Genomic DNA, 142,669 nt, shown 5'->3' with positions numbered 1-142,669 from the left:
AAGCAAAAGCAAGATTAAAAAAACATTCATACAATGAACCCCACTTTGCAGGCAGGGAGTTATTTCTAAAATGTGTCGGAAAGTAATACTACAATATATAAAAAAATACAGAAAACACAATGCTTAAGTTATTCTGAGACACAAGATATTCTGCAGATGCTGCAATCTTGAGCAACACACACAAAGTGCTGGAGGAACTCAGCAGGGCAGGCAGCATCCATGGAGGGAAATAAACAGTCGACGTTTCGGGGAAGGATCTCGGCCCGAAACGCCGACTGTTCATTTCCCTCCATAGATGCTGCCTGACCTGCTGACATCCTCCAGCATTTTTTGTGTGTTGCTTAAGTTATTCTGCTATTGCGATGTGTTTTTTTTCAGGGAAACTTGAAGCACTGTGATAAAAACCGAGCATGTCCTCATGGTACCTTTTACCAAAACAATCATCAGCAGCATCCCAGAAAAAATGTTCTGGTAAGGATCTTTAGATGTAGTTTACATACCCTTAGTTATTGCAATAGGCTAGAAACCAGCATTTTAGCACAGAATAGATTAGCAGCGTCTTCAAGGCAATCAAAAACAACAGAGCTATTGGGCTATGCCACGTGGTTAGACTACTTAAATGAGATGGTGAGATGTACATAGTAGTTAAACAGGATCATACCTAAGCTTGGTTTCTGAAGGTTTATCTAATTGTGAACTGTTATGAGGCTTCTGAATTTGCCCCTGCAAGCAGCAAGTGTGGATTCATCGCACAAGTATGAAAGGATGACTTACTTGTGGGTGTGTGTGTATTCTGTTGACTCTCGGAACTGATTGGTTGTCTTTGGGTTCAGAGAGGAATTGTCTTGAATTATTTTCCTCCTGAATCACCCTGGGGTTTAATATGTTTTTGAATCTCTTGTTGATTATAGAGCTGTTCTTACATGGGTAGCATTGGGTCTCATGATTCTTTGAGTCAGTGTGATTATGTGGGACCAGCTCAAAAAATCATCTGTTTTTTTTTCCTGTCCATCTTCTAGGCAGGTTTGCATAAAAGCAGACTCCAGTTTGGAATCTTTCGTTTTATGTATTATACATTAAAAATTCTATCAGACTTCAAAAAAATTGAGGGATGTACTGTATACCTTACAAATACTAAAAGAAACATGGACAATTTAGCTCTTTTTTCTGCATTGCCTTTGTATTTAAGACCAATTCTGTAAAAAGGGAAATGTACCATCAATAAGTTATTGACATCAATCAGGGTTGTCACTGTTACAACATGTGAATTTTAGGCTACAGGACATAATTCATATTCTATTTTAATCTTCCTTTGAACTTGTACAAATTTTGACGTAAGTGTAATGTGCAAATGTTACTTTAAAGGTTTTCATTACAGGTATTTACCCACACACATATCAAGGGTTGAAAATCCACTGCTTCTGATGCATCCCCTGCTAAATGTTTAATGAGCTCAGGAAGAAATTAAACTATACATTATAATGGTCTCAATATGTTTTGAAACAACAGGCCTTGAGGAAGATGAAGCTTTTGTCAGTTTTTCACAAGGCCAGTGACACAGAAGAGGACAGGGATTCCTCATACCCTTTAACTAAATTCCTACTTTAACTTCTTCACCTGTGATATGGGTCCTTAATTTTGGTAATTGAATTCCAGGTACGAAATATTTGGATAAGGATTCCCTTTATCAAAAGAAACAAGCTAAGACCACAAATGGGAAGAAAGATTCATAGATTTCAAACAGACAATACTGGTTGAGATTCATTCATAATACTGACCTTTTTGTCTGCTTGTTTCTGCCTTGAAAGAAATTCTGTGGCTATTGGTGTCAAAATATGTTATCTAGCTTCAGTTTGTTAGAACAACAATTTGGTTTAGGAGGGAGATTCATCTGTATAGAGGTGGTGCACTGTAGGAATTGGAAGTGCAGTGCAAATTGTAGAGGTCATTCACTCCAACCTTCGCTTTGAACATAACCATTCATTAAAACAGAGCACTGAATGTTGGTCTATGTTGCAGCATGTTATAGATTAACCATTGCTTGGCTAAATAATATTATGGCCAAAGCAGCCCCTGCTATCACTGTTCCCCACATCATCTCAATGTCGTCACTTGAAATGGCAATTTGTACCAGAAGTAGGTCCAGATGTCTGTTCATCTCAGGTCAGCAAATTTCCCAGAATGGGCCTAAAATAGATATTTGCAAAGTTATCATACTGTGCAAATGGTCTAACATTTGTTTTAGGTGGCTAACCCCATATCTGTGTTGCCCACTCATATTTTTCAGACTACTTAGGCCAAAGGACACAGCCCTACAAAACTTAAATTTGTCCCAGTTTTTCTATTAATAAGTATGTTCAACAATAACCAGTTTTTACCCTCATAAGATAAGATATCTTTATTAGTCACACACACAGTGAAATACATCTTTTTGCGTAGGAAACCTACGCAGACACGGGGAGAATGTACAAATAATGTGACAGCCCTTCTTTCTAAACTTCTACAAGATTTATTTCCATGAAAGTCAGTGGGTTGGCAATTCACTCATGCAACATAATTACCCATGTTTGAAAGTTCTTGCTCATGTTGCGAATGACAAATATGGTTTAGCTTATTTTTGCAACTGTTATTGCTATGGTAGGTTAAGAGGCTGTGGCTATTCCGATTTTGGAACTTTCAACATGGGATTGAAGTATAACGGACAAGAAACATAGAGTAAATCAATAACATATAGGCATTAATAAGACAATAATGCTTATTACATGCTGAGAAGAAAGTAGAAACTGCTGGAAATACTCAGCAGGTCAAGCAGCATCTGTGAAAAAGAAACAGAGTTAACATTTCAGATGAAAGACTTCAGTTCCAGCATTTGCAGTTTTGTAATTCTCAGGTAAATATTGAGGCTAATTTCCTTTTAATATCTTTCTATTTATGAACTGGATATAGGATATTCATAGCCGTCATTAGCAGCATTCTGCCCCTGCTCTTGTCAATTCCTATCCTTCATTCCATTTAATAACCCATCCTACACCCTCACAGGTTGCCTCCGAGCCTACTTCAATAACTAAGCTGCTTATATTTTCTCCAACTATTTCTATTCTTCTGCTTAACGCTCTATCTGTCCATAAAGTGCTTTATAAGGTTTCATAACATAAGTAAAAAAACTTAGCTTACTGACCATTGACCCAATAAGAAACAGCATCCCTCCAGTGTGATTCAGGGTTAAGATTAAGATGTTGAAATATTTCATATATTTTACTGAGCTGCCCATTTAAACCTTGTTTGCTAAGTATTGGTTTTCACAATTATCCTAGCCTGAATGATACCTAGCAAGCATATGCAAATTTCTGTCACTTATTCCAGTTAGCAGGAAATGGTTGGGGTTCTGCAAATCCAACAATGAGTAAAATGCGCCCCCTGTCGTCTGTTCAGTGAACAACAAGCAGGATTTGAAATAAATCTTCATTGCATTGGCCTGATAAGGAGAACTATTTACCAACATTTGGTGCATCTTAGTTGCTTGCAAGAAGCCATCATACCCATTTTTCATTTATTCAATTTTTTTCCCCAGTAAGAGCCATCAGGATAGAGGACGAAAAGCCATTTCAAGTGGCGACACTTGTGGGCTGCCCCCTGAACACTGTGCAAAAGATGTATTTCACCATGTGTTTCGATGTACATGTGACTAATACAGATATCTTATCTTATCATTGGAATGTGCTATCTGAAAGGATTGTGGAATCAGATTTAATAGTCATTTTCCATAGGAAACTTGAATAATGCACAAAAAGGAAAACGGTACAGGGCTTTTGGGAAAGTTCAGGAATGATGAACCTAAATGGATGATTATTTCAAGGAGCCAGTACAAACATGATGGGTAATCTCCTGTGATCTGGTGAATGTGTGTCTGGGAATGATGAAAAGCACATGTGCTAATGGCTTAGAAACATAAAAAGTAAGCACAGTAGTAGGCCATTCAGCCCTGTGGGCCTGTTCCACCTTTCAGCATTATGGGAAGCTTTGAGTTCTCGTATGCCTTGAACTCTTTAGGATTAAGAAATATGTCCACCTCTTTCTTGACCATATTAAGTGACTTGGCCTTCACTGCCTTTTGTGGTAGTTAATTCCACAGTTTCACACCCTCTGATGCAATGAGGGCCAATATACCATCAGTCTTCCTTAATGTTTGCTGCACCTAAATGCTTATTTATAGTGACAGATATGTCTGGATCTCATTGCAGCTTCCCTTTCCCCAAACTATAAGCATTCAGATAATAACTTGCCTTTCCGTTTTCAGAACCAGAGTTGATAACCTCACAGTTATCTGCATTAAACTGTATCTGCTATTCATTTGCCCAACTCCTAATTTGTCAAAACCACATTGGAGCTTACTACTGACATTTCCCTCCAGTTTTGCATCATCTGCAAATATGGAGCTGTTACATTTAGTTCCCTCATCCAAATCAAGTAAGTATATTGTAAATAGCTGGCAGTTAGCTGCCTGCCAACTGATCAAAAGCCCATTTATTTCTCCTCTCTCTTTCCTTCTGTCGATTAATTCTCAAACTATGTCAGTATTTTACCCCCATCCCACCTACTTTAATTTTGTACATGAGCTTTTACATAGACCTTATCAAAAGCCTTCTGAAAGTTCACATACACCACAACCACTGGTTCTTCTATTTATTCTACCAGTTACATCCTCAAAAAAGTCCGGTAGATTTCTCTTTCATAACCTATGCTGATTTTGTCCAATACTGTTAATAGTTTCCAGGTTTTCTGCTATTTCATCTTTTACAAAAGATTATAGCTCTTTTCCCCATTGCTGTTAATAGATTAAAGCATTTTCCTCACGACTTATGGTAAAGAAATGGAAATGAATGCTGGGAGTTATTTTTGCTACTGATATAAAGTTGGTTCATTATAAATAGGTAGCAGGTTTTATATCTCACCTGATTCTCTTTGTCATTGAAACCAATGAAGCAGAAGTCCAGGACATGACAGAACATGGGCTGCCAAAAGCTTACGAGTCAATTTTTCACTGCTGACGAAGACTAGTGTCACTTGTGCTTGCAAGAGTCTGTGGCTGAGGAAATCCATTGGGAACCAATTAGAGGTACCTTTCTTTTCTAGTTTATTTTTGAAGTTGAAATACATTCATTGTTTGTATCTGTTGGCTTTCAAGCTGATTCTGAGGCTGCATATTGAAATACAGCGTTTCACTGTGCAAAGGACAGATTTTTCCTAGGTGCAGGGATTCTAGGAAGAACTGGGCTGTACACTAATTTAACTTAAAAACCTGCCGGATAATACAAGGTAATGTGCACAACTCACTTACAATGTAGAATTGATTTCTTTAGCCTAATTGATTCATTCTTGAGTTTAAGCTCCACACAAGCGGCTTCCTAGTCTATATTTCCTAATCTCATTAGCACTTTCTTCATTTTCTTTCCTTCTTAATTCAATTACCTCATTTCCTTTCTAAACCATTTACTTCAACTATTTTCTATGCTTTTGTAGCAAGTTGTACATTCAAAGCATTAACTGAGTGATTAAGTTTCTCCTACATTTCTTATTGCTTTTATAATTTTCTATAACTTCACAGTTTTTCCATGGGGCAACATTCTGCATTTAGCAGTTTAAAAATAACAAAATGCTGTGGAATTATTTCAGGTTTGCCAAAAAATTATTACTAATCAGAACAAAATGATTACTGTGTTATTTGAATCACTTTAGGCCCATTCTCCTCCATACCCACTCCTAGTGGAAAGTCAAGCTTATCTTTTCATTCCAATTTTATGATCAGTGCACTTAATCCATCAAATTTACTTCTGCTTTGCAATTAGAACATATCCTTTAACAGTCAGAATTCCGAGTTTTGGTTGAAAAGCAAACTATTTCTCATCTAATTAGCCAATACCTTTGCTTAATAAACCATGTAACCAAAGGCATAATAGCAAGAAAACATTATTCGAAGGTTCTCATATTCTGATGTGATGACTGTGAAGATCCCATTCGATCTCTGCATCAACTTCTGCAAGTTATTCAAACTGGTTCCTAATTTCAAAGTGAATCTAAGTTGCTGTTTTCAAACATACATAATGAATGTATGAGTAAATGGGTTGGATAGTATGGTCTGTTACCAGTATAGTGAAGTGAGGGCCTCCACAGAGTCATGGAGCTGTACAGCATAGAAACAGGCAGGCCCTTCAGCCCATCACATGCAAACTTTTTGCCTTTCAACACTGATCCCATTTGCCTGCATTAAGACCTGTGCCTTGTCTACTTAAGTGTCTGCCTAAATGCCTCTTAAACATAATAATTGTATCTGATTCCACCAACTCCTCTGCCATTGAGTTCCAGATATCAACCACTTTCTGAGAAAAAAAAACTTACCCCTCAGATTCCCTTTAATACTCCTTCCTCTGTCCGTGTCTCCTTGTTATTGATACCCCTGCAATGGGGAAAACATTTTGATTATCTACCCTATATATCCCTCTCAAAATTGTATACGCTTCTAGCAGGTCACCCCTTAGCCTCCTTCGCTCCAGGGAAAACAAGCACTTTTAATCCAGAGAGTTCAAGTTCAGCAATGAAAATGTTCTTTCCTATGCAGCTGCAGGAGATGCTATTCCTGTCCATTTATCACTTCCCTTTCCAATCATCTAACAACAGAGAGTCCTTCCAAGTGAAGGAGCAAATCCACTTGCACTTCTTCTAATCTGGTGCATTGCCTTCGGTGCTCACAACGTAGTCTCCTGTACATTGGAGAAACCAAACACAGATCGGGTAGCTGCTAAGTGTTTAAGGCACACGAGCAACCTAAGCTTCCTGATGCCTGCCACTTTAATTCTCCTATTCTCCCAATCGGCCCTATCTTTGGCTCTCTGCCCGTGGCCTCCTGTACAACTACAGTGATGGCCAACATAAGCTATCAATCTAAGCACCTTGCAGCCTCCTGGAACTCAATATCAAATTTTACAACTTCAGGTAACTCTCTTTTTCTGTTTTTATCAGAACTGGCCAGCTCTGGTACAGGGCATCCATGGATACATAAAGTCAAAGTACAAGATGTTGATGAGGCCGTACGTGGGGTATTGCGCGCAGTTCTGGTCACCATACTATAGGAAGAACGCGACTAAGATGGCAGAAAAGATTCACCAGGGTGTTGCCAGGACTGGAGGGCTTGAGTTACAAGGAGAGACTGGATAGGTTGGGACTGCTTTCCTTGGAGTGAAGGAAGCTGAGGGGTGACCTTATGGAGATTTACAAAATCATGAGGGGCATGGATAAGGAGGATGGTCACCATCTTTTTCCCAGGGTAGGGGAGTCTAAAAGGGCATAGGCTTAAGGTGAGAGGGGAAAGACATAAATGGGTCCTGAGGGGCAAATTTTTCACAAAGAGGGTGGTGGGTATATGGAATAAGCTGCCAGAGGAAGTGATAGAGGCAGAAACAATTACGACATTTAAAAGACATTTGGACATGTACATGGATAGGAAAGGTTTAGAGGGATATGGGCCAAATGCAGGCAAATGGGACTAGCTTAGCTAAACACTTTAGTCGGCATGAATGAGTTGAGTCGAAGGGCCTGTTTCCATGCTGTATAACCCCATGACTCAAAGAGTGATACAGAACAGAAACAAGTCCTTCAGCCCACCATGCATCTGGTACCTACCTATACTAATCCCATTTACTAGAACCTGGTCCTTAGCTTTCTATGCCTTAGCGATTCCAGTGCTCATCCAGCTACTTCATAAGTGTTGTGAGGGTACCTGCCTCCACCACCCAATCAGACAGTGAGTTCCAGATTCCAACCATCATCTGGGTGAAAAGTTCTGACTCAGACCCCTCTAAGTATCTTGCACATTATCCTAAACCTATGTTCCAGATATCTCGGCAAAGGGAAAAGTTTGCTACTATCTACCCGATCTCATACCTTTGTGAACCAGGTCCTTCCTCAGTCTCTTCTGCTCTCAGGAAAACAAAGCCTATCCAGTCTCTCCTTATAACTGAAATGCTCCATCCCAAGCAGCAACCTGGTGAATCTCCTCTGCATTGTCTCCATTGAAATCACATCCTTCCTATATTGTGGTGACCAACACTGTACACACTACTCCAGTTATGGCCTAACCAATGTTTTATAAAGTGGTATATAACCTTCCTGCTCTTATATTTCACGCTCCAGCTAATGAAGACAGGTATGCCGTATGCCTTCTTCACCAATTTATCCACCTGTGCTGCCACCTTTAGGGAATGCTTAGGCTTGTACACTGAGGTGCTTCTGTTCCTCAATACTCCATAAGGCACTACATCCATTGTGTATGTTCTCCCAAAGTATATTACCTCACACTTACAAGGATTAAACTCCACCTGCCAATGCTCTGGCCATCTGATCAGTTGATCAATATCATCCTGTAGCCTGCATTTGTTCCCCTCACTATCAACCACACTGCCTATTTTTGTGTCACTGCAAATTTCTTAATTATAACTCTTACATTCATATCTGGCATCAATAGGGAATTGGAGGTGGGGGCAGTGGGGGGCTGCTGGTTGCATGAATATGTCATTTGCATGAGAATTGGTCAACAAAAGCATTACTGTACATCACATACTAGTATTCTATTATTGTGTGAATAAACCCTAAAACAAATTGACAAACTAAATACTACCATTCTCTGAGTTCACGAAGAACTGTTTAGGCTTTGCACTTTGTGACTTAAAGTCATAATTGATGAGGTATCATTGGCTTAATTAGTTTGGCACAACATCGTGGGCTGAAGGGCCTGTTCCTGTGCTATGCTATGTTCTAAATCGTTGAGGAACCAATGTTGAATCCTTTCATAGGAACATAACAAATTTTCACCTTTTTCCAGTCTTTTACAGATTTCCACTTTCTGTTTCAATGTTAGAACAAGATGTTTTTGTTTTGTATCTCTGCTGGGAGTATTCTTAACCAACATAGTGGATAGATAAGAGAAATACAGTACAGATTACGAAACACACTTGGAACCAACCACTGCTTATAAGCACATGTGAGTGATTGATGGTGGGCTGCTGGGCTATAGGCTGATGGGAGACAGGACATTAATGAAATCACATCGGAACCCAGCATGCCAGATTCAAATTCAAGTTTTTGAAAAATGTTTGTGAAATTGCTTAATATTCTTAGAAATTTTTTCCAGTTGCATGGAGGTTTCTGGATGCATAGCTACCAGATAAATGAGAATGTGCTGTATATAATAAATAGTAAGGACCTCAGCACCAATCCCTTTGTTACATTACTGGTCACAAGTGTCCAGTCACAAAAACAACCCTTCATTATACCTCTCTGCCTCATACCAAGCCAATTTCAGACTTAATTTGCCAACTTGCCCTGCATCCCATGGGTTCTAACCTTTTGGACCTGTCTCCCATATGGGACCTTGTTAAAGGTGTTACTAAAGTCCATCAATAAACAGTTATCTCCCCCCTAGTAAAACCAAGTTAACTATCTTTGATTAGTCCCTGCCTTTCCAAATGCATATTAATACTGTCCTTCAGAATTTTTCCAATAATTTCCCTAAAATTGACATTGGACACAAAGATTTATATTAACGTGGCTTACCCCAGCCACCTTTCTTGAATAAAGGTACCAAATTTGTTGTCCTCCAGTCATCTGGTGTGTCACCTGTGGCCAGTGAAGACCTAAAAATCTCTGTCAGGGCCCCAGCAATCTCTTCCATTGCCTTCCATGGCAGAGTTGGATATACCTCATCAGGTCCTGGGAATTTATTCACCTTTAAGCTTCCTAAGTGATCTAATAATTCTTCCTTTTTAACGATAACATGTTCTAGAATTTCACCCTCTCCAGCCCTGAATTGTTAAACTACAATATCCTTCCCCTTAGTGATTACAGGTGAGAAGCATTAATTTAAGACTTCACCCCACATCCTCTGACTCCATGCACAAATTGCCCCTTTAGTTCTTAGTGGGCCCTACTCTTTCCTTGGTCACCTTGTTGCCCTTAATGTATTTATAAATACTTTGGATTTTCCTTAATCTTTTCCACCAGTGGTATTTTGGGATCCCTCCTTACTCTCCTAATTTCTTTTTTAAGTACTCTCTACATTTTCTATACCCTGGAAGGACTTCACCCATTTTAATTTCTCCATACCTGTCGTATGCTTCCTTTTTTCCTTCTTTATCAGCCCTCAATATCATTTAGCATCCTGTGTTCATTGGACATGCTGTCCGTTCCTTGTTTGTAAAGAAAATTTTGCCGTCTTCTTCAAAAAGGTAGATCTATGTTGGCATCACAAAGACATGTGTGCAACTGAACAACAAGGGAACGACACTAAATTATTATGGTATCTCTCTTGGAATTGCAAAGTGCAAAGATTTTTGACTCAGTTGTATCAAATCCTAAGAATGCACTCCGATGTATCTTGCCTGAAGATCTGGAAGTTGTTTGATAGTTCAGTCAAAAAGTGAAAGGAAGCACATCAGCCTGACCTATTAAAATGGGAAATATTCTGCTTGGACCATTTGCAAATCAGTGAAACTGGACACCTTCATCCATCTTTTGAATCAAATAAATAGTTTTCACTATTTGAAGAGGGGAAGGAAGGGAAGGGATGTGGAAGGCATTGTTTGAGGGACAACAATGTGTGAAAGGCAAAGAGCCATTACATCAGTGTGAACTAGGTGGAGCAAGATTGACTGCACAAAATCTGGAATTGAAGTTATAAATTCTTTAGCTTTGATATGATTAATTCTATAAATCCTCCCTTCCAAGTTTTGCACCGCATGCAGCAGAGTGCGCGTGATGCGTACTTGTGCAATGCGATCAGAGGTTCACTATTGAAAGGTTCAGTGGAAAATGAAATTTGGAGGATTTTTCACAAAGGCATGTGATATTCCTTGAATTATTGCCAGGTGCAGTCTGGAGAAAGGGCACATCTTTACACAGTAGTGGGCGGAAGAAAGCTGTGACTGTCATCAAAAAGGTATAGTTACTTTTCTTTTAACTAAGTACACACTGGAAATCATTGTTAAGATCAGCATTTATTGCCCATCCCTAATAATCCTTACAGGGAGATGTGGCAAGTTTGCAATATAATTAGTTGGTCCTGGCAATAGCTGCCGTTTGAGCCTTAGTATCTTCTCATCTCTCTGACATGCTTCCTTTTATCCTTAACCCTTAAGGAGTGAGGAGTTGAGAGAAAGAACAATGCTCCTTATTCTTGGATGCAGCTTAAGTGAACTAACCAGACTTGCCAAATGTAACCCATGTCTTCATTCTTCACATAATCTCAGTTTTCAGCAGCATCCAGCTTCCATTGTGTGTACTTCCCCATTTATCCCCACCACTGTCATAGAGCCACAGAGTCATACAGCAGACAACTAGACCATTTGGCCCATCATGTCCATGCTGAATATCAAGTACCCATCTATACTAATCCCATTGACCAACTCTCAATCTGTAACCTTCCATGCCTTGGTGATTCAAATCTTCATCTATGAGAGTACCTGCCACTACCTTCTCAGGAATTGCATTCTGGATTGCAGCCACCCTTTGCATGAAAAAAATTCTTCCTTGGATCTCCTCTTCATACTTTAGCCTAAACATTTTATCTCTTAACCAATGCCCTCTTGTTCTTGTCACTTCTGCTGTGGGGAAAATGTTTTGACTACCTATCCTGTCTATGTCCCTGATAATGTTGTACCCCTCTTTCAGGTGCCCCCCTCAGCTTCATCCTTTTCATGGAAAATAAACCCACACTATCCAGTCACACACCAAATCCTTCTGCAGCATGATACATCTATTTAAGAGTCATCCTCGCACAGTACGGTGCATTGACTTGGTGAAAATTGGGGAAAGACAAGAAAATTGAATGAAAAAGGAATGGATTGAATATACCTATCATACGTCCTGCAACTTAATGAAGTGGAGGAGATCCGTGGTATAAGTGTGTCCTTCTCAGATGGAGATGGAAAGACTGGAAAATTGTAGATTGATGGTGACAGAATTAAAAGTCTTCCTGATAAACATGTTGACTTATTATGATTTTGAATTGAAGCTCATCATGGTGATTGTCAAGGTCGTGAATTAGTTGTAACTAAGTCACGTTTCATTCTCCTACAGATAAACAGGAAATATTTCTGGACTTGCTTCTGAGGATTTTCCTTAACAGCAGCAACTGCAATGCATTGATAAAGTGTTCGTGTCTAACACATTGCTCAAGAGATATTCATGCAGGCCAAGCAGCTGCCTTAAGTAGCCACATACTGATTAGGTTATTTAAGGTCCATCTCTGAAAATCCAAATGTGCTATGAATTCTCCACTAAATTGTTCTTGTTGCCTTTGTGGTTCAACCTGGAACCTTTCAATATTGGATATTGCTTTATAAATGCAACCAGGGTGAAGTCTTCCTTCTGGGTTCCACAGAAATACTTTGGACGATTACCAGGCTCCACACGGGTCCCCACCTTTGCACAATGCTCTCCCCACATGCCCCACTACCTAACCCAGTATATGCGTATTTCTGCTTCCTTCTGTCTGCCCAACCTCTTCACCCCCAGCAGCTATCTCGGTGCCTGCGTGCTTCTATTGGACCACACTGGGCCATTCCTTACCAGGTGCATCCAAGTACATGGAGGACCTCTGCGAGCATTGCAGCTGCCCAAATGTATTCAGAGGTAATCAGTGGATTACCTTTGGAGGTAGCATCTTGCCAGAATTACTCAGGAGAGCCAGTGTCCATTTTCAGCCCTCCTACTTCCAATATATGCCATTTCTTTGGCCAGAATCTGACCTCAACAACTTTGAAATCTTCTGTGCAGTTCTAACATAGCTAAAATCAAAATGGATCTATCTTTCCTTGCTTCCTGGATCATCAAAAGTGGGATGATACTGAGAATCTGTTCGGGATGGATCGCTGTATTGCCAGAGTTTTAATAAGGTATGCCCACAGAATCAAGTCAGCATGAGACATCCTGCTCATCAGCATTCTATGTGATAGATTGCTTCACTAGGCAAGATATTTCTTGTGGCGATATCACTACTGATGGTGAGATTTGGATGAGCAGTAGAGCTAAAAATATTTGTATATTGCTCCCAGCTGGTCCCTGCCTTATTTACACTACAATTATATTTCCTCTGGGCTTTACATCTATAACAGGCATCGTCTCTGTTTCGAGCAAAAGGTTGCCATTGTGGGAAGGAATCTTCAATTCCCAGACTATAAGAATTCTTCTGGTCAGCAGTACCACATTTTAAAAACAGATTCTGCCGTCCATTTCTCTGTATTATTGATTCCGCTACTTCTTTCACCTGAGGAATATTCTTGCCACAACGTGACCCAGGAAACATAAACACTTGCATTAATCATTAGCTGAAAGGTTTACAGGGGCTATTAATTAGAAAAGAATCACCAACAGTCCATAGTTCTCTTTTATCTTGGATAAGAATGCTTTGGAAAATGGTTTTCTGGTGCATTTATATTTCAGATGCTTGGGCAGAACTCCAATTCATTTGCACTGCTGAGAAGAGAGAAAGGGAGTCAAGCTTCAAATCACTGGCCTTTTATCAGATGAAAGATTATTAGCCGCAAGTATTATCTGTCTCCTTCTACAGATACCACTTAACCTGCTGAGTCTTTCCAGCATTTTTTTGTTTCTATTTCAGATTTTCAACATCTGCAGTATTTTCTTTTGTACCATTCACACTTCTGCCTCTTATGGCTGAGTCCTAAAAATCCTAACCTTGAGGAACCTCCAGCAACCCAGATTCAGTCCTGACCTCCGATGCTGTTTGTGTGGGGTTTGCATATTCTCCCTGTGACTGCTTGAGTTTCCTCCAGTGTTCTGGTTTCCTCCCACATCCCGAAGATGTGCAGGTTGGTAGCGCAATTGGTCACTGTGATTTCCCCTGAATGTGTAGATGACTGGTAGAAGCCGGGGGAAGTTGACGGGGAGAATAAAATGGGATCTATGTGGATGGATGGCAGTCCTGTACTTGTGGGCTGAAGGGCCTGTGTCATGCCATATGACACCATGATCAGAATATTTCATCTTTTAAGCATTACAAAATAAAAGGAGGCAAGTCAGAGTGTTCAGAAGATACTCCAATGGCAGTTTTCACCAGGAACAACTAATATTTACGTACAGTACTTGCTACATCTACCCATAAGGATTATTAGGGATAGGCAATAAATATTGGTCTTGCCAGTGATGCAAGTGTACATTAATGTGCAAAAAATTCCTATAAGCCTCATGTCAGCAGGATGGTAATTATTCGATTGCAACAGCATGTTCACCAGTTCTACACTGTCAACGTCCTGGGTATTATTCCTGACCAGAAAGTTAACAAGGAATGCTGCACAACTCGTGTAATTTTCCTTGCTCTGGGTGTAGGCCACATGTGTCGCCATTTGAAGATCCCACTTGTAAACCAACCTCTACAGCACGTGGAAAGCCAACATCCAAGCTGGAATCCGCAACCCTTTGATAGCGTGATGAGGAGCTGCCACCTTTGAAGCTTGATTTTAAAGCCAGCTCAAAAGAGAACTCTTGGCCGCCTGAAAGTAGAAATGCACAAAGGTAGGATCGTAGGTGTGCACAAAGGAGAGGAAGAAGTTTGTGTTTCCACCACTTGTAGCTTGTAAATTAGAAGAGCTTGTGGATGAGGAATGACTTAGAAATAGTTCAGGCTAAGTTGGACTAAGTCTTTCCTACATTTTTGCTGCTTCTGCTCCAGCTTTCCTTTCAGTTTTAATTGCAAATTGCAAGCACATTTTGATTGTAAATTGCACCACTTGGAGAAGTGGATTATACAGTAGCATCTGCCTCGTACTCCCATGTCAGAAGTACACAGATTTCAATCTTTGTGCAGTACTGATTTAATGTCAACCCTGCCAAACTGGGTCACAGTGATTCACCATGTGTTGATCATGCACAGGAAACATGGCACCTATGTGGAGACACAAGAGACTGCAGATGCTGGGATCAGTTCAGATGAAGGGTCTCAACCCAAAACGTCGACTGTCCATTTCCCTCCATAGATGCTGCCTGACCCGTTGAGTTCCTCCAGCATCTTGTGTATGGCACCTATTTCTTTAAAAATACTATCACACTAATCAATGTTTTCAGTTAATGTAAATTAGGAAGAGAAGCATATAATTGAATGCTTTTTTTTGGATGCATTGAACAATCATTGTGCAGTGAGACAAGGTGTGTTTGTTCAAGGACTTGCCACTGGAAAATTCAATAGCAAATCAATTGAGGTCTGGTATTCTGCAGAACAGATCTTACACCCTGGAGACGCATGAGACTGCAGATGCTGGAATCTAGAGCTACAAACAATATGCTGGAGGAACAGTGGGCCGAGCAGCATCTGCGAGGGGGAAGGGATTGTTGACATTTCAGGTTAAAACCCTGAAAGTGGTGATAGAGGTAGACAGGGTCATGAAAGCATTGGGCACACTTGTCTTCATCAGTCAGGGCACTGAGTACAAGAGTTGGGATGTTGTGTTTTAGCTGTACAAGACATTGGGAGACTGCATTTGGAGTACTGTGTCTACTTCTGGTTGCCTAGCTATAGGAACGATGTCATTAAGCTGGAAAGGGTGCAGAAAAGATTCACAAGAATGTTAATGGGAATAGTGGGCTTGAGTTATAAGGAGAGAGTGGATAGGCAGGGGCTGTTTTCTCTGGAGCGTAGAAGGCTGAGGGGTGACCTTATTGAAGTATATAAAACCAGGAGCAGCACAGATAAAGTGAATGATCTTTCTCACAGGGTAGTGGAATCTAAAACTAGACAGCACAGGTTTAGGGTGGGGGGGGGGGGGGGGGAGGCAGTGGAAAGTCTTAAAGGGGACCCGAGTGGCAAGTTTTTCCACACAGATGATGGTGGATATATGGAACAAGCTGCCGGGGGAAGTCGTAGAAGTGGGTACGATTACAACATTTAAAAGGCATTTAGACAGGTACATGGATAGGGATATGGGCCAAACACAGGCAAATGGGACTGGCTCAGGTAGGCAACTTGATCGGGATGAATGAGTTGGGCCTGTTTCTGTGCTCTGCAATTCTATGACTGTGTGTCTATGCGTAGGCCTCGTCCTTGCTAAGTAATGCTGCTTTAAAGAAAATACCACCGCTCTTATTCTCTAAAAGCATGCCATCATTTCACACTTGCTTGCCATGCTTAAAAGCAGCCTGAACTCATTAGCGCATAGCCTTTGGTAGAATCGAGCATCATAACAGAAACTCTGTACTTCTAGCAATTGATTACATGTTTAGTCGCTAGAAATAAATACAGAAAATGCTGGAAACACTCAGCAGGTCAGGCAACATCTGTGGCAAGAGTAACAGAGTTGATGTTTCATGACGACTCTTTATCTGAAGAGTCTGATGTTCTGACGAAGGGTCTTTGAGCTGAAACATTAATTCTGTTTCTCTCTCCACAGATACCAGCTGACCTACATGGTGTTTCTCGTATTTTCTGTTTATATTTAAGTTTTCCAAATCCAGTTTTATTTTAGGTTTTCAGTCACTAGAACATGGTAATTTGCACATTAATATCATTATTTTTATATGATGATCTGAGCCAACATGTCACAAGAAGCCTTGTCACACTGTAATTTTGATGTATTCCAGAAAAAAAACCTAACACTTCAAATCTGAAGCATTTCTTACTATTGTTTATCCTGTTCAAATTTTTAAAGTTAAGTTCAATGTTTTAAAGATTCATTGTCATTAGAACAACTTGTTCATTTAGTCAAATAAATTGACATTTGGAACACACAGAACTGTCCCACTCAATCCAAAATACATCTTAAAAAATCTGCCTGGAGACTGTTGTCTTGGATCTCACCATCCTCAGCATTCCACAGGAACATAGCCTGCCACGCCAGCAGAGGTACCAGAGTACTGGTATTGCTATTGGTTTGTTAAGGCAGCACTGGTACATCTCTCAGATGATGGGATTCCTAGGCGTGATCTTTTTTCCACCTACAGCTTTAGTTTGTACAATTGAGATATGTCTTAAACATTCTGCCAATAGATGTGTCAAACCATATTTGTTCATGTTTCAAAACTAACAAAATTAAACTACCGTTTCAATTGCTTTTCCAGTGTTGCAATTTTCAGTTGTGTACTTTTCACAATTATTTCTCTCAGTTCTTGAATAATTAAAATATCACAAATGAGAAAGTTACCCTGGAGCTAGAAGGCATCCGATAAAGTGTTTCTGGTTGAGTTGAATTTTCTTTAATGTTTGAGGTGTGCTTTTTGTGACCTCTTTTCCTATTTGCCATACTGTGGGCTGTGTACTGACTTTATTAATAGGTTGCTTTCAGCTTGAGCAAGCAGTGTATCAGATAAGATGGCTGTAACTTTAAGGACATCATCAATCCATTACAGCACTTCTATTGATGGTAATTGCTAGTGATTTTAATACTTAAATATCCATAGGCAATGCTGTCAGTTATGACATAATTAGCTTACAAATTTTTCTCATGGTTAAATCAATGCCAGTGGCATTGGTTATTAAAATATTCAATAGACATTACAAGAATTTGCCTCATTTTTATTAAACATTCTGTGTGGCTTAATGCTAATTAATGAGATCTGTTACAGTTTGCTTCTCATCTTTTCCATATAGATTGTGCTACATGAAGCACCTTGCAAATTGAGATGCAAGTTTTAGCACTTGTTGGCCCAGCTATTAAACCTATTTTCAGGTAGTTACTGGTCATTGACAGAAGTCATGAATTGACAGCAGTTTTGCCATTTACCACTTGTTAAACATATTCCGTTAATAACCTCTTTGTTGCCGTTTATTTTTTGAAACAATTTAAGAACCCTTTTAACTCTCTTAATACTTTGTTGTCTCAGGTTGGGCTTTGTTGAGTTTTCAAGTGTGATGCTGAATGTAATGCTACCTTATCTGCATAAGACCAGATATTAGATCACTATGATCTACTCCAATCAGTACTTTGACCTTGTCAGAAATACCAGCTTGTCATAGCTGCTTCTGAGTCACTGATCCAGCTTCAGATTTTTCAACCCAATTCTCAACTCATAGATTGCAGTCCACAAGGCTGTGCAAACTAAATTGGTATGGCTGTAGTAAGACTTCAGGGAATTAGTGTGTGACAGGTACATTCTAATTATTGCATTGATGTTCGCCTTGTCAGGATGTTGTCAGTGACAGAATTGTCTGCAAGGATGGGAAAACAATTTTCCAAACAATGATTCAAAAATTTGAAAAAAAAATTTGTTTGCAATTGACCTTGAAGAAATTTGCCCTGAAATACCTGGTGGTATCTGTGATGTGGACCCTGTCCTTTCTGATGTTACTGATGTCATTTCCCAGGATCACCTGACACATGCACCAGTGATGTCATCAAGCAGCCCAAAGCACCAAACATAATGAAGACCCCAAAGCAGGAAATAAAAAGCACCATTTTAAAATGGTTTAAGTATTTTACATAGAGTGGGTTATGTGCTCAATGAAAATCAAAGCTGAAATATGATAAATAATTTTTCTAAATAAGTCACCATCCAGTATTTGGAATATTTGCAGAAGGGGGAAATTGTAATTTTTAAGATATACAAATAGTCTGTTTGTGTATAGTAAGCTGACAGCTAACATCAATTTATAACGCAAAGTAACATTTTTAAGGTAGTTTACAGTGAAAGTCTGGAATTACCTTCTGGATTTAAATTGGAGAAGATGGTAAAACAGCACCCTCCTGTGGTGGAACAAGGAATCACTGACAGCTCTTTCTCGATTTTGGTGTTGAATTGTCATGAATACTCCACAGATTTTGCTAAAAGTTTCATGGTGTGAGGACAGCAAACACTGACAGTTTCACCAGCATGCTCAAAAGCTGGGCTGTTATCAAATAGGGGGTGGTTGATCCATGACTAGTGAGATAATATTGGAGAAACAAAGGACTGGAATCTAGATGAAAAAACATGATGATGCTGGAGGAACTCAGCAGGACAGGCAGCATCGGTGGAGAAAAGCAGGCGGTCAACGTTTCGGGTCAGGACCCTTCTTCAGGACTGATAATATTGGAACTGATTCAGTATTAATATCATAAGAACAGTTTAACAGATATGGTGTCAGAACATTAGAAATAATAAAACTAATCCAATATCAGTAAAAAATATTAGAAGAAAAACGGATAAATATGGGACATCACTACTGAGGAAAAATATGACAGTATATGCATAAATGTTAAGTAAACATATGTTAATTGTGACATAAAAAGAGATTATGTTACTTTCAGCAACCGAAGAGATTCATGCTACATTTCTTTATTTATACCTGCGTTGTAGTGCATGCTGACAAGTCCAGATTTACTGGGTGTCCCCAGCTGATGCTGGTGGTGTACTGACTTCTTGATTCACGCTGTCTGTCTGCAGTTACATCTATGCAATAGAAGGTAAGTACAGTAGATTTTCTTTCCCAAAGGACATAAACAAACCAGCTGTGTTTTTTTAAAATGACAATGCAGGCATTTCATTATTGGTCCTAGCCACGTACTGTCTATCAGGAGTTTGCGTGTTCTCTCTCTGACCTCTAGCGCCCCTGATCTCCTTCCACATGCTGATGAGGTGTGGGTTGGTGGTTTAATTGGCCATCATAAACTGCCGCTAGTTTGTAAGTGAGTGGTAGAATCTGAGGGCAATCAAAGGAGGATAAAATGGGATTAATGTAAACGGTTGCTTTATGGTCAGTGCAGACTCATTGCGCTGAAGGGCTCGTTTCTACATTAATTTGAATATCTTACCTGGAGTGTTTGCAAGTTCATTAGCTAGCTTTTCTTAAAATATCAATTTTTTTATCTAATCCAGTTAATTTTTGTAACAATAAGTCACATGAAGCCAGACCCACATGGATTTCTTTGTTGTTGAAACTCAATTTTCTCCAGGCTTTTAATGAAAAGAAAATACTAGTTCATGTTAATTCTTTCTAGTCATTCATTCTCACAGTGATACAGCATGGAAAAGGTCTTTTGGCCAACCAATTCCACACCGACAATTAAGCACACATTTTACACTAATTCTATTTTCCCCATATTCCCTTCAACTTCCCCCAGATTCTACTACTCACCAACACTAGGGGAAATTCGTAGTGGCCAATTAATCTACAAACTCATTTCTTTAGGATGTGGGAACCCGGTCACAAGGAGAACATGCAAGTTCCATACAGATAACACCCGAGGTCAGGATTGAACCCGGGTCACAAGAGCTGTGAGGCAGTGGCCCTACTAGCTCTGCCACCGTTCTCTCTGATGCAAATCTAGTTTATACTTTGTACTTTTGTTGGCTCTGCTCTCAGACAATATATATTTATAGGTATGGCCAATTGACTTCTATGTTCTGCATCTCCTTTTCTTAAATTGCATCCAAAAATCTTGATTTTGTTTCCTTATCTTACAAAATTCTCTCCTATTCCATAAATTATAACCTTCTGTAAAACCTGATTCTAATCAAGGTATGAGGTTCAAACCCGTACTTGGTGACTGTCTGTTAGCACCTCTTGTGCTTCTACATGTATTGAACAAGCTCAATGTGAATGATTGCCCTTCACTGATTTTTTTCCAAGAATCTCAAAATTGAAGAATCTCCTTAGATCCCTTCACCTTGCCCTCGTCCCGAAATATGTTGGCTTTTAAAAGCCAAGGTCCTTGTTATCTAACGACACCTTCTGTTCCCCTTGCCTCCCACTTAACTCTTTTCACCTTTGGTTTCTACAAACACTGCCCTTTAGCTGTGTTTCTCACTATAGTAAAGCAACAGATATGATAGAGGCATTTAAGATGCTCTTAGAGAGGCACATGAATATGCAAAGAATGGAGAAATATGAACCATGTGTAGGCAGAAGGGATTAGGTGTCATTACCTTAATTAGTTCGGCACAACATCGTGGGCCAAAGGGCCTGTTCCTGTGCTGTACTGTTCTATGTTCTATTAACATAAGGTTGTTGTTCATCCATGGCACCATCTGTTAAATCATAACTGAACATCAACTCCATGTACGAACATTTGTTTCATTTTTATTATATTGTACAACAAAACTCTTTTTAATGTGCATTAAATGTTAATTCTTTGTTAATTTAAAAAAAGCTATTGGCAACATTCCAGATAATATAGATAAACCTTCCTGCATTTCCTCTCATGTTGAATAAATAATGCTTAAAAGCTTCATCCTTTCATAAACTTCCCTGTAGTTGATTAGACCTTAAGATCTGTCTCATTGCTTTAAAGCCGATCTAAATATCTATCTGTAAATCTCCATTTCATTTCTTATGTCTCAGTCTATTTTCAACACCACACTTACTGTCAATTTGTTCTAGGCATGTGTCTTATGGTTTGTTATATTAAACCAAACCTAGCTATCATAAAGTCAGTGAGAACATTGGATGTTGTTATTCTTATTGGCACACTAGATTTCAGGCTAGCTATTTTGTTGCAGAAATAAATGGCTACAAGGGATATCAAGGCAGCCACTCAGAACAATCAAATCTTTGTGATCAGCCTGTGATCAGTCTAACTCTGTAGCTGGATACACACGGTGACAGACCAAGGTCACAACAACCATAAGAGGAGCTCCCAGTTTGGAAGGATATATAAGGAAAGATTAACACTTTATTTAAAATTGCCAACCTCTTCGATTTCTCAGGGAAGTATAAACTTCTTCATAAAATCCAGGTGATAATGAAAGATTTTTTCTTGTCTTTATGGGGTAATTGAAATGTAGAACAGACTCCAACAGAAGCAGTTAATTCTCAGTGTGAATAGGTGTCCGTAAACAAATGCTGCCAAATGGCACATTCCAGGGTGCAGGAGAACGTGCTGAGGGATGGGAGTGCAGCCGCCACTGAAGCTTTGGGGGTCGGACTGCAGTCTAAGATCCTGTCATCACTGGACACCGAGGGGCTGGGCCCAGGTAACAGACCCTCTAAAACACTTCATGGGTGTACTGTTCAAATAGCAAACAGGAATGGCATTGTAGCAGTTTGTATTGGTTTGATGGTGCAAACATGTAAAGAAAGTCATACTAATTGTATTTCCTGTGTATATTTTTTATGAATACGATATATTTTTGAAATGAAAAGTAAAAATAGAGAATACTGGAGATGTTCAGTAGGTCAGGCAGCATCCATAGATAGAGAAACGGGTTTCAGGTTGATGACCTAAACCTGCTTTCTCACTTTTCCAGTTCTGATGAAAGGTTGTCGACCTGAAACAGTCACACTGTTTCTCACGTCACAGATTCTGCCTGACCTGCAGAGCATCTCCGGCATTTTCCATTCATATCCCCCACCTGCCTTTGCGACTGAAGTCAGGGCAGTATCAACGTTGCCTCAATCTGTAGTCCCCACAGTACAGTGAGCTGCTGATGGTGAATGTATTGATTGTATGTAGCAGTTGATTCTATATTATAATTCGATCACCAAAAACATAAAACAAGCATTTTGCATTTTAATTTCTAGTACATAGTATTTAGCATCTTGGAGGTTTTTGGAAAAGTTTAATAAATAATTTAGTCTTTCCTTCCTTCATTTTGAGAAGTGAATAGAAAAATAATAGTGTATGTCAAAGCTAGTTAACAGTGTTTATATAAATAATCACCTCATCCTTTTGTGTTTCTAGTTAGGATGATAGCCTAAAATTCCTGGAGGAATCAGACAGAATATAACGAGAAGTGGAAGGAGAGTAGCAAAGAAACAGTGCAGGAACATAAAAGAGTCAAAAATCACCTTATGGGCATGTTGACAGTAAAAGGCTTGTTAGTAGCAGTGGGACCAATTAAGGATCAAAGCTATCATCTATTGATGGAGGCAAATATCATAAGAGCTGTGATGTGTCCTTTATATCATTGCATACCATAGAAAATGACTTTGCCAAAGCTATGGTAAACAAGGAGGTGGCAGGACATTTGATACAACTAAAGGTTAAAGTAGAACTGGAATATCTGATGAACCTGAAATGAATGAGACACGAATTCTGGAAAGTATATTTCCTAAGTTACTAAGGAAATAGGGTAGAAATTGCAGAGGTGCAAGTCACAGCCTTCCAATTATCCTTGTAAGCTGGGATGATTCCCAAAGACTGGAGGATGACAAACATTACAATTTTGTTTAAAAATGGGGAGATAGACAAACTACTGGCCTACCACTTTAACTCAAACAATGGGGCAGCTTTTAGAAAAATAATCTGAGAGAAAATTTGTACATACATGGAGTAATAGAAGAAGAAATAAAAATAAGTGTTGGAAACACTCAGCAGGTCAGGCAGCATCTGCGGAGAGAGAAGCAGAGTCAATGTTTCAAGCCAATTAGTTCTGTTGAGAGGTTATTGACCTGAAATATAACTGTTTCTCTCTCCACAGATGTTGCCTGACCTGCTAAGTGTTTCTTGCATTTTCTGTTTTTGCTTTAAATTCTCAGCATCTGCAGTTTATTTTAGCTTGCATTTAGCAGAATGAAGAGACCCATTATTGGTTTGTTAATGACATTCTATGCTTGACTAACTTGGATTGACGTTTTTGATGAGGTAATAGAAAAGACAGGTGAAAGTAGTTGATGCCGTGTTAACTGGTGCATGTGAAATTTCCATTGGTGTTCGATAATGTACCGCATTTCAGGCTCTCCAGCAAAATTGAAGCCCATGGGATAAAAAAAAATGTGCAATAGCAGCATGGATGCAAAATTGCTAAGTAATGGAAAAGAGAGTTGTGGTGCATGACTTTTTTTTTGGATTGGAGAAAGGTGCACATAGTCTGTACTAAGACCACAGGTTTTCTTGCACATGTTAAAATCTTGGACTCAACTGCAATTTTGAAATTTGAAGAAGTTGCAAACTTTGAAAGTGAACAGTGGCAGAGCAATAAATGTCAAGATAAAATAATCAAATAGACACTTGGTAGGTGGAATTTGATGGAATGACGTCCAAGGTCATATGCCATGACAGAGAAAAATGGACTGTGACAATAAAAGCTAGTTGTGCAATTTTAAAGGTGTTCGAGAAGCGAGACTCGAGGGTGTTTCTGCTGAAATCTCTGAAAGTGGTAGAATGGGTTAACAAAGCAATCCCATCAAATATATGGAATTCTGGGCTTAGAAAGTAATAAATATGTTAATCTTTGTATCTGAATAACTAGAATATGAGCAGGAAGAAGTTATGATGCAGAACAACAGAATTTGGGTAAGGTCGCTTCTGAGTATTATATTCATTCTGAGAAAGGAGCTATTAGCTCTGGAGGAGATACAACAGATTCATAAGAATCTGTGTTATCTGTGTTATATCTCTTTCAGGGACAATATACTCACAGATCTGTTCTCATCACTTGATCTAACCAGATTATGAGGACAAGGTCAACAAAAAAGTTTCTATTCATTTTTATGTAGATTAACAAGTGATCAAATTGAAATGTTTACAGTAATTAGTAGATTTTGTTATAGCTAAGATAGAAATTATTCCCTCTCATGGGAATAAGGATCAATGTAGCTGTCTATGTGTGGAGCCACAAGGGATGGGTGAGGTATTAAATGAATATTTCTCATCAGCATTTTCTGTGTAGAAGGTCATGGAAGCTTAGGAATTAAGGGAAATGAACTATGATGTATTGGAACATATCCACATTTCAACAGAGGAATTGCTGGTGGTCTTAAGGCATATTAAGGTGGATAAATCCCCGAGGCCTGATCAAGTGTATCCTCGGACATTGTGGGAAGAAATAGTTGCATCATCTTTAACCACGGGTGAGGTACTGGAAGACCGGAGGGTGGCTACTGTTGTGCCTTTATTTAAGAAGAGCTGCAAGGGCAGGCCAGGGAACTACAGAGTGTTGAGGCTAACATCAGTGGTGGGAAAGTTACTGGAGGGGATTCTGAGAGATGGGACGTATCTGCATTTGGTATTGGTATTGGTATTGGTTTATTATTGTCACTTTTACCGAGGTACAGTGAAAAACTTGCCTTGAATACCAATCGTACAGGTCAATTCATTACACAGTGCAGTTACATTGAGTTAGTACAGAGTGCATTGAGATAGGACAGATAAAAACAACAACAGTACAGAGTAAAGTGTCACAGCTACAGAGAAAGTGCAGTGCAATAAGGTGCAAGGTCACAACAAGGTAGATCGTGAGGTCAGGGTCCATCTGTTGGTATTGGTATTGGTATTGGTTTATTATTGTCACTTGTACCGAGGTACAGTGAAAAATTTGTCTTTCAAACTGATCTTACAGGTCAATTCATTACACAGTGCAGTTACATTGAGTCAGTACAGAGTGCATTGATGTAGTACAGGTAAAAAAGAAATAACAATACAGAGTAAAGTGTCACAGCTACAGAGAAAGTGCAGTGCAATAAGGTGCAAGGTCACAACAAGGTAGATCGTGAGGTCATGAGGTCATAGGTCATAGTCCATCTCATTGTATAAGGGAACTGTTCAATAGTCTTATCACAGTGGGGTAGAAGCTGTCCTTAAGTCTGGTGGTACGTGCCCTCAGGCACCTGTATCTTCTACCCGATGGAAGAGGAGAGAAGAGAGAGTGTCCTGGGTGGATGGGGTCTTTGATTATGCTGGCTGCTTCACCAAGACAACGAGAGGTAAAGACAGAGTCCAAGGAGGGGAGACTGGTGTCCGTGATGCGCTGGGCTGTGTCCACAACTTTCTGCAGCTTCTTGCGGTCTTGGGCAGAGCAGTTGCCATACCAAGCCATGATACATCCTGATAGGATGCTTTCTATGGTGCATCAGTAAAAGTTGGTGAGAGTCAAAGGGAACAAACCAAATTTCTTTAGCCTCCTGAGCAAGTAGAGGCGCTGGTGAGCTTTCTTGGCCATGGCATCCACGTGGTTTGTCCAGGACAGGTTGTTGGTGATGTTCACTCCCAGGAACTTGAAGCTGTCAACCCTCTCAACCTCAGCACCGTTGATGTAGACAGGTGTATGTACACCGCCCCCTTTCCTGAAGTCAATGACCAGCTCTTTAGTTTTGTTGACATTGAGGGAAAAGTTGTTGTCGTGACACCATTCCACTAAGCTCTCTGTGTCTCATTGTATAAGGGAACCGTTCAATAGTCTTATCACAGTGGGGTAGAAGCCGTCCTTAAGTCTGGTGGTATGTGCCCTCAGGCTCCTGTATATTCTACCCGATGGAAGAGGAGAGAAGAGAGAATGACCCGGGTGGGTGGGGTCTTTGATTATGGTGGCTGCTTCGCCAAGGCAGCGAGAAGTAAAGACAGAGTCCAAGGAGGGGAGGCTGGTGTCCGTGATGTGCTGGGCTGTGTCCACAACTCTCTGCAGTTTCTTGTGGTCCTGGGCGGAGCAGTTGCCATACCAAGCCAGAAAGGCAAGGACTGATTGTGAATAAGCAGCGTGGCTCTATGGGTAATTTTGTCTTATGAATTTGATTAAGTTTTTTTTTTGAAGAAGTAACCAAGAGGATTGATGAGGACAAGGCAGTAAACACTGTCTACATGGACTTCAGCCAGGCATTTGACAAGGCCCAACATGGTAGGCTGGTCTGGAAGGATAAATCACATGGGATCCAGGGCAAGCTAATCAACTGGGTACAAAATTGGCTTGGTGGAAAGAGACAGAGGGTGGTAGTGGAGGGTTGTTATCCAGATTGGAGGTCTGTGACCAGTGGTGTGGCGCAGGGATCATTGCTGGGCCCACAGGTGTTTGTCATCCATATTAGTGATTTGGATGACAATGTTGTTAACATGGTTTGTAAGTTTGTGGATGACACCAGAATTGATGGTGTAGTGGACAGTGAAGAAGGTTGTCCAAGGTTACGACAGGATGAAATGGGCCAAGAAATAGCAGATGGAATTTAACTCTGACAGATGCGAGGTGTTGCTTTTTGGTAAGTTAAACCAGGGCAGGATTTGCACAGTAACTGGTAGGGAGAGTGTTGTAGAGCAGAGAGACCTAGAGGTGGAGGTACAAAGTTTCCTGAAAGTGCCAACACAGGTAGACAGGGTGATGAAGACAGTGTTTGGCACACTGACCTTCATCAGTCAGGGCACTGAGTATAGGAGTTGGGATGTTATGTTACAACTGTGCAAGTTGTTGGTGAGACCACTCATGGAGTTGTGTGTGCATCCTTGGTCACCCAGCTATAGGAAAGATGTCATTCAGCTGGAAAGGGTGTAGAGAAGATTCATGAGGATGTTACTGGGACTGGAGGGCTTGAGTTACGGGCGGGAGGGGGGGTGGTGGTGTGCTGGATAAGCTGGGGTTTTTATCCCTGGAGCATAGGAGATTGAGGAGTGACCTTATAGAAGTATATAAAAGCATGGGACACGTAGATAAAGTGGCTGGGTGGCTGGTCACAGTCTTTTTCCCAGGGTAGGGGAGTTTGGATAAGCTGATTCTATCCTACTGCAATTTAGGAGGGATGAGAGGTGACTTTATAGAGGTTTATAAAATTATGAGGGCCATAGATGGGATTTTCCCAGGGCAGGGAATCTATAACTAGAGGGCATACTCTTAAGGTGAGAGGGGAGAAACGTAAAGGAGATCGGAGGGGTAAACTTTTCACACAAAGGGTGGTGTTATCTGGAACAAGCTGCCAGAGGTGGTGGTAGAGGCAGATAGGATTATGTTTAAAAAGGCATTTGGACTGTTGCTTAGGAAAGGCGTAGAGAGATATGGACCTAATGCAGGCAAATGTGCATAGACAGGCATCATGGGTGGTATGGACAAGTTGGACCGACTGTACTATTCTATAAACAGCTACCATCCATTTACCTAGGGACTGCATTAATTACCCGGCTGCTGTTAGCAAAACCCAATTTATCATAGTGTTTAGGGAAAGAGCTCCTAACCTTTGCAGCTCTTGACTAGCAAGCCAGATAGCATCCACCCCTTGCTCCCAGAGTCTCATTAACCACATCCCTAAGGTCTCCCATGGTAGTTGTTCATTTTGTTTTGCTGCATCTTGGAACTGTTTGAAAGTAATCGTGCACTAGTTAAGATTGCTGTTTTCCTGCTATTCCTTTCAATTCGAGAGAGTCAGAGACCAGCGCAGAATCAGAACCTTTGTCCCATTGACTCTGCACTGCCAATCAGCCACACATTTACACCAATCTTTTCTTCCCTTTCTTATTAATTCCTCCCAGATTCTGCCACTCACCTACACACTTTGGGCAGTTTACAGTGGCCAATTAATGTATCAACCCACACATCTTTGGGATGTGGGGGGAAGCCAAAGCATCCCAGGGAATCCAGTCACAGGGAGGACGTACAAAGTATTAAGGATCAGACTTTTTGTCTTTTCCTCCATTGTATCTCCTCAGATGATGAGGCCCGTACATCTCCACCCCAATGTCAGGATCTCAGTCTTTTGTTAATGAAGCCTCAACTATTTCTGGATTTACTGTTCACTTCCTTCACCTGGCAAGTCACTTCTACATTTCACTGTAGCGAATCAAACAGCTAGACTGGACATATACCCACTCCAGCTTTTTCCACTCTTGGGCAGCTCATGCCTCCTCTACTAATGCAACATTAGAGCTTTGCAAACAGCATATTCTTTTCTTCCAGCACCTGGTCATCAGCTTCTAATAAGATAAGATCTTTATTAGTCACATGTACATCGAAACACACAGTGAAATGCATCTTTTGCAATAGAGTGTTCTGGGGGCAGCCCGCAAGTGTCGCCGTGCTTCTGGCGCCAACATAGCATGCCCACAACTTCCTAACCCGTACATCTTTGGAATGTGGGAGGAAACCGGAGCACCCGGAGGGAACCCACGTAGACATGGGGAGAATGTACAAACTCCTTACAGACAGCGGCCGGAATTGAACCCAGGTCATCTTTCTTTTCATAAGCTTTAAACCAGTGAGTAATATCCATCCGACTTGATTTACACTTTCATCAGAACCATCTGGAAGTCCCACTTCATTAAACAATCCTTAATTAGTGTAAGGTCATTTCTTTGCAGTGTTTTCCATCTCCAGATTCCAATTTTTAATTCAATAACTGGGCATAAGACCAAACTCAACACACCATTCCCCCTACCCCCCCGCCCGAGTATTCTACCTTCTCTTTAAATAATTTTTCTTCCACATATTGGTTGGCTCCTGCTAGCTACATTAAATGTTGTAAAATGCTGGTTTATAACACTATGATTCTGATTCATTATTTGAGAAAATTGTTTTATTAAGCAATTAGTAACAAAGAGGAAACAGTTGGCCCCATTAAAGTAAACAGTTTTCATTGCCTTCTATTAGTGGAGTTTCTTGGCAAGAGCAAATGTAAGGGTCATCAATTGCCTTTGTTGCTACTAATGTCCACAGTTCAAAAGGGAATTCCACTAAATTGATCCAACAAAAAACAAGACAGTGTTCTCGCATTCCTTCAGCTGTTCTGGACTCCTGGCAACATCAAATGCAGAAGTGTCTTCTCTGTTTATGGTCCTTGGCACCACTCACAATCCCAGTGTGAAGATGAAGTCCTCACCATAACTGGAAAATCTCCTCATATACTCATGATTAAACAACTTCCTGTATAGTCATGTCCTTCCTGTCATGTGACAAATCACAAAAGCAAACAGACTTTAATTAAGCTTATTAACACATTAACGATTACACACCAATGGTTTTTGACAATATTAGTTGCACATATCACAAAGTGTTAATAAACTAAGCAGAATAAATAATGTCACTATTCTGAACATTACAAAATTCTTGCCATCTTCTGCTTCATACAACATTTGCCAAAGCTTTTTCCTTCCTTTATTGAATATTGGTGTTGCATTTGTCACCTTTCAATCTGTTGGGACTATTCTGGAATACAAGGAACTTTGACAGAGCACCATAAATGCATCCACTACCTCAGCAACCACTTTTGACAACACTGGCACACAAGTTATTGATCCAAGGAACTTTCTAGGTTTCAGTCCTTTTGCTTTCCCTTGTAATTTTCCTTTAGTGCTATTAATTACTTTAAGTGAAAATCAAAACAAAAACTGCAGATGCTGAAAATCTGAAAGTAAAGCGGAAAATGCTGGAAACACTCAGCAGGTCAAGCAGCATCTGTGGAAAGAGAAACAGAGATAAGGCTTCAGTCAGAGACTCTTTCTCAGAATTACTTTAAGTTCTCCATTTTGATTAGACCTCCAATATTCTGACTACAGTAAAACTCCCATAATCAGCTTTCTGACAATTCAGAAATCCTGACGGTTCAGCAACTAGTTCACGGAGTAATGATTTTCCTCACTCCCTTCGACTCACTGGGACCCAGTTCCCACACCCCCTTGAAATTTAATGGGGCTTTGTTTTCTACATTCCTTTTAAATTCACAAGGTTCACTGGAAAATGTATTATTCTACTGCTGAAAAAGTGAACTAAAAGTGTTTTGAAGGCCTAATTGAATTAACATCCGATGATCTAGAAAATCTGCTGGCCTGGCACCACCAAAGTTCCAAACATGCAGGATTAACTGAGTTTTGCTGTACATTTTTTGTGTTTTTTGCAGATATTTGTTTAACAGCCTATCCACTGCTTTACTGACTATGTAAATATCTCCTCTCTTTACCACTTGAGGGCCCACTACCCAACTCTTCCTCCATTAGTGGGCATAATGAATAGTCTCATTGTCTGCTGAAAACTTTCAAATGATCTCAGGGCATGTACTCAGTTATCAACTTTAGCCACACCAGAGATGACCAAATGAAAAGGAGGTTTCTATTTAACTGACACCAAATTACATTGAATGTTTGTGAATGTCAAAAACATTTAGAAACACTGTATAACACTAAGAGGTTGCCTACCTACAGTCAGAGCCATGTGGTCAGTGCAGCTGGTCATTTAATGTGGGAAAGGACTTTAATTTGCAGTGGGCCATGTTAGAGCTGAGAGTCTGCCTCCTGTGGAACACTCTGCACTAAACCATGCTGGAGAAATAGAGTGGCACATGATGCAAATATCTGGTGATGACAGGGCATCAGAGCACATAAGATATCTTTGTTAGTCACACATACATCGAAACACACAGTGAAATGCATCTTTTTTGTAGAGTGTTCTGGGGGCAGCCCGCAGGTGTCGCCACGCTTCTGGCGCCAACATAGCATGCCCACAACTTCCTAACCTGTACGATTTTGGAATGTGGGAGGAAACTGGAGCACCCGGAGGAAACCAACGCAGACACGGGGAGAACGTACAAACTCCTTACAGACAGTGGCCGGAATTGAACCCGGGTCGCTGGCGCTGTAATAGCGTTATGCTAACCACTGCACTACCATGTGTGCAAGAGAAACAGGAGCAGGCCATTGGGCCGGACATTTCTAGTCTTGTAATTCAGTTCTCTTAAAGGCCAACATGCCAATCTCTACCTGCATGTTAATTTTAGTGATTTGTGTACATGATAGCCAGTGTGTTTCAATCTCTCACAATTTAAAAACATTGAGACTTTCTTCTACTTCTACCAAAGTGGATGACCTCATGCATCTCCATCTGCCATACCTTTATCTATTCATTTAGCCTGACTATATTCTCCCAAAGCAAAAAAATAAGCTGCTTTTTTTTTGCTCCAGATTCCAGTATCTACAGTCACTACATTTTCCCAAAGATTCTCTTCATCCTTCTCGTAGCCCCCACTGCTACTGAGCTTTGCATCCTCAGAAAACTAGGATATGTTACACCTGATCACAAGCAAATCGCTGATATGGCTTGTTAACAACTGAGGCCAGCAGCAATCCTTGCAGCTTCTGTTTATTCCTACTCTCTGCCTTCCGTCCTTTAACCAAACCTCAGTTTAGGCTGATCTACTTCCCCTAATCACATGGGCTCTAAATTGTGTTTGGATATTCTCTTGTGTGGCACTTTATCAAAGGAATTCTAAAAGTCCAAAAATACCACATCGACTGGTTCCCCTTATCTATTCTATTAATTACAACCTCTGAACAGTTAACAGATATCTCAAACCTTGCAGAGTCACACAAATCCTGTTGTTATCTCCTCTGTGCCCTGTTACCGCTTCCTTAATAATAGAATCTTTAAGCTTCATATCAACTTCATTCTTCACTATTTCCCTGAAAGCAAATACCAAATATTTGTTTTCTTTCTCTGCAATTTTCTATTGTCCCAAAGTGATTTCTCTTGTCTCAGTCATTAAGTGACTAGCATTATCTAATATTTTCCTCTTTATCCACCTATAGAAGCCTGTACAATATGTTTTTATATATCGTGCTAGCCTATTCTCAAATTCTGATTAATCTTTCCTTATCAGTACATTGGTCCTCCTTTGCAGAACTCTGAAATTTTCCCAATTCATAGTGTTTGTGATGGTTAGACAGAGGACACTCATCAGGAATTATGTGGATAACAACGCTTAATACAAACAAAACCAGTCTTCAAACAAAACTGTTTACATGTAACTTCCCAACAATAATCAAACAGACACAATTGTCTGTGAAGATTGCAGGCCTCTAGTTCACAGCAGGAGACCACATAAGAGATATACTTTGGAAGCTGACAAAGCAATCTCCTGTCTTGACACTTGGACACGGATACTTTATCAGACGATGTAATACCCATTGACACTCTAAGGACATTGAAACCAGCCATTGGGTGTGGGACATTCTGGCTTTGCACAATTGTAAATTACGCAGGTCAAAACAATAGATGTCCTTTGATGTTAATCAGTCCACATTGAAACTCCCAGGATGAGATCAGGGAAGAGATAAAGTGGCCATCCTATCACTGAATGTAAAATTAAAGATATATTCCAGCCACCGCACGCACAGTTAAAAACATGTTTGTTCTGGCAATCAATCTTTTGTGTGTTTATATATCCTGGGAGCCACCCCTCAACACTATAATAAAAGAACTACATTTTGAGTATTTGGGTTTCTGTGCTCAGAACCTCTCAAACCATCAACGTATTCAAATATTCAAAGGTGTCTTGACAGTTGAGATGAGCTCCCTTTGTAAATATGTAATTCTACAAAGTTACACCCAAGGTGTTGAAGTTAACGTTGTACTTATAACCATTGAAACTGTATTTAATAAGCTGCTGTTACTCTCAGAGAGAGCTCCTTCCAGAATGCCTGCTTATCGTTGCTGAATAAAGACCTCACACATCTACAGCTCAGGAGACACAAGAGACTGCAGATGCTGGAATCTGGAGCAAATAAACTGCTGGAGGAACTCGGGGGGTCAGGCAGCATCTGTGGAGGGAAATGGACAGTCGATGTTTCAGGACCAGCTGAAGGGTGTTGACCCAAAATGTCAATGGTCCATTTCCCTCCACAGATGCTGCCTGACCCGCTGAGTTACTCCAGCAGTTTGTTTTTACCTACAGCTCCAGACTATGTTTGGTTTATTCACAGTCGCAACACCCTGCATTCTGGATTTTTTTGGCAACATTATCAGTCTTCTGATAAAAATTGAAAGTAGGAGCAGGAGTAAACCATTCAGTCCCAGAACCCGCTCTGCATCAGTATGATCATGGCTGATCCGTTTTCTCAACATCATATTCCTGCTCTATCTCCAAACCCCTGAATGCATTTTGTGCCGAGGTAGCAATCTGCAGCTGCCTTAAATCTGTTCAGCACCTTGAGGTTCACACCCTCTGATTGAAGTAATTTCTCTTTATTTGAGTCCTTCATGTCTCACCTCATATCCTAAAACTGTGATCCCTTGTTTTAGACATGCCCACACCACCTCCTTCCAGGGAAGTACCTCAGCTGCATTCAGTCTGTTTCTTGTCTGCCTGCACAGTAACTGCAACATTATGTTCTGTACTCTGTTATTACTTTTCCCTCGTACTACCTCAATGCACTGTTCTAATCAAATGATCTGTCTGGATGGCATGCAACACAAAGTTTTTCACTGTACCTGGCTACATGTGACGATAATAAACCAATTACTAATTCTGTATGTTTCAGTGAGATCCCTTCTCATTCTTCAAAACTCAGAGAATACAGGCCTCGTTGACCCACCTTCACTTCAAATGGCAGCCTTGAATCTGAGCAATTAGTCTGGTGAACCTTCACCGCGCTCCCTCTTTGGCAAGTAGATTCTTTCTCAGGTAAGGAAGCCTAAACTTCACTCAATACTCCAGGAGTGGTCTCAGCAAAGGACGTATAAATGTAGCACAACTCCCTTGCTCCTCTACTCAAAATCTCTTTCAATGTAGGACACTTGTTTTCTTAATTGATTAGAGTCATGGAGTCATACAGCATGGAAACAGGCCCTTCAGCCCAACTGGTCCATGCTAACCAAGATTCCCATCTAAACTAGTTCCATTTGCCGGCATTTCGCCTATTTCCCTCTGAACCTTTCTCAACCATGTAGCTGTCCAAGTGTCCTTTAAATATTGATGTACCTGCTTCAACCCCTTCCTCTGGCAACTCATTCCTTACATTAACCACCCTTTGGGTGAAAAATTAGCCCCTCAGGTTCCTACTAAATCTCTCTCCTCTCACCTTAAAGATATGTCCTCTACTTTTTGATTTCCCAGCTCTCGGAAAAAGACCGTGCATTGACCCTATTTATGCCCTTCATGATTTTATACACTCTGTTGCGCACCTGCACGTTTGTTTCTCGTGACCAGTGTACAAGTGCCTTTATGTAAACGTTTCCAAATCAATCACCATTTCAATGATACTCTGCCTTTCTTTATTTCCTAACAAAGTGGCAACGAAAACGCCAATTATTTCCATGGCAACCTCTTTTAGTAGTCTGGGTTGCAGATTATCATTCTTTAGGAACTTATCAGCTTTCTGTGCCATTAAATTTTCCAACACTACCTTTCTTACAAACAGTAATCTCCTCTTTATTGGACTCTTGGTTTCCTCATATTTCTGGTGCCCTGTTCCATGAAAACAGAACCGAAGCATGTGTTTACTAGCTCGGCCATTTTATTATTCCCCATTGTGAATTTTCCCATTTCTGACTATAAGGGAAATACTTCTGTCTCCACTTATTTTCATGTTTTAAAGTATTCATAGAAACAATGATAGTCCATTTTTATGTTCCTTTCAATTTTACTCTCACCTTCTATTTTTCCTCTCTTAATCAAACACTTGGTCCTTTTTTTTGCTGAATTCTAAACTGCTCCTAGTTTCAGGCCTGTTATTTTTTCCCAGCAACTTTATTTGCCTTCTCTTTGGATCTAAGTCCATCTTTAACTTGTTAGTCATGGCTGGACCACTTCCTGTCTGAATTTTTCTTTGGCTTCAAAGTATACATACCTGTTACAAGCTATGTAATTACTTCATGAAGTGTTATCCATTGCTTGTTCAGTGTCCTACCTCTTAATCTCCCACAACCAAACCACACCTCTTACCTTGGTAGTTTGCTTTATTCAGATTTAAGATGTTGGTTTCAGATTGAACAAAGTCACTGTTAATTTATACATAAAATTCTACCAAGTGGCGATCACAGGTCCCTGAAGGTCTCTTTAGCCTTTAGGGGTCATCAGTTGATCTTTCTCATTACACAATAATGAGCCTGTTTCTTTATCTTAATTTTAAACAGCCTGTTTCCTTGTGGTTTTCTCAACATAATGATCTAGAAAACATCTCCCTACACATTCCATGAATATCCCTGCCACACTGTTACTCCTTATTTGGCTTGTCTGGTCTTGATGTAAATTATAATTGCTGATGTTTATTGTATTATCCTCCTTAAATGCACCTTTAATTTCATGATTTGTACAACAGTAGTTTGACAGTTTGACTGCTCCCACCAACATTTTCAGCTCCTTACTATTTCTTAGCTCCAGCCAAAGTGATGCTACTTCTTCATTTACTGAGCAAAGGTCCTTCAACTCTCCTGCCTTGATCCAATTGCTTAACATCAAGACTGTCACCTTCTTTCAATTTTATGTTTATTTTCTAAGAGCTTAGAATCCAGGAATTTTTAATTTCTATTGAGGGTCATTTTACAGCCATGTATGTCTCTGCAACAGCTTTTAGATTGCACTCACTTATTCCTATTTATGCCATTAATTTACTTGTATGGTTAGGATGGGATTCACTTGAGTCCAGCTGGGGACAGTACCTGGCAATTGAAATAAATCGGCCTGTAGATAAGACTTTAAATTAAACCATGAGGGTGGAGGTTTCTAGTGCGGGGAAATTGGTAAGTTACAAAGAAAGTGTAAATTGATATTACATGGAAAGAAACTGGGTAATGATTAGCAGAGTCTGTCGGAAAGGGGCAGTGTATCCAAACATTAGCCAATATCTTCAATTAAAGTGAGAGCAGAGTAAATGCTAAAAAGACAAAAACTTAGAACAAGTGAGGTGAATTAATGGTATAAATAGGAACTACAGCAATTGATACGATTACCCTGCGACTCACAGGCAATATACATGCCCATTGAGTTAACTGAACTGACAACATTTCTGTAATGCCTGTAGTTGTGGGTGATGTGAAATATGCAACCCTCAGATAAAAAACAAATATTTTTGGAGCTCAGTGAAGCTTTCTCCTCTGAAGTCTGGTCCATTGTCACCAACCAATGGTTTTAAAGGTCATAAAAAGTAATACACAAATGTTGTCCTGTGCACAGAAGTGTCCAATGACCCCAGCAAGGAGATGAAGGTATCTCAAAATTTCATTGGCAAATTTCGGGGAGTGTGTGGCATGTGGAGTATCACTCCCTGCAATCTGGTAATGTACTTCAACAGCAAGTCAAGAACATGTGTTTCTTGAAAGGGTGCATTCCATCTCTGCTCATGTCTCCGATGCATTAACATTGAGTAGGGACTTAAATGGAACATAGAACATAGAACACTACAGCACAGTACAGGCCCTTCGGCCCACAATGTTGTGCCAACATTTTATCCTGCTCTAAGATCTATCTAACCCTTCCCTCCCACATAGCCCTCCATTTTTCTATCATTCATGTGGCTATCAAAGAGTCTTTGAAATGTCCCTAATATATCTGCCCTCAGAACCACTGCTGGCAGTGTGTTAGACGCACCCACCACTCTCTGTGTAAAATAAGGAGTTATGGTCACTATCTCCAAAATGCTCTCTCACTGAGAGATCTGAAACCTGATCGGGCTCATTGCCAAGTACCAGGTCCAGTATGGCCTCTCCTCTAGTCGCCCTGTCCACATACTGTGTCAGGAATCCGTCCCATCTATTCCCTTTATACTAAGGAGGTCCCAATCAATCAATCACTTGGCAACCAATCATAGAGCAGTGGATATGGTGTACATGGATTTTAGTAAGGCGTTTGATAAGGTTGCTTATGGAAGGCTTATTCAGAAAGTCAGGAGGCATGGGATCCAGGGAAACCTGGCAGTGTGGATTCAGAACTGGCTTGACCATAGATTACCTTGCACCTAATGATGCAACATAGCTGCTAAGTTCTAACCAGATCTATATTAGAAAGAAGGAAGTGTTAGAAATATTGGTGCACTATATTTGTCAGGATGGTCATTTAGTCCCTGACCACATCTGATCCTGGCCTACTAACATAAATAGCCATTGATTGTTTTGTCCTACGTAATACATAATAGTGGAAAACCAGAATGTCCCACACCCAGTGGTGATTTCATGTCTTTACAGCATAGATGAATGTTACCTTGTGAACAGGATTTCATTTTGACTGGTTACTGTTTGTATTAACTGGATGCTACCCCATCACATAACTCTTGAAAGATGTCCCATGACGAACAATCCCCAACAGATGATCACACAGAGGTGGTGGTTATTTCGATCGAGCTGCCAGGTGGTCAAGGCAGACACAATTACAATGTTTAAAAGGCATTTGGACAGGTCCTTGGATAGGAAATGTGCAGAGGGACGCAGGCCGAATGCAGGCCATTGGGGTTAGTGTAGAAAGGCATGATGGATGGCAATGATATACACAGTTGCAAAATGGTGTCCCAACTGTTATATTCAATGCTCCTGGCCTACAGGCAAACATACCTAATGTTTTCTTCACTACCCTATCTGCCTGCATGTAAATCCTGTTTCTACAAATCTCCAGTAATTTCTCTACCACTCATGTAAGGCTCTATAATTTCCTGGTTTGCCTCGAAAACAAAGGAACAACTGTGGCCACAGTTCCCAAAGAGAACATGCACAGACACTTCAATGAGTTGACAGACACCTTATTCCTTAAGATAAGGTCAAGTTCAGCCCCCTCCCCAGTAGGACTCTCCACATGCTGCCTCAAAAAACCTTTTTGAATTCATTTTCTAAATTCCTTCCCATCCAAGCCCTTGCATTAGTGCAATCACAGTCAATATTGGGAACTAGGGTCCGATAAAGATTTCTGCTAGTTTTATCGTGTATTCTTGATTAATTACAGGAACTAAGAGCTTAAGTTGGATGACTTACTTTATAAAACAGCACTTTTTTTTGTTAAAGGTATGATAGGGGAGCTCAGACCTGTGTCATTTATGATCTGCAGCCTGTGGGAATTCCTTGTCGCTCCTTGGAGTTTGCATTTCTTTTACTTTCAAATTTAGCCTTCATTCATAATAAAAGATATATGCAAAGAAAGAACTAGTGCAAAACATTGACATTCAATGCCGTTACATTCAGTCATGTAAAATTTAAAGAAAGACAGCCATAGCACCATTACCACTGATGTGGCCCCCTGTTGTGATACACCCTTTCACTGTTTGAGGGGCTTCCACACCCGATTCAGCCCCTCTGTGTGCAGTAGTGGAAGGGGTCTATTCTGTGGTCCTTCACCACAGAGCCTTAGCATTGGCTGCACTGAGTTTCCGTGGATCCCTCAGCACATAGTCCTGCAGCCTGGACTCTGCCACTCTGCAGCATTCCCTGACGGACATCTCGCTGTGCTGGAAGACCAACAAGTTTTGGGCAAACCAAAGAGTGTCTTTCACCAAGCTGATGACCTTCCAGCAGCCTCGGCATTTGACCCTGGGAACGGCCTGCAGATCCAACACGCAACTGCTTGGGATGAACTGAGACTGAGACACGGGCACTTACATCCTTCTCCACACCCTCTTTGCAAATCTACACTTTGCAAGGAGGTGGACAACCGTCTCTTCCCCACCATAGCCGTCCCCAGGGCAGGGTCCATTGGGGATAATATGACGTCTGTACAGGAAGGATCTGTGAGGGCCCCTCTCACCACCAGTCACTTGAGGTCTTGGAGCTTGTTGGTGAAGTCTGGTGATGAGGCATTCTTCCAGATGGTTTGGACTGTTTGCTCAGGGAAACACCCCACCGTATCCATGGAGTCCCTGTCCCGCAGTGTCTGCAGGACGTTCTGTGCTGACCACTGCCTGATGGACTTGTGGTCAAGGGTGTTTACTTGGATGAACTCTTCAACAAAGGACAGGTACTGTGTCAACGTCCAGCTGACAGGGATGTTGCACGGTAACATGGACAGACCAGTCCTCCGCAAGAACAGGGACAGTTCAAACCTCAGCACATGGTGACACTTGGTGCCCACGGATTATGGATCCACACACTAACCGTACTAGCCACACAGGAAGGTGGTCATCAGGATGAGGGCAACGTTGGGTACACTTTTGCCCCATTCTCTCGGCACTTGAAACTTGTGATATGTTGGATTCGCTCCATCATGGACCCCCAGATAAACTGGAAGACGTCCTGGGTGATTGCTGAGACAGAGAAGCAGGGGCAGGCCAAACCTGCGCCAGGTACAACAGCCCTGAGAACATATCGCACCAGATGACCAAGTTCTTCCCAGTTATTGACATAAAATGCCATTTCCACAGACCCACTTTTTGTTTGAGCTTGCCAGTGCATTCCAGCCAATTTTTGTTACATGCTTCAGCCCCTCCCAACCAGATCCCCAGCGCCTTTTGGTAGACAGACCCAATGGTCAAGGGGTCATTGGATCGATCAGGCCAGTTGCTAAAGAGCATGGCCTTGATCTTACTTCAGTTTTCTCTGTGCCCCGATGACAACTCAAACTGGCCCCTGATGCTAAACAATCTGTGAACTGCCTATGGATCCGAGCAGAAGACAGCGACACGGTCCATGTACAGGGAGGTGTTGACTTGTGTGCCTCCACTGCCTGGCAACATCTAATGGCACAAATAGGAATAAGTGAAAGTAATCTAGAAGTTGTTGCAGAGATATACGTGGCTGCAAAATGGCCCTGAATGGAAATTAGAAATTCCTGGCTTCTAAACTTTTAGAAAATAAACATAAAATTGAAACAAGTTGACAAAGTCTTGATATTAAGCAACTGGATAATGACAAGAGAGTTGAAGGACCTTTGCTCAGAAAATGAAGAAGTAGCATCAGTTTGGCTGGAGCTAAGAAATAGTAAGGAGCTGAAAATGTTGGTGGGAGCTGTCAAACTGTCAAACTACTGTGGTATAAATCATGAAATCAGAGGTGCATTTAAGGAGGATTATACAATAAACATCAGCAATTAAAATTTATATCAAGACCAGACAAGCCAAATGAGGAGTAACAGTGTGGCAGGCATATTCATGGAATGTGCGGGGAGATGTTTTCTAAATCAATATGTTGAGAAACCAACAAGGAAACAGGCTATTTAAGATAAAGATGAAGAAACAGGCTCACTGTTGTGCAACAAGAAAGTTCAATTGATCATTTCAATAGTGATTGATTTGGAAAAGTTGATGTAAAGGCTCTTGCACACCAGTCATGAGAAAGAAATGTGCAGGTGCACAGCAGAGTGTATAAAATCATGAGGAGTGAAAATAGGGTCAATACACGGTCTTTTTCCGAGAGTTGGAGAATGAAGACCTTGAGGGCATAGGTTTAAGGTGAGAGGGGAGAGATTTAATAGGAACCTGAGGGGCAAGCTTTTCACCCAGACGGTGGTCAATATATGGAATGAGTTGCCAGAGGAAGTGGTTGAAACAGGTACCTCAACAATATTTGAAGGACACTTGGACAGCTACATGGATAGGAAAGGTTCATAGGGAAATGGGCTAGATGCTTGTAAATGGGACCAGCTTAGATGGGAATCTTGGTTAGCATGGACCATTTGGGCCGAAGGGCCTGTTTCCCTGCTATTGCTATTGCTATTGATGAACTTAGAGCATTTAGAAGTACATGGAACTATGATGTGGTGGCCATTACAGAGACTTGGTTGTCACAAGGGCAGGAATGGCTACTGGATAATCTGGGGTTTAGATGTTTCGAAAGGGAGAGGGACAGAGGTAAAAGAGGTGGGGAAGTGGCTTTGCTGATCAGTGACGCTGTCACGTCTGTAGAAAGGGAGGACGTCCTGGAGGGAACGTCTTTTGAGTCATCATGGGTGGAAGTCAGAAACAGGAAGGGAGCGATAACTCTATTGGGAGTATTGTAGAGAACCCCATATAGCAGCAGAGATGCTGAGGAGAAGATCGGGAGGCAGATTTTGGAGAGGTGCAAAAATAACAAGGTTGTTGTCATGGATGATTTCAACTTCCATAATATTGATTGGCACCTCCTTAGTGCAAAGGGGACAGATGGGGCAGAGTTTGTTAGGTGTGTCCAGGAAGGATACCTGACACAGTATGTGGATAGGCCGGCTATAGGAGAGGCCATTCTGGACCTGGTACTAGGGAATGAGGCTGATCAGGTTTCAGATCTCTCGGTGGGAGAGCATTTTGGAGATAGTGACCCTAACTTTTACCATAACCTTGAAGAGGGATAGGAACAGGCATTATGTGAAAATACTGTATTTAAGTGGGGGAGGGGGAATTATGATGCTATTACGCAGGAAGTTGGGAGCATAAATTGGGAACAGATGTTCATGGGGAAGTGCACAGCAGAAATGTGGAGATTGTTTAGGGAGTACTTACATGGGGTTCTGGATAGGTTTGTCCCATTGAGGCAGGGTAAGGATGGTAGAGTGAAGGAACCGTGGTTGACAAGAGATATAGAATATCTTGTCAAGCGAAAGAAAGAAACTTAACTGAGGTTCAGAAAGCATGGATCATACAGGTCTCGAGAGAGTTACAAAGTAGTCAGGAGGGAGGTTAAGAATGGACCTAGGAGAGCCAGAAGGGGATATGAGAAGTCTTTGGTGAGTAGGATCAAGGAAAACCCCAAGGTGTTCTACACATACATGAAGAATAGGAGGATGACTAGAGTGAGGGTAGCCCTGATCGGGGATAAAAGAGGAAACATGTGCCTGGAGTCGGAAGAGGTAGGGGAGGTCTTAATGAATACTTTGCTTCAGTATTCACCAGAGAGAGAGAGACCTTGATGTTTGTGTGGATAGCGTAGGACAGGCTGATACGCTAGGGCATGTGGACGTGAGGAAAGAGGATGTGTTGGAAGTATTGAAAAACATTAGTATAGGTAAATCACCGGCACTGGAAGGGAAATATCCAAGGTTATTACAGGAAGCTAGGGACGAAGTTGCTGCGCCGTTGGCGACGATCTCTGCGTCCTCACTGGTCACAGGAATCGTGCCAAATGATTGGATGGTGGCAAATGTTGTTCTTTTGTTTAAGAAATGAAGTAGGCATAACCCTGGGAATAACAGACCAGTGACTCTTACTTCAGTGGTGGGCAAATTACTGGAGAGGATTCTAAGAGACAGGAATATTGGGCATTTAGAGAAGCATAAGCTGATTTTGGACAGTCAACGTGGCTATGTGAGGGGCAGGACATGCCTCACGAGTCCGACTGAATTCTTTGAGTATGTGATAAAGCACATTGTTGAAGGTGGAGCAGTGGATGTGATGTACATGGATTTTAGTAAGGTGTTTGATAAGGTTCCTCATGGTAGGCTTGTTCAGAAAGTCAGGAGGCATGAGATCCGTGGAAGCTTGGCTGTGTGGATCCAGAATTTGCTTGCCCATAGATTACCTTGCACCTAATGATGCAACATAGCTGCTAAGTTCTAACCAGATCTGTATCAGGAAGGAGGAAGTGTTAGAGATATTTGTGCACAATATTTGTCAGGATGGTCATTTAGTCCCTGACCACATCTGATCCTGGCCTATTAACATAAATAACCATTGATTGTTTTGTCATACGTAATACATAATAGTGGAAAACCAGAATGTCCCACACCCAGTGGTGATTTCATGCCTTTAAAGTATAGATGAATGTTACCTTGTGAACAGGATTTTATTTTGACTGGTTACTGTTTGTATTAACTGGATGCTACCCCATCACGTCACTCTTGAAAGATGTCCCATGACAATCAATCCCCAATAGAGGGTGGTGGTTATTTGGATCGAGCTGCCAGGTGGTCGAGACAGACACAATTAGAATGTTTAAAAGACATTTGGACGTTCCTTGCATAGGAAAAGTGCAGAGGGACGCGGGCCGAATGCAGGCAAATGGGGTTAGTGTAGAAAGGCATCACGGACGGCAATGATTTACACAGCTGCAACATGACGTCCCAACTGTTATATTCAATGCCCCTGGCCTACCGGCAAACATACCTAATGTTTTCTTCACTACCCTATCTGCCTGCATGTAAATCCTGTTTCTATGAATCTTCTCCAATAATTTGCCTACCACTCATGTAAGGCTCTATAATTTCCTGGTTTATCTCTTCAACAAAGGAACAACTGTTGTCACAGTTCCCAAAGAGAACATGTGTAGACTCTTCAATGAGTTGACAGAAACCTCATTCCCAAGGATAAGGTCATGTTCAGCCCCCTCCCCAGTAGGACTCTCTACATGCTGCTTCAAAAAACCTTCTTGAATTCATTTACAGATTCCTTCCCATCCAAGCTCTTGCACTGATGCAATCCCAGTCAATATTGGGAACTAGGGTCCGATAAAGATTTCTACTGGTTTTCTTGCATATTCCTGATACATCACAGCAACTAAGAGCTTAATTTGGATGACTTACTTTATAAATCAGCACTTTTTTTAGTTAAAGCTCTGATAGGGGAGCACAGACCAGTGTGGTTTATGACCTGCAGCCTGTGGGAATTCCTTGTCGCTCCTTGCAGTTTGGATTTTTTTAATCTGAAAATTAGACTTTATTCATAATAAAAAAATATATACAAAGGAAGAAGCAGTGCAAAATATTTGCATTCAATGCTGTTAGATTCATTCATGTAAAATTTAAAGAAAAACAAACATTTCACCATTACCACTGATGTGGCCCCCTGGGGTGATCCACCCTTTCACAGTTTGAGGGGCTTCCACACCGTACTCAGCCCCTCCCTGTGTGGTAGTGGAAGGGACCTAGTTTGTAGTCCTTTGCACAGGGCCTTAGCATTGGCTGCACTGAGTTTCAGTGCATCCCTCAGCACGTAGTCCTGCGGCCTGGACTGTGACTCTGCTGCATTCCCTTTTGGATATCTCCTTGTCCTCGAAGCCCAACAAGTTTCGGGCAAACTAGAGGGTGTCTTCCACCGATTTGATGACCTTCCAGCAGGACTTGATGTCTGTCTCGGCGTTTGACCCTGGGAACAGCCTGTAGATCTATTATGCAGCTGCTTGGGATGAACTGAGACTGAGACATCTGCACTTTGCAAGGAGGTGGGTGACTGTCTCTTCCCCACCATAGCCGTCCCACGGGCAGGGTTCATTGGGGATAATATGACGTCTGTACGGGAAGGATCTGTGAGGGCCCCCCTCACCACCAGTCGAGTGAGTTCTTGGTGCTTGTAGGTGAAGCCTGGTGATGAAGTGTTCTGCCAGATGGTTTGGACAGTTTGCTCAGGGAGACACCCCACCATATCCATGGAATCCCTGTCTCACAGCATCTGCAGGATATTCCCTGCTGACCACTGCCTGGTGGACTTGTGGTCAGAGGTGTTTTTACCTGGAAGAACTCTCCCATAAAGGACAGGACCTGTGTCAAAGTCCAGCTGACAAGGACATTGCGCGTTAACAGGGCCGGACCTGTCCTCCGCAACACCAGGGTCAGGTTGAACCTCAGCACATGATGACACTTGGTGCCCACGGATGAGAGGTGACTTGACAGAGATGTACAAGATGATAAGAGGCATAGATCGAGTGAACAGTCAGAGACTTTTTCCCAGGGTGACAATGGCTAACACGAGGGGACATCATTTTAAGGTGATTGGAGGAAGATATAAGGGGGATGTCAGGATAATTTTCTTATTATGCAGAGAGTGGTGGGTGCATGGAACACACTGCCAGCAGAGGTTGTGGGGGCAGATACATTAGGGTCATCTGAGAGACTCTTAGATAGACACATGAATGATAGAAAAATAGGGGACAATATGGGAGGGAAGGGTTGGATAGATCTCAGAGCAGGATAAAATGTCGGCAGAACATTGTGGGCTGAAGGGCCTGGACTGTGCTGTCGTGTTCTATGATTCCGTGACTCTAATCAACTGAGAAAACAAATGACCTACATGGAAAGAGATTTTGAGTAGAGGAGCAAGGGAGTTGTGCGACAATTATACGTCCTCTGCTGAGACCACTCCTGGAGCATTGAGTGAAGTTTAGGTTTCCTTACCTGAGAAAGAATCTACTTGCCAAAGAGGGAACGCAATGAAGGTTCACCAGCCTGATTGCTCAGATACAGGGCTGCCATTTGAAGTGAAGGTGAGTCAACTAGACTTGTTTTCTCTGAGTTTTGAGGAATGAGCAGGGGTCTCACTGAAACTTACAGAATTGCTAATTGTTTTATTGTTGTCACATGTAGCCAGGTACAGTGAAAATCTTTGTGTTGCATGCTATCCAGACAGATCGTTTGATTAGAACAGTGCATTGAGGTAGTACGAGGGAAAAGCAATAACAGAGCTTTACAGTTACAGAGAAAGTACTGTGCAGGCAGACAAGTTACAGACTGAATGCATCTGAGGTATTTCCCTGGAAGGAGGTGGTGTGGGCACGTCTAAAACAAGGGATCGCAGTTTTAGGATATGAGGTGAGACATGAAGGACTCAAATAAATAGAAATTACTTCTGTCACGAACCAGCAACAAAAGAAACACACAGCATGATTCAGTGTTAAAACTATTTTATTAATCACTACTTATGATAATACGTAAAATAAAAGTAAAAATGTTAGTATGTTATAAATTCAAAAATGTTAAACCTTGAACATTAACCCCAAAAACGAAACTCTTCGTGTGTGTGTGGCAAAGTCCCAAACTCCAAGTCCAGGAAAGGTTCTTAAAGTTCAGTTCCGCAAGCCATAAGGTGAGACATGAGCAAAGGCTTCTTCAACAACCACCGTTGTCTGAAGATAAGACGTAGATGTAGAGAACATAAGGAGAGTAATTACGAAATCCAAATGCTCCACGATGGAACCCAAACGACACTTCAGCGTTTACTCGGTAGTGACTTCCTCACCCCGAAAAGCATCCGAATCGTGGTCGTCCACACAAATACCTGTTTCCTTCTACAGGTCAGCAACAAAGTGAACTCCACCGGATTACTTCCAATTTCCATACATGGATTTCAGTGGCAGACACAGTTATTGTTTCTCATCCATTGATAGAGAAACTAGCAGGCTGGTGTCTCTCTCCCTTTTCTCTCTCTCTCTCTCTCTCTCTCTCCCTTCTTCTGACTTCTTCAACAACGTCATTACGTCCTTTATCTTCTATTGACGTAAGCACGCCCCACACACACACACACTCTCACACACACACACACACACACACACACACACACACACACACACACACACACACACTCTATCTTAAAGGGACATTCACTGAGTCCGTAACACCTCCCACCGAAAAAGAATTTTTCCCAAGAAAAATTTAACCGCGCATACAGTCAGTAATGTTAATAATTATCATGCTACACAACTACAGACTATCAGATTAGTACAGATACATGTTTCCCATTTAACATCGGGAAAGACAATCAGCAATCACATTATCTTTGCCTTTAATGTGAGTTATCATGAGATCAAACTCTTGCAAAATTAAACTCCAGTTTAACAGCCTTCTGTTCTTGTTTTTGACTCGGCTCAGAAACACCAATGGGTTATGATCTGTATACACAGTCAATGGTTTCTGAGCGGTGCAAACGTAGACACTGAAATGTTGCAAGGCTAAAACAAGCGACAGTAATTCTTTCTCTATGGTGGAATGATTCTTTTGATGCTCATTAAATTTCTCTGAAAAGTAAGCTACAGGATGATCAGTATCATCAATGTCACCCTTCTGCAACAACACAGCTCCTGCAGCTTCATCACTGGCATCTACTGCTAATGAAAATGGCTTTTCAAAGTCAGGTGTTTTGAGCACAGGAAAGTAGCATAAAATGGCTTTCAGCTTCTCAAATGCTTCTTGACAAGAATCTGTCCAAACAAACTTTACTCCCTTCTTCAGAAGATTAGTTAAGGGAAGAGCAATATCAGCAAATTTTTTACACGGTCAATTCACAGGTTGATTAGTATCTCCGCCCAGATTCAGTCGGAATCGGTTGCGGGGGTCAACCGCAGTGAGAGCAAGGCCATGCTGTTCGGCAACTGGTCTGACTGATCCAACATCCCCTTCACCATCAGGTCTGTCTACGTAAAGGTGCTGGGATCTGGTTCGGAGGGGCTGAGGCATATCACAAAAATTGGCTGGAACAGATTGGCAATCTCAAACAAAAATTGGGTGTGTGGAAATGGCGTTCTATGTCATTAACTGGGAAGAAGTTGGTCATCTGGTGCGACTTGCTCTCAGGGCTGCTATATTTGGCGTAGGTGTGTCATGACAGCACTCCTGTGCCCCAGCAATCACCCAGGATGTCTTCCAGTTTATCTGAAGGGTCCAAGATGGAGCGAGTCCAACGGCTCATGATGCACAAGTGTCCAGAGAATGGGGGCAAAAGTATACCAAACGTTGCCCTCATCCTGATGACCACCTTCGTGTGTGCCTGTAAGTTCTACTCCATATTAATGCATCAGAGACACCAGCAGAGATGGAATGCACCCTTTTAAGAAACCCATGTTGTTTATTTGCTGTTGTAATACATTACCACACACTCCCCTAAATTTGCCAATGAAATTTTGAGATACCTTCATCTCCTTGCCGGGGCCATTGGACACTTTTGTCAACAGAACAACATTTGGGCACTACTTTTTAGCAACCCACCCCCTACAATCACAGCCGCTGCAGTTCAGTGAAGAGCCACATGACAGACCCTTGGCCAATGCTGAACGATGAGAAAACTGCCAAACCTGGCACCAAGCACATCAGCATGATCAACTCATTGGTGTCTTCTGAGCAATAAACAGCCACAGGGGTTTCAGCAGTTTTTCCGATCAAGATATTCAGCCCAAGTGCATGTCCCCCTCCAGAGTATGACAGATTACAGTCCTCCTGAAAGCAAGTTGTAATTTAGCCTGGAGCTCAGTTAATATTCTGTCTGATGGCAACACTGTTACTAAAACAATATGACTTCTTTTAAATTGTAAAAACACTTATTGGCAAGTTCTGTTCTCGGCAATTTGTCAGGAACATGGTGAGAAGGAATAGGAAGCAACGATACCTTATTGAAGGAGACAAAGTCCCACCCTAAGGCAACTGCCCCACACTCGGTCATAAACTTCCGAGCTGGCAAAGCTGCAAAGCTACCATACACAATAGTTACTTCTATCACTTGGCTTATTTGCATTCTGGTATAGAAGTAATATGCCATTGCTGCAACTTAAAACGTAATGAGTGACGTGAATGACTGGATGAACATACCTACACCGATGGTTGGTGACAATAGACCAGACTTCAAAGGAGAAAGTTTCACTGAGCTCCAAAAATATTTGTTTTTTGTCTGAGAGTTGCATATTTCACATCACCAACTACTGGCATTACAGAAATGTTGTCAGTTCATGTAACTCAATGGGATATATATTGTCTGTGAGTCGTAGAGTGATCGTATCAACTGCTGTTGTAACTGTTTAAGATTTCTTTATTATTCACATGTACATCGAAACACACAGTGAAATACATCTTTTTGCGTAGTGTTGTGGGGGCAGCCCGCAAGTGTCGCCACACTTCCGGCGCCAATGTAGCGCGTCCACAACTTCCTAACCTGTACGCCTTTGGAATGTGGGAGGAAACCGGAGCACCCAGAGGAGACCCACGCAGACACGGGGAGAATGCACAAACTCCTTATAGACAGTGGCTGGATTTGAACCCGAGTCACTGGCGCTGTAAAGCATTATGCTAACCACTACACTACCGTGCCTGCCATATTTCTATTTGTACCATTAATTCACCCATCTTGTTCTAAGTTTTTCTCTTTTTAGCATTTACCCTGCTCTCAGTTTAATTGACGAAATACTCTCATGTTTGGACGCTCTGCCCCTTCTTGACAGACTCTGCTAATCATTAGACAACAAGAAATTCTGCAGATGCTGGAATCTGGAGCAACACACAGACAAGTGCTAGAGGAACTCAGCAGGTCAGGCAGCATGTATGGAGGGAAATAAACAGTTGTTGTTTTGGGCCGAGACTCTTCATCAGGCTCCAGGATGTCTCTGATTGGGTCCACAGCATTCTGGAGCAGGAGGGAAAGCAGCCAGAAGTTGTGGTACATGTTGGTACCAATGACATAGGTAGGAAGGGGGATGAGTCCTGAAAAGTGAGTTTATGGAGCTAGGCAGAAGGCTGAAGAACAGGACCTCAAGTTTAGCAATCTCAGGATTGCTGCCAGTGCCACGTGATAGTGAAGGTAATAATAGGAGGAGATGGCAGGTGAATGCGTGGCTGAGGAGTTGGTGTAGGGGGCAGGGTTTTAGACTTTTGGAATATTGGGATCTCTTCAAGGTAAGGTGGGACCTGTACAGATCGGATGGGTTACACCTGAACTCGAAGGGGTGCAATATCCTTGCAGGCAGGTTTGCTAGTCTGGTTTGGGAGGGTTTAGACTAATTTGCAAGCGGGATGGCAGGAGAAGCAGAGCATAGGGTATAAAAGTAGTAAGGTGGATGGGCTAAAGTGCACTTACTTAAATGCAAGAAGCGTCAGGAATAAGGGTGATGAACTGAGAGCTTGGATAAGTACATGGAACTATGATATTGTGGCTCTTGCAGAGACGCGGCTGTCACCAGGGCAGGAATGGATACTGAATATTCCTGGATTTCGGTGTTTTAAAAGGGACAGGGAGAGGGGGAAAAAGAGGAGGTGGGGTGGCGTTACTGGTCAAGGATACTATTACAGCTGCAGAAAGGGTGGATAATGTAGCAGGATCCTCTCTAGAGTCAGTATGGGTGGAAGTTAGGAACAAGAAAGGAGCAGTTACTCTACTGGGAGTATTCTATGGGCCCCCCGGTAGCAGCAAGCATACTGAGGAGCAGATTGGGAGGCAGATTTTGGAAAGGTGCAAAAATAACAGGGTTGTTATCATGGGAGACTTCAACTTCCCAAATATTGATTGGCTCCTGCTTAGTATCAAAGGTTTTCATGGGGCAGAGTTTGTTCAATGTGTCCAGGATGGATTCCTGTCATAGTATGATGACAGTCGGACCAGAGGTCATGCCATGTTTGATCTGGTATTAGGTAATGAACGGGGTCAGGTGACAGATCTGTCTCTGGGTGAGCATTTGGGGGACAGTGACCACCGGTCCGTAACCCTTAGCATTGTCATGGACAAGGATAGGAGCAAAGAGGACAGGGAGATATTTAATAGGGGAAGGGCAAATTATGAGGCGATAAGGCTAGAACTTGTGAGTGTAAATTAGGACGACATTTTTGAAGGGAAATGCAGTATGGAGATATGGTCGTTGTTCAGGGATCACTTGCAGAATGTTAGGGATAAATTTATCCCGGTGAGGCAGAGAAGGAACGGCAGGGTGAAGGAACCATGGTTGACAAGAGAGGTGGAACATCTAGTTAGGAGGAAGAAGGCAGCATACATAAGGCTTAGGCAGCAGGGATCAGATAGTGCTCTTGTGGATTATAGGGGAGCAAGGAAGGAACTTAAGAAGGGGCTGAGGAGAGCAAGAAGGGGACATGAAAAGGCCTTGGCGAGTAGGGTTAAGGAAAACCCCAAGGCATTTTTCACTTATGTGAAGAGCAGAAGGATGACGGGAGTAAGGGTAGGACTGATTAGGGATAAAGGTTGGAAGATATGCCTGATATTTGTGGAAGTGGGTGAGGTCCTCAATGAATACATCTCTTCAGTATTCACCAAGGAGAGGGGCCTTGATGACACTGAGGACAGTGTTGGTAATGTTAATGTTCTAAGCATGTTGATATCAAGAGAGGATCTGTTGGAGCTGTTAGAAAATAATAGGATAGTTAAGTCCCGGGGCCTGACGGAATATTGCCCAGGCTGCTCCGCGAGGCGAGGGAGGAGATTGCTGAGCCTTTGGCTAGGATCTTTGAGTCCTCGTTGTTTACGGGAATGGTACTGGAAGATTGGAGGGTGGCAAATGTTGTCCCCTTATTCACTATACCAGTGAGCCTTACATCTGTTGGAGGAGGGGGCGGTGGGCAAGGCGTTGGAAGGGATTCTTAGAGATAGGATCTATGGGCATTTAGAGAATCATAGTCTGATCAGAGACAGCCAGCATGGCTTTGTGAAGGGCAGATCGTGTCTCACAAGCCTGATAGTGTTCTTTGAGGAGGTGACCAGACATATTGATGAGCGTAGTGCAGTGGATGTGCTCTACATGGATTTTGGTAAGGCATTTGACAAGGTTCCGCACGGTAGGCTTCTTCAGAAGGTCAGAGGGCATGGGATTCAGGGATGATTGGCTGTGTGGATTCAGAATTGACTTGCCTGTAGAAAGCAGAGGGTTGTGGTGGAGGGAGTGCATTCAGATTGGAGGGCTATGACTAGCGGTGTCCCACAAGGTTCGGTTCTGGGACCTCTGCTTTTCGTGATTTTTGTTAATGACTTGGATGAGGGGGTAGAAGGGTCATTTGGCAAATGTGCAGACGACACAAAGATTGGTGGTGTTGTGGATACTGTGGAGGATTGTCGAAGATTGCAGAGGGACATTGATAGAGTGCAGAGCTGGTCTGAGAAGTGGCAGATGGAGTTCAATCTGTAGAAGTGTGAGTGGTACACTTTGGAAGGACAAACTCCAAGGCAGAGTACAAAGTTCCTGGGTAGTGAGAAGGAGCAGAGGGATCTGGGGGTCGATATCCACAGAACCTTGAAAGTAGCCTCACAGGTGGATAGGGTAGTTAAGAAAGGTTATGGGATGTTAGCATTCATAAATCGTGAGATCGAGTTTAAGAGTCACGAGGTAATGATGCAGCTCCACAAAACTCTGGTTAGACCACACTTGGAGTACTGTGTCCAGTTCTGGACGCCTCATTATAGGAAGGATGTGGAAGCATTGGAAAGGGTGCAGAGGAGATTTACCAGGATGATTCACTGGATGCTGAAAAGGCGTTTGACAGAGTCGAATGGGAATATCTATTCATTACACTTCAAAGATTTAATTTTATCCCTAAATTTATATCTGCAATTAAACTGATTTAATATACACCTATGGCTTCAATACTTACTAATAATCAAGGATCTCCTTTGTTTGGGCTTTTTCGAGGTACTAGACAAGGTTGCCCTTTAAGCCCTTTATTATTTGATATTGCTTTAGAACCCTTGGCTATTGCACTCCGGGATTCTTCAAATATATGTGGCATTACTTGCGGACAGAAGATTCATAAGGTATCTCTTCACACAGATGACCTGTTACTTTATATTTCTAATCCGGAGGAATCTATCCCCGCAGTACTATCACTACTAGATCGGCTTAGTGTTTTTTCTGGATTTAGATTAAATCTTCATAAGAGTGAACTTTTTCCATTAAATATACAAACCCCAATTTACAGGCAATTACCTTTTAGAATAGTAACTGACAATTTTATGTATCTAGCTGTTAAAATTACCAAGAAACATAACGACGTATTTAAGCTAATCTATTGCCTTTAATTGACCATGTTAAACAATTATTTACCAAGTGGTCTCCACTGTCTTTATCATTGGTAGGCCAAATTAATGTGATTAAGATGAATATTTTATCAAAATTTCTATATTTATTTCAAGTGATTCCAACTTTTGTCCCAAAATCTTTTTTTGACACTATTGATTCTAAAATTCTTTCATATATTTGGCAGAATAAAAACCCAAGGTTAAGTAAGAAATATTGACAAAAACTAAAAAAGGATGGTGGTATGGCCCTGCCTAACTTTAGATTATATTATTGGGCAATTAATATTAGATATTTAATTTTTTGTATACAAGATTCAGATGTAATTCAGTGTCCCAAATGGGTACACCTTGAGCACTGATCAGTACCTGGATTTTCAGTAGTTTCTATTTTAGCAGCTTCACTCCATTTTGCACTTCCCAAATTAAGTAAACATATGATTAACCCAATTGTTAAACATACAATACGAATATGGTTTCAATTTTGTAAATTTTTTGGATTGAATAAATTTAACTTGTCAAGTCCCATTCAATCTAATGTTTTTCTTTTAACCATCCAGAGATGACTCAGCTTTTTCTATATGGGAAAGGAAGGGAATAGTATGTTTTTGTGATTTATTCATTGATAACTGTTTTTCATCTTCCGAACAATTGTCTAAGAAATGCAGTTTGTCTCGATCACACTTTTTTTGATATTTACAGATTAGAAATTCTTTAAAAGCTACTATACCCTCTTTTGCGACACCTTACAAAACTGAAATTACAGAAGAAATTTTTGGTCTTAATCCTTATCAGAAGGGTTTGATAGCAATAATCTATGATTTAATTATCAAAATACATCCAGAACCACTGGACAAAATTAAGAATGAATGGGAAAGTGAACTCCAGACATCTTTACCTACTGAGACATGGAAGAACATTCTTAATTTAGTTAATACATCTTCAATGTGTGCCAGACACTCTTTGATACAGTTTAAGATAGTTCACAGGACCCATATGTCAAAAGATAAGCTTGTCTGTTTTTATCACCATATTAATCCTACATGCGACAGATGTAAATCGAATGTGGCTTCTTTGACACATATGTTGTGGTCCTGTCCTCTTTTGGAAAAATGTCGGAAAGACATTTTTAATATTATCTCAACTGTATTGAATATTGATTTACAACCTCAACCTATCACTGCAAGTTTTGGATTACCAAGGATAGAGTCTGGCCAGTTGTCTGCTTCTGCTTACCGTATGATTGCCTTTGTAACGTTAATATCCAAACGATCCATTTTGCTTAAATGGAAGGATCCAATAGCCTCTACTAGTTTTCAATGGTTTTCTCAAACTATATCATGTTTAGACTTGGAAAAACTTAGAAGCGGTACTGTTGATCCTTCGCTTAAATTTGAAGATATTTGGAGTCCATTTATTCAATATTTTCACATGATGTAGATCCCTTTTCAATAACTTTCCAATTTAGAGGAATGGAGTTGATGACACAATATCGCTCTGTTTCTATTGAGAAGTTTCAGTCCAGTTTTTATTTTGTTTTTTTTGAAATGTTTTGGTTTTGTTTGGTTTGATATATTGTTCATAATTTCTCTTATTGATTTGGGTTTTCCTTTCTCTCTTTTCTTTTATATACATAATAAATCTTTTTCTTTCCTTTCTTTTATATTATATTCATTTACTAAGAGATGGTGGGATCTACAGATTTTTAAAAATATTTTATTGCTCTTTATGATTATCTATGTCATGATTGTTCTCCTGATCTCTTTGTATTACATGTTCAAACATCGATGTTCTGTATTAATCTGTATTAATTTGCAAACTACTAATAAAAAGCTTGAAAAAGAAAGAAAAGGAGAGGATGCTGCCTGGGTTAGAGAATATGTATTATGAGGAGAGACTAAGGGAGCTAGGGCTTTACTCTTTGGAGAGAAGTAGGATGAGAGGAGACATGATAGAAGTGTATAAATTATTAAGAGGAATAGATAGAGTGGACATGCAGCACCTCTTTGCCAGGGCACGAATGCTCAATACAAGAGGGCATGGCTTTAAAGTAATGGGTGGGAAGTTCAAGGGAGATATCAGAGGATGGTTTTTTACCCAGAGATTGGTCGGGGCATGGAAGGTGCTGCCTGGGGCAGTGGCGGGGATAATCATATGGAGGAATTTAGAATAGAGGGATATGTGGGGGGAAGGGGTTAGACAGTCTTAGGCGAGGTTTAAAGGTGGGCACAACATGGTGGTCCAAAGGGTCTGTATTGTGGTGTACTGTTCTATGATTCTATCAGGACTGGAAAGGAAGAGGACAGAAGGCAGAATAAGAAGGTGGGGGGAGGAGGAGGTGCACACACAGGCAGGGGACAGGTGAGTTCAGGTTAGAGGGGGAAGGTAGGTGGGTGGGGGAGGGGGAGAAGATGTAATAAGCTGAGAAGTGATTAGTAGAAGAGGCAAAGGGCTAAAGAAGAAGGAATCCAGGAGGAGAGGGCATGGAATAAAGGATGGGGCATGGGATGGCACAAATATGCACAGATGTTCCTATTTGTGCAATTTATAATCCACATTCAAGAGTGAAATGGATTTCCAGTTCCAGATGTCCTCCCTCTCCCTCTTCTCCTTGTTGATGAGGGTAGTGATGCCCTTCCTCAGATGGATGACTTGCAGTGTGGATGACCATCTGCAGGAAGCACCACCGGTTTGACCAGCTTGAGCTCCGGGTTTCGGAAGTTGAGTCCCAGCTGGAAGCACTGCAATATGAGGCTGACTGCGAGCTCTGTGACCAGTATGTTTCAAGAGGTGGTCACTCCGCAACTTTGGTAATGCAGCAAGAAAGGGAATGGATAATCACCAGACGGAGGAAAGCAGGCAGGTTGGTCATCAGGGAAGCTTCAGAGTGCATCTTGCGCTAGAATAATTTTCCGTGTTCAAAAGTGAATGAGAGTCAAATTTATGATATATGGAACCAATTGACACCTCATTAAAGAAACCTGACGTCTCACAAACCATGTGTAACCAGTCTGAAGTCATAATCAGACTTTTACAGAGGAAGAACTGTGATAGCTATAGAAACACCTTGTTATATCATGAAGTGAATAGTATCTGACACCCTGCTCCCCTCAACCACCACCCCCCACACCCAGACCTAACCCTTCACACACACACATTGTTCTTTCAACTCAGAGCAAATTAAAATGCTGGAAGTTAAGAATATGAAAGATTGATATGAAAAGCTGCTGAATAATTCAAGCAATGTTATTTTGCAATAAAGAAATAAGGGCCAATTACTTCATGATTGTGAATCAACAGGAGAATGTTTACTTGAGGAAGTTCATCCCACAGCAGCAGTTTCCAGAAGCTTTCTATTTTGCATTGAACATAGATAAAGCTAATTTTCCCATTTATCTCCCTGCATTCCTGTGTATACAAGTTTAAGTTGAAAAGAAGATTCAATAATCCAGTTTGCTTTTCCCAGGTGGCCCTCACTGAATAGTTAGCAATCATTCACAGAGTTTGCTTCACTCCACCAATTTACAATTTATTGACCAACGTGACAACAAAAAACCTGCAGATGCTGGAAAACTGAAATATAAATAGAAAATACTGCAAACACTCAGATCAAACAGCATCCATGAGTAATTGCGACATTTAACAGTTGCCATCCCCCCTGAAGGGACGACACTGAAGATCACTACTCAGAGCAAGAAAGTTACATTTCATTTTTCTGTTCTAAACCAGCAGTGAACAAGAACACTTGTCTTTACAAGGAAACTAGGTGCAGGTTGTGGGAACTGCTTGTCAGCTCTGTGGCAAATCGAAGCGTGGCTGCTGATGCTGATTAGAGTATGCCAGTGATGCCACTGATATCTCCATGTACAAACCATGCATGTTTGTGTCAGCACTGGCATATTCTACTGTACAGTTGACATAACAATGAAAGCTGCTGCACGAACAGAACACTGGTGTGTTGAGACAATGCTTCTGCTACCTGAACAACTCCGGAGCAGCCATGTAGATCTTGGCTGAAAGGTTCTCAGGACGTGATGGATTTCTGCACATTGCACAATCTTCCCAGCATAATGACAGATAATTGCCACCAACGTTATGATCATTAGCCAAGGTATAGGTTCAATGAGAAGAAGAGAGAGGGTACAGGTAAAACCAAGACATTTTGTGTCAGTGATGTGTACAATAATCCCTACATGGCCTTTAGAATATAGTGTTGATTCATTGTCTTGAACAGCTGATGATCCTGCTGCTACATGATTCAGCAAAACTTGGGAGGGTGGTGTTGGTGGCAATTGCAGTGTACTGTGGACAAGCAGGATCTCAGATCATTGTTGTTCTCAATACCAGGGTGGGAATTGATGTTCCAACACACACAGAGTGCCGATACCACTCACTGTCACTGGGTGAAACTCCTGGAGGTCCCGACACAAAAGGACTCTGGGATTACTGTATTTCGAGGGACAGCGATTGCTCAATAAAGTCACTTATCACAACCTTATCTGGGGCAATAGAAAATGGATTGTCAATGATGCTCAAGTCACATGGGTGAACATTATTGAAACACGTAATGACCTTAACATAGCTTCTGCGTCTTGGAATTTGTAAAAAAAATTCTCTCCTCTTTAGTCTTTTGCAATTCATTGATAGGAATTAGCAGCCTGGAATGCATTGATTACTAAACAGGAAATTTACATGATAATCTGTGCAAAATATATTGCTCAATAAGAAATGTGACAATTGGTATGAGTTTACAGGAGATGAAGGAGATGAGTGATTGCTCTGTGACATCATTGTGGTATAAGTTATGCGGTATATTCGAAGGTTCAGGCTATATAAATGTGGAACCAGCCAGCAGAGATTAATGGGATCGGTGCACCTTACAGCAATGTATACAAATAAGATGAAGATCATTTTCTTTGTTTTTGCTGCAGTCCAGATCCTCCACTGCTCTGGCAAGTATTGAAACACGTTGTTGAACAACTGGAGTATGGTTTGTTGTTCTGATAATCAGTGTGGTTTTAATCTAACAAAAGCTTAGCAAGTATAATTTTACATCATGAAACATTCTAACATAATTCACAGGGAGGTAATTAAATTAAGGAGCAATTGATAAAAAGTAGTTGGCTAAACAGATAGATTTTATGAAACATGTTCTATAGAAGGGAGGTTGAGGCAGAGACATTCAGCCAACCGTCAAGAAGATATTGTTCTTTAAATCTGTTTTATTCTCATAGCACAATCATGTGGAGATACAACCCTTCCACAGATTGGTTTGGTAGTAAACGCTACAATTGCACAGGTGAACAACGAACCCTCAGTCGGTAACGCCTCTGTGGTGACAAGGTGTGAATTTGTAAACGTAAGTACTATTAAATTTGACTGGTTCATTCTAATCTCTTGCCTGATATTAAATGACATTAGCATAAAATTCTACTCATGAATTTGCAATGATGGTATTTTGGGAAATTATATCACTCAAGTCAAAAATAAGGGCTAATGAGGCTGGACATAGCATTTTCGGAGAATGGAAGATTGCTCAGCTTACAGAAGATAGAGCATGGGAAATATGGGCCATTTTCAGTTTGGCTGGCTGTCAGTGATGGCTTGCCCAGATGTTCACTTCTGAGAATATATCTGATTACAATCTGTCTCAATGTCTGAGGCTAAATACATATAAATTGGCAAACAATGTCAAGCAAATAGGCTGTGGGGAGGTAACTGCAAAGAAATATGGGCAGGTGAAGTGATTTGCCATGAAGGTAAGAGAAAGGCTAATGTGAGTTTATTCATTTTAGAAATGAGCTTAGAAAAATTGAATAATGTTTTTAAATTCAAGAAACTAATCAACTTCAATGTTCGGAGAAATCTGGGCAAATTTGTGCACAAAACAGTGTCAGATAATGTGCAGGTGGAGCAAGCAATTAGAAAGGCAAATGATATGCTGACCTTTTTACAGGTTGGGTTGTAATATTGAGTAAGGATTTCTTGCTGCAATCGTTCAGGACTTTGCATAGGACAACTCCAAATGTAGTCACCCTGTTTCTGCCCCTCATGATTTTATGCACCTCATTAAGGTCATCCCAAAGTCTTCTATGCTCCAAGGAATACAGTCCTAGCCTTCCCAATCTCTCCCTATAACTCAGGCGCTTGAATCCTGGCAACATTCTCGCAAATCAGATGAGATTGAATGGGATGAATCATTACTTACTGCAGCTTAGAAGAATAAGAGCTGATGACGTTGAAAGTATCGTATCATGAGAGGGTCTTTTAGAATAAATGATTTGAGGCTGCTAGATCATTTTGGAATACAGGTTACCTGCCCAGAAGTTCATGTCCAAGTAGGAGCCCTGAAGTGAATGCAGCTGAACTTTGCAAGCAGAGCAAAATGCAACTGTATATCTCATCTGAAAGGAGATGAACTTGCAGGCTCTCAGTCTTTGGACCACGGCTGGAAAGAGGCAAACTTTCCCATCAGGTGGTTGTTCAAATTCGGCACTCCACTGAACGCTGAGGTTGATAGATCTTTTTATTCCAGGGGAATTAAAGGAGATGGGAATTGTGCAGAAAAATGGATTAGATGAAGGATCAGCCATGGTTTTATGTAATGATGGGTAAAATTCAATAGACCTTTTGACTCATCTGCTCCTGTTTTCTTTATGTTAAATCCAAGGAATGGAAAAGAATAATTTATGACACTTTTGCAAGGGCTTCTCATATTGGAACAGTATTTATAACTTGCTAAAGTGTTTGACTGTGAATTCTGTCCAAATAAGCTTCTTCATGTTGTCATATGTCTTCTCATGTTGCTGTGAAATTCTCGCATGAAATTCAGATTATTAACACAATAATTGGTGTTACCTGTGCTGACATCTTTTGCAAATGTGAATAGGTTTTTCATTGATCTATTGTTGATCTATAGGAAGCACTCAAAGGCAAAATAGAGAGAGTTCAGGGCCAACATCTTCCTGTAAGGATGAATTTTGAGGGTAAGAATTACAAGGAATCCGAATGTTGAAGTATAGAGAGGTTTGGATAAAGAGGGAAAAGGAAGCATATGGCAGGTATAGAGGGGAGAGAACTGTCAAGAGTATAAAGAAAATTTGGAGGGCAAAGAGCCATCATAAAATATCACTGGTGGATTGAATTAATGTAAATCCGAAGGAGTTTTAGAAGTGTATTAAGTGCAAAAGGATAACCATGGAGTGAGTAGGACCATTAGGACAACACGATACAGATGAAGTCCCAAATAATTACTTTTCATCAGTATTGAGAAAGAAAATGGACTTTGTACTTGGAGGATTCAGCAAAGGGGAAAGGGAAGTTCGAGTACAAGTCTCTTTCAATAAAGAAGAGGTACTCAATACCTTTGCGGCCTTAAAGGTGGATAAATCCCCAGGGCCAGATGAGATTTATCCCGGGTTGCTATGGGAGCCAAGGGAAGAGATTGCTGTGGCTCTGACTGTATTTGCTGGCCACAAATGAGGAACCAGATGACTAAGGGATGGTAAATGTAGTAAGTCTTTTCAAGAAGAGCAGCAGGAAAATGTTTGGTAACTACAGACCTGTGAGTCTAACATCACTAGTTGGAATGCTGTTAAAAGAGTATTATCTTGTAGATGCTGCTATTATTGACCAGGGTAGCAACTTACAGTGCATACCATCTTTAGATCTACCAAGTCATTTAATTGTGGTGTCGTAATGCATAGGAAATTCAAATAATATGGTGCCATGAGAAATATTGTGCATATTATTTCAAATACAATTCATTGAGTATAACACTGTTCTCTTGTTTAGAGCATTCCTATAGGAGAACGTTTTATCCTGGTGAATATAATTGTTGATGTCCTGGGTGCTGTGAGTATTACAAAGTTTGCCATTCACTTCTCTGTTGTTATTTGTGCATAGACTGGGGCCATTTGATGGGCGGTCCAACAGCATTATAGTCTCATAGGGAATGTTTGGAGATTAATTCTCTCCTGGTTAATATTTTCCATGGACTAATACACAGCAGAAACTAATAAAGCGATTGTCTGTTACCAAGCATTATGGGGACAACTTTGCAAGTTTTTGGTGTTGTGGGTGTGCAGTGTGCGTGGGGAGGGAAAGTGATTGACAGTGAGAGGAACTGGGAATCACAGTCATGTGGAAATTAGTGGATGAAGATATTGGATGAATACCCTGGCACCCTGTCCAGCACCTGAGTGCTGAGCACTGATTGGTGATAATATCCTTGAATCCTCCGTTCTGAAAACTCAGTGGTACATATTCTCCCAGAATTTTCTGTCTTCATTAGATTTCCGTTATCTGAAGTTTTTTGATTTTCAACTCCCTGATGGTGTATGCCAGTCTCTCCCTCTGATGCATCCCAATGCGACACTGTTTCTTCTGACAGCTCACGAGAGCAGCCCTTGTACAGCTTGTTGAGACCAGACAATAAACCACCTACCCTTGCCCCACAACAGCTGGTTTGTCAACTTCATGGCATTCTTTTCAGTATTAAGGAATATGGGAATAAAATTATACCAGGGTTAAGCAAAAGTTTCTTTTAGTTACCTGCAGTTTTGAAATCTTGTTGACCTCAAATTACATCACAAAATAGATTTAAGAATTCAAAGGGTAGTTCATGTTTAGTTCATCTGTTTTTCAATATCAGTTCAATCATTGAAAAGCAGAAACACACGGCCACCTTCAAAATGAGAGGACATGGCAAATATATATTTTTGCCACGTACACTAACAGAGGCCTTCTGGTTATGACACGGTCTCCAAAGTCTGACCATCACCCTCAACAATTTAGCCGACCCCACACTCTTAATTTCAATTCCTGAAATAAATCTGGAATTTAAAAGCTAACACAAATAATGTAATCATAAAATTACTGATTTTTCATAAAAACCCAATCTGGTTCGTGGTTAGTTGATGTGTGACTGCAGAGCCACTATTGATTCTTAATTCCTTTCACCAAGCAAGTCAGTGAGCTCACAAAGAGGTGATTCAGTTTTGTCTTTTTAGAAAAGTTTGGAACTCATGAATGGATACAAATGTCTCCACACAGAGTGTGACACACAATATTCACCCTGATGATAATGCAATGTCTTATATGAAGAAACACCTTAAAATTGATGCCTGTGACCATTGCTGCAATGTTCCACTGAAAATGAACTCTCAGTATTACAAAATCCGTGGCTTTGGAATTTTAATGGAAGTACATTCTCTCTGTTTACAGGAAACTTTGACTTGTACAAGCCAAGTCCTACTTGAAGTTAACCAAGTTCTAAGTGTTGAGGTTCAGTGCAGAAATACAAATGTTACAACACCAGCAATGACCACATCTACCTCAGCAGCCACCACACCAGGCACATCAGCCACCACACCGGACACTTCAGCTACCACACCGGACACATCAGCTACAACACCGACCACATCAGCTACAACACCCACCACATCAGCTACCACACCGACCACATCAGCTACCACACAGACCACCACTGTAACCACCCCAACCACAACACTGACCAAAACGACAACAACAACAACAAGAAAACGAGGATCGTCATCATCATCATCTGAAAACAGTGACTCATCAGAGAAATGCAGGAGAAGGGTAACTTGTGAATTTTTGTTGAATTTGTTGCTAAAGAAAAAGATGCCTGCAATGTCCTGATAATCTTTGCTGAAACAACAGCATTAATATGGTATAAGGTAACTCTCAGTGGAAAAGAGAGGAAATCATTTGCACTCTGTTTTCTCGAGTCATAGAACAGAAAATGTAGAACAGTGCAGCACAGGAACAGGCCCTTTAACCCCCAATGTCTGGGCTGACCATGATGGCAAGCAAAGTAGTCCCATCTGCCTGAACATGGTCTATATCCCTCCATTCCCTGCCTGTTCATCTTGCTGTTTAAATGCCTCTTAGATAGGCATCATAATACAGAGTCATGGAGTTGTACAGCAGAGAACTGGGCCCTTGACTCACCAAGTCCATTCTGACCTTTATGCCCACCTTCACTAATCCCATTTTATGTCTATGTGGTTGGACCAGGACAGGCTATTGGTAATGTTCACTCCTCAGAACTTGAAGCTCTGAACCCTTTCGAGCTCAGCACCAGTGACATTGACAGGAACATGTGCAGCGTGCCCCCCCGCCCTTCCTGAAGTCAATGACCAACTCTTCTGTTTTGCTGACATTGAGTGAAAAGTCACGACACCATGTCACCAGACTGTTTCCTTCCTGTACTCTGACTCCTCGTTATTTGAGGTACCGCCCACTACGGCGGTATCGTCTGCAAACGTGGAGGCAGAGTTGGAGCAGAATCTGGCCACGCAGTCCTTGTGGGCCACCAGTGTTGTGGATAATGGTGGTGAGGGGATTGCTGCCAATCCTTACTGATTGCAGTCTGTTGGTCAGGAAGTCAAGGATCTAGTTGTAAAGGGAGGTGTTGACTCCCAGGTCTCGGAGTTTAAGCTGAACTCCACTGAAGCCCCCTGCTGCTCATTGCAAATGTTCGTATCTTGGAAGCATAAGTGAATCATAGAATGTCCATATTAGAGTAGAAGTGGTGTTGGATGCGTTAAGATGTATGAAGGCAGGCAAATCTCCAGGTCCGCACAAGGTATATCCAGAGCACTATGAGAAGCTAGAGAAGAAATTGCAGGAGCATTCGCAGAGATATTTGTAACTTTACTATCCTCTGGCGAGGTGTTGGAAGACTGGAAGGAAGCAAATGTTGTGCCTTTATCGAAGAAGGGTTCTAGGTATGCGCCTGGTGATCATAGACCCCTTAGCCTAACATCCGTGGTGGGTAAGTTACTGGAACACATTCTGAAGGATAAAATATATTTCTATTTGGAAAGGCAGGGGTTGATTAGGAGTAACCAGCATGGACTTGTGCATAGGAGATCATGTATTACGAACTTGATTGAGGTTTTTGATCAAATGATGAGGAAGGTTGATGAGGGGAGGGTGGTAGATGTAATATATATATATGGATTTCAGTAAGGCTTCTGATAAGGTTCCGCATGGTGGGCAGCTCTTGAAGGTGAGATCGCATGGCATCCAAGGAGAGCTAGCAAACTGGATAGAAAATTGACTGGATGGTAGGAAACAGAGGGTGATAGTGGAAGGATGTTTCTCAGACTGGAGGTCTGTGACTAGTGGTGTGCCCCAGGGGTTGGTGCTGGGTCCATTGTTATTTGTCATCTTTATTAATGATTTGGATGAGAAAACAGGAGGAATAGTTTGTAAGTTTGGAGATGACACTAGAACAGGTGGTGTCCTAGAGAGTGAAGAGGAGTATGAAGAATTGCAGTGGGATCTTGATCGGCTGGGTAGGTGGGCTGAGCAATGGCAAATGGAATTTAATTCAGATAAGAGTTAAGTGTTACATTTTGGAAGGACAAGTCAAGGTAGGAGTTTTACATTGAACAGAAGGGCCCTGGGTACTGTTGTAGAACAGAGGGACCTTGGAGTACAGGTACATGGTTCACTTTTGTGTTCAGATTTGGTCACCCTATTATAGGAAAGATATGATTAAACTGGAAAGAGTGCAAAAAAGATTTACAAGGATGTTGCCAGGACTGGAGGGACTGAGTTACAGGGAGAGGTTAGACAGGCTGGGCCTTTACTCCTTGGAGCATAGGAGATTGAGGGTGATCTCATAGAGGTATATAAAATCATGAGGGGCATAGATAGGTTGAGTGGTCTTTTTTGCAGGGGTGGAAAATAGAAAACCAGACGACATAGTTTTGAGGTGAAAGGTTTAATAAGAATCTGAGGGTCAACTTTTTGATACAGCAGCTGGTAGATATATGGAGCCAGCTGCCAGAGGAAGTGGTTGAGGCAGGTACATTAGATAAATTTAAGAAGTGTGTGGACAGGTATATGGATGACGAGATCTGCGCCAAGCGCTGGGAAATGGGATTAGCTTGAATATACACCTTGGTCGGCATGGACACAGATGGGCCGAAGGGCCTATTCCCGTGCTGCACAACTCTATGACTCTCATGTTACCTGCACAGTAGCTCATTTAGCCCTTTAAAAATTGCCCTTCGAATTTGCAAGGACAACTTAGCTTGCTTATTCCTTCACCTTTTCACGTTGGGCCTTCAATTTTCTTTTCGATCAGATGATTATTCCTTTTTGAAATCCAGGACTGAATCAGCCTCCTGTGCATTTCAGAAGTATCAAGGTTTGCAGTCACGATGCCCATGGCACTTTCTTTGTTTATTTTAAATCTCTTGGATCTTTTTGTATTGTCTCCCAATCTGCTCCTGTGTACCATTTCTTGCTCCAGTGCTGTCTGCACCTGCCATTCCTTTCTAATCCCACATGTGGGTGCATTTCAGTGATGCCAGATTTGGCTCCTGCTCAGAAACCAAGAGCTTGAGCTCAGCCAGCTACAACACATCCCATAAAGGTGAGGAACATCCTGATTTTCCCACGTGGCAAAGGACATATATTCAATGAGAACACGGTGACCTGCTCTGGCTCAATGATTCAAGCTCCTTCAATTCATTGGTACATCTGTTGACAATATTTCGCGTGTTTTTAACAAAGTATTTTATTGTCGGTTAGTTAAACTTATGCTCTGTGAACCATATGCACTGGAAGCACTAATCAGCTTCTCATCCCATCCCTGCCCCACAGTCCGAGGGTGGAACTGTGTTCAGATTGCACTCTCATGCCACCCTCTGTCGTGTCCACACGTCTTTAATTGTGGCTGCTGAGTTCCGACTTCCATTTCCTTGCACAAAGCGAGGAGTAAAAGAATGAATTGAAAAAAAATTCTGAGAAACAGAATATCCCGTCATCTGATTCTGTTTGTGCTGGTTTCGAGAAGCAGGACATTTTTTAAATATACATCGTTTGCCAATGATCTTCTGAGAGAACTCTAATGGAGCACAGAGCTCGTCACAAATGTCAGCCGGCGTGATTCACTGATGCTGGAAACTCTGGACCAGCTTTAAGCAAAAGTGGGCAGAAATACCTAAGTCCCATGATCAGTGACAGTGCCCAGAATATGGTCATGTGGCTTAAATGAGGCAAATCTTCTGCCCCGACACCAGCATTTGCACCAGGACTGACTCCCATTTCTCAGCAGAAGTCCAGGTGTCCAGTGCTGGTGTGGGCCTAAGGAGCTGAGGTGCCTTCCTCATGGAGTCCAACAGTGCAACATCAAATTCTGCAGCCTTCCCAGCTCTCAAACTGGGAAATCAATCAACTGAACCTGTGCTAGGTAAAAAAGCAAAAACTGCAAATGTGATAAATCTGAAATAAAACCAAGAAAATTCAGGAAGTGCTCAGCTGACCTGCGCAGATGCTGTGGCATTTTCATTTTTTAAACTTAAGCATTGGGATAAAACGAGTGCAAGTATAGCAGATTCACTGCAATGATTGAGAAGAAATGGCTGCTGGGAAAATGGTAAGCAATGGCTTTTAGTTAACTTAAGTTAGTTTGAATGCTTTTAATTGCTTTCAAATGTGTTTGAGTCTTTTAATATTTCAGTTCACTTTAAACTATTAAAAAAAGTAATTTTTCAACTTTACATTTATTTAGTAATCAGTTCTGGTTGTTTTCAACTGTTAGTGACTGTCAAACACATTCACATCCATCCAGTGTCGGTGGCAGCTTTAACAGCCGGTGAGCTTGGGATGGAGGGGCCACACCATCTGTCAAAGCTATTCTATGAGTGCAGCTGCCCCTCCTATATACTCAGCCGGACCAGCAAGCTGGCAGCCAGGTCTCCAGCGTAAAACTGTGCTAGAGGCCACGTTGGAAGAAGATCGTAGCCCAAATGCAGGTGGCGTGTGATTCAGGGCAGTGGAATAACTATCCCGCCATTGTAGAATATCCTGCATCAAGGTGCTCATGAAAACCAGGACACACATTATTGGGAAGAAAACACCTTTTGTTTTCCTGATAAGCTCCTCATTGTGTGCAAGGCCCAGGTAGTGTCAAAATGCCTCAAAAATATTAATGCACATTCTGCATCCAGTCACAGAGCCTCACCATGGAAAATTCCATCAGCTTGATTTACTGCTAACTCGTGGAGATGTAAAGCCATACATGGTAATGCACATGTGCTTAACAAAGACCAGTCTGATTGCATGTAAGATGCGATTAATTAGAACAGAGGCAGATTCTATGGTGCTTTGATAAAAGTCTACATAAAAAAAGCATTCTTTTCTCTTGAGTATCTGTACAAATGAAACACTTTCTTGTTGAAATAGGGCGGGAGAGGAAATAGGTACTGCAGGAGGAGATATGGCAGGAGTAGAGGCAACAGGAGGAGGTGGCCGTTTAGACGTCAGCAGAGGAGTCTAAGTGCAAGTCAAATGAAGCTTAACCAGTACAATCCACATGGAGCTTATGAGACAGAGGAAAATGGGAGGAGCGAAATACATGTGTAGTAAGTATCAACTCAGTTACTTGTCAGCTGCTGAAGAGGAAATTCTCCTCATTACGTTTCATTGATGTGATCTCTTTATTGCACAAAATAGGCCATTTGGCCCAGCTGATCCTTCCTGTTATTTATCCTCCAAGTGAGCACAAGTTCTCATTCCATTTCTGATGAAGGTTCTTCGGTCTGAAATATTAATGCAGTTTCTTTTTCCACAGACATGGCCTGGCCTGTTGAATGTTACCAACCTTTTCTGTTTTATTTCAAATTTCCAGCCCCTGTCATTTTTTTGATTTTCATTCACTAATCCCATTTGCCTGTTGAGATCCTGTTAACTTATATCTAAGAAATATGAAACCAATTCTCTGAATTTTCTTCAAACATGCTTCACTCATCCAGCTGCCCATGAATGGAGTTTGAAAAGTTCTGAGTACTTGTGCTTGATTATTGCATTAAGAACAATTCCCAAAGTAAATAATTCTACTCATGTTGATGCCATTAATATTACATAGAAACATAGAAAAGCTACAGCACAATTCAGGCCCTTCAGCCCACAAAGTTGTGCCGAACATGTCCCTACCTTAGAAATTACTAGGCTGACCCATAGCCTTCTATTTTTCTCAGCTCCATGTACCTATCCAAAAGTCTCTTAACAGACCCTATCGTATCCGCCCCCACCTCCACCACCGTTGCCTGCAGCCCATTCCACGCATTGCATAAGAAAAACACATGCTTTGCAAAAGCGGCCAATTTCTACACATATATCCAAGTGAAAGATACTTCCACTTTTTGTGACTTAAGGAAAAATGTTTACCAAAAATAATTAGCTAATATTTAGATGAAGCTATGGGAGGCAGAATCAGATTAATTATCATTGACTTATATCATGTGAAATTTGTTGTTTTGCGACAGCAGTACAGTGCAAAGACATAAAATTACAATAAACTACAAAATAAATAAATAGTGCAAAAAGAAGGAACGATGAGGCGGTGTTTATGGGTTTATGGACTGTTCATAAACCTGATAATGGCAGGGAAGGAGCTGTTTCTTAATTGTTGGGTGTGGGTCTTCAGGCTCCTGTACATCCTCCCCGATGGTAGTAACGAGAAGAGAGCATGTCCCAGAAGGTGAGGGTCCTTTGTGATGGATGCTGCCTTTTGAAGCGCCGCCTCTTGAAGATGTCCTCGATGGTGGGGAGGGTTGTGTCCGTGATGGAGACTCCCAATAAATAAACATTTCTACTTACATTTCAGATGTCATGGTAAAACCAAATGGATAAAGATATCGAGGCAAAGAAAATCGGTCAAAACGAAGAAAATTCTTTGTCTTAAAAATTTCAGTTCAGCATCATATTTCATGCTTAATTACCAATAACTTAGTGTTTAATCATTAGTAATTTACGCAATAGCTTTCAACAGGAATTTACAATATTATTGCTCTTCATGCATGTACAAATTAACTGAATTGAGGTATGTTCTGTTCCAAATTGACCCAAATATGAATAAGAAACAGAATCATAACATTGGGTTGAGCTGCGTGTGTCTTCAAGGCACTAGCTGCATGCCAGTCAACATTCCTTGGCAAAACCATGCCAGTTGTGAAATTGGACCAGCCACCTCCATGTGTGAGTCATGTAAACATTACTGACATCTTCCTGTCATTATTCACGTAACATCCATTTCCATCCACCTTGCCATAAATTGGATGCAACGTATGAGGGTCATGGAACAGACTCAGAAGAACTAGGAACACATCACACGAGGTTGTTGCCTTTTCTGCTTTTTAAAAAGACACGCTGACCTCAGGAGATGTGACTCCACAGTTACAGAACTTGGATTGCTCAAATGCCTTCAAGAGTTCAGAGAGTGTACAGCTGTCAGGGTGTATTTTTCCAGCATTTAACTGCTGGGATATTCACTCATACTGAATGTGTGAGTTGTCTCCCTCTCCTCTGCAGCCTCTGTCTTTTCCATGCAGTTAAAGGATTTGTTGTGTCTGTCTGACTGCCATTGGAGACTGTATCTTCACTGTTTGACGGCATGGTCAAGTGTTGGGGGGATGTGTAAAATTGGGTGAAGTCCCATCAGGAACAGCACATACCATGCTTCTGCAGCTTTTTGCATGTAAACTGACCAGTAGCTATTTGAAATCAAAATATCTTTCTAAATGTTTTGCACGGGAAACAATTTGGTGTCAGGGATTAATGCAGCAATGTTTTAAAAGATAATATTTTATCAAGAAAATTTAATCATTGAATCTCTGGGGCACTATTAGTTCCACAAAACAAGATGACAATCAACTCACACCTATTGTATCTATTTCTTTAGACGGTAAGATTTTCAGTAATTTGAATGTTAGCAGTTGCCTGGTGTCTTTACTAAATAAAAATCTAATTATCACAATCTTCCAAATGTCGTACATGGTTTATTAATGAGACAGATAACCCTTAAAGCCCAGAAGCTCAATTCATTTCAGAAGACTGTTGCACCTAAAAAAGCAAACGTCTCTTCTCAGTCAAACAGCGAATTCTGACCAAACATCCCAGTGGCTGCCTCTGGAAACCTCAGATCAGCCACACATTGTAACCAGTGTTTGATGTTTAATACCATTGCTGGCAATTGAGTTAAAGCTCAGGCGCTATGTGTAATAGATGTCCGATCCACCGACCATCCTCTTAGTTTCACCAGCTGGAACAAATTTCTGGCCTTTCTTCACTCATATGTGATTGGGTAAAGTGATGATGGCCTGAACATCAGTTAGGTGGTTGGCACAAGCCATTAGCTTTCCAGCAAAGGCATTAAATTACGAAATGATTAAATTAAGAAACTTAATGATGTCACCAGGAATGTAGGATTAATGCAGGCAAGTGACAATGAGGTAGAAAATCAGCCACGATCTTACTGAGTGGTGGAGCAAGCACGGGGCTGAATGGTCCACACCTGTTTCTCATTCCTATCTTCGTATGAAATAGGCATCGGAAGGAATTGTTAGCTTCAAGGAGTTGCTTCATTAAAGGGGCGCTGGATTGTTTTGGGGACACGGTACTTTGGCTTCAGGGGAAAAGAAGTAGGAAACAGCTTCTGCCCCAACAGCAGCACCAGTTGGCAAGGCTGGATCATGCATCAGCTCTGGGGCTCATTTCTTGATTGCCTTGACTTGAGTAGTTCTGAGGGCCTTGAATTCACCAATTGCAGAATTACTGACCCCACACAAATACTGATGAGGTCCAATGTTCTTGGGGGTGTTCATTCCACCGATGTTGTCCCCCACCTCCATGATCCTATCTTCGGCTTCCATCCTGATTCTCAGCATGACCTCTGAATTGCTCTTTGACCAACATCCCATCATCTCCTCAGCCTCGCTCCAATCATCTCCTCACCATACCAGTCCCCAAACACCTCCTGACTCCCATCCCAATCAAATCCCAGCTGACACCACTCTGATCATGTCTACAGCCCCCTACATCCATAACCCCGCACCGTCACTCCTGAGCCCACTCCATTCCCTACAACCATCTTCACCATGAGACTATCTGATTGTCATCCCACCCACCTCTCCTCTCTTTCCCTCACAAACCCCTGAAGATAAAAAGGGGGCAAGGCAGTTTGCAATGCATCAATGGCAACCTTCCCAGACACAGAGCCTCCGTCAGAATAAGGATCCTCGCACTGACTCACCCTGACGTTCACAGACATTCTGAGTCGACCGATCGCCACAAGCACCACCCTTTAGGGAAATTATATTCCATCTGTAGTATGAAAGGCCAGGGGTCAGATGACAGTGACAACACTACTGACCCCCATGGTCGGATGATAGCATTGCCCATCAGGTCGGAAGCTGCACCACTGTCAATCAAGGGTCTGGCTCCGCCCCTCCCAGTAAAGAGCACACCTGAGGATTGGCTCATAACCCACCTCTGTTCTTGACCCTGAATCATTGGCTTGTTTCACCTGGGCGGGCTCCACCCCGCTACAGCCCTATAAAAGATGGTCCACGTGGGCTCTCTTCCTCTTTTCCGATTGCTGCTGGGGTTGAGACCACGGTTGAGAGGGTCCACTTCCAGAGGGGTCTAGGAGCATCCTGAGTAGATTCCCAGTAGCGTAGAGCTGTTGTTTGTCCCGATTCAGGGGGTCCAGACAACATATTTGTTCATTCCCTGATCGTTTGTACCAGTTCGTTTTGTGTGTGTGTGTGTGTGTGTGTGTGTGTGTGTGTGCATGTGTGCGTGTGTGTGCGTGTGAGCGTGTGTGTACTTCACCCCTGTTGCGACTCCCCCCACGTTTCGCTATCACCCTAGTGCTAGTGTGCGAGGGTGTATTTGTTCCTTCACATTCTGTTCCCACGTCAGTCTTTGTGTATCAAATCCTCCTTTTCAAGTACAAAGACTGTGTGTCCAGATACCTTTATCTTTAAGATACCAAAAGAACCTTTCTCATAACAATTGGAGCTGCGAGGAGGGTCTTAAGGGTATTGGCTGGACACAGACGCGGGTAGGATGTTCTGGAACAAGGAGAAGAAAGAAAGTGTAGACACTGAGGAGAGGATCCCAGGATGGACGGACGAGAGAGAGGGATTTGGGAGCTTGGCCAGTCTGCTGGCAGACCACGGGAAGCCAGTGGACTGGTCTGAACAGTTAGATCCACGTGGTAAGAAACTTCCTCCAGAAGCTGGGGTTCCCCAGAGCCATAGGGAGTCAAAGGGGTGGCTTCTGGCTCCTGGCATCCCTTTTGAGGCGTCAGGTTGAGATTACTGACCAGTTGCAGGATACCTATCTACAGAGGGAAAAGGAGATAGAAACGCTTCGGCAGCGATGTTGCACGCTGCAGGAGGCAGTTCAGACTGCCCAGACTCGGGCCAACGACCTCGAGGCCAGAGGTACTGATGTTGCCTGCAGGCCGATTCAAGTACAGCAGGCACAAGCCGCCCGCAGGTCTGGCTGGCAACCGGACCCGTTTAAAATCCATGCCTTGTTCCAGCGTGGCGACAAGCTGGACGCATGGCTGGGGGATGGGGACATTTGGATGGATGAGGATGAGGAGGGGGTACCCGAAGAGCCCGAGTCCCATTATACCCGCCCCCTGCCCTAGGCGCCCGAGCCCCTGCAGGCTCGACCTGTCACCACGCGGTCCCAGGTCTGCCATAGAAGGGAAGGGAGTCAGGATGGGACCCCCGCAGGGGAAGGTGCTCGCGACCCCTCCGAGACCACGGAGACCCGGGACTTCTCCATTAAAGAGCTCACCCAGCTGGTGGATCGGTACCGCCAGCGTCCGGACGAACCACTGGCTGCGTGGCTGCTCCGCCTGTGGGACGAGGGGGCCCCCAACGTGAAACTCTCTCACCAGGAGGCGAGTACCCTGGGGAGCTTGTCGGACCAACAGAGCATTAATAACGGTCTGCTGCTGCCACCGGGAGGGATTGGGGACGCCGCTACCCTGTGGGATAGGGTCGTGGCCGCCGTGAGAATCCGATACCCTACCCTCCTCGAGTGGGATTTGTACGCGCGACCACAGTGGGGCACGGTCAGTGAGGGCACCAGGGTCATCCGGGAGTGGGCACTAGTGACCGGCATATACACAGAGACGGGTGACCTCGGGCTGTTAGAAAATACCATCGCGACCAGTCCGCTAGCGGAGTACCTGGTCACCACCGCATGCCCCGACCTGAGGCCAGTGGTCCTGCCCCTCATGGGAGCAGCCAGCGGGAGGACAGAACGGGAAGCCATTACCCTCCTGGAGAGGTTAGAATACATGCAGCGGGGGGTGGCCACACAGGTCCGCAGAGCGGAGACAAAGGCTGGGGACACCACCCCTCGCCTGTCGCGCAAGCAGCTGTACCTGGACCTGTTGCGCGCAGGGGTGGACCGTGCTACCATAGATGGGATCCGACCCCTGCTCTCTGTGCACGATGGAAAGAGCTCTGTGGGGGAAAGCATGTGACCACCCCGGGGCCAAGCCCAACACCGGGGGGCGGCGCCCCCAACCGCCGGACCACGTGGGCTGACCCCGCAGACACTGATACTGCCTCCGCACCTCCCCCACCTGAATTAGCTTTCCCTGACCTCCGGGCTCAGCTCCGAGACCTGCTGCGACTGGAAATGTCCCACTTCTGCCAGCAGGAATCCTCGCCCACAGGGTGGCAACCCCCTACCAGCTCCCATAGGATGAAGGCCGGGGTCCCCAGCGCGTCTGTTCTGTCACCCTTCCAAGCCTGGGGGTCCTGAGTCCACACATACCCGTAGCGGTACACTGGGGAAAGAGGAATGTGCAGAAGTGGATGGCACTCGTCGATATGGGTGCCCAGCACACTATCTTCCTGGGGAACCCCATTGTGTAGAAGGGGACCCAAATGCAGGTAGAGGGGTTGGGGGGTTCCCTTCTGCCCACAAAGGAATTCAGGGTCCGTATGACCATCGGGAACCAGCCTCCCCGGACTGTGACTGTTTTGATCGCAGACTCCACGGAATGTATACTGGGGATCAACGTCTTAAAGGGACAGTCCCTGCACACCAACCGAGGCAAGTTCACTTTTGGAATCGCCTGTGCTACGGTGGTAGTCGGGGCGGCCAAGTGGGAGCCGGTCGTTGTTTCCCCTCCCTCCAAGGTCGTTTGCAGTAGACAATATAGGGTGTCGGGGGGTGCACCGAGACATCACAGAGGCCGTCCAAGCCCTGCTGCGGGAGGGAGTCATTAGACCCACAGCATCCCCTTTTAATAGTCCCGTCTGGCCCGTCTGCAAAAAGAATGGGATGTGGCGCATGACGGTAGACTACCGACACTTAAACAAGGCTGCCCCCCTCCTCGCGTCCGCGGTACCCAACATTGTCACTTTAGTGGAAGATATTGCAAGGCGCCCAGACAAACCACGGTATGCCGTTGTGGATTTGGCCAACGCATTCTTCTCCATCCCCCTCCACGACACTTCCCAGGACCAACTTGCATTCACCTGGGACGGGAGACAATATACATTCAAACGTCTGCCACAAGGGTGCATCCTTAGCCCAACAATCTGTCATGGCTTAATAGCCCGAGATCTGCAACCCATTCACCTTCCCCCAGGGGTGTCAGTCACTCATGACATAGATGACGTATTGTTACAGGGGCCCTCGGAGGCTATTGTCTCGGAGGCTCATTAATATGGAAAAGGTACAAGGTCCAGCCCAGAATGTATTGTTCCCGGGCATACAGGGGCACGCAGGGGGAAGAGATAATTCCTGACACTGCGAAGAACAAAATTTTAAATTTTGCTGTCCCCACCAACAAGACGGACACCCAGAGTTTCGTGGGCCTCCTTGGCTACTGGCGGCAATACATCCCTCACCTGACCGTACTCCTGAGACCGCTTTATAAGATCTCCCGCAAGAAAGCCACGTTCTTGTGGGGGCCTGAACAGCAGGCTGCCTTTGAAGCAGCCACACAGGCGGTGGAGCAAGCCCTACCCCTTACCCCGCGACAGGAAGGGGTCCACTTCGAGTTACAGGTCTCCGCTAGCGAGTCGGTGGCCGAGTGGAGCCTCCGGCAAATCACCGCCTGAGGGCGCCACCTGCTACAGCACCTTCGAGCGCCAGCTGCTGGCCTGCTACCCGGCGCTGCTCGCAACCGAGAACCAAACCAGTACTGGCCCCGTGGTCCTTCGCCTCCATCTGCCCATGATGCGTTGGGTCAAACCCCCCGACTCCAGAGGTCCTCGATAGTGAAGTGGAAGTGGTACAGCTCGGACCGGGCGGAACCGGTCCAGAAGGGGTCAGCCACCTCCACGAACAGGTTACGTCCTTCCCCCAATCCCAGCACCCACACCTGGACATACCCGAGATCAAGCCCTCTCCCGTATCCTGGGGCCAACCCTTCGACTCCTTTGACCTCGAACAGAAACTGCACGCCTGGTTCACAGACGGCTCCAGCCGCTGGAAAAATGGGAAAAAACATTGGAAAGCGGCGACACTTCATACTGCCACAGGGAAAACGTTAACAAAAGAGGGATCGGGAGGGTCCAGTCAATTGGCTGAGCTAGCGGTAGCGCTCACTTTACGGGACACCACCCAGCCTGTCCACATCTAGATGGACTCCTGGTCAGTAGCCAATGGTATGGCAGTGTGGATGGCACAGTGGCACGAGATGGGGTGGGAAATTCACGGGCGCCCCCTCTGAGGACAGGAAGACTGGCACCACATCTGGGACCAAGCCGCCCAGAGACAGATATCGGTCCACCATGTGGATGCCCATACCCACAAGAGTACTCAGGAGGCCATATGTAATGCCGCTGTGGACCAGGCTGCCCAGATATGCTGCGCTACTGTCTCCCCGGAGGAACCTGACCTCAGCACCCTAGCCGCATGGGCGCACCGCAAGAGCGGTCACCTCGGGGCTGATGGTACACGGCGCTGGGCAGAGCAGTTCGGGGTTGCCCTTACGGTGGATCAGTGCAAAACCACTATCACCACTTGCCCCACCTGCCAGCAGGTAAAACCACGAGGCTGCCCGGCGGGGCCACCGGCTCACATTCGCCGCAGCACGGGAGCGGGTCGCGTGTGGCAAATAGACTATATCGGACCGCTCCCACGCCACAATAAAAAACAGTACGCCCTGACGGTGGTGGACTCATAATCGGGTGCACTGGTGGCGGTGCCCTGTGAGAGGGCCGACCAAAACAGCACCATCAAAGGATTGCAGTAGCGTAGAGCTGTTGTTTGTCCCGATTCAGGGGGTCCAGACAACGTATTTGTTCATTCCCTGATCGTTTGTACTAGTTCGTTTTGAGCGTGTGTGTGTGTGTGTGTGTGTGTGAGCGTGTGAGTGTGTGTGTGTGTGTGTGTGTGTGAGCGTGTGCGCACTTCACCCCTGTTGCGTCTCCCCCACGTTTCGCTATCACCCTAGTGTGAGTGTGAGAGGGTGTATTTGTTTCTGATTCGAACACTTAGACGTCACGGTCAAGAAAGCTGACCAGCACCTCTTCTTCCTCAGGAGGCCAATGAAATTTATGGCATATCCCCTTTGACCCTCACCAATTTTTATCCATGCACCAGAGAAAGCATCCCATCTGTATGCATCACGTCTTGGTATGGCAACTTCTCTGCCTGTGACTACAAGAAACAGCAGAGTTGTGGACACAACTCAGCACATCACAGAAACCAGTCTCTCCTCCATGGACTCTGTCTATACTTATCGCTGCCCCAGTAAAGCAGCCAGCATAATCAAAGCCCCAGCCACCTCAGATATTCTCTCTTCTCCCCTCTCCCACTGGGCAGAAGATACAAAAGCCTGAAAGCACATACCACCAGGCTCATGGACAGCTGCTGCCCTGCTGTTATAAGACTATTGAATGGTACCCTAGTATGAAAAGATGGACCCTTGACCTCATAATCTACCTCGATGTGGCCTTGCACCTTATTATCTACCTGCACTGTACTTTCACTGTAGCTGTAACACTTTATTCTGCATTCCGTATTATTTTTACCTTATACAACTTCAATGCATAGTGTGATGAATTGATCTGCATGAACAGTTTACAAGACAAGTTTTTCACTGTACCGTGGTACAAATGTCAATAATAAACCAATTCAAAATCCCAATTCTGGTTTGAAGCATTCAACATGGTTTTGAAAGGGGAGAACATGACTCACAAATCTGATTGAGTTATTTGAGGAGGTAACACAAAGATTGATGAAGGCAGGGTAGTGGACATGGTTTACATGGACTTTAGTAAGGTTTTTGACATTACCCCACTTGGTAGGCTGGTCTAGAAGTTAAGGCAAAAAGGATCTGAGGCATGTTGGTGAACTGTTTCCTGAGAATCCTCAGAATCCTCTGCAGTGGCTTCCCCACCTCTGACGTGAGACTCACCTGTTTATAATTCCCAAGATAATCCAGACAAAGGTTGCCCCTCAGGCTCCTATTAAATCTCTCCACTCTCGCATTAAATCTACGTCCTCTAGTTCACGATTCTCCAGCTCTCAGAAAAAAGAATGTGCATTGACCCTATTCTACAATGTTACACCCAAAGTGTTGAAGTTAACATTGTACTTATACCCATTGAAACTGTATTCAATAAGCTGCTGTTACTCTCAGAGAGAGCTCCTTCCAGAATGCCTGCTCATCGTTGCTGAATAAAGACCTCACACATCTACAGCTCAGGAGACACAAGAGACTGCAGATGCTGGAATCTGGAGCAAACAAAGTGCTGGAGGAACTCAGGGGGTCAGGCGGCATCTGTGGAAGGAAATGGACAGTCGATGCTTCAGGTCAGGGTGAAGGGTGTTGACCCAAAATGTCAACTGTCCGTTTCCCTCCACAGATGCTGCCTGACCCGCTGAGTTCCTCCAGCAGTTTGTTTTTACCTACAGCTCCAGACTATGTTTGGTTTATTCACTGTCGCAACACCCTGCATTCTGCATTTTTTTGGCAACGCTATCAGTCTTCTGATAAAGATGAAAAGTAGGAGCAGGAGTAGACCATTCAGTCCCAGAACCTGCTCTGCATCAGTATGATCATGGCTGATCCGTTTTCTCAACATCATATTCCTGCTCTCTCTCCATACTCCTGAATGCATTTTGTGCCTAGGTCGCTATCTGCAGCTGCCTTAAATCTGTTCAGCACCTTGAGGTTCATACCCTCTGATTGAAGTAATTTCTCTTTATTTGAGTCCTTCATGTCGCACCTCATATCCTAAAACTGCGGTCCCTTGTTTCAGACGTGCCCACACCACCTCTTTGCAGGTAAATGCCTCAGCAGCATTCAGTCTGTTTCTTGTCTGCCTGCACAGTAACTGCAACATTATGTTCTGTACTCTGTTATTGCTTTTCCTTCGTACTACCTCAATGCACTGTTCTAATCAAATGATCTGTCTGGATGGCATGCAACACAAAGTTTTTCACTGTACCTGGCTACATGTGACAATAATAAACCAATTACCAATTCTGTATGTTTCAGTGAGATCCCTTCTCATTCTTCAAAACTCAGAGAATACAGGCCTCGTTGACCCACCTTCACTTCAAATGGCAGCCTTGAATCTGAGCAATTAGTCTGGTGAACCTTCACTGCGCTCCCTCTTTGGCAAGTAGACTCTTTCTCAGGAAAGGAAACCTAAACTTCACTGAATACTCCAGGAGTGGTCTCAGCAAAGGACATATAATTGTAGCACAACTCCCTTGCTCCTCTACTCAAAATCTCTTTCAATGTAGGTCACTTGTTTTCTTAATTGATTAGAGTCATGGAGTCGTACAGCATGGAAACAGGCCCTTCGGCCCAACTGGTCCATGCTAACCAAGATTCCCATCTAAACTAGACCCAGTTGCCGGCATTTCGCCTATTTCCCTCTGAACCTTTCTCATCCATGTAGCTGTCCAAGTGTGCTTTAAATATTGTTGATGTACCTGCTTCAACCACTTCCTCTGGAAACTCATTCCTTACATTAACCACCCTTCGGGTGAAAAATTAGCCCCTCAGGTTCCTATTAAATCTCTCTCCTCTCACCTTAAAGCTATGTCCTCTAGTTTTTGTTTTCCCAACTCTCGGAAAAAGACCGTGCATTGACCCTATTTATGCCCTTCATGATTTTATACACTCTGTTGCGCACCTGCACGTTTGTTTCTCGTGACCAGTGTACAAGTGCCTTTACGTAAACATTTCCGAATCAATCACCATTTTAATGATACTCTGCCTTTCTTTGTTTCCTAACAAAGTGGCAACCAAAACACCAATTATTCCCATGGCAACCTCTTTTAGTAGTCTGGGTTGCAGATTATCATTCTTTAGGAATTTATCAGCTTTCTGTGCCATTAAATTTTCCAACACTACCTCTCCTACAAACAGTAATTTCCATTAATTCCTCCTCTTTATTGGACTCTTGGTTTCCTCATATTTCTGGTGCCCTGTTCCATGAAAACAGAACCGAAGCATGTGTTTACTAGCTCGGCCATTTCATTATTCCCCATTATGAATTTTCCCATTTCTGCCTATAAGGGAAATACTTTTGTCTCCACTTATTTTCATGTTTTAAAGTATTCATAGAAAGAATGATAGTCCATTTTTATGTTCCTTTCAAGTTTACTCTCATGTTCTATTTTTCCTCTCTTAATCAAAAACTTGGTCATTTTTTTTGCTGAATTCTAAACTGCTCCTAGTTTCAGGCCTGTTATTTTTTTCCAGCAACTTTATTTGCCTTCTCTTTGGATCTAAGTCTATCTTTAACTTGTTAGTCATGGCTGGACCACTTCCTGTCTGAATTTTTCTTTGGCTTCAAAGTATACATACCTGTTACAAGCTATGTAATTACTTCATGAAGTGTTATCCATTGCTTGTTCAGTGTCCGACCTCTTAATCTCCCACAACCAAACCACACCTCTTACCTTGGTAGTTTGCTATATTCAGATTTAAGATGTTGGTTTCAGATTGAACAAAATCACTGTTAAGTTATACATAAAATTCTACCAAGTGGCGATCACAGGTCCCTGAAGGTCTCTTTAGCTTTAGGGGTCATCAATTGATCTTACTCATTACACAATAATGAGTCTGTTTCTTTATCTTAATTTTAAACAGCCTGTTTCCTTGTGGTTTTCTCAACATAATGATCTAGAAAACATCTCCCTACACATTCCATGAATATCCCTGCCACACTGTTACTCCTTATTTGGCTTGTCTGATCTTGATGTAAATTATAATTGCTGATGTTTATTGTATTATCCTCCTTAAATGCACCTCTAATTTCATGATTTGTACAACAGTAGTTTGACAGTTTGACTGCTCCCACCAACATTTTCAGCTCCTTACTATTTCTTAGCTCCAGCCAAAGTGATGCTACTTCTTCATTTACTGAGCAAAGGTCCTTCAACTCTCCTGCCTTGATCCAATTGCTTAACATCAAGACTGTCACCTTCTTTCAATTGTATTGTTTATTTTCTAAGAGCTTAGAATCCAGGAATATTTAATTTCCATTGAGGGTCATTTTGCAGCCATGTATGTCTCTGCAACAGCTTTTAGGTTGCACTTACTTATTCCTATTTATGCCATTAGTTTACTTGTATGGTTCGGATGGGATTCACTTGAGTTCAGCTGGGGACAGTACCTGGCAATTGAAATAAATCGGCCTGTAGATAAGACTTTAAATTAAACCATGAGGGTGGAGGTTTCTAGTGCGGGGAAATTAGTAAGTTATAAAGAAAGTGTAAATTGATATTACATGGAAAGGATCTCGGTAATGATTAGCAGAGTCTGTCGGGAAGGGGCAGTGTATCCAAACATTAGCCAATATCTTCAATTAAAGTGAGTGCAGGGTAAATGCTAAAAAGACAAAAACTTAGAACAAGTGAGGTGAATTAATGGTATAAATAGGAACTACAGCAGTTGATATGATTACCCTGCGACTCACAGGCAATGTACATGCCCGTTGAGTTAACTGAACTGACAACATTTCTGTAATGCCTGTAGTTGTGGGTGATGTGAAATATGCAACCCTCGGATAAAAAACAAATATTTTTGGAGCTCAGTGAAGCTTTCTCCTTTGAAGTCTGGTCCATTGTCACCAACCAGTGGTTTTAAAGGTCATAAAAAGTAATGCGCAAATGTTGTCCTGTGCACAAAAGTGTCCAATGACCCCAGCAAGGAGATGAAGGTATCTCAAAATTTCATTGGCAAATTTCGGGGAGTGTGTGGCATGTGGAGTATCACTCCCTGCAATCTGGTAACGTATTTCAACAGCAAGTCAACAACATGCGTTTCTTGAAAGGGTGCATTCCATCTCTGCTCATGTCTCTGATGCATTAATATTGAGTAGGGACTTAAGTGGAACATAGAACAGAGAACGCTACAGCACAGTACAGGCCCTTCGGCCCACAATGTTGTGCCAACATTTATCCTGCTCTAAGATCTATCTAACCCTTCCTTCCCACATAGCCCTCCATTTTTCTATCATTCATGTGGCTATCAAAGAGTCTCTGAAATGTCCCTAATATATCTGCCCTCACAACCTCTGCTGGCAGTGTGTTAGACACACCCACCACTCACTGTGTAAAATAAGGAGTTATGGTCACTATCTCCAAAATGCTCTCTCACCGAGAGATCTGAAACCTGATCGGGCTCATTGCCAAGTACCAGGTCCAGTATGGCCTCTCCTCTAGTCGCTCTGTTCACATACTGTGTCAGGAATCCTTCCTGTATACACCGAACAAAGTCCGTCCCATCTATCCCCTTTATACTAAGGAGGTCCCAATCAATCAATCACTTGGCAAACAATCATAGAGCAGTGGATATGGTGTACATGGATTTTAGTAAGGCGTTTGATAAGGTTGCTTATGGAAGGCTTATTCAGAAAGTCAGGAGGCATGGGATCCAGGGAAACCTGGCAGTGTGGATTCAGAAATGGCTCGACCATAGATTACCTTGCACCTAATGATGCAACGTAGCTGCTAAGTTCTAACCAAATCTGTATCAGGAAGGAGGAAGTGTTAGAAATATTGGTGCACAATATTTGTCAGGATGGTCATTTAGTCCCTGACCACATCTGATCTGGCCTATTAACATAAATAGTCATTGATTGTTTTGTCCTACATAATACATAATAGTGGAAAGCCAGAATGTCCCACACCCAGCGGTGATTTCATGCTTTTAAAGTATAGATGAATGTTACCTTGTGAACAGGGTTTTATTTTGACTGGTTACTGTTTGTATTAACTGGATGCTACCCCATCACATAACTCTTGAAAGATGTCCCATGATGAACAATCCCCAACAGATGTTCACACAGAGGGTGGTGGTTATTTGGATCGAGCTGCCAGGTGGTCGAGACAGACACAATTACAATGTTTAAAAGGCATTTGGACAGGTCCCTGGATAGGAAAGGTGCAAAGGGATGCGGGCCGAATGCAGGCAAATGGGGTTAGTGTCGAAAGGCATCATGGATGGCAATGATTTACACAGCTGCAACATGACGTCCCAACTGTTATATTCAATGCCCCTGGCCTACAGGCAAACATACCTAATGTTTTCTTCACTACCCTATCTGCCTGCATGTAAATCCTGTTTCTACAAATCTTCTCCAATAATTTCCCTACCGCTCATGTAAGGCTCTATAATTTCCTGGTTTGTCTCTTCAACAAAGGAACAACTGTGGTCACAGATGCCAAAGGGAACATGCATAGACATTTCAATGAGTTGACAGACACCTCATTCCTTAAGATAAGTTCAAGTTTAGCCCCCTCCTCAGTAGGACTCTCTACATGCTGCTTCAAAAAACCTTCTTGAATTCATTTTATAAATTCCTTGCCATCCAAGCCCTTGCACTAGTGCAATCCCCCAGTCAATATTGGGAACTGGGGTCCAATAAAGATTTCTGCTAGTTTTATCGTGTATTCTTGATTAATTACAGGAACTAAGAGCTTAAGTTGGATGACTTACTTTATAAAACAGCACTTTTTTTAGTTAAAGATATGATAGGGGAGCTCAGACCTGTGTCATTTATGACCTGCAGCCTGTGGGAATTCCTTGTCGCTCCTTGCAGTTTGCATTTCTTTTACTTTCAAATTTAAACTTTATTCATAATAAAAAATATATGCAAAGGAAGAACCAGTGCAAAACTTTTACATTCAATGCCGTTACATTCAGTCATGTAAAATTTAAAGAAAGACAGCCGTAGCACCATTACCACTGATGTGGCCCCCCTGGTGTGATACACCCTTTCACTGTTTGAGGGGCTTCCACACCTGACTCAGCCCCTCCGTGAGCAGTAGTGGAAGGGGTCTAGTCTGTGGTCATTCGCCACAGAGCCTTAACATTGGCTGCACTGAGTTTCTGTGTATCCCTCAGCACATAGTCCTGCAGCCTGGACTGTGCCACTCTGCAGCATTCCCTGATGGACATCTCTCTGTGCTGGAAGACCAACAAGTTTTGGGCAAACCAAAGGGTGTCTTTCACCAAGTTGATGACCTTCCAGCAGCCTTGGCATTTGACCCTGGGAACAGCCCGTAGATCCAACACGCAACTGCTTGGGATGAACTGAGACTGAGACACGGGCACTTACATCCTTCTCCACACCCTCTTTGCAAATCTACACTTTGCAAGGAGGTGGACGACCATCTCTTCCTCACCACAGCCGTCCCCAGGGCAGGGTTCGTTGGGGATAATATGACGTCTGTACAGGAAGGATCTGTGAGGGCCCCTCTCACCACCAGTCACTTGAGGTCTTGGAGCTTGTTGGTGAAGTCTGGTGATGAGGTATTCTGCCAGATGGTTTGGACTGTTTGCTCAGGGAAACACCCCACCATATCCATGGAGTCCCTGTCCCACAGTGTCTGCAGGACGTTCTGTGTTGACCACTGCCTGATGGCCTTGTGGTCAAAGGTGTTTACATGGATGAACTCTTCAACAAAGGACAAGTACTGTGTCAACGTCCAGCTGACAGGGACTTTGGACGGTAACATGGTAACCAGGGACAGGTCGAACTTCAGCACGTGGTGACACTTGGTGCCCACGGATTATGGATCCACACACTACCTGTTCCAGCCACACAGCAAGGTGGTCATCAGGATGAGGGCAACGTTGGGTACACTTTTGCCCCATTCTCTCGGCACTTGAAACTTGTGATATGTTGGATTTGCTCCGTCTTGGACGCCCATATAAACTGGAAGACATCCCAGGTGATTGCTGAGACAGAGAAGCAGAGGCAGGCCAAATCTGCGCCAGGTGCAACAGCCCTGAGAACATATCGCACCAGATGACCAAGTTCTTCCCAGTTATTGACATAGAATGCCATTTCCATGGACACACTTTTTGTTTGAGCTTGCCAGTGCATTCCAGCCAATTTCTGTTACATGCTTCAGCCCCTCTGAACCAGATCCCCAGCACCTTTTGGTAGAAAGTCCCGATGGTCAAGGGGTCATTGGATCGGTCAGGCCAATTGCCAAAGAACATGGCCTTGATCTCACTTCGGTTGTCTCTGCCCCCCGATGCCAACTCAAACTGGTCCCTGATGCTAAACAATCTGTGAACTGCCCATGGATCCGAGCAGAAGACAGCGACATAGTCCATGTACAGGGAGGTGTTGACTTGTGTGCCTCCACTGCCTGGCAATATCTAATGGCACAAATAGGAATAAGTGAAAGTAATCTAGAAGTTGTTGCAGAGACATACATGGCTGCAAAATGACCCTGAATGGAAATTAAAAATACCTGGCTTCTAAACTTTTCGAAAATATACATAAAATTGAAACATGTTGACAAAGTCTTGATATTAAGCAATTGGATCAAGGCAGGAGAGTTGAAGGACCTTTGCTCAGAAAATGAAGAAGTAGCATCAGTTTGGCTGGAGCTAAGAAATAGTAAGGAGCTGAAAATGTTGGTGGGAGCTGTCAAACTGTCAAACTACTGTGGTACAAATCATGAAATTATAAGTGCATTTAAGGAGGATGAGACAATAAACATCGGCAATTAAAATTTATATCAAGACCAGACAATCCAAATGAAGAGCAAGAGTGTGGCAGGCATATTCATGGAATGTGAAGGGAGATGTTTTCTAAATCAATATGTTGTGAAACCAATAAGGAAACAGGCTACTTAAGATTAAGATGAAGAAACAGACTCTTTATTGTGCAACAAGAAAGTTCAATTGATCACTTAAATAGTGATTGATTTGGAAAAGTTTATGTAAAGGCTCTTGCACACCAGTCACGAGAAAGAAATTTGCAGGTGCACAACGGAGTGTATAAAATCATGAGGGGCGTAAATAGGGTCAATACACAGACTTTTTCCGAGAGTTGGGGAATGAAGAACTTGAGAGCAAAGGTTTAAGGTGAGAGGGGAGAGATTTAACAGGAACCTGAGGGGCAAGCTTTTCATCCAGAGAGTGGTCAATATATGGAATGAGTTGCCAGAGGAAGTGGTTGAAGCAGGTACCTCAACAATATTTAAAGGACACTTGGACAGCTACACAGATAGGAAAGGTTCAGAAGGAAATGGGCTAAATGCTTGTAAATGGGACCAGCTTAGATGGGAATCTTGGTTAGCATGGACCAGTTGGGCCAAAGGGTCTGTTTCCATGCTATTGCTGCCTGTGCTGCGTACCAGTGAGGGTAAGAATAAGATGATTTGGCAGATGAATGCGTGGCTAATAAATTGGTGCAGGGGGCTGGGTTTCAGATTTGTTGATCATTGGGATATTTTCTGGGGAAAGTACGACCTGTACAAAAGTGACGGCTACACCTGAACTGGAGGGCAGTCAGGTTTGCTAGAACTGTCGGGGAGGGTTTAAACTAGTAGTCAGAGATATGGGAACCAGATTGATAGGTCAGATGTTAGTGCACTTAGTGTCACAAGTACATGCAGAGTGTAGAAAGACTGTGAGGAAGGACAGGCATTTGAAAGGGCAAAATTACAGTCAGTTGGATGGGCTGAAGTGTGTCTACTTTAATGCGAGAAGTATCAGGAACAAGGCTGATGAACTTAGAGGATTTATAAGTACATGGAACTATAATGTGGTGGTCATTACAGAGACTTGGTTGTCACAAGGGCAGGAATGGCTGCTGGATAACCTGTGGTTTAGGTGCTTCAAAAGGGAGAGGGACAGAGGTAAAAGAGGTGGTGGAGTGGCCTTGCTGATCAGGGACAGTGTGACAGCTGTAGAAAGGGAGGACGTCCTGGAGGGATCGTCTATTGAGTCAGCATGGGTGGGAGTCAGAAACAGGAAGGGAGTGATCACTCTATTGGGAGTATTGTAGAGACGCCCAAATAGCAGCAGAGGTGCTGAGGAGCAGATCGAGAGGCAGATTTTGGAGAGGTGCAAAAATAACAAGGTTGTTGTCATGGGTGATTTCAACTTCCATAATACTGATTGGCACCTCCTTAGTGCAAAGGGGACAGATGGGGCATAGTTTGTTAGGTGAGTCCAGGAAGGATTCCTGACACAGTATGTGGACAGGCCGGCTATAGGAGAGGCCATTCTGGACCTGGTACTAGGTAATGAGGCTGATCAGGTTTCAGATCTCTCGGTGGGAGAGCATTTTGGAGATAGTGACCCTAACTTTTACCATAACCTTGAAGAGGGATAGGAACAGGCGATATGGGAAAATACTGTATTTAAGTGGGGGAGGGGGAATTATGATGCTATTACACAGGAAGTTGGGAGCATAAATTGGGAACAGATGTTCATGGGGAAGTGCACAGCAGTAATGTGGAGGTTGTTTAGGGAGTACTTACATGGGGTTCTGGATAGGTTTGTCCCATTGAGGCAGGGTAAGGATGGTAGAGTGAAGGAACCGTGGTTGACAGGAGATATAGAATATCTTGTCAAGCGGAAGAAAGAAACTTAACTGAGGTTTAGAAAGCATGGATCATACAGGTCTCAAAAGAGTTACAAAGTAGTCAGGAGAGAGGTTAAGAATGGACCTAGGAGAGCTAGAAGGGGATATGAGAAGTCTTTGGTGAGTAGGATCAAGGAAAACCCCAAGGTGTTCTACACATACGTGAAGAATAGGAGGTTGACTAGAGTGAGGGTAGCCCTGATCGGGGATAAAAGAGGAAACATGTGCCTGGAGTCGGAAGAGGTAGGGGAGGTCTTAATGAATACTTTGCTTCAGTATTCACCAGAGAGAGGGAACTTGATGTTTGTGAGGATGGCGTAGGACAGGCTGATACGCTAGGGCATGTGGACGTGAGGAAAGAGGATGAGTGGAACTATTGAAAAACATTACGAATGAATAGTTACTGGGACCGGATGGGATATATCCAAGGTTATTACGGGAAGCGAGGAAAGAGATTGCTGCGACTTTGGCAATGATCTTTGTGTCCTCACTGGCCACAGGAGTAGTGCCAAATGATTGTAGGCTGACAAATGTTGTTCCTTTGTTTAAGAAAGGGAGTAGGGATAACCCTGGGAATTACAGACCAGTGAGTCTTACTTCAATGGTGGGCAAATTATTGGAGACAATTCTTAGAGACAGGATTTATGGGCATTTGGAGAATCATAGGCTGATTAGGGACAGTCAGCATGGCTTTGTAAGGGGCTGATCATGCCTCACGAGCGTAATTGAATTCTTTGAGGATGTGACAAAGCACATTAATGAAGGTAGAGCAGAGGATATGGTAGGGGGCAGGATTTTAGTAAGGCATTTGATAAGGTTCCTCATAGAAGTCTCATTCAGAAGGTCAAGAGATATGGGATCCAAGGAAACTTGGTTGTGTGGATTCAGCATTGGCTCACTCATAGAAGACAGAGGGTGGTGGTATATGGAGCGGATTCTGCCTGGAGGTTGGTGACAAGTGGAGTTCTGCAGGGATCTGTTCTGGGACCCCTGCTCTTTGTGATTTTTATAAATGACTTGGATGAAGATGTGGAAGGGTAGGTTAGTAAGTTTGTTGATGACATGAAGGTTGGTGGTGTTGTGGATAGTGTGGAAGGTTGCTGTAGGTTAGAACAGGACATTGATAGAATGCAGAGTTGGGCTGAGGAGTGGCAGATGGAGTTCAACCAGGCAAAGCCTGAAGCGATGCACTTTGGGAGTTCGAATTTGAAGGCAGAATACAAGGTTAATGGCAGGACTCTTAGCAGTATGGAGGGACAGAGGGATCTTGGGGTGCATGTCCATAGATCTGTCAAGGTTGCCACGCAGGTCGAATGGGTTGTTAAGAGGGCATATTGTGTGTTGTTTTCATTAGTTGAGGTATTGAGTTCCAGAGCCTCGAGGTAATGTTGCATCTCTATAGATCTCTGGTTAGACCTCACTTGGAATATTGTGTTCAGTTCTGGTCACCTCATTATAGGAAGGATGTGGAAGCTTTAGAGAGGGTGCAGAGGAGATTTACCAGGATGCTGCCTGCATTGGAGAGCAAGTTTTATGAGGACAGGTTAGTGAGCTAGGGCTTTTCTCTTTTGGAGCGAAGGAGGATGAGAGATGACTTGACAGAGGTGTACAAGATGATAAGAGGCATAGATCGAGTGATCAGTGAGAGACTTTTTCCCAGGCTATGGCTAACACGAGGGGACATAATTTTAAGGTGATTGGAGGAAGACATAAGGGGGATGTCAGGATAATTTTCTTATTACGCAGAGAGTGGTGGGTGCATGGAACACACTGCCAGCAGAGGTTGTGGGGGCAGGTGCATTAGGGTCATTTGAGAGACTCTTAGATAGACACATGAATGATAGAGAAATAGGGGACTATATGGGAGGGAAGGGTTGGATAGATCTCAGAGCAGGATAAAATGTCGGCAGAACATTGTGGGCTGAAGGGCCTGGACTGTGCTGTCATGTTCTATGACTCCAAGACTCTAATCAACTGAGAAAACAAATGACCTACATGGAAAGAGATTTTGAGTAGAGGAGCAAGGGAGTTGTGCTAGAATTATACGTCCTCTGCTGAGACCACTCCTGGAGTATTGAGAGAAGTTTAGGTTTCCTTACCTGAGAAAGAATCTACTTGCCAAAGAGGGAGCGTAATGAAGGTTCACCAGCCTGATCGCTCAGATACAGGGCTGCCATTTGAAGTGAAGGTGGGTCAACTAGGCCTGTATTCTCTGAGTTTTGAGGAATGAGCAGGGATCTCACTGAAACATACAGAATCGCTAATTGTTTTATTGTTGTCACATGTAGCCAGGTACAGTGAAAATCTTTGTGTTGCATGCCATCCAGACAGATCGTTTGATTAGAACAGTGCATTGAGGTAGTACAAGAGGAAAGCAATAACAGAGTGTTACAGTTACAGAGAAAGTACTGTGCAGGCAGACAAGTTACAGACTGAATGCAGCTGAGGTATTTCCCTGGAAGGAGGTGGTGTGGGCACGTCTAAAACAAGGGGTTGCAGTTTTAGGATATGAGGTGAAACATGAAGGACTCAAATAAAGAGAAATTACTTCAATCAGAGGGTGTCACCTCAAGGTGCTGAACACATTTAAGCAGCTGCAGATAGCTACCTAGGCACAAAATGCATTAAGGGGTATGGAGAGATAGCAGGAATATGATGTGAAAACGGATCAGCCATGATCATACTGAAGCAGAGCAGGTTCTGGGACTGAATGGTCTACTCCTGCTCCTACTTTCAATGTTTATCAGAAGACTGATAATGTTGCCAAAAAAGTTGCAGAAAGCAGCATGTTGTGATTGTGAATAAACCAAACATAGACTGGAGCTGTAGGTAAAAATAAACTGATGGAGGAACTCAGCGGGTCAGGCAGCGTCTATGGAGGGGAACGGACAATCGACGTTTTAGGTGGAGACTCTTGAGCTGGTCAAACCGGTGGTGTTTCCTGCAGATGGTCACCCACACTGCAAGTCATCCATCTGAGGAAGGGCTTCATTACCCTCATCAACAAGCAGAAGGGAGAGACGGAGGACATCAGGAATTGGAGACCTATTTCACTCTAACTGTGGTTTATAAAATCCTGCCTAAAGCCATTGCCAACTGGGTCAAGTCTGCTTTGAGACAGGTGATCCACCCAGACCAATCAAGTACTGAAGCAGTCAGGAAAATCTCTAACAGCCTTATACTGCTCAGGGATACCATAGCCTATGTGCAGGACAGAGGGATGGATGTCTGCCTGGTCAGCTTGGACCAGGAGAAGGGCTCCGGCAGGATATCCCACATGTTTATGATGGATGTGCTCTCCAAACTGGGTTCTGGGGAGCGAAGTAGAAATCGAACTGAACTGCTCTACACAGATATCCGTAGTGCAGTCCACATTCATGGGTGGGAGACAGATAGCTTCCATATCAAGTCTGGAGTCAGACAGCGTTGTCCACTCTCCCCTGCCTTGTTTATGTGCTGCATTGAAGCCTTTGCCAAATCCATCAGGAAGGACGAGAGCATAAGAGGGGTAACGTTGCCAGGCAGTGGAGACACACGTCAAAATTTCCCTGTACATGGACAATGTCATTGTCTTCTGCTCGGATCTACAGTCAATTGACAAGTTGATTAGTAACTCTGCCCAGATTCAGTCGGAATCGGTTGCGAGGGTCAACCACAGTGAGAGCAAGGCCATGCTGTTCGGCAACTGGTCTGACTGATCCATCAGGTCTGTCTACGAAAAGGTGCTGGGATCTGGTTCGGAGGGGCTGAGGCATATCACAAAAATTGGCTGGAACAGATTGGCAATCTCAAACAAAAATTGGGTGTGTGGAAATGGCGTTCTATGTCATTAACTGGGAAGAAGTTGGTCATTTGGTGCGACTTGCTCTCAGGGCTGCTGTATTTGGCGTAGGTGTGTCATGACAGCACTCCTGTGCCCCAGCAATCACCCGGGATGTCTTCCAGTTTATCTGAGGGGTCCAAGATGGAGCGAGTCCAACGGCTCATGATGCACAAGTGTCCAGAGAATGGGGGCAAAAGTATACCAAACGTTGCCCTCATCCTGATGACCACCTTCGTGTGTGCCTGTAAGTTCTACTCCATATTAATGCATCAGAGACACCAGCAGAGATGGAATGCACCCTTTTAAGAAACCCATGTTGTTTATTTGCTGTTGAAATACATTACCACACACTCCCCTAAATTTGCCAATGAAATTTTGAGATACCTTCATCTCCTTGCCGGGGCCATTGGACACTTTTGTCAACAGAACAACATTTGGGCACTACTTTTTAGCAACCCACCCCCTACAATCACAGCCGCTGCAGTTCAGTGAAGAGCCACATGACAGACCCTTGGCCAATGCTGAACGATGAGAAAACTGCCAAACCTGGAACCAAGCACATCAGTGTGATCAACTCATTGGTGTCTTCTGAGCAATAAACAGCCACAGGAGTTTCAGCAGTTTTTCTGATCAAGATATTCAGCCCAAGTGCATGTCCCCCTCCAGAGTATGACAGATTACAGTCCTCCTGAAAGCAAGTTGTAATTTAGCCTGGAGCTCAGTTAATATTCTGTCTGATGGCAACACTGTTACTAAAACAATATGACTTCTTTTAAATTGTAAAAACATTTATTGGCAAGTTCTGTTCTCGGCAATTTGTCAGGAACATGGTGAGAAGGAATAGGAAGCAACGATGCCTTATTGAAGGAGAACAAGTTCCACCCTAAGGCAACTGCCCCACACTCGGTCATAAACTTCCAAGCTGGCAAAGCAGCAAAGCTACCATACACAATAGTTACTTCTATCACTTGGCTTATTTGCATTCTGGTATAGAAGTAATATGTCATTGCTGCAACTTAAAACGTAATGAGTGACGTGAATGACAGGATGAACATACCTACACAGATGGTTGGTGACAATAGACCAGACTTTAAAGGAGAAATTTTCACTGACTCCCAAAAATATTTGTTTTTTGTCTGAGAGTTGCATATTTCACATCAGCCACAACTACTGGCATTACAGAAATGTTGTCAGTTCATTTAACTCAATGGGATATATATTGTCTGTGAGTCGTAGAGTGATCGTATCAACTGCTGTCGTAACTGTTTAAGATTTATTATTCACACGTACATCGAAACACACAGTGAAATACATTTTTTGCGTAGTGTTCTGGGGGCAGCCCGCAAGTGTCGCCACGCTTCCGGCACCAATGTAGCACACCCACAACTTCCTAACCTGTACGCCTTTGGAATGTGGGAGGAAACCAGAGCACCCGGCGGAAACCCACGCAGACACGGGGAGAATGCACAAACTCCTAATAGACAGTGGCTGGATTTGAACCTGGGTCACTGGCACTGTAAAGCATTATGCTAACCGCTACACAACCGTGCCTGCCGTATTTCTATTTGTACCATTAATTCACCCATCTTGTTCTAAGTTTTTCTCTTTTTAGCATTTACCCTGCTCTCAGTTTAATTAACGATATACTCTCATGTTTGGATGCTCTACCCCTTCCTGACAGACTCTGCTAATCATTTGACAACAAGAAATTCTGCAGATGCTGGAATCTGGAGCAACACACAGACAAGTGCTAGAGGAACTCAGCAGGTCAGGCAGCATGTATGGAGGGAAATAAACAGTTGACGTTTTGGGCCGAGACTCTTCATCAGGCTCCAGGATGTCTCTGATTGGGTCCACAGCATTCTGGAGCAGGAGGGAAAGCAGCCAGAAGTTGTGGTACATGTTGGTACCAATGACATAGGTAGGAAGGGGGATGAGTCCTGAAAAGTGAGTTTAGGGAGCTAGGCAGAAGGCTGAAGAACAGGACCTCAAGGGTAGCAATCTCAGGATTGCTGCCAGTGCCACGTGATAGTGAAGGTAATAAAAGGAGGAGATGGCAGGTGAATGCGTGACTGAGGAGTTGGTGTAGGGGGCAGGGTTTTAGATTTTGGAATATTGGGATCTCTTCAAGGGAAGGTGGGACCTGTACAGATCGGATGGGTTACACCTGAACTCGAAGGGGTGCAATATCCTTGCAGGCAGGTTTGCTAGTCTGGTTTGGGAGGGTTTAGACTAATTTGCAAGTGGGATGGCAGGAGAAGCAGAGTATAGGGTATAAAAGTAGTAAGGTGGATGGGCTAAAGTGCACTTACTTAAATGCAAGAAGCGTCAGGAATAAGGGTGATGAACTGAGAGCTTGGATAAGTACATGGAACTATGATATTGTGGCTCTTGCAGAGACGCGGCTGTCACCAGGGCAGGAATGGATACTGAATATTCCTGGTTTTCGGTGTTTTAAAAGGGACAGGGAGAAGGGGAAAAAGAGGAGGTGGGGTGGCGTTACTGGTCAAGGATACTATTACAGCTGCAGAAAGGGTGGATAATGTAGCAGGATCCTCTCTAGAGTCAGTATGGGTGGAAGTTAGGAACAAGAAAGGAGCAGTTACTCTACTGGGAGTATTCTATGGGCCCCCCGGTAGCAGCAAGGATACTGAGGAGCAGATTGGGAGGCAGATTTTGGAAAGGTGCAAAAATAACAGGGTTGTTATCATGGGAGACTTCAACTTCCCAAATATTGATTGGCACCTGCTTAGTATCAAAGGTTTAGATGGGGCAGAGTTTGTTCAATGTGTCCAGGATGGATTCCTGTCATAGTATGATGACAGTCGGACCAGAGGTCATGCCGTGTTTGATCTAGTATTAGGTAATGAACGGGGTCAGGTGACAGATCTGTCAGTGGGTGAGCATTTGGGGGACAGTGACCACCGCTCCCTAACCATTAGCATTGTCATGGACAAGGATAGGAGCAAAGAGGACAGGAAGATATTTAATAGGGGAAGGGCAAATTATGAGGCGACAAGGCTAGAACTTGTGAGTGTAAATTAGGATGACATTTTTGAAGGGAAATGCAATATGGAGATATGGTTGTTGTTCAGGGATCACTTGCAGAATGTTAGGGATAATTTTATCCCGGTGAGGCAGAAAAGGAATGGCAGGGTGAAGGAACCATGGTTGACAAGAGAGGTGGAACATCTAGTTAGGAGGAAGAAGGCAGAATACATAAGGCTTAGGCAGCAGGGATCAGATAGGGCTCTTGTGTATTATAGGGTAGCAAGGAAGGAACTTAAGAAGGGGCTGAGGAGAGCAAGAAGGGGACATGAAAAGGCCTTGGCAAGTAGGGATATGGAAAACCCCAAGGCATTTTTCACTTATGTGAAGAGCAGAAGGATGATGGGAGTAAGGGTAGGACTGATTAGGGATAAAGTTTGGAAGATATGCCTGGAATTTGTGGAAGTGGGTGAGGTCCTCAATGAATACATCTCTTCAGTATTCACCAAGGAGAGGGGCCTTGATGACACTGAGGACAGTGTTGGTAAGGTTAATGTTCTAGAGCATGTTGATATCAAGGGAGGATGTGTTGGAGCTGTTAGAAAATATTAGGATAGTTAAGTCCCCGGGGCCTGACGGAATATTGCCCAGGCTGCTCCGCGAGGCGAGGGTGGAGATTGCTGAGCCTTTGGCTAGGATCTTTGAGTCCTCGTTGTTTACGGGAATGGTACTGGAGGATTGGAGGGTGGCAAATGTTGTCCCCTTATTCACTATACCAGTGAGCCTTACATCTGTTGGGGGGGGGGCGGTGGGCAAGGTGTTGGAAGGGATTCTTAGAGATAGGATCTATGGGCATTTAGAGAATCATAGTCTGATCAGAGACAGCCAGCATGGCTTTGTGAAGGGCAGATTGTGTCTCACAAGCCTAATAGTGTTCTTTGAGGAGGTGACCAGACATATTGATGAGCGTAGTGCAGTGGATGTGGTCTACATGGATTTTAGTAAGGCATTTGACAAGGTTCCACATGGTAGGCTTCTTCAGAAGGTCAGAGGTCATGGGATCCAGGGATGATTGGCTGTGTGGATTCAGAATTGGCTTGCCTGTAGAAAGCAGAGGGTTGTGGTGGAGGGAGTGCATTCAGATTGGAGGTCTGTGACTAGCGGTGTCCCACAAGGTTTGGTTCTGGGACCTCTGCTTTTCGTGATTTTTGTTAATGACTTGGATGAGGGGGTAGAAGGGTCAGTTGGCAAATTTGCAGACGACACAAAGATTGGTGGTGTTGTGGATACTGTGGAGGATTGTCGAAGATTGCAGAGGGACATTGATAGAGTGCAGAGCTGGTCTGAGAAGTGGCAGATGGAGTTCAATCTGTAGAAGTGTGAGTGGTACACTTTGGAAGGACAAACTCCAAGGCAGAGTACAAAGTTCCTGGGTAGTGAGAAGGAGCAGAGGGATCTGGGGGTCGATATCCACAGAACCCTGAAAGTAGCCTCACAAGTGGATAGGGTAGTTAAGAAAGGTTATGGGATGTTAGCATTCATAAATCGTGGGATTGAGTTTAAGAGCCACGAGGTAATGATGCAGCTCCACAAAACTCTGGTTAGACCACACTTGGAGTACTGTGTCCAGTTCTGGACGCCTCATTATAGGAAGGATGTGGAAGCATTGGAAAGGGTGCAGAGGAGATTTATCAGGATGATTCACTGGATGCTGAAAAGGCATTTGACAGAGTCGAATGGGAATATCTATTCATTACACTTCAAAGATTTAATTTTATCCCTAAATTTTTATCTGCAATTAACCTGATTTATTATACACCTATGGCTTCAATACTTACTAATAATCAAAGATCTCCTTTGTTTCGGCTTTTTCGAGGTACTAGACAAGGTTGCCCTTTAAGCCCTTTATTATTTGATATTGCTTTAGAACCCTTGGCTATTGCACTCCGGGACTCTTCAAATATATGTGGCATTACTTGCGGACAGAAGATTCATAAGATATCTCTTCACACAGATGATCTGTTACTTCATATTTCTAATCCGGAGGAATCTATCCCCGCAGTACTATCACTACTAGATCAGCTTAGTGGTTTTTTTCTGGATATAGATTAAATCTTCATAAGAGTGAACTTTTGCTATTAAATATGCAAACCCCAATTTACAGGCAATTACCTTTTAGAATAGTAACTGACAATTTTATGTATCTAGCTGTGTTAAACAATTATTTACCAAGTGGTCGCCACTGTCTTTATCATTGGTAGGCCAAATTAATGCGATTAAGATGAATATTTTATCAAAATTTCTATATTTATTTCAAGTGATTCCAACTTTTGTCCCAAAATCTTTTTTTGACACTATTGATTCTAAAATTCTTTCATATATTTGGCAGAATAAAAACCCAAGGTTAAATAAGAAATATTTACAAAAACTAAAAAAGGATGGTGGTATGGCCCTGCCTAACTTTAGATTATATTATTGGGCAATTAATATTAGATATTTAATTTTCCGGATACAAGATTCAGATGTAATTCAGTGTCCCAAATGGGTACACCTTGAGCACTGATCAGTACCTGGATTTTCATTAGTTTCTATTTTAGCAGCTTCACTCCATTTTGCACTTCCTAAATTAAGTAAACATATGATTAACCCAATTGTCAAACATACAATATGAATATGGTTTCAATTTTGTAAATTTTTTGAATTGAATAAATTTAACTTGTCAAGTCCCATTCAATCTAATGTTTTTCTTTTAACCATCCAGAGATGACTCAGCTTTTTCTATATGGGAAAGGAAGGGAACAGTATGTTTTTGTGATTTATTCATTGATAACTGTTTTTCATCTTCCGAACAATTGTCTAAGAAATGCAGTTTGTCTCGATCACACTTTTTTTGATATTTACAGATTAGAAATTCTTTAAAAGCTACTATACCCTCTTTTGCGACACCTTACAAAACTGAAATTACAGAAGAAATTTTTGATCTTAATCCTCATCAGAAGGGTTTGATAGCAATAATCTATGATTTAATTATCAAAATACATCCAGAACCACTGGACAAAATTAAGAATGAATGGGAAAGTGAACTCCAGACATCTTTACCTCCTGAGACATGGAAGAAAATTCTTAATTTAGTTAATACATCTTCAATGTGTGCCAGACACTCTTTGATACAGTTTAAGATAGTTCACAGGACCCATATGTCAAAAGATAAGCTTGTCTGTTTTTATCACCATATTAATCCTACATGCGACAGATGTAAATCGAATGTGGCTTCTTTGACACATATGTTGTGGTCCTGTCCTCTTTTGGAAAAATGTCGGAAAGACATTTTTAATATTATCTCAACTGTATTGAATATTGATTTACAACCTCAACCTATCACTGCAAGTTTTGGATTACCAAGGATAGAGTCTGGCCAGTTGTCTGCTTCTGCTTACCGTATGATTGCCTTTGTAACGTTAATAGCCAAACGATCCATTTTGCTTAAATGGAAGGATCCAATACCCTCTACTAGTTTTCAATGGTTTTCTCAAACTATATCATGTTTAGACTTGGAAAAACTTAGAAGCGGTACTGTTGATCCTTCGCTTAAATTTGAAGATATTTGGAGTCCATTTATTCAATATTTTCACATGATGTAGATCCCTTTTCAATAACTTTCCAATTTAGAGGAATGGAGTTGATGACGCAATATCGCTCTGTTTCTATTGAGAAGTTTCAGTCCAGTTATTATTTTGTTTTTTTTGAAATGTTTTGGTTTTGTTTGGTTTGATATATTGTTCATAATTTCTCTTATTGATTTGGGTTTTCCTTTCTCTCTTTTCTTTTAGAAACATAATAAATCTTTTTCTTTCCTTTCTTTTATATTATATTCATTTACTAAGAGATCGTGGGATTTACAGATTTTTAAAAATATTTTATTGCTCTTTATGATTATCTATGTCATGATTGTTCTCCTGATCTCTTTGTATTACATGTACAAACATCGATGTTATATATTAATCTGTATTAATTTGGAAACTACTAATAAAAAGCTTGAAAAAGAAAGAAAAGGAGAAGATGCTGCCTGGGTTAGAGAATATGTATTATGAGGAGAGACTAAGGGAGCTAGGGCTTTACTCTTTGGAGAGAAGTAGGATGAGAGGAGACATGATAGAAGTGTATAAAATATTAAGAGGAATAGATAGAGTGGACATCCAGCGCCTGTTTGCCAGGGCACCAACGCTCAATACAAGAGGGCATGGCTTTAAAATAATGGGTGGGAAGTTCAAGGGAGATATCAGAGGACGGTTTTTTACCCAGAGATTGGTCGGGGCATGGAAGGTGCTGCCTGGGGCAGTGGCGGGGATAAGCATATGGAGGAATTTAGAATAGAGGGATATGTGGGGGAAGGGGTTAGACAGTCTTAGGCGAGGTTTAAAGGTGGGCACAACATGGTGGTCCAAAGGGTCTGTATTGTGGTGTACTGTTCTATGATTCTATCAGGACTGGAAAGGAAGAGGACAGAAGCCAGAATAAGAAGGTGGGGGGAGGAGGAGGTGCACACACAGGCAGGGGACAGGTGAGTTCAGGTTAGAGGGGGAAGGTAGGTGGGTGGGGGAGGGGGAGAAGATGTAATAAGCTGAGAAGTGATTAGTAGAAGAGGCAAAGGGCTAAAGAAGAAGGAATCCAGGAGGAGAGGGCATGGAATAAAGGATGGGGCATGGGATGGCACAAATATGCACAGATGTTCCTATTTGTGCAATTTATAATCCACATTCAAGAGTGAAATGGATCTCCAGTTCCAGATGTCCTCCCTCTCCCTCTTCTCCTTGTTGATGAGGGTAATGACGCCCTTCCTCAGATGGATGACTTGCAGTGTGGATGACCATCTGCAGGAAGCACCACCGGTTTGACCAGCTTGAGCCCCGGGTTTCAGAAGTTGAGCCCCAGCTGGAAGCATAGCAATGTGAGGCTGACTGCGAGCTCTGTGACCAGTATGTTTCAAGAGGTGGTCACTCCGCAACTTGAGGTAATGCAGCAAGAAAGGGAATGGATAATCACCAGACGGAGGAAAGCAGGCAGGTAGGTCATCAGGGAAGCTTCAGAGTGCATCTTGCGCTAGAATAATTTTTCCGTGTTCAAAAGTGAATGAGAGTCAAATTTATGATATATGGAACCAATTGACACCTCATTAAAGAAACCTGACGTCTCACAAACCATGTGTAACCAGTCTGAAGTCATAATCAGACTTTTACAGATGAAGAACTGTGATAGCTATAGAAACACCTTGTTATATCATGAAGTGAATAGTATCTGACACCCTGCTCCCCTCAACCTCCACCCCCCACACCCAGACCTAACCCTTCACACACACACATTGTTCTTTCAACTCAGAGCAAATTAAAATGCTGGAAGTTAAGAATATGAAAGATTGATATGAAAAGCTGCTGAATAATTCAAGCAATGTTATTTTGCAATAAAGAAATAAGGGCCAATTACTTCATGATTGTGAATCAACAGGAGAATGTTTACTTGAGGAAGTTCATCCCACAGCAGCAGTTTTCAGAAGCTTTCTATTTTGCATTGAACATAAATAAAGCTAATTTTCCCATTTATCTCCCTGCATTCCTGTGTATACAAGTTTAAGTTGAAAAGAAGATTCAATAATCCAGTTTGCTTTTCCCAGGTGGCCCTCACTGAATAGTTAGCAATCATTCACAGAGTTTGCTTCACTCCACCAATTTACAATTTATTGACCAACGTGACAACAAAAAACCTGCAGATGCTGGAAAACTGAAATATAAATAGAAAATACTGCAAACACTCAGATCAAACAGCATCCATGAGTAATTGCGACATTCCACAGTTGCCATCCCCTCTGAAGGGACGACACTGAAGATCACTACTCAGAGCCAGAAAGTTACATTTCATTTTTCTGTTCTAAACCAGCAGTGAACAAGAACACTTGTCTTTACAAGGAAACTAGGTGCAGGTTGTGGGAACTGCTTGTCAGCTCTGTGGCAAATCGAAGCGTGGCTGCTGATGCTGATTAGAGTATGCCAGTGATGCCACTGATATCTCCATGTACAAACCATGCATGTTTGTGTCACCACTGGCATATTCTACTGTACAGTTGACATAACAATGAACGCTGCTGCACGAACAGAACACTGGTGTGTTGAGACAATGCTTCTGCTACCTGAACAACTCCGGAGCAGCCATGTAGATCTTGGCTGAAAGGTTCTCAGGACGTGATGGATTTCTGCACATTGCACAATCTTCCCAGCATAATGACAGATAATTGCCACCAACGTTATGATCATTAGCCAAGGTATAGGTTCAATGAGAAGAAGAGAGAGGGTACAGGTAAAATCAAGACATTTTGTGTCAGTGATGTGTACAATAATCCCTACATGGCCTTTAGAATATAGTGTTGATTCATTGTCTTGAACAGCTGATGATCCTGCTGCTACATGATTCAGCAAAACTTGGGAGGGTGGTGTTGGTGGCAATTGCAGTGTACTGTGGACAAGCAGGATCTCAGATCATTGTTGTTCTCAATACCAAGGTGGGAATTAGTGTTCCTACACACACAGAGTGCCGATACCACTCACTGTCACTGGGTGAAACTCCTGGAGGTCCCGACACAAAAGGCCTCTGGGAGTCCTGTATTCTGAGGGACAGCTATTGCTCAATAAAGTCACTTATCACAACCTTATCTGGGGCAATAGAAAATGGATTGTCAATGATGCTGAAATCACATGGGTGAACATTAGTGAAACACGTAATGACCTTAACATAGCTTCTGCGTCTTGGAATTTGTAAAAAAAATTCTCTCCTCTTTAGTCTTTTGCAATTCATTGATAGGAATTAGCAGCCTGGAATGCATTGATTACTAAACAGGAAATTTACATGATAATCTGTGCAACATATATTGCTCAATAAGAAATGTGACAATTGGTATGAGTTTACAGGAGATGAAGGAGATGAGTGATTGCTCTGTGACATCATTGTGGTATAAGTTATGCGGTATATTCGAAGGTTCAGGCTATATAAATGTGGAACCAACCAGCAGAGATTAATGGGATCGGTGCACCTTACAGCAATGTATACAAATAAGATGAAGATCATTTTCTTTGTTTTTGCTGCAGTCCAGATCCTCCACTGCTCTGGCAAGTATTGAAACACGTTGTTGAACAACTGGAGTATGGTTTGTTGTTCTGATAATCAGTGTGGTTTTAATCTAACAAAAGCTTAGCAAGTATAATTTTACATCATGAAACATTCTAACATAATTCACAGGGAGGTAGTTAAAATAAAGAGCAGTTGATAAAAAGAAGTTGGCTAAACAGATAGATTTTAAGAAGCATGTTCTATAGAAGGGAGGTTGAGGCAGAGACATTCAGCCAACTGTCAAAAAGATATTGTTCTTTAAATCTGTTTTTTCTCACAGCGCAATCATGTGGAGATACAACCCTTCCACAGATTGGTTTGGTAGTAAACGCTACAATTGCACAGGTGAACAACGAATCCTCAGCCGGTAACGCCTCTGTGGTGACAAGGTGTGAATTTGTAAACGTAAGTACTATTAAATTTGACTGGTTCATTCTAATCTCTTGCCTGATATTAAATGACATTAGCATAAAATTCTACTCATGAATTTGCAATGATGGTATTTTGGGAAATTATATCACTCAAGTCAAAAATAAGGGCTAATGAGGCTGCACATAGCATTTTTGGAGAATGGAAGATTGCTCAGCTTACAGAAGATAGAGCATGGGAAATATGGGCCATTTTCAGTTTGGCTGGCTGTCAGTGATGGCTTGCCCAGATGTTCACTTCTGAGACTATATCTGATTACAATCTGTCTCAACATCTGAGGCTAAATACATATAAATTGGCAAACAATGTCAAGCAAATAGGCTGTGGGGAGGAAACTGCAAAGAGATATGGTCAGGTGAAGTGATTTGCCATGAAGGTAATAGAAAGGCTAATGTGAGTTTATTCATTTTAGAAATGAGCTTAGAAAAATTGAATAATTTTTTGAAATTCAAGAAACTAATAAACTTCAATGTTCAGAGATATCTGGGCAAATTTGTGTAGAAAACAGTGTCAGATAATGTGCAGGTGGAGCAAGCAATTAGAAAGGCAAATGATATGCTGACCTTTTTACAGGTTGGGTTGTAATATTGAGTAAGGATTTCTTGCTGCAATTGTTCAGGACTTTGCATAGGACAACTCCAAATGTAGTCACCCTGTTTCTGCCCCTCATGATTTTATGCACCTCATTATGGTCATCCCAAAGTCTTCCATGCTCCAAGGAATACAGTCCTGGCCTTCCCAATCTCTCCCTATAACTCAGGCGCTTGAATCCTGGCAACATTCTTGCAAATCAGATGAGATTGAATGGGATGAATCATTATTTACTGCAGATTAGAAGAATAAGAGCTGATGACGTTGAGACTATCGTATCATGAGAGGGGCTTTTAGGATAAATGATTTGAGGCTGCTAGATCATTTTGGAATACAGGTTACCTGCCCAGAAGTTCATGTCCAAGTAGGAGCTCTGAAGTGAATGCAGCTGAACTTTGCAAGCAGAGCAAAATGCAACTGTATATCTCATCTGAAAGGAGATGAATTTGCAGGCTCTCAGTCTTTGGACCACGGCTGGAAAGAGGCAAACTTTTCCATCAGGTGGTTGTTCAAATTTGACACTCCACTGAACACTGAGGTTGATAGATCTTTTTATTTCAGGGGAATTAAAGGAGATGGGAATTGTGCAGAAAAATGGATTAGATGAAGGATCAGCCATGGTTTTATGTAATGATGGGTAAAATTCAATAGATCTTTTGACTCATCTGCTCCTGTTTTCTTTATGTTAAATCCAAGGAACTGAAAAGAATAATTTATGACACTTTTGTAAGGGCTTCTCATATTGGAACAGTATTTATAACTTGCCAAAGTGTTTGATTGTGAATTCTGTCCAAGTAAACTTCTTCGTGTTGTCATATGTCTTCTCATGTTGCTGTGAAATTCTCACATGAAATTCAGATTATTAATGCAATAATGGGCGTTACCTGTGCTGACATCTTTTGCAAATGTGAAATAGGTTTTTCATTGATCTATTGTTGATCTATAGGAAGCACTCAAAGGCAAAATAGAGAGAGTTCAGGGCCAACATCTTCCTGTAAGGATGAATTTTGAGGGTAAGAATTACAAGGAATCCGAATGTTGAAGTATAGAGAGGTTTGGATAAAGAGGGAAAAGGAAGCATATGGCAGCTATAGAGGGGAGAGAACTGTCAAGAGTATAAAGAAAATTTGGAAGGCAAAGAGCCATCATAAAATATCACTGGTGGATTGGATTAATGTAAATCCGAAGGAGTTTTAGAAGTGTATTAAGTGCAAAAGGATAACCATGGAGAGAGTAGGACCATTAGGACAACACGTTATAGACGAAGTCCCAAATAATTACTTTTCATCAGTATTGAGAAAGAAAATGGACTTTGTACTTGGAGGATTCAGCAAAGGGGAAAGCGAAGTTCGAGTACAAGTCTCTTTCAATAAAGAAGAGGTACTCAATACCTTTGCGGCCTTAAAGGTGGATAAATCCCCAGGGCCAGATGAGATTTATCCCGGGTTGCTATGGGAGCCAAGGGAAGAGATTGCTGCGGCTCTGACTGATACTTTAAAGTATTTGCTGGCCACAAATGAGGAACCAGATGACTAAGGGATGGTAAATGTAGTAAACCTTTTCAAGAAGAGCAGCAGGAAAATGTTTGGTAACTACAGACCTGTGAGTCTAACATCACCAGTCGGAATGCTGTTAAAAGGGTATTATCTGGTAGATGCTGCTACCAGTGTAGCAACTTACAGTGTATACCATCTTTAGATCTACCAAGTCATTTAATTGTGGTGTCGTAATGCATAGGAAATTCAAATAATATGGTGCCATGAGAAATATTGTGCATATTATTTCAAATACAATTCATTGAGTATAACTCTGTTCTCTTGTTTAGAGCATTCCTATAGGAGAACGTTTTATCCTGGTGAATATAATTGTTGATGTCGTGGGTGCTGTGAGTATTACAAAGTTTGCCATTCACTTCTCTGTTGTTATTTGTGCACAGACTGGGGCCATTTGATGGGCGGTCCAACAGCATTATAGTCTCATAGGGAATATTTGGAGATTAATTCTCTCCTGGTTAATATTTTCCATGGACTAATACACAGCAGAAACTAATAAAGTGATTGTCTGTTACCAAGCATTATGGGGACAACTTTGCAAGTTTTTGGTGTTGTGGGTGTGCAGTGTGCGTGGGGAGGGAAAGTGATTGACAGTGAGAGGAACTGGGAATCACAGTCATGTGGAAATTAGTGGATGAAGATATTGGTTGAATACCCTGGCACCCTGTTCGGCACCTGAGTGCTGAGCACTGATTGGTGATAATATCCTTGAATCCTCCGATCTGAAAACTCAGTGGTACATGTTCTCCCAGCATTTTCTGTCTTCATTTGATTTCCGTTATCTGAAGTGTTTTGATTTTCAACTCCCTGATGGTGTATGCCAGTCTCTCCCTCTGATGCATCCCAATGAGACACTGGTCTCCTTGTTTCTTCTGACAGCTCACGAGAGCAGCCCTTGTACAGCTTGTTGAGACCAGACAATAAACCACCTACCCTTGCCCCACAACAGCTGGTTTGTCAACTTCATGGCATTCTTTTCAGTATTAAGGAATATGGGAATAAAATTATACCAGGGTTAAGCAAGAGTTTCATTTAGTTACCTGCAGTTTTGAAATCTGATTGACCTCAAATTACATCACAAAATAGATTTAAGAATTCAAAGGGTAGTTCATGTTTAGTTCATCTGTTTTTCAATATCAGTTCAATCATTGAAAAGCAGAAACACACGGCCACCTTCAAAATGAGAGGACATGGCAAATATATATTTTTGCCACGTACACTAACAGAGGCCTTCTGAATCTGACATGGTCTCCGCAGTCTGACCATCACCCTCAACAATTTGGCCGACCCCACACTCTTAATTTCAACTACTGAAATAAATCTGGAATTTAAAAGCTAACACAAGTAATGTAATCATAAAATTACTGATTTTTCATAAAAACCCAATCTAGTTCGTGGTTAGTTGATGTGTGACTGCAGAGCCACTATTGATTCTTAATTCCTTTCACGAAGCAAGTCAGTGAGCTCACAAAGAGGTGATTCAGTTTTGTCTTTTTAGAAAAGTTTGGAACTCATGAATGGATACAAATGTCTCCACACAGAGTGTGACACACAATATTCACCCTGATGATGATGCAATGTCTTATATGAATAAACACCTTAAAAGTGATGCCTGTGACCATTGCTGCAATGTTCCACTGATAATGAACTCTCAGTATTACAAAATCCGTGGCTTTGGAATTTTAATGGAAGTACATTCTCTCTGTTTACAGGAAACTTTGACTTGTACAAGCCAAGTCCTACTTGAAGTTAACCAAGTTCGAAGTGTTGAGGTTCAGTGCAGAAATACAAATGTTACAACACCAGCAATGACCACATCTACCTCAGCAGCCACCACACCAGGCACAGCAGCCACCACACCGGACACATCAGCTACTACACCAGGCACATCAGCCACCACACCGGACACATCAGCTACCACACTGGACACATCAGCTACCACACCAACCACATCAGCTACAACACCGACCACATCAGCTACCACACCGACCACATCAGCTACAACACCGACCACATCAGCTACCACACCGACCACATCAGCTACAACACCGACCACATCAGCTACCACACCGACCACATCAGCTACCACACAGAACACCACTGTAACCACCCCAACCACAACACTGACCAAAACGACAACAACAACGACAACAACAATGACAACAACCAGAAAACGAGCATCGTCATCATCATCATCATCTGAAAGCAATGAATCATCAGAAAGATGCAGGAGAAGGGTAATTTGTGAATTTTTGTTGAATTTGTTGCTAAAGAATAAGATGCCTGCAATGTCCTGATAATCTTTGCTGAAACAACAGCATTAATATGGTATAAGGTAGCTCTCAGTGGAAAAGAGAGGAAATCGTTTGCACTCTGTTTTCTCGAGTCATAGAACAGAAAACGTAGAACAGTGCAGCACAGGAACAGACCCTTTAACTCCCAATGTCTGGGCTGACCATGATGGCAAGCAAAGTAGTCCCATCTGCCTGAACATGGTCTATAACCCTCCATTCCCTGCCTGTTCATGTTGCTGTTTAAATGCCTCTTAGATAGGCAACAGAATATAGAGTCATGGAGTTGTACAGCAGAGAACTGGGCCCTTGACTCACCAAGTCCATTCTGACCTTTATGCCCACGTTCACTACTCCCATTTTATGTCTATGTGGTTGGACCAGGACAGGCTATTGGTAATGTTCACTCCTCAGAAATTGAAGCTCTCAACCCTCTTGAGCTCAGCACCAGTGACATTGACAGGAACATGTGCAGCGTGCCCCCCCCGCCCTTCCTGAAGTCAATGACCAGCTCTTCTGTTTTGCTGACATTGAGTGAAAAGTCATGACACCATGTCACCAGACTATTTCCTTCTTGTACTCTGACTCCTCATTAGTTGAGGTACAGCCTACTACGGTGGTATCGTCTACAAACGTGGAGGCAGAGTTGGAGCAGAATCTGGCCACGCAGTCCTTGTGGGCCACCAGTGTTGTGGATAATGGTGGTGAGGGAGTTGCTGCCAATCCTTACTGATTGCAGTCTGTTGGTCCGGCAGTCAAGGATCTAGTTGTAAAGGGAGGTGTTGACTCCCAGGTCTTGGAGTTTAAGTTGAACTCCACTGAAACCCCCTGCTGCTCAGTGCAAGTGTTCATATCTTGGAAGCATAAATGAATCATAGAATGTCCATATTTCAGTAGAAGTGGTGTTGGATGTGTTAAGATGTATGAAGGCAGACAGATCTCCAGGTCCGCACAAGGTATATCCAAAACACTATGAGAAGCTAGAGAAGAAATTACAGGAGCATTCGCAGAGATATTTGTAACTTTGCTATCCTCTGGCGAGATGTCGGAAGACTGGAAGAAAGGAAATGTTGTGCCTTTATTGAAGAAGGGTTCTACATATGCGCCTGGTGATCATAGACCCCTTAGCCTAACATCCGTGGTGGGTAAGTTACTGGAAGACATTCTGAAGGATAAAATATATTTCTATTTGGAAAGGCAGGGGTTGATTAGGGGTAGCCAGCATGGACTTGTGCATAGGAGATCATGTATTACGAACTTGATTGAGGTTTTTGATCAAATGATGAGGAAGGTTGATGAGGGGAGGGTGGTAGATGTAATATATAAATGGATTTCAGTAAGGCTTTTGATAAGGTTCTGCATGTAGGCAGCTCTTGAAGGTGAGATCGCATGGCATCCAAGGAGAGCTGGCAAACTGGATACAAAATTGATTGGATGGTAGGAAACAGAGGGTGATAGTGGAAGGATGTTTCTCAGACTGGAGGTCTGTGACTAGTGGTGTGCCCCAGGGGTTGGTGCTGGGTCCATTGTTATTTGTCATCTTTATTAATAATTTGGATGAGAAAACAGGAGGAATAGTTTGTAAGTTTGGAGATGACACTAGAATAGGTGGTGTCCTAGAGAGTGAAGAGGAGTATGAAGAATTGCAGTGGGATCTTGATCGGCTGGGTAGGTGGGCTGAGCAATGGCAAATGGAATTTAATTCAGATAAGAGTGAAATGTTACATTTTGAAGGACATATCAAGGTAGGAGTTTTACAATGAACGGAAGGTCCCTGGGTACTGTTGTAGAACAGAGGGACCTTGGAGTAGAGGTACATGGTTCCCTTTTGTGTTCAGATTTGGTCACCCTATTATAGGAAAGATATGATTAAACTGGAAAGAGTTCAAAAAAGATTTACAAGGTTGTTGCTAGGACTGGAGGGACTGAGTTACAGGGAGAGGTTAGACAGGCTGGGCCTTTACTCCTTGGAGCGTAGGAGATTGAGGGTGATCTCATAGAGGTATATAAAATCATGAGGGGCATAGATAGGGTGAGTGGTCTTTTTTGCAGGTTTGGGGAATAGAAAACCAGACAACATAGTTTTGAGGTGAAAGGTTTAATAAGAATCTGAGGGGCAACTTTTGTATACAGCAGCTGGTAGATATATGGAGCCAGCTGCCAGAGGAAGTGGTTGAGGCAGGTACATTAGATACATTTAAGAAATGTGTGGACAGGTATATGGATGACAAGATCTGCACCAAATGCTGGGAAATGGGATTAACTTGAATATACGTCTTGGTCGGCCTGGACAGAGATGGGCCGAAGGGCCTATTCCTGTGCTGCACAACTCTATGACTCTCATGTTAACCGCACAGTAGTAGCAAATTTAGCCCTTCAAAAATTGCCCTTCCGATTTGCAAGGACAATTTATTTTGCCTATTCCTTCACCTTTTCACATTGGGCCTTCAATTTTCTTTTCTATCAGGTGATTCCTTTTTGAAATCCAGGACTGAATCAGGCTCATGTGCATTTCAGAAGTATCAAGGTTTACAGTCACGATGCCCATGGCACTTACTTTGTTTATCTTAAATCTTCTGGAAGTTTGTATATTGTCTCCCAATCTGCTCCTGTGTACCATTTCTTGCTCTAGTGCTGTCTGCAACTGCCAGTCCTTTCTCATCCCACATGCTGCTCCCTGTGGGTGTATTTCACTGATGGCAGATTTGGCTCCTGCTCAGAAACCAAGAGCTTGAGCTCACCCGGCTACAACTCATCCCATAAAGGTGAGGAATATCCTGATTTTCCCACATGGCAAAGGACATTCATTCAATGAGAACTGAACAATGGTGCCCTGCTCTGGCTCAATGATTCAAGCTCCTTCAATTCATTGGTATATCTGCTGACAATATTTAGCTTGCTTTTAACAAATGATTTTATTGTAGGTTAGTTAAACTTACTGCTCTGTGAACCCCAAGCACTAATCAGCTCCTCATCCCATCTCTACCCCACAGTCTGAGGGGAGAACTCATGTTAGTGACTGTCAAAAACAGTCATATCCATCCAGTGTCAGTGACAGCTTTAACAGCTGGTGAGCCTGGGGACGGAGAGGCCACACCAGCTGTCAAAGCTATTCTATGCATGCAGCTGCCCCTAATATATACTCAGCTGGACCAGCCAGCTGGCGGCCAGGTTTCCAGCAGAAAACTGTGCTCAAGGCCACGTTGGAAGCAGATCATGGCCCAAATCTGAGCAGGACCCTGGTCAGACCCCACTTGGAGTACTGTGCTCAGTTCTGGTCACAGGAAGGATGTGGAAGCCACAGAAAGGGTGCAGAGGAGATTTACAAGAATGCTGCCTGGAATGCGGAGCATGCCTTATGAAAGCAGGTTGAGGGAACTGGGCCTTTTCTCCTTGGAGCGACGGAGGATGAGCGGGGACCTGACAGAGGTGTATAAGATGATGAGAGGCATTGATCGGGTAGATAGTCAGAGGCTTTTCCCCAGGGCTGAAATGGTGGCCACAAGAGGATATAGGTTTAAGGTGCTGGGGAGTCGGTATAGAGGGGATGTCAGGGGTAAGTTTTTCACTCAGAGAGTGGTGAGTGTGTGGAATGGGCTGCCGGCAACGGTGGTAGAAGCGGATACGATAGGGTCTTTTAAGAGACTTTTGGATAGGTACATGGAGCTGACAAAAATAGAGGGCTATGGGTAAGTGTAGTAATTTCTAAGGTTGGGACATGTTCGGCACAGCTTTGTGGGCCGAAGGGCCTGAATTGTGCTGTAGGTTTTCTATATTTCTATGTTTCTAAATGCAGGCGGTGTGTGATTCAGGGCCGTGGAATAACTGTCCCACCATTGTAGAATATCCTGCATCAAGGTGCTGATGAAAACCAGGACACACAATATTGGGAACAAAACACCTGTGTTTTCCTGATAAGCTCCTCATTGTGTACAAGGCCAGGCAGTGTCAAATTCCCTCAAAAACATTAATCTACATTCTGCATCCAGTCACAGAACCTCACCATGGAAACTTCCATGAGCTTGATTTACAGCTATCTCATGGAGATCCAAGCAAATCCATGCAGGATGATGTATATATGCTTACAAGGATAGGTCTGATTGCACGTAAGATGTAATTAATTAGAACAGAGTCAGATTCTTTGTTCCTTTGATAGAAGTCGAGATAAAAAGACTTTCTTTTCTCTCAAGTAACTGTATCAATGAAACACTTTATTCTTGAAGTATGGCTGGAGAAGAAATAGGTACTGCAGGAGGAGACATGGTCGGAGAAGAGGCAACAGGAGGAGGTGGAATTGGTGGAGATGGTGGAGACGTCAGCAGAGGAGGAGGCAAAATCCGAGAGGAAGGAATCGAAACAGGTTCAATCGACGTAGAAGAACTTAAGCTACAACTACAGAGGAAAATGGAGAGAGTGAAATGCAGGTTTGGTAAGTATCAACTCAGTTACTTGTCAGCTTCTGAAGAGGAAATTCTCCTCATTATGTTTCATTTATGTCATCACTTTATTGCACAAAATAGGCCATTTCCCAGCTGATCCTTCCTGTTATTTATCCTCCACGTGAACACAAGTCCTAATTCCAGTTCTGATGAAGATTCTTCAGCCTGAAACAATAATGCAGTTTCTTTTTCCACAAACACAGCCTGGTCTGCTGAGTGTTTCTAACATTTTCTGTTGTTATTTCAAATTTCCAGCCCCTGTCACTCTTTTGATTTTCATTCACTAATCCCATTTGCCTGTTGAGATCCCATAACCTTATGTATATGTATATGAAATAAATTCTCCTCATTTTCTTTCAATGTCCTTCACTCATCCATTTGCCCGATAATGGAGTTTAAAAAGCTCTGAATATTTGTGCTTGATTATTGCAGTAAGATTGTGTCCCAATTTAAATAATCCAACTCATGGTAGCACCATTAATATTGTATGAGAAACTCACATCCTTTGCAAAAGCAGCCAACTTCTCCACATATATCCAAGTGAAAGATATCTTCATTTATTGTGACTTCAGGAAAAATGTTGATCAAAAATAATTTAGGAAAAAATGATCAGCTAATATTCAGCTGAAGCTGTGGGAGACATGAATCAGACGTTTTATCAGTGACTAAAATGATGTGAAGTTTGTTGTTTTGTGGCAGCAGTACAGTGCAAAGACTTAAAATTACCATAAATTACAAAAATAAATAAAGAATGCAACAAGTAGGAACACCGTGGTAATGTTTATGGGTTCATGGACCATTCAGAAATCCGATGGCATAGGGGAAGAAGTTGTTTCTGGATCATTGAATTTCGTTCTTCAGGCTACTGTCCCTCCTCCCCGATGGTAGATACAAGAAGAGGGCATATCCTGGAAGGTGACGCTCCTTTATGATGGATGCTGCTTTCCTGAGTCACCAGCTCGACAGTGGGGAGGGTTGTGATGGAGATTTCCAGTAAATAAACGTCTCTCCTTAAATTTCAGATTTCATGCTAAAACCAATGGATAAGATATCAAGGGAAAGAAAATCAGTCAACATGAAGAAAATTCTTTGTCTTAAAAATGTAATCTTTAGCATAATATTTCATGTTTAATTACAATTAATTTAGTGTTTAATCATTAGTATTTTATGCAATAGCATTCAACTGGAATTTACAATATTATTACTCTTAATTAATCTGCAAATTAATTGAATTGGATTATGTTCTGTTCCAAATTTCCCAGAATACCAATAAGAAACAGAATCATAACATTGGGTTGAGCTGTGTGTGTCTTCAAGGCACCAGCTGCATGCTAGTCAACATTCCTTGGCAAAACCATGCCAGTTGTGAAATTGGACCAGCCACCTCCATGTGTGAGTCATGTAAACATTACTGACATCTTCCTGTCATTATTCACATAACATCCATTTCCATCCACGTTGCCATAAATTGGAACTTAAAGATGCAATGTATGAGGGTCATGGAACAGACTCAGAAAAACTAGGAACACATCACACTAGGTTGTTGCCTTTTCTGCTGTTTCAAAGACACACTGACCTTAGGAGATGTGACTCCACAGTTATAGAACTTGGATTGCTCAAATGCCTTCAACAGTTTGGAGAGTGTACAGCTGTCAGGGTGTATTTTTCCAGCATTCAACTGCTGGGATATTCACTCATACTGAATGTGTGAGTTGTCTTCCTCTCCTCTGCAGACTCTGTCTTTTCTATACAGTCAAAGGATTTGTTGTGTCTGTCTGACTGCCATTGGGGACTGTATCTTGTCCAATTGATGCTCAGCGAAATGTTGGGGGAATCTGTAAAATTGGGTGAATTCCCATCAGGAACAGCACATATCATACTAATGCACCTTTCTGCATGTAAATTCCCCCATAGCTATTTGAAATCAAAATATTTTTCCAATGTTTTTGCATAGTGCACAATTTGGCTTCAGCGATTAATGCAACAGTGTTTTGAAACACCAAAAAAAAGGTGTAACCCAATTTTTTGTTGAAAGTTTAATCATTGGATCTCTGGGGCACTATTAGTTTCACTAATGAAGATGATAATCAATTCACAGCATGTATCAATTTCTTTAGAAGATAAGATTTTTAGCAATCTGACTGTAAAGCTGTTGTCCTATGTCTTATACTTAATAAAAATCCAACTATTACAACTGTCTGAAGGTCTTACAAGGTTTGTTAATGGTTTGAATTGACGATTGAAGCCCAGAAACTCAATTCATTTCAGACGACTGTTGCACCTAAAAAAGCAATCATCTCTTCTCAGTCAAACGGCGAATTCTGACCAAACATCCCAGTGGCTGCATCTCAGTGAAACCTCAGATCAGCCACACATTGTAACCAGTGTTTGATGTTTAATACCATTGCTGGCAATTGAGTTAAAGCTCAGGCGCTATGTGTAATAGATGTCCGATCCATCGACCATCCCCTTAGTTTCACCAGCTGGAACAAATTTCTGACCTTTCTTCACTCATATGTGATTGGGTAAAGTGATGATGACCTGAACATCAGATAGATGGTTGGCACAAGCCATTAGCTTTCCAGCAAAGGCATTAAATTATGAAATGATTAAATTAAGAAACTTAATGATGTCACCAGGAATGTAGGATTAATGCAGGCAAGTGACAATGAGGTAGAAAATCAGCCACGATCTTACTGAGTGGTGGAGCAAGCACGGGGCTGAATGGTCCACACCTGTTTCTACTTCTTAAGTTGTCATGAAATAGGCACAGGAAGGAATTGTTGCTTTCAGGGACACCAAGAGAAGCTCCAGTTTTCAAGGCTGGATCATGCATCAGCTCTTGGGCTCACTTCTTGATTGCCTTGACTTGGGAGTAGCACTCAGGGCCTTGATTTCAGCAACTTCCCAACTTCCATGATCCCATCTTTGAACCCTCCCTATTGATCCTGAGCATGGTCTTTGAATATCTCCTTGACCCCCATCCCACCATCTCCTCAGCCTCCCTGCAATCATCTCTTCACCATACCAGCAACACCTCCTGATCCCCTTTCCAATCATGTGCCAACCTATATCACTCTGATCATGTCCACAACCCCCTACATCCATATGCCCCACACTGTCACTCCCCATCCCACTCCATTCCCCAAACCTTCTTCACCATCAGACTGACTGACCGTCATCCCACCACCCTCTCCCCTCTTTCCCTCACAAACCCGCTAAAGAAAAAAAGGAGCAAGGCAGTTTACAATGCATCAATGGTAACCTCTCCAGAGACAGAGCCTCTGTCAGAATAAGGATCCTCGCACTGAGTCACCCTGCCATTCACAGACATTCTAAGCTGAATGAACACCACACGTACCACCTTTCAGGGAAATTATATTCCGTCCCAGATCTGCTGAGAAGAGTGAGATGAAGAGTCCTCAGGGCCAAACTTCAGAAGAAGCCTGATGGAGCAACAACCCAGATGTTTGATGGAATGATCTCCGAAAGCCTGGATGGGTGCTGCTTGGGAGGGTTTAAACTAGTGAGACAAGAGGGCAGGACCCAGAATGAAAGTGCAGTAGATGGGGAGGCTGACTCCAATGTAGGAAATAGAAGAGGCCAGTCTGGTGGAAAGAGGAGGCAGAGAGAGAAAGGGAAACTTGAGAGGGCTGTAAGTTTAACTGCATTTACTTTAATGCAAGGAACCTCACAGGTAAGACAGATGAGCTGAGAATGAGATTGTTGCAATCATGGATATGTGGTTGACTGACAGCTCAAAGATCTGGGTATGGAAGTTTCAGGCATGACAGAGGGGGTTGCAGATGGGGAGGGGGTGTTGCTTTGCTGACTCAGAGAGAGCATTACAGCAGTGCTCAGGGAGGATATCCTGAAGGGATCGGCCAATGAGGATATACGGTTGGAACTTAGAAATAAGAAAGGAGCGATCACTTTGATGGGGTTATACAATGGGCCTCCCAATAGTCATTGGGAATTAGAAGAACAAATATGGAGGCAGATCACAGAAGGGTTCACACGTACAGGGTTGTGGTAGTGGGCGACCTCAACTTTCTCATTATTGACTGGGCTTGCAAGGGGCTGAGATGCAGAGGAATTCGTAAAATGCACTCAGGAGGGTTTTCTGAAGAAGTATGTGGAGAGTCTGACTTGGGAGGGGGCTGTACTTAACCTAATCTCAGGGAATGAGGATGGGAAAGTGATAAATGTCTATGCAGGAATCTTTTGGGAACTGTACCATAGATCAGTAGGATTCAGGGCCGTCATTGTAAAAGATAAAAGGTTGGTCCTTGACTTAGAGCCCTGAACTGGGGGCAAGGCGGATTTCAATAGTGTAGGACAGGACATGGCGGAAGTCGGTGGGAAGCAGCTGCCAGAGGGGAAACAACATCTGAGAAGTGGGAGGCATTTAAAAGTGAGATGGTAAGAGCTCAGAGTCAGCACGTCCCTGCGGGAGTAAGATCAGAATCGGAATTGGAATCAGGTTTATTATCACCGACATATGTTGTGGAATTTGTTGTTTTGCGGCAGCAGTACAGTGCAAGAAATAAAGACATAAAGATTACTATAAGTTATAAAAATAAATAAATTGTGCAAAAGAAGAATAATGGGGTCATGTTCATGGGTTCATGGACCGTTCAGAAATCTGATGGCGGAGAGGAAGAAGCTGTTCCTGAAACGTTGAGTGTGAGTCTTCAGGCTTCTGTACCTCCTCCCCAATGGTAGTAACATGAAGAGGGCATGTCTTGGGTGGTGAGGGTCCTCAGTGATGGATGCTGCCTTCCTGAGGCACCACCTTTTGAAGATGTCCTCGATGGTCGGGAGGGCTGTGGCTGTGATGGAGCTGGCTGAGTCTACAAACGTCTGCAGCATCTTTCGATTCTGCACATTGGAACCTCCGTACCAGGCGGTGATGCAACCAGTCAGAAAGCTCTCCACCGTACACCTGTATAAATTTGCAAGAGTCTTTGATAACATATCATCAAGATAGATCCTCTGAGTTGTTGACACCCAGGAACATGAAGCTGCTCACCCTTTCCACCGCTGACCCCTCAATGAGGACTGGTGTGTGTTTTCCCGACCTCCCCTTCCTGAAGTCCACAATGAATTCCTTGGTCTTGCTGACATTGAGTGTGAGGTGGTTGTTGCGACACCACTCAACCAACCGATCTATCTCACTCCTGTACACCCCCTCATCGCCACCTGAGATTCTGCCAACAGCAGTGGTGTCATCGGTGAATTTATAGATGGCATTCAAGCTGTGCCTAGCCGAACAGTCATGAGTGTAGAGAGAGTAGAGCAGTGGGCTAAGCACGCATCCTTGAGGTGCACCTGTGTTAATTGTCAGCGAGGAGGAGATGTTACTACCGATCTGCACTGACTGTGGTCTCCCGATAAGGAAGTTGAGGATCCAATTGCAAAGGGAGGTACAGAGGCTCAGGTTTTGAAGCTTGTTGATTAGTACTGAGGGGAGATGGTGTTGAACATCAAGCTGTAATTGATAAACAGCAGCTTGACGTATACTGTATTTTGCTGTTGTCTCGGTGCTCCAAAGCTGAGTGGAGAGCCAGTGAGATTGCGTCTGCCGTAGACCTGATGTGGCAGTCGGCAAATTGCAGCAGGGCCAGGTCCTTGCTCAGGCAGGAGTTAATTCTAGACATGACCAACCTCTTAAAGCACTTCAGTAGATGTGAGTGCTACCCGGTGGTAGTCATTGAGGCACTTCACCCTGCTCTTCTTGCAAAAAGGCAAAGATGGTAAGATTAGGAAACCTTGGTTAACAAAGGATATTGTTTGATCAGGGAAAAGAAGGAAATGTATGTCAAATATGAGAAACTGGCATCAAACCATTCTCTTGAGGTTTATAGAGGATGTAGGAAAGAACTTAAGAAAGAAATTAGGAGAGCAAAAATCTGCCATGAAGTGACTTTGGCAAATAGGATTAAGGAGAATCATTAAATCTTTAAGTATATTAGAAGCAAGAGGCTAACTAAGGAATAAATAGGTCCCCTGAGGGACCAGAGGGGTAATCTATGCATAGAGTCAGGAGATATGAGCAAATTCCTGAATGATGATTTCTCATTGGTATTCACCAGGGAGAAGGACATGGAGTCTGGAGATGAAAGAGAGGGGTTACGCTGATACTCTGAGCACACCTACATTATGAGGGAGGAAGTGCTAGAAATATTGGAGCACATCAGGATAGATAAATCCCCAGGGCCCGACAGGATCTACCCCAGGATGCTAAGGGTAAGCAAGAGAGGAGATTGCTGGGGCTCTGATGGAGATTTTTGCATCTTCATGAGCCATGGTTGAGGTCCCAGAAGACTGGAAGATAGCCGTTGTTGTTGCTTTGTTCAAAACATGCTGTAGGGATAATCCTGGAATGTACAGGCTGGTGAGCCTTACATCAGTGGGAAGGAGATGAATGTGAGGAACAGGATTTCTGTTCACCTGGAAAGGCAGCCTTGAAATGGGATACCCTGAGGCCCTCTTCATCATTGCCGGTGACCTCAACCAGGCCAACTTCAAGAGTGTGTTACCAAAATACTATCAGCATGTCTCCTCTCCCAGCAGGGGCCCAAACACCCTTGACCGTGCACCCGAACCCATGGTCACCATTGAGGATGTAAGATCAGTCCTCCGGAGAGTGAACCCACGGAAAGCATCTGGCCCAGATGGTGTCCCCGGCGTTCTCCCTGGCCCTACACTCATCTCTGGAGCATCTGGACAGTAAAGACACCTATGTTAAACTATTGTTTATTGAATACAGCTCCGCTTTCAATATGATAATTCCAATCAAACTCATCACCAAAATCCTAGAGATAGGACTCAACATCTCCCTTTGCAACTGGACCCTTGACTTTCTGACCAACAGACCGCAATCGATGAGGATAGGCAGCAACACCTCTGGCATGATTATTCTCAACACTGATGCCCCACAAGGCTGTGTCCCCAGCCCCCTACTCTACTTCCTTTACACTCATGATTGTGTGCCAGATTCTGCTCTAGCTCCATCTACAAGTTTGCAGATGATGCCACCGTTGCAGGCCATATCTCAAATGACGATGTGTCGGATTACATGAAGGAGACAGAGAGCTTAATGGAATGGTGTCATGACAACAATCTTTCCCTCACTGTCAGCAAAACAAAAGTGCTGGTCATTGATTTCAGGAAGTGGGATGGTGCACATGCTCCTGTTTACATCAACACTGCTGAGGTTAGGCTTCAACATCACCAGTAGCCTGTCCTGATCAAACCACATAGATGCCATGGCCAAGAAAGCTCAGCAACACCTCGACTTCCTCAGGAGGTTAAAGAAATTTGGCACGTCCCCTTTGACACTCACCAATTTTTATTAATGTACCAAAGGAAGCATCCTATCTGGATGCATCACAGCTTGGTATGGTAACTGCTCTGCCTATGATCACAAGAAACTGCAGAGAGTTGTGGACACAACTCAGCACATCACGGAGACCAGCCTCCCCTCCATGGACTCTGTCTATAGTTCTCGCTGCCTCGGTAAAGCAGCCAGCATAATCAAAGACCCCACCCACCCCGGACATTCTCTCTTCTCCCCTCTCCCACTGGGCAGAAGATACAAAAGCCTGAAACCATATACCACCAAGCTCAAGCACAGCTTCTATCCCACTGTTATAAGTTAAGGTAATATAAGATAAGGTATCTTTATAAGTCACATGTACATCGAAACACACAGTGAAATACATCTTTTGCATAGAGTGTTCTGGGGGCAGCCCACAAGTATCGCCACACTTCCGGCGCCAACATAGCATTCCCTCAACTTCCTAACTCGTACATCTTTGGAATGTGGGAGGAAACCGGAGCAACCAGAGGAAACCCACGCAGACACGGGGAGAACGTACAAACTCCTTACAGACAGTGGCCGGCATTGAACCCAGGTCGCTGGCGCTGTAATAGTGTTACACTAACCACTACACTACCAGGCCTGCCACAGTAATAAGACTATTGCATGGTTCCCTAGTATGATAGATGGACTCTTGACTTCACAATCTACCTTGCTATGTCACTGCACCTTATTGTCTACCCACACTGCACTTTCTCTGAAGCTATTACACTTTATTCTGCATTCTGTATTATTTTTACCTTGTACAACTTCAATGCAGTGTGTTTTGAATTGATCTGTATGAACGGTCTGCAAGACAAGCTTTTCACTGTACATCGGTACAAGTGACAATAATAAACCAGTTCTAATACCAAGTCCAATTCCAAGGTGGACACTGGTTTCGAACGTTTAGAAGGGGAGATCATGTCTCACAAATCTGATTGTGTTATTTGAGGAAGTAACACAAAGATTGATGAAGGCAGGGTAGTAGACATGGTTTAAATGGACAATGGTCCACTTGGTAGGCTGGTCCAGAAAGTTAAAGCACAAAGGATCTGAGGCATGTTGGTGAACTGTATCTTAAGAATCCTAAGAATTCTCTCCAGTAGCTTCTGCACCACTGACGTGAGACTCACCGGTTTATAATTTCCAAGATAATTCATATTTCCTTTCTTGAACAAAGGGACAACATTGGCTGCTTGTCAGTCATCTGGGACCTCGCCTGTGGCTAGAGAGGACACAAAGACCTTGGTCAAGGCTCCAGCAATCTCATCTCTTGCCTCTCTCAATAACCTGGGGTATACCTTATCAGGCCCTGGGGACATATCTATCTTAACGTTCTTCAAGAGACCCAACATTACCTCTTGCTTGAACTCAAAGTGCCCCAAGGTATCAGCAAGCTCCACACTGATCTCACTATCCTTCACGTCCATCTCCTTGGTAAATACCGACACAAAGTATACATTCAGAACTTGGCCCATATCCTCTAGCGCCAAGCAGATGTCCCCTACTTTGACCTTGAGTGGTCCTACCCTTCCCCCAAGTTATCCTCTTGGTCTTGATGTATGTACAGACTGCCTTGAAATTCTCTTTAATCCTACTTGCCAAGGACATTTCATGGCCCCTCCTGGCTTTCTTAATTCACTTCTGAATTCTTTTCTGGCTCTTTATATTCCTTGAGGGCCCTAGCTTCCCAAAATTTACATATGCTTCCTTTTCCTTCCTGATTAAATTCACCACCTCTCTCATCATCCAAGGTTCCCTTATCTTGCCATCAATGTCCTTGCTTTTTACTGGAACAAATTGGTGCAGTTGGTCTCTAAACACTCTCCACGTGTCAGATGTCGACTTGCCCAAAGACAGCTGTTCCCAATTAACTCTCCCTAGGTCCGATCTAATACTCTCGTAATCTGCCCGCCCCCAATTTATAGTTGTACTGGGCTCTGTGGGACTGGATGGGCCCAGACCTGCTGGAAGTGTACAACGTTATGCTTCGGGCTGGCAGCATGTCAGAATCCATGAGGATGGGCACCATTACCCTCATCTACAAGCAGAAGGGGGAGAGGGAGGACATCAGAAATGGGAGACCCATCTCACTGTTGAACATGGATGACAAAATCATGTCCAAAGCCATTGTCAAAAGCGTCAAGTCTGCTCTGGGACAGGTGATCCACCCGGACCAAACCTGTGCTGTACCTGGCAGGAAGATTTTTGACAGCCTTGCGCTGCTCAGAGATACCATCGCCTACGTGCAGGACAGAGGTGTGAACACCTGCCTGGTCAGCTTGGACCAGGAGAAGGCCTTTGACAGGATATCACACATGTACATGTTGGACGTGCTCTCCAAAATGGGCTTTGGGGAGGGAATCAGGAATTGGATCCAACTGCTCGACACAGACATCCATAGCGCAGTCCAATTCAATGGGTGGGAGACAGACAGCTTCCCCATCAAGTCTGGAGTCAGGCAGGGCTGCCCTCTCTCCCCTGTCTTGTTTGTCTGCTGTATAGAGCCCTTGCCGAATCCATCAGGAAGAACGAGAGCATCAGAGTGGTGACGTGGCCAGGGAGTGGGGTCACCCGGGTGAAAACCTCCCTGTACATGGACGATGTCACCGTCTTCTGCTCAGACCTGAGGTCAGTTCACAGATCTGTCAGCATCTGCGACCGGTTTGAGTTGGCATCAGGGGCCAGAGTTAACTGCGCGAAGAGCGAGGCCATGCTCTTCGGCAACTGGCCCGACCGATCCAACGTCCCCTTCACCGTCAGGCCTGACTATCTGAAGGTGCTGGGGATCTGATTCAGAAGGGCCGAGGCGTGCAACAAAAATTGGCGGGAGCAGATTGGGAAGGTGAAGCAGAAACTGGGACAGTGGGAACAGCGCTCCCTATCGATAACTGGGAAGAACTTGGTCATCAGGTGTGAGGTGCTCTCGGGGCTGCTGTACTTGGCGCAGGTGTGGCCTGTCCCTCGCTCCTCTGGCTTGGAAATCACCCGTGTCATTTTCTGGTTCGTCTGAGGATCCAAGATGGAGCGGGTCTGACGGGTCACCATGCACAAGTCCCTGGACAATGGGGGTCAATGTGTCCCCAGTGACGCCCTCATCCTGATGACCACCTTCGTCTGTGGCTGCATCAGGCTGTGCGTGGAACCCAAGTACGTGGACACCAAGTGTCACTACGTACCAAGGTTCTACCTGTCCCAGCTGTTGCGAAGGAAGGGCCTGGCCCTGTGGCCACCCAACGCCCCAGTCAGCTGGACATTGCCGCACTACCTGTCCTTCATGGAAAAGTTCTTCTGGACCAACACCTTTGACCATAAGTCCATCAGGAAGTGGTCAGCATGGAACATCCTGCGGACACTGCAGGAGAAGGGCTCGATGGGTAGTGTGGGGTGGTTCCCTGAGAAGACTGTCCAGACCGCCTGGCAGAATGCCTCATCGCCAGAACTCACTGACAAGCACCAAGACCTCGTTTGGCTGGTGGTGAGAGGGGCCCTCCCAGTCAGATCCTTCCTGCATGGTTGGAGCATCACCCCCAGCGCACGTTTCTCCTGGGAGGACTGTGCTGGGGACAAGACGGTCACCCACCTCTTTGTGGGCTGTGGGTTTGCAAGGAGGGTGTGGCGAAAGATGCAAGGGCCCTTGTCATGTTTCATCCCCAGCAGCTGCGTAACAGAGGATTCTCGGATAGATGGGCTGTTCCCGGGGACACACACAGAGATGGACATCAACTGCTGCTGGAAGGTTATCAACTCAGTGAAAGGTGCCCTTTGGTCTGCCCGAAACTTGTTGGTCTCCCAGCACTGCGAGATGTCCGTAGGGGAATGCTGCCGGCTGGCACATTCCAGGCTGCAGGCTAGTGAGCTTGATGCATAACTTGCTCATGTTTGTATAACGTGGAGATGCTGTGCTCATGTGTGGAAATGATTCTTGTTGGATGCTGTCCATTATCATCATCATTTGTAGTTGCTATTTGGAGCATATATGGAATGAGTTGCCAGAGGAAGTGGTTAAGGCAGGTACATCAGCAACATTTAAAGGACACTTGTACTGGTATATGGATATGAAAAGTTTCAAGAGATGTGGACCAAACGCAAGTACGTGGCACAGCTTAGATGGGAATCTTGGTCAGCATGGACAAATTGGTCTGAATGTCTGTTTCCATGCTGTATGACTCTATGACTCTAGTTCTCTATGTCTCAGTGACTATGTGTAATCAGGCTGAAGATATAATTGGACGTTCACAGGAAGAATTGTAACTCTTGAAATACCTTGTCATATTATTGAGTGACTAGTATCTGGCCCCCAGCTTCCTCATCCTTACTACTCCCCACACTCCCCTCAACTCCCGATTCCCTACCCCTCCTCCTCCCTCTCCACCCATACACACATATACACAAGCACACACGCACACACGCACGCACGCACGCACGCACGCACACAGTTTTTGTTTATCTGATGAAGTTTATCCCAGAGCAGCAGTTTTCAGAAGCCTTTTGTTTTGCATTTATCTCCCTGCATTCCTGTGCACACAAATTTAAGTTGAAAAGAAGATGCAACAATCCTATACGTTTTTCCCAGGTGTTCCTCACTGAAGATTTAACAATCATTCACAGACTTTGTTTCACTCCACCAATTTATAAATAATTTAATAAATTAATCAGAGGCTCCAGTCTCTTCCTGCACATTAGTTGAAAGTGAAAACCAGAAAATATCAGCAGTTTCTGCTTACCAAGTTATCAGTTGATAAATAATCATTAACTTTCACATAGCTGAGGACTAACTTCCACACATTCACACACGATTTCAGTGAAGAAGCATAAAATCCAGCCACATTACTCTTTCTTAAATTAAAATGGAACATGATGTAAGTGCAACAGCAAAAAATGTAATAATAAAAAAACCTGCAGATGCTGGAAAATTGAAATTTAAACAGAAGATGCTGCAAACACTCAGATCAAGCAGCACCGTGAGTAATTGCAACATGTCACAGTTGCTATCCCCTCTGAATGGACGACACTGAGAATCTCTATCCAGAGTAAGGAAGTTACATTTCATTTGTCTGTTATAAACCAGCAGTCAACAAGAACACCTGTCTTTATAAGGACAGTAGTCACAGGTTGCCGGAACTGCTTGTCACCTCTGTTCTATAGCAAAAGGAACTACAGTTCCACAATGTGCGGCTGGTGAAGGACCAGAGGCAGTAAATTGTGCAGGCCCACATCAGCACCCTGCTACCATTCCTGATACTTTTATTCTGAGGAAGATCACTCTGACAGCTCCACAGAGGCGCTGTGGCAAATCAAAGTGTGACTGCTGGTGCTAAATAGAATATGCCAGTGATGCCACTGATAACTTCACGTACAAACAATGCATGCATGCACAGTTGACATGAAAGCTGCTGCATGAGCAGAACACTGGTGTGTTGAGACAATGCTTCTGCTACCTGAACAACTCTGGGGCAGCCACTAGAACTTGGCTGAAAGGTTCTCGGGATGTGATGATTTACTGCACATTGCACAATCTTTGCAAAATGATGACAGGTAATTGCCACCAACATTATGCTCATTAGCTAAGGTATAGGTGCAATGAGAAGAAGAGAGAGGATACATGCAATAATCCTTACATGGCCTTGAGAATATAGCACTGAGTCATTATCTTGAACTGCTGATGCTCTTGCTGCTACAGGATTCAGCAAAACTTTGGGGTGGGGGGGGGGGTGGTTGTGGCAATTGCAGTGTACTGTGGACAAGCAGGATCTCAGATCATTGTTGTTCTCAATACCAGGATGGGAATTGACGTTCCAACACACACAGAGTGCCGATACTGCTCACTGTCACTGGGTGAAACTCCTGGAAGTCCCGACGCAAAAGGACTCTGGAAGTAGTTTATTCTGAGGGGCAGCAATTGCTCAATATGGTCCCATCACTACCTTATCTGGGGCAATGGAGAAGGGAGATTAAATGCTGGTCTTGTCAATGATTCCCATATCACATGGGTGAACATTACTGAAGCATGCAATGACATAGCTCCTGTGTATTGAATTTTGTAAACATGAAAAGTCCCACACATTTAGTCTTTTGCAATTCATACAAAGTAATTAGCAGCCTGGAATGCATTGATTTCTAAACAAGAAATTGACATGATAATCTGTGCAAAATGTATCGCACAGTAATAATTTTGATAATTGGTCAGAGTTCCTGGGAGATGAAGGAGCTGAGTGATTTCTGTTGTCTGCTTACATGATTGTGGTATAACTTGTGCAATATATTTGAAGGTTCAGGCTATATAAATGTGGAACCAGCCAGCAGAGATTAATGGGATCGGTGCACCTTACAGCAATGTATACAAATAAGATGAAAATCATTATCTTTGTTTTTGCTGCAGTCCAGATCCTCTACTGCTCTGGCAAGTATTGAAACATGTTGTTGAATGACTGGAGTATGGTTTGTTGTTCTGATAATTGGTGTGGTTTTAATCTAACAAAACTTAGCAAATATAATTTTACATTATGAAACATTCTAACATAATTCACAGGGAGGTAATTAAATTTTGATGCAGAGCAGTTGATAAAAAACTTGGCTAAACAGATATATTTTAAGAAACATATTGTAAAGAAGGGAGGTTGAGACAGAGACATTTAGCCATCAGTCATACAGACATTGTTCTTTACATCTGTTTTTTTTTCTCACAGCACAAATATGTGGAGATACCACCTTTTCACGGATTGGGTTGGTATTAAATGCTACAATTAAAAAGGTGAACGATGAATCCACCATCAGTAACCTCTTTGCTGTCACAAGGTGTGAAGTTGTAGATGTAAGTACTATTATATTTCACTGGTTTATTTTTATCTCTTGACTAATATTAGATGACATTGGCATAAGTTTCTACTCATGAATTTGCAGTGATTGAATTTTGGGAAATTATATCTCTCAAGTCAAAAATAAGGGCTATTAAGGCTGGACATAGCACATTAGGAGAATGGAAGATTGCTCAGCTTACAGGAGATAGAACATGGGAAATATGGGCCATTTTCAGTTTGGCTGACTGTCAGTGATGGCTTGCCCAAATGTTCACTTCTGAGACTATATCTGTTCACAATCTGTGTCAATGTCTGAGGGTAAATACGTATGAATTGGCAAACAATGTAAAGCAAATAGGCTGTGGAGAGGAAACAGCAAAGAGATGTGGGTAGGTGAAGTGATTTTCCAGAAAGGTAATATTTTAGGATATTTGAAGATATTTATTTATTAGTCATGTGTACATCGAAACACATAGTGAAATGCATCTTTTCCGGCGCCAACATAGCATGCCCACAACTCTTAACATGTACATCTTTGGAATGTGGGATGAAACCGGACCACCCAGAGGAAACCCACACAGACACACAGGGAGAACATACAAACTCCTTACAGACAGTGGCGGGAATTGAACCCTGGTCGCAGGCGCTGTAATAGCATTACGCTATCCACTACACTACCGTGCCACCCACATAGAAGGGTTAATGTGAGTTTATTCTTTTTAGAACTGAACTTAGAAAAATTGAATATTTTTTAAAATTCAAGAAACTAATCAACTGCAATGTTCAGAGAAATCTGGACAAATTTGCGTGCATTGCTATTTTTTTTACCTGTACTAACTCAATATACGTATTTGTACTGTGTAATGAATTGATCTGTACGAATGGTATGCAAGACAAGTTTTTCACTGTACCTCAATACAAGTGACAATAATAAACCAATACCAAATACAAAACAATGTCAGGTAATGTGCAGGTGGAGCAAGCAATTAGAAAGGCAAATGATATGCTGGCCTTTTTACAGGTTGTGTGGGAGTATTGAGTAAGGATTTCTTGCTGCAATTGTTTAGGACTTTGTATAGGACAACTCCAAATGTACTCAACCTGCCTTTGCCCCTCATGATTTTATGCACTTCAATAAGGTCATCCCAAAGTCTTATATGTTCCAAAGAATAAAGACCTAGCCTTCCCAATCTCTTCCTATAACTCAGGACCTTGAGTCCTGGCAACATTCTTATAAATCAGAAGAGACTGAATAAGATTAAAAATTACTTTCTGCAGTTTAGACGAATAAGAGCTGATGACACCGAAACTATAATATCATGAGAGGGATTTTGACAATAAATTATTTGAGGCTGCTAGATAATTTTGGAAGACAGGTTACCTGCCCATAAATTCATTTCCAAGTAGGAGCTCTGAAGTGAATGCAGCTGAACTTTGCAAGCAGAACAAAATGCAAATCTGTAACTGTATATCTCATCTGAAAGGAGATGAATTTCAAGGCTCTCGGTCTTTGAACCAGGGCTGGAAAGAGGAGAACTTTCCATCAGGTGGTTGTTCAAATTTGATACTGCATGAATGCTGAGATTGATAGATATTTGTATTCCAAGGGAATTAAAGGAGATGGGAATTGTGCAGAAATATGACTTAGATAAAGGATCAGCCATGGTTTAATGTAATGATGGGTAAAATTCAAGAGATTTTATGACTCATCTGCTCTTGGTTTCTTTATTTTAATGCCAAGGAACATAAAATAATAATGAACCCTGGATGTCGAGGGATAGAGAGGTTTGGATAAAGAGAGAAAAGGATGCATATGGCAGGTATAGAGAGGAGAGGCTTGTCAAGAGTAGAAAGGAAATTAAGAAGGCATAAAGGGATCACAAAATATCACTGGTGGACTGGATTAATGTAAATCCAAAGGTGTTTTATAAGTATATTAAGGGCAAAAGGATAACCAGGGAAAGGGTAGGGCCACTGGGACAACAATATATAGGTGAGGTCCTAAATGATTGCATTTCATCAGTATTGACAAAGAAAATGGACTTTGTACTTGGAGGATTCAGCAAAGGGGAAGGTGAAGTTCTAGTGCAAGTGTCTGTAAATAAAGAAGAGTTACTCAATAACTTAGAGGCCTTAAAGGTGCATACATCCCCAGGGCCAGGTGGGGAGTCAAGGGAAGAGATGGCTGCGGTTCTGACTGAGATTTTAAAATATTTGCTGGCCACAACTGAGGAACCAGATGACTAGGGGATGGTAAATGTGGTAACCCTTTACAAGAAGGGCAGCAAGTGTCTGGTAACTATAGACCTGTGAGTCTAACATCACTAGTAGGAAAGCTATCGAAATGGTATTATCTTGTAAATGCTGCTATTATTGACCACAGTGCAGCAATTTACAGTGCATACCATCTTTATATCTACTAACTCACTTCATTGCTGTGCAGTAATTCACAGGAAATCAAATGATATGGTGCCATGAGAAACATTGTGTACATTATTTTAAATGCTATTCATTGACTATAACACTGTTCTTTTGTTTAGAACATTTTTATTGGAGAAGGTATTACCTGGGTGAATATTAGTATTGATGTCCAGGAAACCGATTGTCTTAAGAATTCTGGTCTTGACCCAACACAATGTAATCTGAAACCCATCTTGGATGCTGTGAGTATTACAAAGTTTGCCATTCGCTTCTCTGTTGTCATCTGTCCAAAGACTGGGTGGTACAATAGTCACATTCACTTGGAAATTAGTGGATGGAGAGATTGGATGAACACACTAGCACCCTGTTCAGCACTGATTCGTAATAATATTCTTGAATCTGAAAACTCAGTGGTACATTTTCTCCCAGTGTTTTCTGTCTTCATTAGATTTCCATTATCTTCAGTTTTTGATTTTCAACTTCCTGTTGGTGTATGCCGGTCTCTCCCTCTGATGCATCCCAATGCGACAGTGGTCTCGTTGGTTCTTCTGACAGCTCACGAGACCAGCCCTTGTACGGCTTGTTGAGACCAGACAATAAACCACCCACCCTTGCCCCACAACAACTGGTTTGTCAACTTCATGGCATTCTTTTCAGTAGTAAGGAATGTGGGAATAAAATTATACCAGGGTTAAGCAAGAGTTTCTTTTAGTTACGTGTGGTCCCACATTGCCATGGGTTTCATTATGGGTTTGCCACCTTCCTATGGGACCAGGGTGATCATGACAGTGGTGGACAGGTTCTCCAAGGTGGCCCACTTTATTGCCCTCCCCAAGCTTCCATCAGCAACTGAGACAGTGGACCTGGTTCTGCAACGTATAGTTCGCTGCCACGGCTTCCCTTGGGACATAGTGTCATACCGAGGCCCACAATTCGTCTCCCGCTTCTGGTGAGCCTTCTGCTCCCTCCTCCGCACCTCAGTGAGTTGGTCCTTTGGCCGTTATCTGCAGACCAGTAGTCAGTCAGAAAGAGCCAATCGGCAAGCAGAGAAGTTTCTGCGATGCTTTGCTGCCTCTAATCCTTCCTCATGGAAGAAGTATCTTCTCTGGGCTGAGCTGTCCCACAATCTATGCACATCCCCTGCCACGGGTTTGTCACCCTTTGAATTACTTCATGGCTACCAAACCTCGTTGTTCCCCGCGAAGGAGCCCACGGTGGAGCTTCCGTCCACCAGGGCCCTGGTTCGCCGCTGCCGGACTGCTTGGAGGAGGGCACGGAGGGCCATCCCACACGCCAACCGTGCCTACTGCCGCCATGCCAACCACCGTCGGTGCCCAGCCAGACTACTCTGGCCTGGGGACCGTGTCTGGCTGTCCACCCAAGACTTGGCCTTGCGCATTGACTCCAGCAAGCTCTCGCCCCAGTTCTTTGGTCCCTTTGAGGTCACCCGTCGCATCAACCCAGTCACTTACCGTCTCTGGCTGCCACAGTCCCTGAGGATCACACCGACCTTCCACATGTCCTGCCTCAAGACCATTGTCCATGGGCCACTCAACCCACCTGAGCCTGCACGTCTGAAACGTGGGATGGTGGAAGGTGATCCAGTGTACACAGTGCGCCAGTTGCTGGATTCATGTCATCGTGGACGGGGTGTGCAGTACCTGGTCAACTAGAAAATGTTCGGCCCAGAGGAGAGGTCTTGAATGCCATCCAGCTATATCTTGGATCCATTGCTCATCGATGAGTTCCACTGGACCCATCCAGATCCTCCTGGGCTGCAGGCAGTGGGGGGAGGGGTGGAATCCTGTCAGGCCAACTCCCACAGACACCTCCCAGCCCGCACATGCAGGCATCTCCCAGTCTCCACCCAGCTAATGGGATTCACCCGCTGCTCGTTCCAGACTCATCACCTGCAGCCTATGTAACCCCAGTTCTCATCCACAGTCCTTGTTCTCTCATCGAACCAGCTGGTCCCAACCATTTGCTCCCAGTTTTACTCTCCCTGCCTCAGGTTACCTTGTTGCCTGCGGTGTTTAGTTTCTATTCTCTCCTATTGTGGGGCCAGTGCTAAGCACTGATTTGTGATAATATTCTTGAATCCTCCGATCTGAAAACTCAGTGGTACATATTCTCTCAGCGTTTTTGCTGTCTTCATTAGAATTCCATTATCTGCAGTTTTTTTGATTTTCACTTTCCTGATGGTGTATATCAGTCTCTCCCTCTGATGCATCGCCATGTGACACTGATCTCGTTGGTTCTTCTGGCAGCTCACGAGACCAGCCCTTGTACAGCTTGTTGAGACCAGACAATAAACCACCCAGCCTTTCCCCACAACAACTGGTTTGTCAACTTCATGGCATTCTTTTCAGTATTAAGGAATGTGGGAATAAAATTATACCAGGGTTAAGCAAGAGTTTATTTTAGTTACCTGCAGTCTTGAAATCTGATTGACCTCAAATTACATCACAAGATAGATTTAAGAATTCAAAGAGTAGTTCATGGTTAGTTCAGCTGCTTTTCAATATCAGTTCAATCATTGAAAAGCAGAAACACACTACCACCTTCAAAATTAGAGGATGTGACAAATACATATTTTTGATCATTTTGATTTTTGATATATTGGTGACCATTGCTAAGGGCTTGCGGTGGGTGTGGAGATAACAATGGTACCAACCCTGTCATCAGCTCATCAGCTGCACGCACCCTGGATCAGTAATTCATCCGCAGCCCCTTTCAGCTTGAATAAGTAAATACACTTGATGCCGGTTTGAAGACGCTCTGTCGCATCCATCACTCTTAGGTAAATATATGATGTTTCTCAAGGTGTCTCTTCTTCATGGCACACCCTCATCACAATTCCCAGAGGGATCTGCCACAGACCCCAATCAACCCTGACGTCACTCTGGCCAGAGGCCTCCTGGTTCTGACACAGTCTCCACAGTCTGACCATCACCCTCAACAATTTGGCTGACCCCACACTTTTCCCTTCAATTCAACTACTGAAATAAATCTGGAATTTAAAAACTAACACAATAATATAACCATAAAATTACTGAATTATCATAAAAACCCAGTCTGGTTCATGGTTAGTCAATATGTGACTGCAGAGCCACTATTGATTCTTAATTCCTTTGACCAAGGAAGTCAGTGAGCTCACAAAGAGGTGATTCAGTTTGGTCTTTTTAGAAAAGTTTGCAACACATGAATGGATACAACTGTCTCCACATAGAGTGTGACACGCAATATTCACCCTGACCATAATGCAATGTCCTACTGTATATAAATAAACCCCTTAAAAATGATGCCTGTGACCATTTCTGCAATGTTCTACAGATGATGGACACTCATGATTATAAAATCAGTGGCTTTGGAATTTTTGTGGAAGTATATTCTCTCTGTTTACAGGAAACTGCTACTTGTACAAGCCAAGTCCAACTTGAAGGTGACCAAGTTCTAAGGGTTATTATTCAGTGCAGAAATACAAATGTTACAACACCAGCAATGACCACATCTAACTCACCAGCCACCACACTAGACACATCAGCTACCACACCGGACACATCAGTAACCACACTAGACACATCAGCTACCACACCGGGCACATCAACTACCACACCGGACACATCAGCTACCACGCCGACCACCACAGTAACCACACCGACCACATCAGCTACCACACTGACTACCACAGTAACCACACCGACCACATCATCTACCACACCGACCACCACAGTAACCACACCGACCACATCAACTACCACACTGACCACCACAGTAACCACACCGACCACATCAACTACCACACCGACTACCACAGTAACCACACCGACCACATCAACTACCACACTGACCACCACAGTAACCACATCGACCACATCAACTACCACACCGACCACCACAGTAACCACACCAACCACATCAACTACCACACCGACTACCACAGTAACCACACCGACCACATCAACTACCAGACCGACCACAGTAACCACACCGACCACAACAATTACCACACCGACCACCACAGTAACCACACCGACCACATCAACTACCAGACCAACCACCACAGTAACCACACCGACCACATCAACTACCACACCGACCACCACAGTAACCACCACAACCACAACGCCAACTAAAACGACAACAACAACAACAACAACGACAAGAAAACGAGCATCGTCATCATCATCGTCATCATCTGAAAGCAGTGAATCATCAGAGAGATGCAGGAGAAAGGTAGCCTGTGGATTTTTGTTGAATTTATTACTAAAGAATTGAATGCCTGCAATGTCCTGATAATCTTTGCTGAATCTACAGTATAAATATTGTATGTTGTTAACTTTCAATGTAAAAGATAGAGGAACTCATTTGCACTCTGTTTTCTCAAGTCATAGAATATAGAAAACAGAACAGGAACAGGGCCTTTAACCCCCGATGTCTGTGCTGACCATGATGACAAGCCAAACTAGTCCCATCCGCCTGAACATGGTCTATATCCCTCCATTCCCAGCCTGTTCATGTGCCTGCCTAAATGACTCAGATAGGCAACATAATAAAGAAACAGAGTGTTGTACAGCAGAGAACTGGGCCCTTGTCTCACCAAGTCCATTCTGACCTTTTACCCACCAAAACCAATCCCATTTGCCTGCATTAGGGCTATGCCTTCAATGCTGCCTATTTAAGTGCCTTTCTTAAATGTCTTTTAAACAAAGTGATTGTATCTGATTCCACAATCTTTGCTGACAGTGAGTTCCAGATATCAACGACTCTCTTTGTAAAAAAAAACTTTCTTCTCAAATCCTACTGTGTCTAAATGCTGTGATCCTTTGCCACAATTCTCAGTTAACTAAGTTGGTTTATTGGTTTTATATTGTCACATGAACCGAGGTACAGTGAAAAACTTGTCCTGAATACCGTTCCAACAGATCACTTCATTACAACAGTACATTGAGGTAGTACAAGGTAAAATAATTAATGAATGCAGAATAAAGTGTTACAGATAAAGACAAAAAGCAGTGCTAGTGGGCAATAATGTGCAAGGTCATAATGAGGTAGGTTGTGAGGTCATGAGTCCGTCTTATCATACTAGGGAACCATTCAATAGTCTTATAAAGTGGGATAGAAGCTGTCCTTGAGCCTGGTGGTACGTGCTTTCATGCTTTTGTATCTTCTGCCCAATGGGAGGGGGGAGAAGAGAAAATGTCCGGGGTGAGTGTGGTCTATGATTATGTTGGCTGCTTTACCAAGGCAGAGAGAAGCGTAGATAGAGTCCATGGAGGGGAGGCTGGTTTCTGTGATGTGCTGAGCTGTGTCCACCACTCTCTGCAGTTTCTTGTGGTCATGTGCAGAGCAGTTGCCATACCTACCTGTGATGATCCAGATAGGATGCTTTCTATGTTGCATCAATAAAAATTGGTGAAGGTCAAAAGGGACATGCTAAATTTCTTTGGCCTCCTGATGAAGAAGAGGCGCTGGTGAGATTTCTTGCCCATGGCATCTATGTTGTCGGACTAGGACAGACTATTGGTGATGTTCACTCATCGGAACTTGAAGCTCTCAACCCTCTCAACCTCAGCACCATTGACATAGACAGGAGCATGTGCACCGCCCCCCTTCCTGAGGTCAATAACCAGGTCCTTTCTTTTGCTGACATTGAGGGAAAGGGTGTTGTCAAGACACCACGTCACTAGGCTCTCTATCTCCTTCCTTTACTCCAACTCATTGTTACTTGAGGCCCACTACGGCGGTATTATCTGCAAACTTGTAGATGAATTTAGGGCAGAATCTGGCCATGCAGTCATGAGTGTATAGGAAGTAGAGTAGGGGGCTGAGTACACAGCCTTGTAGGGCACCAGTGTTGAAGATAATCGTGGCAGAGGGGTTGCTGCCAATCCTTACTGATGATGGTCTGTTGGTCAGGATGTCAAGGATCCAGTTGCAAAGGGAGGTGTTGAGTCCCAGGTCTCAGAGTTTGGAGATGAACTCCACTGAAACTCTTTGCTTCTCATTGCAAATGTTCATATCTTCGAAGCATAATTGAATCATAGAATGTCCCTATTACAGAAGAAGTGGTGTTTGATGTGTTAAGATGTATGAAGGCAGACAAATCTCCAGATCAGGACAAGGTATATCCAGAACATTATGGGAAGCTAGAGAATAAATTGCGGGAGCATTCGCAGAGATATTTACAACATCGCTATCCTCTGGCAAGGTGCTAGAAGACTGTAGTGCAAATGTTGTGCCTTTAGATAAGAAAGGCTCTAAGAGTAGACCTGGTAATTATAGACCCGTTAGCCTAACATCTGTGGTGGGTAAGTTTCTGGAATGCATTCTGAGGGATAAAATATGTTTCCATTTGGAAAGGCAGGGGTTGATTAGGGGTAGCCAGCATGGATTTGTGCATGGGAGATCTTGTCTTATGAATTTGATTGAGTTTTTTGATCAAGTGACAAGGAAGGTTGATGAGGGGAGGGTGGTAGATGTAATATATATGAATTTCAGTAACACTTTTGATAAGGTTCCACATGGTAGGCAGCCCTGGAAGGTTGGATCGCATGGCATCCAAGCAGAGCTCACAAGCTGGATACATAATTGACTGGATGGTAGGAAACAGAAGGTGACGCTGGAAGGATGTTTCTCAGACTGGAGGTCTGTGACTAATGGTGTGCCTCAGGGGTTAGTGCTAGGTCCATTGTTATTTGTCATCTATATTAATGATTTGGATGAGAATATAGTAGCAATAGTTCGTAAGTTTGCAGATGACACTAAAATAGGTTCTGTCACAAAGAGTGAAGAGGAGTATGAAGAATTGCAGTGGGATCTTGATCGGCTGGGTAGGTGGGCTGAGCAATGGCAAATGGAATTTAATTCAGAAAAGTGCAAAGTGTTATATTTTTGGAAGGAGAAATCAAGGTAGGACTTTTACATTGAACGGATGGACCCTGTGTACTGTTGTAGAACAGAGGGACCATGGAGTACTGGTGCATCATTCACTAAAAGCAGAGTAATAGGTAGACAGGGCAGTGAAGAAGTCTTTTGCCACCTGCCTTCATCAATCAGAGCAGTGAATATGGAAGTTTGGAGGTTATGTTGCAATTGGACAAGACATTGGTGAGGCCACACTTGGAGCATTGTGTTCAATTTTGGTGACCCTGCTATAGGAAGGATGTGATTAAACTGGAAAGAGTGTAAAAAAGATTTACAAGGACTTGAGGGACTGGGTTACAGGCTGGGCCTTTACTCCTTGGAGCGTAAGAGAATGAGGGTATATAAAATCATGAGAGGCCCAGATAGGGTGAGTGGTCTCCTTTCCAGGGTTGGGGAATAGAAAATTAGAGGACTAGTTTTAAGGTTAGAGTTGAAATGTTTAATAAGAATCTGAGCGGCAACTTTTTTATACAGCGGCTGGTAGATATATGGAGCCAGCTGCCAGAGGAAGTGGTTAAGGCAGTTACATTAGATACATTTAAGAAGTGTGTGGACAGGTATATGGATGACAAGATCTGCGCCAAGTGCTGGGAAATGGGATTAGCTTGAATATACATCTTGGTTGGCATGGACATGTATGAGCCAAAGGGCCTTGTTGTGTGCCGTAGAACTCCATCACTCTAATGTTAACTGCACAGTAGGAGCACATTTAACTCTTCAAAAATTGCACTGGATTTTGCAAGGACAATATAATACAGGTATACCTAAGTCCCATGATCAGTGACAGTGCCCAGAATATGGTCATGTGGCTTAAATGAGGCAAATCTTCTGCCCCAACACCAGCACTTGCACCAGGACTGACTCCCATTTCTCAGCAGTCCAGGTGTCCAGTGCTGGTGTGGGCCTAAGGAGCTGAGGTGTCTTCCTCATGGAGTCCAACAGTGCAGCATCAAATTCTGCAGCCTTCCCAGCTCTCAAACTGGGAAATCTATCAACCGAACCTGTGCCAGGTAAAACAGCAAAATCTGCAAATGCGGTATGTCTGAGATAAAATCAAGAAAATTCAGGAAATTTTCAGCTGACCTGAGCAGATGCTGTGTCATTTTCATTTTTTAATCTTATGCATTGGGATAAAACTAGTGCAAGTATAGTGGTTTCATTGCAATGACAGAGATGAAGTGGCTGCTGTGGAAATGGTAAGCAATAGCTTTTAGTTCATTTAAGTTAGATTAAGTACTTTTACTTGCTCTTAATATATTTGAGCTTTTCAATTGACATTAAAATACTTAAAAAAAATTTTTTTATTTTACATTTATTTACTAAAGGATTCTGGTTGCTTTCTGATGTTAGAGACTGTCAAACACATTCACATCCATCCAGTCTCGGTGACAGCTTTAACAGTTGGTGAGCCTGGGGATGGAGGGGCCACACCAGCTGTCAAAGCTATTCTATGAGTGAAGCTGCCCCTAATATATACTCAGCTGCACCAGTGAGGTGATGGCCAGGTCTCCAGCAGAAAACTGTGTTAGAAGCCACGTTGGAGGAAGATCATGGCCCAAGTGCAAATGGCACTTAAGTTCAGGGCAGAGGAATAACTATCCCGCCATTGTAGAATATTCTGCACCAAGGTTCTCATGAAAACCAGGACACACATTATTGGGAACAAAGCACTTTTAGTTTTCCTGATAAGCTCCTCATTGTGTGCAAGGCCCAGGCAGTGTCAAAATGCCTCAAAAACATTAATCCACATTCTGCATCCAGTCACAGAGCCTCACCATGGAAAATTCCATCAGCTTGATTTACTGCTAACCCATGGCGATCCTGGCACATCCATGCAGGGTGATGCACAGGTGCTCAAAAAAGACAGGTCTGATTGTACGTAAGGTGTGGTTAATTAGCAGTTTCTATGGCGCTTTGATAAAAGTCTAGATAAAAAAGGCTTTCTTTTCTCTTGAGTAACTGTATAAATGAAACACTTTATTCTTGAAGTATGGCTGGAGAAGAAATAGGTACTGCAGGAGGAGACATGGTCGGAGAAGAGGCAACAGGAGGAGGTGGAGGTGGTGGAGATGGTGGAGACATCAGCAGAGAAGGAGGAAAAATCCAAGACGAAGGAATCGAAACAGGTTCAATCGACGTAGAAGAACTTAAGCTACAACTGCAGAGGAAAATGGAGAGAGTAAAATGCAGGTTTGGTAAGTATCAACTCAGTTACTTGTCAGCTTCTGAAGAGGAAATTCTCCTCATTATGTTTCATTTATGTGATCACTTTATTGCACAAAATAGCCCAGCTGATCCTTCCTGTTATTTATCCTCCAGATGAACATAAGTCCTAATTCCAGTTCTGATGAAGTTTCTTTGGCCTGAATCATTAATGCAGTTTCTTTTTCCACGGACATGGCCTGGCCTGCTGAGTGTTTCCAACATTTTCTGCTTTTATTTCAAATTTCCAGCTCCTGGTAAAATTTTTTGGTTTTCATTCACTAATGCCATTTACCTGTTGAGATCTCGTAAACTTATATATGGATATATAAGTTTACGATATATATATATGTATGTATGGATATGAAACCAATTCTCCTAATTTCCTTTAAATGTCCTTCAATCATCCAGCTGCCCATGAATGGAATTTAAAAAGTTCTGAATATTTGTGCTTGATTACCGCAAATGATTCAACTCATTATGACACCATTAATATTGCATTATAAACACACATCATTTGCAAAAGCAGCCAATTTCTACACCTGTATCCAAGTGAAAGATACCTTTACTTATTGTGACTTAAGGAAAAATGTTTACCAAAAATATTTTCGAAAGGTGATCAGCTAACATTCAGCTGCAGCTATGGGAGGCGAATCATATTGATTATCACTCACTTATAAGTTGTGAAATTTGTTGTTTTGAGGCAGCAGTACAGTGAAAAGATATAAAATTACTATAATTTACAAAAATAAATAGGGCAAAAAGTAGGAATAACGAGGTAGTATTTATGGGTTCATGGACCGTCCAGAAATCTGATGGCAGAGAGGAAGAAGCTGTATCTGAATCATTGAGTGTGGGTCTTCAGGGTCCTGTACCTCCACCCCGATGGTAGTAACGAGAAGAGAGCATGTCCCAGAAGGTGAAGGTCCTTTGTGATGGATACCGCCTTCTTGAGGCACCGCCTCTTGAAGATGTCCTTGGTGGTCAGAAGTGTTGTGTCTGTGATTGAGACTTCCAATGAATAATCTTTTCTAATTAAATTTCAGATTTCATGGTAAAACCAAAGGATAAAGATATCAAGGCAAGGAAAATTGTTCAAAATGAAGAAAATTCTTAGAAGTATAATTTTAAGCAGAATATCTCATGTTTAATTACAAATAATTTAGTGTTTAATCATTAGTACTTTATGCAATAGCATTCAACAGGAAATTACAATATACTTTATCAATGTGCAAATAAATTGAATTGAGGTATGTTCAATTCCAAATTCCCCCTAATATGATTGGGAAACAGAATTACAAAATTGGGTTGAGCTATGTATGCAAGGCACTAGCTGCATGTTGGAGAACATTCCTTGGTGAAACTATGCCAATTTTGAAATTGGACAAGGTACCGCCATGTGAGGGACATGTAAACATTACTGACATCTTCCTGTCATAATTCAAGTGACATCCATTGGGTCCATGGTCATGGAACAGGGTCATGGGTCATGGAATCCAAAATCATGGAACAGACTCAGAAGAACTAGGAACACATCACACTCGGTTGTTGCTTCCTCTGTTGACTTTTAGCTATCTGACTGTAAGCTGTTGTCCCATGTCTTTACTTAATAAAAATACAATTATTACACACTTCCAAATGTCTTACAAGGTTTATTAATGGTTTGAATTGACCCTTGAAGCCCAGAAGCTCAATTCATTTCAGAACACAGTTGCACCTAAAAAAGCAATCGTCTCTTCTCAGTCAAACAGTGAATTCTGACCAAATATCCCAGTGGCTGCCTCTGTGAAACCTCAGATCAGCCACACATTGTAACCAGTGTTTGATGTTTAACACCATTGCTGTCAATTGAGTTTAAGCTCCGGCGCTATGTGTAATAGATGCTTGATCCACCGACCATCCTCTTAGTTTCACCAGCTGGAACAAATTTCTGGCCTTTTTTCAGTCATATGTTGTTGGGTAAAGTGATGATGGCCTGAACATCAGATAGATGGTTGGCACAAGCCATTAGCTTTCCAGCAAAGGCATTAAATTACGAAATGATTAAATTAAGAAACTTGATGATGTCACCAGGAATGTAGGATTAATGCAGGCAAGTGACAATGAGGTAGAAAATCAGCCACGATCTTACTGAGTGGTGGACCAAGCACGGGGCTGAATGGTCCACACCTGTTTCTAATTCCTATCTTCATAGGAAGGAATTGCTGGCTTCAGGGAGTTGCTCCATTAAAGGGGCGCTGGATTGTTTTGGGGACACGGTATTTTGGCGTCAGGGCAAAACAAGTACGAAACAGCTGCTGCCCCAACAGCAGCACCAGTCGACAAGGCTGGATCATGCATCAGCTCTTGGGCTCATTTCTTGATTGCCTTGACTTGAGTAGCTCTGAGGGCCTTGAATTCACCAAATGCAGAATTATTGACACCACACAAATTCTGATGAGGTCCAATGTTCCTGGAGGTGTTAATGTTCCTCCCAACTATCTTGTCCCCCATCTCCATCATTCTATCTTCGGCTTACATCCTGCTTCACAGCATGACCTCTGAATATCTTCTTGACCCACATCCCATCATCTTCTCAGCCTCTCTACAATCATCTCTTTGCCATACCAGTCCCCAAACATGTCCTAACTCCCATCCCAATAACATCTCAGCTTACACCAGTCTGATCATGTCCACAACCCCCTTCATCCATGTGCTCCTCACTGTCAATCCCCAGCCCACTCCATTCCCTACAATCTTCTTCACCATGAGACGGACTGACAGTAATCCCACCCCCTTCTACCCTTTCTCCCTCACAAACCCCCTGAAGAAAAAAAGAGAGCAAGGCAGTTTGCAATGCATCAATGGCAACCTTCCCAGACACAGAGCCTCTGTCAGAATAAGGATCCTTGCACTGAGTCACCCTGATGTTCACAGACATTCTGAGTTGAATGAATGCCATATGCACCAACTTCAGGAAAATTATATTCCATCCCAGATTTGCTGAGAAGAGTGAGATGTAGAGTCCTCAGGGCCAAATTTCAGAAGAAGCCTGATGGAGCAACAATCCAGATGCTTGGTGCATTGGGGAGTCTGCCTGAAAGCTTAGAGCTGTGAGTCAGAGGATGAGATGTCTGCTTTCATCTTGGCTCACGGCTTGACACAGGTTGACACAGCTTCCTCAGTGCATGTCATTGGACAATTCTATCCAGTAACATAAATCTCATCATAATGTTTGAGGTTATTATTTCAAATGAGGCTAACTTTTTAATGGCTTTAGCAACTTGGGAGTGGTCAGTAACCACAAACCTGACTGGAACTGTTGCATAAACACCTTGGCTACCATCTAAAAGGCATGACAGGAACATGATGGAATTATCTCCAAATGCCTGGATGGGTGCTGCTTGGGAAGGTTTAAACTAGTCAGACAAGAGAGTAGGAGTCAGAAAGAAAGTGTAACAGATGGGGAGGCTATGTAGGAAATAGAAGAGGCCAGTCCGGTGGGAAGAGGAGGCAGAGAGAGAAAGGGAAACATGAGAGGGCTGTAGGTTTAACTGCATTTACTTTAATGCAAGGAGCTTCACAGGTAAGACAGAGAAGTTGAGCATGAGATTGTTGCAATCATGGATATGTGGTTGACTGAAGTTACAGGCTTCAGTGTGATGGGCTTAGATGCAGAGGAATTCATAAAACGCATTCAGGAGGGTCTTCTGAAGATGTGTGTAGAGAGTCCGACGAGGGAGGGGGCTGTACTTGACCTAATCTTAGGGAATGAGGATGGGAAAGTGATAAATGTCTATGCAGGAATCTTTTGGGAACAGTACCATAGTTCGGCAGGATTCATTGTAAAAGATAAAAAGTTGGTGCTTGAGTTAGAGCCCTGAACTGGGGGGCAAGGCGGATTTCAATAGTGCAGGACAGGACATGGCGGAAGTTGATGGGGAGCAGCTGCCAGAGGGGAAACAACATCTGAGAAGTGGGAGGCATTTAAAAGTGAGATTGTAAGAGCTCAGAGTCAGCACGTCCCTGCAGGAGTAAGAGGCAAAGATGGTAACATTGTTTAACAAAGTATATTATTCGATCAGGGAGAAGGAAGTGTATGTCAAATATGAGAAGTTGGTACCAAACCAGTCACTTGAAGTTTATAGGGGGTGTTGGTAAGAACTTAAGGAAGAAATTAGGAGGGCAAAATTGGCCATAAGATGACCTTTGTGAGTAGGATTAAGGAGTATCATAAAACCTTTAAGAAGTATATTAGAAGCAGCAGGGTATCTAAGGAAGGAATAGTTCTCCTGAGGGACCAGAGGGGTAATCTGCGCATAGATTCAGGAGATATGAGCAATATCCTGAATGATGATTTCTCACTGGTATCCACTAAGGAGAAGGATGTTGAGTCTGGAGATGTAAGAGAGGGGTTACACCAATACTCTGAGCACATCTACATCAGGAAGGAGGAAGTGCTAGAAATATTGGAGATTCTCTGATGGAGATTTTTGCATGTTCATTCGCCATGAGTGAGGTCCCAGAAGACTGGAAGATAGCCAGTGTTGTTGCTTTGTTCAAAAAGGGCTGTAGGGATAAACCTGGAATCTACAGGCTGGTGAGCCTTACATCAGTGGGAGGGAGATAAATCTAAGGAACAGGATTTATGTTCACTTGGAAAGATGTGGACTGATTAGGAGGGGTCAGCATGGTTTTGAAAGCAGAGATCATGTCTCACAAATCTGATTAAGTTACTTGAGGATGTAACTAAAAGATTGTTGAAGACAGGGTAGTAGACATAGTAGGCATGAATTATTTTCTGGCTTTTTATATTCACAAGATCACAAGATAAGGGAGCAGAAGCAGGCCATTCGGCCCATCAAGTCTGCTCCAAGGAAAAGGGAAAAAGAAATGGGGTGGGAAAAAAGAAGAAAAAAAAACTATTCTAATCCCATTTGCCAGCCTTATCCCCATATCCCTTGATACCCTGACTATTTAGATATCTGTCTATCTCCTCCTTGAATACCCCCACTGATCTGGCCTCCACTGCTGTGCGTGGCAAGGAGTTCCACAATTTCACCACCCTCTGGGTAAAGAAACTTCTCCTCATCTCTGTCTTGAAACTGTACCCTCTAATTCTAAGATTGTGCCCTCTGGTCCTGGACACGCCCACCAAGGGAAACAGCCTAGCCACATCTACTCTATCCTTACCTGTCAACATTTTAAATGTCGCTACGAGTTCCCCTCTCATCCTTCTGTACTCCAGCGAGTACAGTCCAAGAGCCGACAAACGCTCATCATACTTAAGCCCTTTCATTCCTGGAATCATTCTCGTAAATCTCCTCTGAACCCTCTCCGACGTCAGCACATCCTTCCTAAGATGTGGGGCCCAAAACTGCGCACAGTATTCCAAATGAGGCCTCACTAGCGCCCCGTAGAGCCTCATCAACACTTCCTTACTTTTATACACTATACCTCTCGAGATGAATGCCAACATAGCATTCGCTTTCTTAACCACCGATCATTCCTGGTGGTTAACTTTTAAGGTATCTTGTATGAGTACCCCCAAGTCCCTTTTTACTACCGCACTATCAATCTTCTCTCCTTCTAGATAATAATCTACCCGCTTATTTCTACTTCCAAAGTGTACAACTGCACATTTCTCAACATTGAATCTCATCTGCCATTTCCTTGCCCATTCTCCTAAACTGTCTAGGTCCCTCTGCATTCTTTCTATTTCCTCTATGCTCCCTACTCCTCCACTTATCTTGGTGTCATCCGCAAACGTAGCCACACAACCATTTATTCCATCATCCAAATCATTGATGTACAAGGTAAAAAGGAGAGGCCCCAACACCGACCCCTGCGGCACACCACTAGTAACCGGTAACCAACCAGAACGAGATCCTTTTATTTCCACTCTTTGCTTCCTGCCAACCAGCCAATTCTCCACCCATTTTGCTACCCTGCCCATAATTCCATGACCTCTCATCTTATTAATCAGTCTCTTGTGAGGCACCTTATCGAAGGCCTTTTGAAAGTCTAAATACACAACGTCTACCGGCTCTCCCTTCTCCACCCTACCTGTGATTTCTTCAAAAAACTCCAATAGGTTGGTCAGACAGGACCTCCCCTTCACAAAACCATGTTGATTAGGTCCTATCTTGCTTTGCGCCTCTAGGTATTCGGTAACCTCCTCCTTGAGGATAGACTCCAATAATTTTCCAACCACTGACGTCAGACTAATAGGTCTGTAATTGCCTTTGTGCTGCCTCCCACCTTTCTTAAACAACGGAACTACATTCGCTACCCTCCAGTCCTCCGGAACCATGCCAGAATCTATCGATTCCTGAAAAATAATCGCCAATGCCTCCGCTATCTCCACAGCCACCTCCTTCAGAACCCGGGGATGCACCTCATCCGGTCCGGGAGACTTATCAGCCTTAAGCCCCTTTAGTTTTCCAAGCACCTTCTCCCTATTAATCTCAATTGAACTCAGCTCCAATTCGTGAGACTCCTGACTAACGGGCACATTGCTTATGTCCTCCACGGTGAAGAGCGATGCAAAATATTCATTCAATTCCCTTGCCATCTCACTATCATCCATTATAATACCTCCTGCACCGTTATCAATTGGTCCTATGTCAACCCGTGTCTCTCTTTTATTCCTTATGTATTTAAAAAAACTATTAGAATCCTTCCGAATGTTGTCCGCCAGCTTCCTTTCGTAACTCATCTTTGCTTTCCTAATGACCTTCTTAGTTTCTCTCCGCAGATTTTTAAAATCGTTCCAATCTTCTGTTTTCCCACTTATTTTTGCTACTTTGTACGCCGCCCCTTTTGCTTTTATTTTATCCTTCACCTCCCTCGTTATCCACATCTGTGCCTTTTTTCCATTCAAAACCTTCTTTTTTCTTGGAATATATCTGTCCTGCATTGTCCTTATTTCCTGTAGAAATTTCTTCCATTTTTCCTCTGCCGTCCCTCCAGCTAACGTACTCCTCCAATCAATTTGGGCAAACTCATCTCTCATACATTTGTAATTTCCCTTATTCCACTGAAATATCGATACACCAGTTATCAGCTTCTCCTTCTCAAACTTGAAACTAAACTCAATCATATTGTGATCACTTGTTCCCAGTGGTTCCTTTACCTTTAGTTCCCTAATCACCTCGGGTTCACTACACAGCACCCAATCCAAAACAGCCGATCCCCTGGTGGGCTCCTCAATACGTTGTTCCAGAAAAACATCCCTTAGACATTCCACAAACTCACTCTCCTGAGTACTACCGCCTTGCTGCATTTCCCAGTCC

At 42.9% G+C, this 142,669-nt stretch overlaps 2 protein-coding genes across 4 annotated transcripts; both read left to right on the top strand.

Annotated features, from left to right (window-relative positions):
• The first annotated feature begins 57,520 nt into the window (after window positions 1-57,520).
• On the top strand, window positions 57,521-111,878 carry LOC127568647 (integumentary mucin C.1-like). 3 transcript variants are annotated; one of them, XM_052012651.1, is made up of 6 exons: window positions 57,521-57,685; window positions 57,968-58,092; window positions 60,528-60,587; window positions 61,959-62,336; window positions 66,963-67,141; window positions 68,386-69,536. In XM_052012651.1, coding segments are annotated over exons 1-6 (891 nt in total). In that variant the 5' UTR covers window positions 57,521-57,537; the 3' UTR covers window positions 68,387-69,536. The 3 variants fall into 3 exon arrangements, with proteins under 3 accessions (XP_051868611.1, XP_051868596.1, XP_051868603.1); XM_052012636.1 differs by lacking the exons at window positions 57,968-58,092; window positions 60,528-60,587; window positions 61,959-62,336; window positions 66,963-67,141; window positions 68,386-69,536 and adding exons at window positions 100,657-100,781; window positions 103,222-103,281; window positions 104,662-105,186; window positions 109,464-109,669; window positions 110,702-111,878 and having other exon boundaries at window positions 57,539-57,685; XM_052012643.1 differs by lacking the exons at window positions 57,521-57,685; window positions 57,968-58,092; window positions 60,528-60,587; ... (1 more) ...; window positions 66,963-67,141; window positions 68,386-69,536 and adding exons at window positions 100,251-100,375; window positions 100,657-100,781; window positions 103,222-103,281; ... (1 more) ...; window positions 109,464-109,669; window positions 110,702-111,878.
• Window positions 111,879-123,323: 11,445 nt separating this feature from the next.
• On the top strand, window positions 123,324-137,024 carry LOC127568640 (uncharacterized). Its single transcript, XM_052012622.1, has 6 exons — window positions 123,324-123,448; window positions 123,735-123,859; window positions 126,386-126,508; window positions 129,672-130,502; window positions 135,183-135,388; window positions 135,513-137,024. Exons 1-5 carry the CDS (start codon window positions 123,358-123,360, stop codon window positions 135,342-135,344), a joined length of 1,332 nt encoding a protein of 443 aa, XP_051868582.1. The 5' UTR covers window positions 123,324-123,357; the 3' UTR covers window positions 135,345-135,388; window positions 135,513-137,024.
• Window positions 137,025-142,669: the final 5,645 nt, after the last annotated feature.

Source organism: Pristis pectinata, chromosome 1 (genome assembly GCF_009764475.1).
Source record: "Pristis pectinata isolate sPriPec2 chromosome 1, sPriPec2.1.pri, whole genome shotgun sequence".
Lineage (NCBI taxonomy): Eukaryota > Metazoa > Chordata > Chondrichthyes > Rhinopristiformes > Pristidae > Pristis > Pristis pectinata.
Note: the sequence above shows the minus strand (reverse complement) of the source record. Positions and strands in the feature narration are given on the sequence as shown.

Bases quoted from the DNA above. Each gene is read 5' to 3' on its own strand.
- LOC127568640 (XM_052012622.1), top strand. From the start codon at position 123,358: ATGGGATCGGTGCACCTTACAGCAATGTATACAAATAAGATGAAAATC. The intron at 123,449-123,734 runs GCAAGTATTGAA...TTTTTCTCACAG, and splicing joins CCAGATCCTCTACTGCTCTG to CACAAATATGTGGAGATACC. The intron at 123,860-126,385 runs GTAAGTACTATT...TCTTTTGTTTAG, and splicing joins CAAGGTGTGAAGTTGTAGAT to AACATTTTTATTGGAGAAGG.
- LOC127568647 (XM_052012636.1), top strand. From the start codon at position 57,595: ATGGGATCGGTGCACCTTACAGCAATGTATACAAATAAGATGAAGATC. The intron at 103,282-104,661 runs GTGAGTATTACA...CTCTGTTTACAG, and splicing joins TTGTTGATGTCGTGGGTGCT to GAAACTTTGACTTGTACAAG. The intron at 105,187-109,463 runs GTAATTTGTGAA...TTATTCTTGAAG, and splicing joins CAGAAAGATGCAGGAGAAGG to TATGGCTGGAGAAGAAATAG.